General features: G+C 47.7%; 1 protein-coding gene and 1 non-coding gene across 2 annotated transcripts; one reads left to right on the top strand and one right to left on the bottom strand.

Moving 5' to 3' along the window:
* Positions 1-2043: 2043 nt before the first annotated feature.
* On the bottom strand, positions 2044-63648 carry LOC140400032 (histone H2B-like). The gene is made up of 5 exons (XM_072489518.1): positions 63620-63648; positions 62715-62799; positions 12234-15654; positions 4086-4171; positions 2044-2579 (listed from the first exon to the last, which is right to left on the bottom strand). Exon 3 carries the CDS (start codon positions 12901-12903, stop codon positions 12517-12519), a length of 387 nt encoding a protein of 128 aa, XP_072345619.1. The 5' UTR covers positions 12904-15654; positions 62715-62799; positions 63620-63648; the 3' UTR covers positions 2044-2579; positions 4086-4171; positions 12234-12516.
* Positions 4415-4486, top strand: trnam-cau (transfer RNA methionine (anticodon CAU)). The gene has a single exon. It is a non-coding gene; the product is annotated as a tRNA-Met (tRNA).
* Positions 63649-112284: the final 48636 nt, after the last annotated feature.

Raw genomic sequence — 112284 nt, 5'->3', positions numbered from 1 at the left:
CTCCAGAAATTGAGTTTTCCTCCGCGAGGCACCATCCAAACCTGGAACCCCTCCCTAACAGCGCTGTGTGTGGACATACACCATATGGACTTGCAGCGGTTCCAGAATCCCCTCACCGCCCATTCTCGCGGTCAATTAATGATAGATTGTAAATGTTTGGCCGAATCAGCGATAATCACAGCCAGAGGGACCTGCAAAAACCCTCAGAGCAGGAAAGGAAAGTCATTGTCCTTTGACCCAAAAGCAAAATACTGTGGATGCTGCAAATCTGAAACAAAGACAGAAAATGCTGGAAATATTCAGTTGATCCGGCAGCTTCTGTGGAGAGAGAAACAGATCGTTCCAATGAAAGGTCAGGTTGTGAAATGTTAACCATTTCTCTTTTCACAGATACTACAGATCCGTACAGTATTTCCAGTATTTCCTTGTGATTAGCTGAACATCCTCAGACTCTGTACCTTCGTCCGGTAAAGTGTCTGTTCCCTAAAGACAAATCTGGACTCAAATCCCAGCCCAGCCTTATTCCGTTTGACCACCTGTGCGATTGAGAACTTCCTCCACAACAGGGGGAAATGTGTTGGATTTCTAGTCGGAAAATATGCCTTTTGCAGGTTTAAATTCAGTAGAATATCTACAGAGATTGTAACGCAAGTACTGATTTCAGCTGCCATCATCCAGTTGTTAAATCTTTCCACTAAAAATCCACTGGACTTTCCCCTTTGACTTGAGTCCTGCTCCCAGAGGATCAGTTCAGTATTTTCAGTAATATTATATTTTGAATTCTATGTCCAGAGAATTGTGACGCTGAAATTGCTCACACTTCTCTCCATTGTTATCTACTCTGCAGGTGTTGACTGCACCGTCTAATGGAGACATGCTCACAGGGCTGTGAGAGAGGCTTTCTTTCAGGCGCGAGGCCTCTTTTGGTCCATCAACAGCAACCGGATGTCTGCAGAGAAACTCAGAATACCGAGCCCCTCTTCTCAAGATGGACTTAATCAGGGACAAGATGTTGTTTGAAGAGAGAATCAAAGGTCTGAAGAATTGGTCTGAGATTCCTGGCGTTTTGTGAAGAGAACAAGGTGGTGGAGCAATGTGACAATAGCAGGATACGAGTTTGGGATATTATCCAGTCTGTGCTGGGGAGCCTGCGGGAAGGACGTTGTCTTGTCTGCCCACCCAAGCTGAATGTTGGGATTGAGGTGGTGATCAGGTTCCGAGAGGAGGGTGAAATCCTTTCACTGAGTTTCAAGCTCACAGTGCGGTTGAGTGTCTTGAGTTACAGGAAGATACAGACGGGATGGTCAAATGGGCAGAAAAGTGGCTGATGAAATTTCACGCTGCAAAATTAGATGTGATCCATTTGGTAGGGATTTTCGCAGTAACTTCATTGCAGTGTTAATATAAGCCTATTTGTGACAACAAAGAATATAATATTATTATTATTGGATTAATGTGAATGGCCTGACACTGGGAAGTCCTGAGGAACAAACGGACCTTGGAGTGTTTGTCCATAGATCTCTGAAGGCAGAAGGGCAGGTTAATAGGGTGGTGGAAAATACATTTGAGATATTTGTCTTTATCAATCGGGGCATGGATTACAAAAGCAGAGAGGTCATGGTGGAGTTGTATAGAATGTTGGGGAGGTCACAGCTGGAGTACCGTGTGCAATTCTGGTCACCACATTCTAGGAAATATGTGACTGCACTGGGTGGGTTGCAGAGGTGATTCAGCAGGATGGTGCTTGGGATGGAACATTTAGGATATGAAGAGAGGTGGATAGGCTTGTTTTCTCTCTCACGCAGGAAAAGAGATGACTGAGGGGTGAACTCATCGAGGTGTACAAGATTATGATAGGTATAGACAGGGCGGATAGGGAGCACCTGTTCCCCTCAGTCACGAGGGGACACTATTATTCTGTGATTCTGTTACAGATCAGATCTTGGAGGTATCGCTGCTGTATTCCCAGGAGGTGGTGGTCTGATTCGGAGAGCAAAAGCTTCCATCGAGGACGGGGTTCTCAATAAGAACAAACTGGAGGTGTGGGATGTTAGAATCTGCTCAGCACTGATTCATTTTTATTCATTGTTGTGTCCTGGAATAAACACGTGGATTGTAGCTGTCCATTCAAAACAAAAATAGAATTCGGAAATGTCTGGCCAGTAACTTCACCATGTCCACGTTACATCACTCAGCATCCTCAGCTGCATCACATCTGGTCCACGTTTCCCTAGCAGAGCGCACAGTTTCACAGCAGAGAGTACATTTCCACTGGAGAGATCGTAGTTTCTCAGCAGAGCGCACAGTTCACGGCAGAGAACACAGTAACACAGCAGAGAGCACAGTTTCACAGCAGAGAACACAGTAACACAGCAGAGAACACAGTAACACAGCAGAGAGCACAGTTTCACAGCAGAGAACACAGTAACACAGCAGAGAGCACATTTCCACAGGAGAGGTCGCCGTTTCCCAGCAGAGGCACAGTTCACAGCAGAGATCATATTCCACAGCAGAGAGCAGTTACACAGTCGAGATCTCGGTTCCACAGTAGAAATCACAGTTCAGCGATAGAGAATATACTGAAATATCGGAAAGCAGTTTAATTAACATCAGGGAAGACCTGTCAATAACAGAGTGAAGATGCAGATAACACAGTCACACAAGAGGAAAGAGGGGAGATTTTACAACAAAGAACAAAGACAAAGAAAAGTGCAGCAGAGGAACAGGCCCTTCGGCCCTCCAAGCCTGAGCCGACCATGTTGCCCACCTGAACTAAAATCTTCTAGTCTTCCTGGGTCCGTCTCCCTATATTCCCATCCTATTCATGTATTTGTCAAGATGCCCTTGAATGTCACTATCGTCCCTGCTTCCACCACCTCATCTGGCAGCGAGTTCCAGGCACCCACTAGCCTCTGTGTAAAAAAACTTGCCTCATACATCTCCTGTAAACCTTGCCTCTCACACCTTAAACCTATGCCCCCCAGTAATTGACCCCTCTACCCTGGGAAAAAGCCTCTGACTATCCACTCTGTCTATGCCCCTCATAATTTTGTAGACCACTTTCAGGTCACCCCTCAACCTCCGTCGTTCCAGTGAGAACAAACCAAATTTATTGAACTGCTCCTCATAGCTAATGCCCTCCATAATGCCCTCCATACCAGGCAACATCCTGGCAAATTTCTTCTGTACCCTCTCTAAAGCCTCCACATCCTTCTGGTAGTGTGGCGACCAGAATTGAACACTATGCTCCATGTGTGGCCTAACTAAGGTCCTACACAGCTGCAACATGACTTGCCAATTCTTATACTCAATGCCCCGGCCAATGAAGGCAAGCATGCCATATGCCTTCTTGACTACCTTCTCCACCTGTGTTGCCCCTTTCAGTGACCTGTGGACCTGTACACCTCGATCTCTCTGACTGTCAATACACTTGAGGGTTCTACCATTCACTGTATATTCCCTACCTGCATTAGATCTTCTAAAATGCATTACCTCACATTTGTCCGGATTAAACTCCATCTGCCATCTCTCCATCCAAGTCTCCAAACGATCTAAATCCTGCTGTATCCTCTGACAGTCCTCATCGCTATCCATAATTCCACCAACCTTTTTTCGTCTGCAATCTTACTAATCAGACCCGTTACATTTTTCTCCAAATCATTTATATATACTACGAACAGCAAAGATCCCAGCACTGATCCCTGCGGGACACCACCAGACATAGCCCTCCAGTCAGAAACGCATCCTTCCATTGCTACTCTCTGCCTTCTATGACCTAGCCAGGTCTGTATCCATCTTGTTAGCTCACCCCTGATCCCCTGTGACTTCACCTTTTGTACCAGTCTGCCATGAGGGACCTTGTCAAATGCTTTACTGAAGTCCATATAGACAACATCCACTGCCCTCGCTGCATCAATCATCTTTGTGACCTCTTCCAAAAATTCTATCAAGTTAGTGCGACATGACCTCCCCTTCACAAAACCGTGCTGCCTCTCTCTAATGCATCCATTTGTTTCCAAATGGGAGTAGATCCTGTCTCGAAGAATTCTCTCCAGTAATTTCCCTACGACTGATGTAAGACTCACCGATCTGTAGGTCCCTGCATTATCCTTGCTCCCCTTCTTAAACAAAGGAACAACATTGGCTATTCTCCAGTCCTCCGGGACATCACCTGAAGACAGAGAACACTGGAACTTAATGGGAACACTTTCTATATATGACCAGTCAGTCGATGTGTGTTATCTTGTGTAAGGTGACAGTGTCCAGCTGCTGTGTGTGTGTGTGTGTGTTGCATTGTTGGTGAGTTGCACAGTGGAATTGTGCCGCCAGGGTGCGCTGTCGAGCACATGTGGTCCTGATGAACAACATTGCGGAAGTAAGGAATTGTGTCGCTTCAACGCAGTAACAAATATGGAGCAGAGTGGCGCAGCGGAAGCGTGCTGGGCCCATAACCCAGAGGTCGATGGATCGAAACCATTCTCTGCTAGTTGTTTTTTATACTTTCCGTTACAGTCAAAAGAAACATTTAGCTTCTCACCACAAGTATATCTGACATTTCTTTCCAGGAAACGGGTTTTTTACTCGGCTGGAAGGGGGTTCCAGCAAACACTTAATTTGTGCAACCAATGTCTGAAATGGCATTTACTCCCACAGGACACACGCTGTAAATGCTGCAAACACACACAGGCTTTCCATGATTGCAGAATGTTCAGCACTATTCACAACTCTTCTGTTAATGAAACAGTCCATGTCCAAATGCAGCAATCCTGGACAATATCCAGGCTTGGGCTGAAAAGTTCCAGGAAAGACCATCTCTAATAAGTGAGAATCTAACCATCGCCCCTTGACATTCACCGGAATTCCCATCACTGAAACCCCACTGCCAACATCTGACTGATTGCCATTGGGCAGAAACTGAACTGGTCATATAAATACTGTGGCTAGAAGGCAGGCCAAAGACTCGGACTCCTGTGGCGAGGCACTCACTCCCTGACTCCCCAAACCCTGTCGACACAGCATAAATCAGGAATGTATTGGAATAATTTCCATCTCCTTTAACAGTTGCAATTTCAACAACACTGAATAGGTTTGACACCATCTAGGACAAAGCATCCTGCTTGATCGGTACCCCATCCACAAACACTCACTCGCTCCACCACTGATGCAGAGTGGCAGCGTGTATACCAGCTACAGGATTCACTGCAGGAAGTCACCAAGGCTCCTTTGGCAACACCTTCCAAACCCACATCCACCACCATCTAGAGAGGGACAAGGGCGGCCGACACCGCGACCTGGAGGCTCTCCTCCAGCCACTCACCATCATGTATTAGAACTATATCTCTGTTACTTCACTGCAGCTGGATTAATTATTTCTCTGATGTAATGTATCTGTCTCTGTGTATATCTGTGTCTGTGAGTACATGCGTGTTTCTATATATGTGTGTGTGTCTGAAAATATGTGTGAATGTTTATGTGCCTGTGTGTGTATACATGTATGTGCGGGTGTGTACAACTGTGTGTGTATAATGTGTGTGACCCTGTATACTGTGTGTGTACACGTGTATATTATACCTGTGTGTATGTTTGTGTATCCGTGTGTGTGCAACTGTGTGTATAATATGTGTGGGCCTGTACACTGTGTGTGTACGTGTGTAGAGCTGTGTGTGAATACCTGTGCATGTGTATGCTTGTGCGTGCGCGCACAGTCTTCCAATTGTATGTCATTATTGTTTCCTCTCTGAGAGTCTTTTAACCATTTCTAAATCTCTCAGAGGTACAATTGTTGAGTCTGATTGCTTTATGTGATTGCTATTTATGAGTGAGTACAGTGTCTTTCAGCAGCTTACTCTGAACAACCGTTTGAGAGTAATCCTGAATCTGTCATGCTCCAGGACTCAGTGTGAGGATGGATCATAAGACCATAAGACATAGGAGCGGAAGTAAGGCCATTCGGCACATCGAGTCCACTCCACCATTCAATCATGGCTGATTTCAACTCCATTTACCAGCTCTCTCTCCATAGCCCTTAATTCCTCGAGAAATCAAGAATTTATCAACTTCTGTCTTAAAGAAACTCAACGTCCCGACCTCCACCGCCCTCTGTGGCAATGAATTCCACAGAACCACCACTCTCTGGCTGAAGAAATTTCTCCTCAGCTCTGTTCTAAAGTGACTCCCTTTTATTCTAAGGCTGTGCTCCCGGGTCCTTGTCTCCCCTGCTAATGGAAACAACTTCCCTACGTCCACCCGATCTAAGCCATTCATTATCTTGTAAGTTTCTATTAGATCTCCCCTCAACCTCCTAAATTCCAATGAATATAATCCCAGGATCCTCAGACATTTATGAATTTTGTCACCGTTTAGAAAATAGTCCATGCCGCTATTCCTTTTTCCAAAGTGCAAGACCTCGCACTTGCGCACGTTGAATTTCATCAGCCATTTCTTGGACCACTCTCCTAAACTGTCTAAATCGTTCTGCAGCCTCCCCACCTCCTCCATACTACCTGCCCCTCCACCTATCTTTGTCTCATCGGCAAACTTAGCCAGAATGCCCTCAGTCCCGTCTTCTAGATCGTTAATATATAAAGAGAACAGCGGCCCCAACACTGAACCCTGCGGGACACCACTCGTCACCAGTTGCCATTCTGAAAAAGAACCTTTTATCCCAACTCTCTGCCTTCTGCCTGACAGCCAATCGTCAATCCATGTTAGTACCTTGCCTCGAAGACCATGGGCCCTTATTTTACTCAGCAGTCTCCCGTGAGGCACCTTCTCAAAGGCCTTTTGGAAGTCAAGATAGATAACATCCATTGGCTCTCCTTGGTCTAACCTATTTGTTATCTCTTCAAAGAACTCTAACAGGTTTGTCAGGCACGACCGTCCCTTACTAAATCCATGCTGACTTGTCCTAATCTGACCCTGCACTTCCAAGAATTTAGAAATCTCATCCTCAACAATGGATTCTAGAATCTTGCCAACAACCGAGGTTAGGCTAATTGGCCTATAAGTTTCCATCTTTTTCCTTGTTCCCTTCTCGAACAGGGGGGTTACAACAGCGATTTTCCAATCCTCTGGGACTTTCCGTGACTTCAGTGACTTTTGAAAGATCATAACTAACGCCTCCACTATTTCTTCAGCTATCTCCTTTAGAACTCTAGGATGTAGCCCATCTGGGCCCGGATATTTATCAATTTTTAGACCTCTTAGTTTCTCTAGCACTTTCTCCTTTGTGATGGCTACCATATTCAACTCTGCCCCCTGACTCTCCGGAATTGTTGGGATATTACTCATTTCTTCTACTGTGGAGACTGATGCAAAGTACCTATTTAGTTTCTCACCTATTTCCTTGTCTCCCATCACTAGATTACCAGCGTCATTTTGGAGCGGCCCAATGTCTACTTTTGCCTCCCGTTTGTTTTTAATGTATTTAAAGAAACCTTTGCTGTCATTCCTAAAGTTACTGGCTAGCCTACCTTCATAATTGATCCTCTCTTTCCTTATTTCTCTCTTTGTTATCCTCTGTTTGTTTTTGTAGCCTTCCCAATCTTCTGACTTCCCACTACTCTTTCCACATTATAGGCTTTCTCTTTCGCTTTGATGCATTCCCTATCTTCCTTTGTCAGCCATGGCTGCCTAATCCCCCCTCTGATAACCTTTCTTTTCTTTGGGATGAACCTCTGTACTGTGTCCTCAATTACTCCCAGAAACTCCTGCCGTTGCTGTTCTACTGTCTTTCCCACTAGGCTCTGCTCCCAGTCGATTTTCGTCAGTTCCTCCCTCATGCCCATGTAGTTACCTTTATTTAACTGTAATACCTTTACATCTGATTCTACCTTCTTTCTTTCAAATTGAAGATTGAATTCTACCATATTATGATCACTGCCTCCTAAGTGTTCCCTTACTTTAAGATCTTTAATCAAGTCTGGCTCATTACATAACACTAAGTCCAGAATGGCCTGTTCCCTCGTGGGCTCCATCACAAGCTGTTCCAAAAAGCCCTCCTGTAAACATTCAATGCATTCCCTTTCCTTGGGTCCACTGGCAGCATTATTTACCCAGTCCACCTGCATATTGAAGTCCCCCATGATCACTGTGACCTTGCCTTTCTGACATGCCCTTTCTATTTCGTGGTGCATTTTGTGCCCCCGGTCCTGACCACTGTTAGGAGGCCTGTACATAACTCCCATTATGGTTTTTTTGCCATTGTGGTTCCTCAACTCTACCCACACAGACGCCACATCATCTGACCCTCTGTCGTTGAGTGCTATTGATTTAATTTCATTACTAATTAACAAGGCAACCCCGCCCCCTCTGCCCACTTCTCTGTCTTTTCCATAGGTTGTGAATCCCTGGATGTTTAAATGCCAGTCCTGAACCCCCTGCAACCACGTCTCTGTGATGCCTACCACATCATACCTGCCAGTCACAATCTGGGCCACAAGCTCATCTACCTTGTTCCGTACACTGCGCGCATTTAAATATAGCACATTTAATTCTCTATTGACCGTCCCTTTTTGTTTTCATAGTGTGGTGGACTTTGGTTTACTGAGCCTTTCCATACACTGTGTCATATTTTGTGGGATGGGGACTCTTGTAACCTCTCCTGAGTTTTGTCTTTTCGTGCTTTTTTGTATTCCTAAGCAGCTACGCTTCCCACTGATTACTTCATCTCTTGGTTCCCTGACTTTCCCTTCCCCCCCAATCTCTAGTTTAAAGTCCGATTGACTACCCTATTTACTCTTTTCGCCAGAACACTGGTCCCAGCTCGGTTCAGGTGGAGACCATCCCAACGGTATAGGTCCCCCCTGTCCCAAAACTATGCCAGTGTCCCATGAAAAGGAACCCCTCTTTCCCACACCACTCTTTCAGCCACGTGTTAACTTCCCTTATTCTTGCCTCCCTATGCCAATTTGCATGTGGCTCAGGCAGTAATCCGGAGATTATGACCCTTGAGGACCTGTTTTTTAATTTGAATCCTAGCTCTTTATAATCTCTAAACAGGTCCTCTTTCCTAGACTTGCCTATGTTGTTGGTACCGACATGGACCACAACAACTGGATCCTCCCCCTCCCTCTCCAGTATCCTTTCAAGCCGGTCAGAGATGTCCCGCACCCTAGCACCGGGCAGGCAACATACCATGCGGGACTCTTTATCCTGCTCACAAAGGATACTATCTATCCCCCTGATAATAGAATCCCCTACAACTACAACTTGCCTATTTACTCCCTCCCCTTGAATGGCCTGCTGAACCATGGTGCCTTGGTCAGCTGACTCATCCTTCCTGCAGCCCTGTTCGCCATCCACACAGGGAGCAAGTGCCTCATACCTGTTGGACAGGGTCAAGGGATGAGGCTCCTGAGTTCCTGACTGCTGGTTCCCTTTACCTGCCTGACTTGCAGTCACACCCTGCTGTCCGTGGCCACGGGCAGGATTTAAACTACTTACTCTGACAGGTGTAACTGCCTCCTGAAACACAGTGTCCAGGTAAGTCTCCCCCTCCCGGATGTGCCTCAGTGTTTGAAACTCAGACTCCAGGTCATCAACTCTGAGCCGGAGCTCTTCGAGCAGCCAACACTTACAGCAGATGTGATCGCTGCAGCTCGCAATGGGATCTGCCAGCTCCCACATCAAGCAGCTCAAGCACATCACCTGACCAGCCATCACTAATTAATTAATTAGTTTAATTTAAGTGTCCGAGTTTAGCTGTGTTTTTTTTTAAATTTGGGGCAGATTTGCTATCAACCAATCAGATCACAGCTTCCCTCTGCCGTCACTTTTGGGGGGAAAAAACTGGAAAACGAAGTTACCGTTAGGTTTTTATCCTCACAGAGACTGCTCCTCCTCCTCCGAACGGCTCCCGAAATTAGGCCCGAAAAAAGAGAGAGAACAAAACAGCCGGGAAAAAGCACCTTCTCCCACTCTTCACCGAATTACCTCACTGCACCAAATTCTCACTCTGTCTGTGTCTCACTCACTCAGGCTGTGTCTCCTTGACCTGCGCAATGCTTACTAAGTTCACTTTCTGTCTGTCTTTTATACAGACTTTAGGATGACTCACACTAAAACTTCAAAGAGAAGAATACAATGTGTACCTTTGTGCCCCTCAACAGGCCTCAGGTGACTGCCAGATAACTGCCTCTCAGCAATTAGGGTGGGGGCAGCTTCAGCCAATCAGACACTAATCTACACTGCACTTTTAACTGAAAAACAGCAAAATTAGATTAACCACTTACCTTTCCTGGTTACCTCACTGCACCAAATTACCAAATTCTCACTCTGTCTGTGTCTCACTCACTCAGGCTGTGTCGCCTTGACCTGCGCAATGCGTTCAGATCCTACTCTGAACATGTGTCTATGAAATATCCTGCATCTGTCACACTGCAGGACTCAGTGTGATGATGGATCTTAGTCTGAATATGTGTTTGAGGATTATCCTGTACCTGTCAGGCTCTGTGACTCAGTGGGAGGATGCGGTTCAGGATGTGACATTTCAATCTCTGGGACAGTTTATAAGTTTGCATTCAATCCACGTAAATTTCCAGCACTGAAAGAAACCATTGCTGTGGGAGGTTTGAAGCAAACAATGCGAGAGTTTTGGACCAGCATTTAATATCAGAACACAATTGTGAAAGATAATGTAACCTTCAACCTGATACTGGATTGCTCTGGAAGTTTAACTCAGGTTGTACACATTGATTTGATCTGTGCCACTCAATCTGATTCTGAGTCAGAATTTTGACATGAATGTAAAATGGACCACAGTCTGGAATTGATACAGTATCTTCCATCAGGGACAGATTCAGTGAGAATTTTCCAATAGTTTGCAAATTACATCTCAGTTCATAGTCAGCAAAATTATATTGTATCTTTTATTTTCATAAACTAGGTGGGTTTTAAACAAGAATCAGTTTGTATCTTTGTCACTTTCAGCATATCTCAATCTGAGAATGCACCTGATATTTGTGTTTGCAGCTAATGTATTTGTGAGGACGCACTCTGAGGATTAGTACAGCCACCCCTGATGTGAGTGATGTAACTGGTATTTAACTCGAATCTCAGAGTACATTATTACGGTTAATTGTGTAATTCTTAACCGGAAACCATGTGTCAGTTTTCTCTGATATTGATTATTTCACTAAGCTGCTCCATTGTGGAACTGATACAGTGATGATGAGAATGGGTGAGAATTTGCACTGGGATTTATGGGGCCTCCTGTCAGTGGTACTGAGTTAGCGTGACATGGACACAGCGTCTGTCTCTCCTGCTGTTTGATTGATGGGTTGAAAATGTGTCTCTGGAACAGTTTCTGCTGCCTGAGACTGTGGAACTGATGACCTGTCTGTGTCTCTTTGCTCTGTCAGTGACAATGTGTGTGGGAAGGAGGTGGAGACACTCTTCCCTGTAACTTGTGTGGAGGAAACATCACATTTATTCATCTTCAGAAGATTCTGGTATTTGTCTGTGGAAACAAATGATATTTAAAAACTAAAGGACAGTCAACCATTAACCAATCACAGGCCAGGGAGAAGAATGTGGAGTTTTGATTGGCTGACATTTTCAAATTCGAAACTCCCGCCAATTTCAGTTCAGGAAAATCCCAAATAACGGAACGGCTCAATGTTCAGGAAACTATTTGAATCTCACACTTGGTGATCTGTTTATTGATTTTTCCATCCCAGAATCCGGGCGCTATTTTAGTAACAGATTGAATTTGTCAATCTCTTCTCTGTAACCGGCGGTAATAAGACCCCGTTCAGCAATTTAAAACGGAGCAAATCTCAGCTCACTGCAAAAGCAGGAACATCGAGATTACCAACCAACTCCTTCACACAGGCTTCACAGGGACAGAGAGAAAGGGCTGATTTCTGAGCCTCTCTCCTGAAAGCGGCCGGGAATGTTACACTGGGAAGTGTGGAGAGAATCCCCGACTCTATCCAGCCGGTGGAACAGGCAGCTTTGTGTCCGGAGAATAGGGAGGGCCGGGGAGAGGCAGATCTTAAAGCGCTGCAATGGACTCAGGTCCTGTGTGTGCTCAAATCTCGCTGGTTCCGTCCCCTGGGAAAACTGCGGAACAAACAGATCAGCCCGAAAATAACCTCTTCATTCCCGCCTTTACTCTGTTCCGGGAGCGGGAAACACATCACCCGAGAGAAAAAAAATAATAATTTCCTGATGAATTTAACTCACTAGTTGTTAAACTCTGAATATAGTTATCATTAAATTGAAATAATTACCTCCTGAAATTGTGTTTCTCCTCATTGTCCGTCACAAATACCAGACTGGGTTTAAAATCCGCTCTCAATTCAGTTTGATTCTCTTCTGTGTGAAAATGTCTGTTACGGGCGGGTATGAAGCCACATTCACAACATTCTGGAACAGGACAAATCTCTCTCCTCCACAAAGAGATTTCTCATCAAGTCAATGCGGGAAAAGATGGTGCAGCTTTTTCACAGAGATTGTGGGTGGCTCTTAAAAGAGCCGTTGTGTTTGGGGTGGTTTTCAATCCATTGTGGAGTTTTACTTGGAGCTGGTGTACTTGGTCACCGCCTTTGTCCCTTCCGACACGGCGTGCTTGGCCAGTTCCCCGGGCAGCAGCAGGCGCACGGCGGTCTGGATCTCCCGGGAGCTGATGGTGCTGCGCTTGTTGTAATGGGCCAGGCGGGAAGCCTCACCCGCGATGCGCTCGAAAATATCGTTGACGAACGAGTTCATGATGCTCATGGCCTTGGAGGAGATGCCGGTGTCGGGGTGAACCTGCTTCATCACTTTGTAGATGTAGATGGAGTAACTCTCCTTTCTCGACTTTCGCCGCTTCTTGCCGCCCTTTACTGCCGGTTTCTTAATGACTTTCTTGGCTCCCTTCTTGGAAGCTGGTTTCGATGTTGGTTTCTTCTCGTCAGCCATCGTCAATATCACCCAGAAATAAAGCAAACCCCTTCCGAGCGCTGATTAAATAGACAGATCCTCACATCTATGCTAATGAGGAATGGGGAAAGGAATGATTGTGATTGGACATTGTGAACATGAGGACAGCCAGTTATGTTCTGTTTATTTGATTAAATATAAAAGCAGACCAGTCAAAATTAGGATTTTCCACCAATCAGAAACCATCTTATACAAACATGAACTACATTTCAGAAACAATGTCCCCAGTCCCAGTTTGTCAGTGTGTAAAGATCCACCGGGAAAAGTCACTTGTCTGTCGGTGAGAGGGACTCTTCACCACAGAGGGAATGTGCAGGACTGTGGGGTTCATTCAGGAACTGTGAGTGTCTTGTAATATGTGAGTGTGAGTGTGGGATTTACTCACTCTCTGATACAGTGTGCGAGTGTGGGATGTACTCACTCTCTGACACAGTGTGTCTGTGGGATTTACTCACTCTCTGATATAGTGTGTGTGTGTGGGATTTACTCACTCTCTGATACAGTGTGTGAGTGTGAGATTTACTCACTCTCTGATACAGTGTGTGAGTGTGGGATTTACTCACTCTCTGATACAGTGTGTGAGTGTGGGATTTACTCACTCTCTGATACAGTGTGTGAGTGGGATTTACTCACTCTCTGATACAGTGTGTGGGTGTGGGAATTACTCACTCTCTGATACAGTGTGTGAGTGTGGGATTTACTCTCTCTGATACAGTGTGAGTGTCGGATTTACTCACTCTCTGATACAGTGTGTGAGTGTGGGATTTACTCACTCTCTGATACAGTGTGAGAGTGTGGGATTTACTCACTCTGATACAGTGTGTGAGTGTGGGATTTACTCACTCTCTGATACAGTGTGTGAGTGTGGGATTTACTCACTCTCTGATACAGTGTGAGTGTGGGATTTACTCACTCTCTGATACAGTGTGTTTGTGTGGGATTTACTCACTCTCTGATACAGTGTGTGAGTGTGGGATTTACTCACTCTCTGATACAGTGTGTGAGTGTGGGATTTACTCACTCTGATAGTGTGTTTGTGGGATTTACTCACTCTCTAATACAGTGTGTGAGTGTGGGATTTACTCACTCTCTGATACAGTGTGTGAGTGTGGGATTTCCTCACTCTCTGATACAGTGTGTGTGTGGGGGATTTCCTCACTCTCTGATACAGTGTGTGAGTGTGGAATTTCCTCACTCTCTGATACAGTGTGAGAGTGTGGGATTTACTCACTCTCTGATACAGTGTGTGAGTGTGGAATTTACTCACTATCTGATACAGTGTGTGAGTGTGGGATTTACAAACTCTGATAGTGTGTCTGTGGGATTTACTCACTCTCTGATACAGTGTGTGTGTGGGATTTACTTGCTCTCTGATACAGTGTGTGAGTGTGGGGTTTACTCACTCTCTGATACAGTGTGTGATTTATTCACTCTCTGATACAGTGTGAGTGTGGGATTTCCTCACTCTCTGATACAGTGTGTGTGTGTGTGGGGTTTACTTACTCTCTGATACAGTGTGTGTGTGGGATTTACTTGCTCTCTGAACAGTCTGTGAGTGTGGGATTTACTCACTCTCTGATACAGTGTGTGTGTGGGATTTACTCACTCTCTGATACAGTGAGTGTGGGATATACTCACTCTCTGATGGTGTGTGTGGGATTTACTCACTCTCTGATACAGTATGTGAGAGTGGGATTTCCTCCCTCTCTGATACTGTGTGTGAGATTTACTCACTCTTTGATACAGCGTTTTATGTGGGGAATTTACTCACTCTCGGATACAGTGTGAGAGTGTGGGATTTACTCACTCTCTGATACAGTGTGAGAGTGTGGGATTTACTCACTCTCTGACACAGGATGTGAGTGTGGGATTTACTCACTCTCTGATACAGTGTGTGAGTGTGGGATTTACTCACTCTCTGATAGTGTGTGAGTGTGGGATTTACTCGCTCTCTGATACAGTGTGTGAGTGTGGGATTTACTCACTCTCTGATAGTGTGTGAGTGTGGGATTTACTCGCTCTCTGATACAGTGTGTGAGTGTGGGATTTACTCACTCTCTGATACAGTGTGTGAGTGTGGGATTTACTCACTCTCTGATAGTGTGTGAGTGTGGGATTTACTCGCTCTCTGATACAGTGTGAGAGTGTGGGATTTACTCACTTTCTGATACAGTGTGTGAGTGTGGGATTTACTCACTCTCTGATACAGTGTGTGAGTGTGAGTATTACTGTAGCTGAAGCCTTACCAACGTTTTACAGTTCCAGCAGAACCTGCGTGTTCCTAAACTCTATGCCTCGGCTAATATAGACTGTGGTACCATAGGCCTGGCATTTTCAAGCTCAGGGTTGTGACCTGTGGGTGGATCTCAGGAAGGTTCCAGGATGTTGGCGGTGATCAAGATTGCGGGAGGAATGGCCAATGGTCACGACCAGCTTTTAAAAGTGCCGGCCGTTATGGCTGTTTGAGATTAACGGCCATCCCGCGCATGCCTGCCTTATCAAGTAGTGCGCAAGGTGTACCGGCTCCTCCTGATGTCAGTGCACAGTCCCAGACCAGTTATTTTCAGCAAATTCTCGAGTCCTCCCAGTGGAAGCGCTGGCAGACTGCAGGTCACACGCCACTTACGCTGACATCACGTGTTCTGGGCCCGAGAGAGATTCCTCCATTTTGCAGCTGCCAGCAGTGCTGGAGTGAACTCCAGGGCCTCTGGGGAACAACCCATGAAGAAGCTGAAAACAGGAACAAAGCAGCACAATGATGATTATTTGAGGGGTGGGTTTATAAATTGTGCCACTGCAATCAGGAGTCAAATTTCATGGGTGTTACATACAGGGAATTACTGGCAAATGAATGTTTAAAACCTCAAATTGTCAAAGACGTTTGAAGAATAAACATGGTGAGTTCGAGGACAAACGTCTGTAATTTTTTCAACGGATGCAGTGAGATCTTCAATCATCAGCTGGAGTCATTATCAGAAATGTAACATTGAATAACAAAGCAAGTGAGATCGTGGGGACCAAGCAGGCTCACCTGTCACATTAAAGTCAAGTGAAAATGGTGGGTCGCGAAGATCAGCCGGAGATGGTCGCAAAGGCCGCCCAGCGTTGGTCCCGAAGGATGGCCGGTTGGTAAAAATGGGACCCCGGTTAAAAAGATGGATCCACACTGCCATAGGCTTCCTTAACCATTGTATCCAGCTGCTCTGCTACCTTAAGGTACTGGTGTACATGCACACCAAGATCCCTCCGGTCCTTCGTGCCTCCCAGCGTCCTGCCATTTATCATGTATTTTCTTGTCTTGTTTGTCCTGCCCAAGTGCATCTCTTCCAGATTGAATTCCGTTTGCCACTGATCAGTCCATCTGTGTCCTCCTGTATTCGGAGGCTATCCTCCTCAATATTTACCACCCCACCAAATTTCATATTAGCAGCAAACTTACTGATCAACCCTCCTATATTCATATCTAAAGCATTTGTATCAACCACAAACAGCCAGGGCCTCAACACTGATCCCTGTGGGAAACCACTGGACACGATCTTCCAATCAGAGGCTCTGGACTGGTTTAGCACAGTGGACTAAGCAGCTGGCATGTAATGCAGAACAATGCCAGCCACGAAGGTTCAATTCCCGTACCGGCCTCCCCGAACTGGTGCCGGAATGTGGCGACTTGGTGCTTTTCACAGTAACTTCATTGAAGCCTACTTGTGACAATAAGCAATTATTATTGTTAGAAAAACACTCCTCCACCAACAGCCTCTGCTTCCTGCCACTCAGCAATTTTGGATCCAATTTGCCAAATTTCCTTCGGTCCCTTGGGCATGTGTCTTCACATCAGTCACCCATGTGGGACCTGATGAAAAGCCTTGCTGAAGTCCAAGTAGATTACGTCAAATGCATTTCACTCATCTACACACCTGTTCACCTCTTCGAAACATTCAATCCATTTCGCTTCTGCTGTTTTGAGCCCTCGATATCTGCCACAAGCCTCCCCTTTTCTACTTATCCAACGCTGTATATCTCTCAATATACATGGTTGACTAGATATGTTGGTCCCACCCTTTTCTTGATTGGAACATGTTGGCCGTGTACTCTCCCTATTTCCTTGTTGAATGTGTCCCACTGTTCTGTCACAGATTTACCTAAAGGTGTCTGCTCCCGATCCACTCTGGCCAGATCTGATCTGATTCAAATCAGCCTTCCTCCAGTTGTGAACTTTGATCTCAGGTCCATCCTTGTCCTTTTCCATGACTATCTTGAATCTAATGACGTTATGATCACTGTCTGCAAAATGCTCCCCCAACGATACTTCAACCACTTGTCCAGCTTCGTTACTGAAAGTGAAGTCCAAGACCGCCCCTCTCTTGTCTGTCCTTCTACGTACTGGCTTAAAAAGTTCTCATGGATGCATTTAAAGAATTCCGCTCCCTCTAAACCTTTCGCACTATGACTACCCCAGTTCATATTGGGGAAGTTGAGATCCCCCACTGTTCCCACTATCACAACCCTATTACTTTTCCTCTTCTCTGAAATTTTCCTCCATATTTGTTCTAATGTTAGCTCTAATATTTGGGCCCCACAAGGCTGCCTACTTAGCCCCTTACTATACTCCCTGTACTCACACGACTGAGTGGAAAATTTGGTTCCAACTCCATCTACACGTTTGCAGACGATACGACCATAGTGGGCCGGATCACGAATAACGACGACTCAGAATGCAGGAGGGAGATTGAGAATCTAGTGGAGTGGTGCAGCGACAACAACCTCTCCCTCAATGCCAGCAAAACTAAAGAATCATAGAATTTACAGTGCAGAAAGAGGCCATTCGGCCCATCGAGACTGCACCCACTCTTTGAAAGAGCACCCTCCCCAAGCCCACACCTCCACCCTATCCCCATAACCCAGTAACCCCACCCAACACTAAGGGCAATTTTGGACACTAAGGGCAATTTATTATGGCCAATCCACCTAACCTGCACATCTTTGGACTGTGGGAGGAAACCGGAGCACCCGGAGGAAATCCACGCACACACGGGGAGAACGTGCAGACTCCGCACAGACAGTGACCCAAGCCGGGAATCGAAACTGGGACCCTGGAGCTGTGAAGCAATTGTGCTAACCACCATGCTACCGTGCTGCCCTTCATTGTCTTCAGAAGGCAAAGAATGGTACACACCCCTGTCAGTTTCTATGAGGCCGAGGTGGATATGGTTAGCAGTTTCAAATTCCTAGTACACCGCTCCAAAAATCTGTCCTGGTCCACCCACATCAACGCTATCACCAAGAAATCTCAACAGGGCCTTTACTTCCTCAGGAAACTAAGGAAATTCGGCATGTCCACATTAACTCTTACCAACTTTTACAGATGCACCATAGAAAGCATCCTAGCTGCTGCATCACGGCCTGGTATGGCAACTGCTCGGCCCAAACCCGCAAGACACTTCAGAGAGTCGTGAACACAGCCCAGTCCATCACACGAACCTGCCTCCCATCCATTTACTCCATCTACACCTCCCGCTGCCTGGGGAAAGCGGCAAGCACAATCAAAGACCCCTCCCACCCGGCTTACTCACTCTTCCAACTTCTTCCATCGGGCAGGAGACACAAAAGTCTGGTAACACGCACAAACAGACTCAAAAACAGCTTCTACCCCACTTTTACCAGACTCCTAAACGACCCTCTTATGGACTGACCTCATTAACACTACACCCTGTATGCTTCACCCGATGCCGGTGTCTATGTAGTTACATTGTGTACCTTGTGTTGCCCTATTATGTATTTTCTTTTATTTCCTTTTCATGTACTTAATGATCTGTTGAGCTGCTCGCAGAAAAATACCTTTCGCTGCGAGCAGCTCAACAGATCATTAAGTACATGAAAAGAAAAGGGAATAAAAGAAAATACATAATGGGGCAACACAACATGTACAATGTAACTACATAAGCACTGGCATCGGATGAAGCATACAGGGTGTAGTGTTAATGAAGTCAGTCCATAAGAGGGTCATTTCGGAGTCTGATAACAGTGGGGAAGAAGCTGTTTTTGAGTCTGTTCGTGCATGTTGTCAGACTTCTGTATCTCCTGCCCGATGGAAGAAGTTGGAAGAGTGAATAAGCCGGGTGGGAGGGATTATTGATTATGCTGCCCGCTTTCCCCAGGCAACGGGAGGTGTAGATGGAGTCAATGGATGGGAGGCAGGTTCGTGTGATGGACTGGGCGGTGTTCACTACTCTCTGAAGTTTCTTGCGGTCCTGGGCCGAGCAGTTGCCATACCAGGCTGTGATGCAGCCCGATAGGATGCTTTTATTGGTGCATCTGTAAAAGTTGGTAAGGGTTAATGTGGACATGCCGAATTTCCTTAGTTTCCTGAGGAAGTATAGGTGCTGTTGTGCTTTCTTGGTGGTAGCGTCGACGTGGGTGGACCAGGACAGATTTTTGGAGATGTGCACCCCCAGGAATTTGAAACTGCTAACCATCTCCACCTCGGCCCCGTTGATGCTGACAGGGGTGTGTACAGTACTTTGCTTCCTTAAGTCATTTACCAGCTCTTTAGTTTTGCTGGCATTGAGGGAGAAATTGTTGTCGCTACACCACTCCACTATGTTCTCTATCTCCCTCCTGTATTCGGACTCATCGTTATTCGAGATCCGGCCCACTATGGTCGTATCGTCAGCAAACTTGTAGATGGAGTTGGAACCAAGTTTTGCCACACAGTCGTGTGTATACAGGGAGTAGAGTAGGGGGCTGAGTACGCAGCCTTGCGGGGTGCCAGTATTGAGGACTATTGTGGAGGAGGTGTTGTTGTTCATTCTTACTGATTGTGCTCTGTTGGTCAGAAAATCGAAGATCCAGTTGCAGAGTGGGGAGCCACGTCCTAGGTTTTGGAGCTTTGATATGAGCTTGGCTGGGATTATGGTGTTGAATGCGGAGCTGTAGTCAATAAATAGATGCTCTAGGGATGAGTGTAGGGCCAGGGAAATGGTGTCTGGTGTGGACCGGTTGCAGCGGTATGCGAATTGCAGTGGATCAAGGCGTTCTGGGAGTACGGAGGTGATGTGCTTCATGATCAACCTCTCAAAGCACTTCATTACGACTGAAGTCAGGGCAACTGGTCAGTAGTCATTGAGGCACGTTGCCTGGTTCTTCTTTGGTACCGGTATGATGGTGGTCTTCTTGAAGCAGGTGGGGACCTTGGAGTGGAGTAGGGACAGGTTAAAGATGTCCGCGAATATCTCTGCCAGCTGCTCCGCGCAGGCTCTGAGTGCACGACCAGGGATCCCGTCTGGGCCCGTCGCCTTCCAAGGGTTCACTTTCAGGAAGGCCAATCTGACTTTGGAAGCTGTGATGGTGGGTATGGGTGAATTATGGGCTGCTGGGGCACTCGCCAGCAGATTGTTGGTTACCTGCTCGAACCGAGCATAGAATGCATTAAGTTCCTCGGGGAGGGGTGCGCTGCTGCCAGAGATACTGTTCGGCTTCGCTTTGTAGCCCGTTATGTTGTTTAGTCCTTGCCACAACCGTCGGCAGTCTGTCTGTGACTCTCGCTTGGTTTGATCTTCTCTCTTTGCATCTAACCGCATTATTGTGTGTGAAAGTGTGTATTACCCTCATTGACTCGCTCTGTGCGTGTGTGAGAGCGAGTGCCTGTGTGAGAGTGAGTGCGAGAGCGTGTGTACGTGAGTGCATGTGTATGGGAGAGAGTGCGTGTGTATGAGAGAGTGTGTGTGTATGAGAGAGTGCGTGTGTATGAGAGACTGTGTGTGTATGAGAGAGTGCGAGTGTATGAGAGAGTGCGTGTGTGAGCATGTGTGTTTGTGAGCATGTTTGCATTTTACCCTCATTATCTCTCTTTGATATATAAAACATATTTTACTGTTCCTGCCCAGATACTGGTGTGTGTGAGAGAGAGTGTGAGTGTATGGTTTACCATCATTTGTTCTCTATGATATATGATGCACATTGTACTGCTTATTAGTCAGTTACTGTTGTTACATTGAGTGTGAGTATCTGAAAGTGTGTGAATATGAAAGAGTGTGAGTGTGTGAGGGAGCATATGCAAGAAAGTGTGTCAGTCTGTGTGAGGGAGTGTGCGAGTGTGAGAAATAGTCTGCATGAGTGAGAGTGTGTGGGGAGAGAGTGTGTGTTTTACCTTCATTGTCTCTGTGATATATAACATATTTTACTGCTCAGTAACAGGTGTATGACTGTGTTTTATCCTCACTGCCTGTCTATCATATAGACCGCATTGCGGTCACTGCATCCAGAAAGTGTACCTGAGCAAGACACCCTAGGTGTTCAAGTCAAGGCAAGCATCCAGCACAGCCCAATAGAGCGGAGCTGCTGATTGGCTGTTGTGGGGACAATTTGCATCTGTACATTGCGATCACTGCATCCAAAAGGTGGTTTGTGGAAGAGCTGTTGTCAAGTGACAGTTAAACCCGAAACACTTCTTCAGTGTTTCCCTCCCTACCTCCTCCTCTAACCAAAAAAAAAAAGAAGACAATCTCTGTAAGGATCCCAGCCGAGTAAAGATCAAGAGGGATACTTGAGGGCAGGTAGAAGTAGAAAGACGTTGAACCGTGACGTCACAGCCTGCAGGTAAATGATTGGCTTGACTGGTAAGTAGTTTTTCTTTTCCCGGAGGTGTTATCGTGCGGGGCGCAGTGGTTGCTGAGTCTGTGCTTGCTGAGAAGGGGTGTACATTTTTTTTTTCAAATTTACTGTTGGGGGTGTAAAAATGGCAGGTGATCCCAGACCCGTGTTATGCTCCTCTTGCTCTACGTGGGAGTTCAGGGTCGCGGCAGATGCTCCTGACTCCTTCGTGTGCGGGAAGTGTGTCCAGCTGCAGCTCCTGTTAGACCGCATGATGGCTCTGGAGCTGCGGATGGACTCACTTTGGAGCATCTGCGATGCTGAGGAGGTCGTGGATAGCACGTTCAGTGAGTTGGTCACACCGCAGATTAGGATTGGTAAGGGCGACAGCGAATGGGTGACCAAAAGGCAGAGAAAGGGCAGGAAGGCAGTGCAGGTGTCCCCAGCAGCCATCTCCCTCCAAAACAGGTATACCGTTTTGGATACTGTTAGGGGAGATGACTCTCCAGGGGAAGGCAGTAGTAGCCAGGCTCATGGCACCATGGCTGGCTCTGCTGCACAGAAGGGAGGGAAAAAGACTGGCAGGGCTATAGTCATAGGGGATTCAATCGTAAGGGGAATAGACAGGCATTTCTGTGGTCGAAAACGAGACTCCCGAATGGTTATGTTGCCTCCCGGGTGCACGGGTCAGGGTTATCTCAGATCGGCTGCAGGAAATACTGAAGGGGGAGGGTGAACAGCCAGTTGTCGTAGTGCATATAGGCACCAAAGATATAGGTAAAAAACGGGATGAGGTCCTACAATCAGAATTTAGGGAGTTAGGAGACAAGTTAAAAAGTAGGACCTCAAAGGTAGTAATCTCAGGATTGCTACCAGTGCCACGAGACAGTCAGATTAGAAATTCTAGAATAGTCAGAGTTAATACGTGGCTTGAGAGATGGTGCAGGAGGGAGGGTTTCCGATTTTTGGGACATTGGAACCGGTTCAGGGGGCAGTGGGACCATAACAAATTGGATGGTCGACACCTGGGCAGGACTGGAACCAATGTCCTAGAGTGCGCTTTTGCTAACACTGTTGTGGAGGTTTTAAACTAATGTGGCAGGGGGATGGGAACCAGATTAGGAAGTTAGAGGTCGTAAAGAGGCAGCAACTAAAGCCAGTAAGGTACTAGATAATAAACTCAATGTGACTAAGGGGAAGGGTAGACAGGGAAGAGATGATGAACGCAAAGGGACAGAGGTTTCAATGCGAGAAGTGTAGCAGGTAAGGCAGATGAACTTAGGGCTTGGTTAGTACCTGGGAATATGATGTTATTGGTATTACTGAGACTTGGTTGAGGGAAGGGCAAGACTGGCAACTAAATATCCCAGGGTATAGATGCTTCAGGAGGGATAGAGAGGGAGGGAAAAGGAGTGGAGGAGTTGCATTACTGGTCAGAGATGATATCACAGCTGTGATTAAGGAGGGCACGATGGAGGATTCGAGCACCGAGGCAATATGAGTAGGGCTAAGAAATAGGAAGGGTGCAGTAATATTGTTGGGACTTTACTACAGGCCTCCCAAAAGCGAGCGTGAAGTAGAGGTACAAATATGTAGACAAATTATAGAAAAATGTAGGAGCAATAGGGTGGTTGTGATGGGAGATTTTAGCTTCCCCAATATTGAATGGGACTCATGTAGTGTTGGAGGCGTAGATGGAGCAGAATTTGTAAGGAGCATCCAGGAGAGTTTTTTAGAGCAGTGTGTAAATAGTCCAACTCGGGAAGGGGCCATACTGGGCCTGGTATTGGAGAATGATCCCGGCCATGTGGTTGAAGTTTCAGTCGGTGATTACTTTGGGAATACCGATCACAATTCCGTAAGTTTTAGAATACTCATGGACAAAGACGAAAGTGGTCCTAAAGGAAGAGTACTAAATTGGGGAAAGGCCAAGTTTAACAAAATTCGACAGGAGCTAGGGAATGTGGATTGGGAGCAGCTGTTTAAGGGTAAATCCACATTTGAAATGTGGGAGTCTTTTAAGGAAAGGTCGATTAGAGTGCAGGACAGACATGTCCCTGTGAAAATGAGGGATAGATATGGCAAGATTAGGGAACCATGGATGACGGGTGGAATTGTGAGACTAGCTAAGATGAAAAAGGAAGCATGCATAAGATCCATGTGACTTAAAACTAATGAAGCTTTGGAGGAATATCGGGAAAGTGGGACAAATCTCAAATGCGCAACAAAGAGGGCTAAAAGGGGTCATGAAATATCTTTGGCAAACAGGGTTAAGGAAAATCCCAAAGCCTTTTATTCGTATATAAGGAGCAAGAGGGTAACTAGAGAAAGGATTGGCCCACTCAAAGACAAAACAGGGGATTTATGCGTGGAGTCAGAGGAAATGGGTGAGATTCTTCATGAGTACTTTGCATCGGTATTCACCAAGGAGAGGGATATGACGGATGTTGAGGCTAGGGATGGATGATTAAATACTCTAGGTCAAGTCGGCATAAGGAAGGGGGAAGTTTTGCGTATTTTAAAAGGCATTAAAGGGGCTGTTTAGCACACTGGGCTAAATCGCTGGCTTTGAAAGCAGACCAAGGCAGGCCAGCAGCACGGTTCAATTCCCGTAACAGCCTCCCCGAACAGGCGCCGGAATGTGGTGACTAGGGGCTTTTCACAGGAACTTAATTGAAGCCTACTTGTGACAATAAGCGATTTTCATTTCATTTTCATTTCATTTATTCATTCATTCATTCATTCATTTCATTTCATTTTCATTAAGGTGGACAAGTCCCCAGGTCCGAATGGGATCTATCCCAGGTTTCTGAGGGAAGTGAGGGACAAAATAGCTGGGGCCTTAACAGATATCTTTGCAGCATCCTTGAGCACGGGTGACGTTGCGGCGGACTGGAGAATTGCTAATGTTGTCCCTTTGTTTAAGAAGGGTAGCAGGGATAATACAGGCAATTATAGACCTGTGTGCTTGACGTCAGTGGTAGGCAAACTGTTGGAGAAGATACTGAGGGACAGGACCCATTCACATTTGGAAGAAAATAGATTTATCAGTGATAGGCAGCATGGTTTTGTGCAGGGAACGTCATGTCTTACAAACCTCATAGAATTGTTTGAGGAAGTGACAATGTTAATTGATGAGGGAAGGGCTGTAGTTGTCATATACATGGACTTCAGTAAAGCGTTGGATAAAGTTTCCCATGGCAGGTTGATGGAAAAAGTGAAATCGTATGGGGTTCAGGGTGTACTAGCTAGTTGGATAAAGAACTGGCTGGGCAACAGGAGACATAAAGGCAAGTGATAGATTTGTTAGTGGGGGAGCATTTTGGAGATAGTGACCACAATTCTGTGACTTTCACTTTAGTAATGGAGAGGGATAGGTACGTGCAACAGGGCAAGGTTTACAATTGGGGGAAGGGTAAATACGATGTTGTCAGACAAGAATTGAAGTGCATAAGTTGGGAACATAGGCTGGCAGGGAAGGACACAAGTGAAATGTGGAACTTGTTCAAGGAACAGGTGCTACGTGTCCTTGATATGTATGTCCCTGTCAGGCAGGGAAGAGATGGTCGAGTGAGGGAACCATGGTTGACAAGAGAGGTTGAATGTCTTGTTAAGAGGAAAAAGGAGACTTATGTAAGGCTGAGGAAACAAGGTTCAGACAGGGCATTGGAGGGATACAAGATAGCCAGGAGGGAACTGAAGAAAGGGATTAGGAGAGCTAAGAGAGGGCATGAACAATCTTTGGCGGGTAGGATCAAGGAAAACCCCAAGGCCTTTTACACATATGTGAGAAATATGAGAATGACTAGAGCGAGGGTAGGTCCGATCAAGGACAGTAGCGGGAGATTGTGTATTGAGTCTGAAGAGATAGGAGAGGTCTTGAATGAGTACTTTTCTTCTGTATTTACAAATGAGAGGGGCGATATTGTTGGAGAGGACAGTGTGAAACAGATTGGTAAGCTCGAGGAAATACTTGTTAGGAAGGAAGATGTGTTGGGCATTTTGAAAAACTTGAGGATAGACAAGAGCCCCGGGCCTGACGGGATATATCCAAGGATTCTATGGGAAGCAAGAGATGAAATTGCAGAGCCGTTGGCAATTATCTTTTCGTCCTCACTGTCAACAGGGGTGGTACCAGGGGATTGGAGAGTGGCGAATGTCGTGCCCCTGTTCAAAAAAGGAACTAGGGATAACCCTGGGAATTACAGGCCAGTTAGTCTTACTTCGGTGGTAGGCAAAGTAATGGAAAGGGTACTGAAGGATAGGATTTCTGAGCATCTGGAAAGACACTGCTTGATTAGGGATAGTCAGCACGGATTTGTGAGGGGTAGGTCTTGCCTTACAAATCTTATTGAATTCTTTGAGGAGGTGACCAAGCATGTGGATGAAGGTAAAGCAGTGGATGTAGTGTACATGGATTTTAGTAAGGCATTTGATAAAGTTCCCCATGGTAGGCTTCTGCACAAAGTAAGGAGGCATGGGATAGTGGGAAATTTGGCCAGTTGGATAACGAACTGGCTAACCGATAGAAGTCAGAGAGTGGTGGTGGATGGCAAATATTCAGCCTGGATCCCAGTTACCAGTGGTGTACCGCAGGGATCAGTTCTGGGTCCTCTGCTGTTTGTGATTTTCATTAATGACTTGGATGAGGGAGTTGAAGGGTGGGTCAGTAAATTTGCAGACGATACGAAGATTGGTGGAGTTGTGGATAGTAAGGAGGGCTGTTGTCGGCTGCAAAGAGACATAGATAGGATGCAGAGCTGGGCTGAGAAGTGGCAGATGGAGTTTAACCCTGAAAAGTGTGAGGTTGTCCATTTTGGAAGGACAAATATGAATGCGGAATACAGGGTTAACGGTAGAGTTCTTGGCATTGTGAAGGAGCAGAGAGACCTTGGGGTCTATGTTCATACATCTTTGAAAGTTGCCACTCAAGTGGATAGAGCTGTGAAGAAGGCCTATGGTGTGCTCGCGTTCATTAACAGAGGGATTGAATTTAAGAGCCGTGAGGTGATGATGCAGCTGTACAAAACTTTGGTAAGGCCACATTTGGAGTACTGTGTACAGTTCTGGTCGCCTCATTTTAGGAAGGATGTGGAAGCTCTGGAAAAGGTGCAAAGAAGATTTACCAGGATGTTGCCTGGAATGGAGAGTAGGTCTTACGAGGAAAGGTTGAGGGTGCTAGGCCTTTTCTCATTAGAGCGGAGAAGGATGAGGGGCGACTTGATAGAGGTTTATAAGATGATCAGGGGAATAGATAGAGTAGACAGTCAGAGACTTTTTCCCCAGGTGGAACACACCATTACAAGGGGACATAAATTTAAGGTGAAAGGTGGAAGATATAGGAGGGATATCAGAGGTAGGTTCTTTACCCAGAGAGTAGTGGGGGCATGGAATGCACTGCCTGTGGAAGTAGTTGAGTCGGAAACATTAGGGACCTTCAAGCAGCTGTTGGATAGGTACATGGATTACGGGAAAATGATATAGTGTAGATTTATTTGTTCTTAAGGGCAGCACGGTAGCATTGTGGATAGCACAATTGCTTCACAGATCCATGGTCCCAGGTTCGATTCCGGCTTGGGTCATTGTCTGTGCGGAGTCTGCACGTCCTCCCCGTGTCTGCGTGGGTTTCCTCCGGGTGCTCCGGTTTCCTCCCACAGTCCAAAGATGTGCGGGTTAGGTGAATTGGCCAATGATAAATTGCCCTTAATGTCCAAATTGCCCTTGGTGTTGGGTGGAGGTGTTGAGTTTGGGTAGGGTGCTCTTTCCAAGAGCTGGTGCAGACTCGGGGGGCCGAATGGCCTCCTTCTGCACTGTAAATTCAATGATAATCTATGATTAATCTAGGACAAAGGTTCGGCACAACATCGTGGGCCGAAGGGCCTGTTCTGTGCTGTATTTTCTATGTTCTATGTATAAAGTAGTGACGGAAGGGCATGTCTCAAAATGGAGAAAGGTGACTAGTGGTGTTCCACAGGGATCCGTGCTCGGACCACTGTTGTTTGTGATATACATAAATGATCTGGACGAAGGTATACGTGGTCTGATTAGCACGTTTGCAGGTGATACTAAGATTGGTGGAGTTGCAGATAGCGAGGACGACTGTCAGAGAATACAGGCAAATATATATAGATTGGAGAGTTGGGCAGAGAAATGGCAGGTGGAGTTCAATCCAGGCAAATGCGAGGTGATGCATTTTGGAAGATATAATTCAAGAGCGGACTATACGGTAAATGGAAGAGTCGTGGGGAAAATCGATGTACAGAGAGATCTGAGATTTCAGGTCCATTGTACCCTGAAGGTGGCAACGCAGATCGATAGACTGGTCAAGAAGGCATACAGCATGCTTGCCTTCATCGGACGAGGTATTGAGTACAAGAGTCGGCAGGTCAAGTTACAGTTGTATAGGACAACATTTAGGCTACATTTGGAATACTGCGTGCAGTTCTGGTTGCCACATTACCAAAAGGATGTGGATGTTTTAGAGAGGGTGCAGAGGAGGTTCACCAGGATGTTGCCTGGTATGGAGGGTGCTAGCTATGAAGAAAGGTTGAGTAGATTAGGATTGTTTTCGTTGGAAAGACGGAGGTTGAAGGGGGACCTGATTGAGGTCTACAAAATTATGAGAGGTATATACAGGGTGGATAGCAACAAGCTTTTTCCAAGAGTGGGGGTGTCAATCACAAGGGGTCATGATTTCAAGGTGAGAGGGGGAAGGTTTAAGGGAGATGTGCGTGGAAAGTTTTTTACACGAGGGTGGTGGGCGCCTGAAACGCCTTGCCAGCAGAGGTGGTAGAGGCGGGCACGCTAGCATCATTTAAGATGCATCTAGACAAATATATGAACGGTCGGGGAACAGAGGGAAGTAGAAGACAGGTTTAGATAAAGGATCTGGATCGGCGCAGGCTGGGAGGGCTGAAGGGCCTGTTCCAGTGCTGTAATTTCATTTGTTCTTTGTTCTATAACATATTTTACTGCTTACTGCTCAGAAACCGGTGTGTGTGAGAGAGAGTGTATGGGGAGAGCGTGTGTGAGCGTGTTTTGTACCCTCACTGTCCCTCTGTGACATCAGTAAGAAGTCTTGCAACACCAGGTTAAAGTTCAACAGGTGGGTAATTGAAACAAACCTTTTGGACTTTAACCTGGTGTAAGACTTCTTACTGTGCTCACCCTAGTCCAACGGTGGCATCTCCACATCATCTCTGTGATATATAACATATTTTACTGCTCAGTAACAGGTGTTGGAGAGTGTGAGAGTGTGTGTTTTATCCTCACTGTCTGTCTATCATATACAACATATTTTGCTGCTCACTGCTCAGTTACTGGAGTGTGTGAGTATGAGAGAGTGGCGAGAGTGTGTTTTATCCTCACTGTCCCCCTGAGACATGAAACACGTATTTAACTGCTTACTGCTCAGTGACTGGTGTGTGTGAGAGAGAGTGTTTGTATGAGAGTGTGAAGGTGTGATTTGCCCTCATTGTTTCTCCGTGATATATAATGCTTACGGGTGTGTGTGAGAGAGTGTGTGTGTGTGTGTGTGTGAGTGTGTCTGTATTTTATCCTCACTGTCACTCTATGATATATGACATATATTTTACTGCTTACTGCTCAATTGATGGTGTATGAGTGTGTGTGTGTGTGAGTGAGAGAGTGTGTGAGATCTCTCAGTGATATCTAACACATATTTTACAGCTTACTGTTCAGTCCCTGGTGTGTGTCTGTGTGTGAGAAAGAGAGAGAGTGTGAGTAGAAGTGTGTGTGTGGATGTCAGTTTTCTCCTCACTGTCTCTGTGATATATAATGCATATATTAGTGTCTGCTGTTCAGTTACTGATATGTTTGAGAGTGGGTGTGCAAGAGTGGGTGTGCATGAGTGAGAGTGGGTGTGTGCGTGTGAGAGAGTGGGCGCCCGTGAGAGAGAGTGTGGGCGTGCGAGAGAGAGTGTGGGCGTGCGAGAGAGAGAGTGGGCGTGCGAGAGAGAGAGTGGGCGTGCGAGAGAGAGAGTGGGCGTGCGAGAGAGAGAGTGGGCGTGCGAGAGAGAGAGTGGGCGTGCGAGAGAGAGAGTGGGCGTGCGAGAGAGAGAGTGGGCGTGCGAGAGAGAGAGTGGGCGTGCGAGAGAGAGAGTGGGCGTGCGAGAGAGAGAGTGGGCGTGCGAGAGAGAGAGTGGGCGTGCGAGAGAGAGAGTGGGCGTGCTAGAGAGAGAGTGGGCGTGCGAGAGAGAGAGTGGGCGTGCGAGAGAGAGAGTGGGCGTGCGAGAGAGAGAGTGGGCGTGCGAGAGAGAGAGTGGGCGTGCGAGAGAGAGAGTGGGCGTGCGAGAGAGAGAGTGGGCGTGCGAGAGAGAGAGTGGGCGTGCGAGAGAGAGAGTGGGCGTGCGAGAGAGAGAGTGGGCGTGCGTGAGAGAGAGTGGGCGTGCGTGAGAGAGAGTGGGCGTGCGTGAGAGAGAGTGGGCGTGCGTGAGAGAGAGTGGGCGTGCGTGAGAGAGAGTGGGCGTGCGTGAGAGAGAGTGGGCGTGCGTGAGAGAGAGTGGGCGTGCGTGAGAGAGAGTGGGCGTGCGTGAGAGAGAGTGGGCGTGCGTGAGAGAGAGTGGGCGTGCGTGAGAGAGAGTGGGCGTGCGTGAGAGAGAGTGGGCGTGCGTGAGAGAGAGTGGGCGTGCGCGAGAGAGAGTGGGCGTGCGTGAGAGAGTGGGCGTGCGAGAGAGAGAGTGGGCGTGAGAGAGAGAGTGGGCGTGCGAGAGAGAGAGTGGGCGTGCGAGAGAGAGAGTGGGCGTGCGAGAGAGAGAGTGGGCGTGCGAGAGAGAGAGTGGGCGTGCGAGAGAGTGGGCGTGCGTGAGAGAGAGTGGGCGTGCGTGAGAGAGAGTGGGCGTGCGTGAGAGAGAGTGGGCGCGCGTGAGATAGAGGGGGCGCGCGTGAGAGAGAGTGGGCGCGCGTGAGAGAGAGTGGGCGCGCGTGAGAGAGAGTGGGCGCGCGTGAGAGAGTGGGCGCGCGTGAGAGAGAGTGGGCGCGCGTGAGAGAGAGTGGGCGCGCGTGAGAGAGAGTGGGCGTGCGTGAGAGAGAGTGGGCGCACGTGAGAGAGAGTGGGCGCGCGTGAGAGAGAGTGGGCGCGCGTGAGAGAGAGTGGGCGCGCGTGGGAGAGAGTGGGCGCGCGTGGGAGAGAGTGGGCACGCGTGGGAGAGAGAGGGCGCGCGTGGGAGAGAGAGGGCGCGCGTGGGAGAGAGAGGGCGCGCGTGGGAGAGAGAGGGCGCGCGTGGGAGAGAGAGGGCGCGCGTGGGAGAGAGGGCGCACGTGAGATAGAGAGGGCGCGCCTGAGATAGAGAGGGCGCGCCTGAGATAGAGAGGGCGCGCGTGAGATTGAGAGGGCGCGCGTGAGATAGAGAGGGCGCGCGTGAGATAGAGAGGGCGCGCGTGAGATTGAGAGGGCGCGCGTGAGATAGAGAGGGCGCGCGTGAGATAGAGAGGGCGCGCGTGAGATAGAGAGGGCGCGCGTGAGATAGAGAGGGCGCGCGTGAGATAGAGAGGGCGCGCGTGAGATAGAGAGGGCGCGCGTGAGATAGAGAGGGCGCACGTGAGATAGAGAGTGAGTGCGCGTGAGAGAGAGTGAGTGCGCGTGAGAGAGTGGGTGTGTGTGTGAGAGTGGGTGTACGGGAGAGAGAGTGAGTGCGCGTGAAAGAGTGGGTGTACGTGAGAGAGAGTGGGTGTGCGTGAGAGAGAGTGGGTGTGCGTGAGAGAGAGTGGGTGTGCGTGAGAGAGAGTGGGTATGCATGAGAGAGAGTGGATATATGAGCGAGTAAGTCTATGTGTATTCAACCCTTATTGTCTCTCTTTGATATACAACAGATATTTTGCTGTTGCTGTTCAGTTACTGGGGTGTGTGGTGAGTGTGAGAGAGAGAGAGTTCTTCCTCCACTGTCTCTGTGATATATGATGCATATTTTACTGCTTCCTGCTCAGTTACTGTTGTGAGAGTGTGTGATCATCAGAGTATGAGAGTGTGAGTGTGTGTGAGGGAGTGTGTGTGAGAGAATGTGTCACTGTGTGCGGGGGAGTGTATGAGTGTGAGAAATAGTCTAGGTGAGTGTGTCTTTTTCCTTCATTGTCTCTGTGATACATAACACATATTTTACTGCTCAGTTACTGGTGTGCGAGTGTGTGTTTTACCCCTACTGTCCCTCTGCGATAGAAAACGCATATTTAACTGCTTCCTGCTCAGTGAATGGTGACCCTCACTGCCTCTCTGTGATATATAATGCATATTTTTCTGCTCAGTTACTGGTGTGAGTGTGTGAATGAGATAGTGTACGAGTGTGAGAGAGAGAATGTGTGAGAGAGAATGAAATAGGAGTTATATAGCATAGAGAGACAGTGAGGGTAAAGACACACTCTCACACTCAACACTCACTATCTCTCACACACACACACACACACACACACACACACACACACCAGTAACTGAGCAGTAAGCACAAGAATATTCATTATATATCACAGAGAGACAGTGAGTTCACTACACACACTCATGGATAGATAGTCCCAAAAGACGTGCTGTTAGGTAATTTGGACATTCTGAATTCTCCCTCCATGTACCCAAACAGGCGCCAGAATGTGGCGACTAGGGGATTTTCACAGGAACTTCATTGCAGTGTTAACAGAAGCCTACTTGTGACAATAAAGATTATTATAAGATGGAGTCATATTAACCTCCTGTCTCTGCGATATATAATGAATATTTTACTGCTTACTGTTCAGTTACTGGTGTGTGGGTGTGTGAGCGAGAGTGTGTGAGTATACTAGTGAGTGTGTGTGTGTTTATACTTCCTGTTCAGTTACCGGCATGTGAGAGAATGTGTGCACATTTTAACCTTAATGCATGATATATATCACATATTTTACTGCTTACTGCAGTTACTGGTGTGTGAGAGTGAATGTGTGTGAGAGAGAGAGAGCGAGAGAGAGGAGAGAGAGTTGATATTTAATGATTATTGTACCACTGTTACTGGTGAGTGAGAGTCTGTGAGTGAAAGTGTGAGTTGTGTGCTCAGTGTTTCTGTGATATAAAACATATTTTACTGCTCATTTATTCTTGTGTGAATGTGTTAGACATATTTAACTGCTTACTGCTCACTGACTGGTATGTGTGTGTGTGTATGAGAGAGGGACATCTGTGTGCGAGAGGGAACGTGTGTGTGACAGTGTGCGAATGTGTGTTTTTCTGTGATACATATCAAATATTTTACAGCTTACTGCTCAGTTAATGGTGTGTATGTGTGGGAGAGCATGAGTGAGATGTGTGTGTGAGAGGGAGGGAGTGTGGGTGAGATTTTTATCCTCACTGTCTCTCTATGATATAGACACATATTTTACAGCGTACTGCTCAGTTAATGGTGTGTGTGAGTATCAGTGTGTGTGGGAGAGAGATTGAGTGTAAGTTTTATCCTCACTGTCTCTCTGTGATGTATTACACATATTGTACTGCTTATGGCTCAATTCCTGGTGTGTGAGAGTGTGTGAGAGAGGGTGAGTCTGTGAGTATGTGTGAGGGATGGTGAATGTGTGTGAGAGCAACAGGGTGAAAAGTGGATGTGCTGCTGATGGGCAGAAGGGTGGCACAATGGTTAGCACTGCTGCCTCACAGTGCCAGAGACCGGATTTGATTCCGACCTCAGGCGCCTGTTTGGGTATTGCAGAGTTTTGGTTTCCTCCGGGTGCTCCAGTTTCCTCCCACAGTCCAAAGATGTGCAGGTTAGGTGGATTCAATATGCTAAACTGTCCCTTGGTAGGGTTACAAGGAGAGGGGGGGGGGTGGAGATTGGTCTTAGGTTAGCATGCTCATTCAGAAGGTCAATGCAGACTCGATGGGTTGAATGGCTCCATTCTATGGGCAGCACGGTAGCATTGTGGATAGCACAATTGCTTCACAGCTCCAGGGTCCCAGGTTCGATTCCAGCTTGGGTCACTGTCTGTGCGGAGTCTGCACATCCTCCCCGTGTCTGCGTGGGTTTCCTCCGGGTGCCCCGGTTTCCTCCCACAGTCCGAAGATGTGCAGTTTAGGTGGATTGGCCATGATAAATTGCCATTAGTGTCCAAAATTGCCCTTAGTGTTGGGTGGGGTTACTGGGTTATGGGGATAGGGTGGAGGTGTTGACCTTGGGTAAGGTGCTCTTTCCAAGAGCCGGTGCAGACTCGATGGGCCGAATGGCCTCCTTCTGCACTGTAAATTCTATGAAATCTTCTGCACTGTAGGGTTTCTATGAGAGAAAGAGAGAGAGAGTGTGTTTTACCCTCACTTTCTCTCTGATATATAACACATTTTTACTGCTTACTGCTCAGTCAGCAGTAAAATGTGAGACAGTGTGTGAGAGACAGCGTGAGTGTGTGTTTTACCCTCCCTGTCTCTCTATGATGTATAACACATATTTTACAGCTTACTGCTCAGTTACTGCTGTGTGACTGTCTGAGTGAGAGAGTTTCAGTGAGAGAGTGAGTCATTTTTTACCCTCACTGTATCTCTGTGGTATATATTGCAAATTGGATTAATTACTGCTCAGTGACTGGTGTGTGTGTGAGAGAGGGAGAGTGTGTGTGTGAGTGTGAGTGAGTGAGTGTGTATTAACCTCACAGTCTCTCTGTGATATATAATTCATATTTTATTGATTACTGTTCAGTTATTGATTTGTGAGCGTGTGGAGAAAGTGCATGGTGTGAGTGTATGAGAGACAGAGTGTGAGTAAGTGTGTGTGTGTATAAACCTCACTGTTTCTCTGTGCTATATATGACATATTTTACTGCTTAATGCTCAGTTATTGGTGTGAGAGTGTGTGTTTCACCCTCAGACCCCCTGTGATATTCACTGCATATTTAATGCTTACTGCTAAGTTACTTGTGAGTGAGCATGTGCATGAGAAAACGCGAGTGTGTGTTTTACCCTCACTGTCTATTTATGATATATGGCATATTTTACTGCTTCTTGCTCAGTTGTTGGTGTCTGAATGTGTGAGAGTGTGTTCTCCACGGTAGCTGTCTGTCTCTGTTATGGGTCAAGTGTTAGGGGGAAACTTAATTTGACTCACTAACACTCTGTCTCTGTGCTTGCATTTGTAGCTGTATGTCTCTGTTATGGGATTCTTGGTTTAATCTCGGTCTGTAATATTATTTACAGATACACGAGAGGACAGGTAATCTCAGTCTGTCCACCTCTCTGATGTGCAAGATATTATTGTGTTTTCTGTACTTGTCAATACCTGTTTTGTGAGTTAAGGGTGAACATTCTGTTCAGTATTGATCCTCCATTATTACTTTTAGTGATAACATTGATATGTTAAATGATGTATTTCCCTGTCTGTTTCATGAGAATGACACTGTACCATTATATCTGACATTGTGTGAGATATTTGGATTGGAATTTAATATTTTGTTTTGGGAGGTGTCGCGGTCGAAGTTTATGATTAATTCGGCACTTTTCAATCAGCTGTACTATCCGACCTTCCACTTGTACCAAAGGTTCACAAATTGTGAGATGAAAGGATGGCCTGACAATTTTATAAGTGTCCTTTTGGAGAACTATTGAAATGTATCATTATTTGTTAATGCCTTATTCAAGTGCTTTGCTTCTGAAATATTTTAAACTAAGAAAGTTACAAAAGAGTGCAAATGGATACTTGCACATTGATTGCTGAATCTATAGCCTAATTAATACTATACTGATTACTTTACAGATGAAACGCTGTTATCAAAAGTTGATGCAACATTCCATGAGAGAGTAGGGGTGAATTGTGGAAAATTATCCCACCTGTCCTCTCGTGTATCTGTAAATAATATTTACATTTTCTCCAGAAGTCCAGATTTATTTGAATTTCTTCAATTTGATAATGAGGACTGTTGGATTGGACATGTTTACCTGGGACTTGAGGTCTATGCGAGTCTGACTGCTTCTGCTCTGTGACGGTGGAGTTGATGTTGTGTCTGTGTCTCTGCAATGTTGGATTAATATTGTACTTACTGTCAGTTAGAAGGAGACGGCTGTACATTCACGTTGCTGAGGAATCATCATAATCATCTTGGAACTCATCTCTTTATCTGTTGAACTAGGGGGAAGAAAACAAATCTCTTGTAAATCAGGGCCAGATGAGGCCAATGATAGATCAATCTATTCTTTCAATTGATAATCAGTAAAATAAAGAAAATACTCTCCAAATCCTAACCCAGAATCAGACAAATAAGCCAGGCCCAGAAAGAGCTCTCCTTTCCCCCCGCTCACTCCAAGTCCCGGAACAAGATCGTGCTCCGCTGCGCCTCTTGCAAACAGCCCCCGATTCTCCCTGAACTCCCCCCGAGTCAGTAATGATCTCTGAGCCTCTTTGCTCACACTCCCAGATGGAGGTGCTGCTGCAATGAGAACGCTGTTTCCTCGCTGTCCTGGGCCCTGACATTGACATTTCCCTCAGCTTCAACAAAGCGATTCAACTCAGTGCCAAATGGAGAGTGTGTGGGGGAGGGGCTGCGCATGCGCTCCCAATCTCAGAATGACGAGAGGCAAGCGGTTACCCCGGGCATGCGCAGATCCCCGCAGCAATTCCGCATTGAGAATCAATAGGAGTATTCCCCATTTCACTGTCATTACTTGTGGAGCAAAACCTCCTCTAGAGCCCGTGTTGGGGGGACTGTGTGTGTGGCTGCAAATGGCCCTGCGCACTCGGGCTCAACCAATCACCTTTGTAGCTGTGTGTTTGTGCCAATGAGAGATTCAATTTGCAGTCATTGCCTGCAGCTTGTTTGTTATTACACTGTCACTCAGCCCCTCAAACTCACACTTTCTGCAAACTACCATTTCACTGACTGACTTCATTTTTCATAGAAGCACACAATTTATTTTCAAAAATATACTTCATTTATAAAATCCCTTGAAATAAACATGGTCAAACATTTCAAATTGTCATCACAATAACATGGTTTCGTACAATAATATTTACATTTTCTCCAGAGCTCCAGATTTACTTGAATTTATTCAGTTGGATAATGAGGACATTAAACACATTTCAATATTTACATTACAATTCTTCTCAAAATATTTACATCGGTCATGTTACACCCTGTAAAGCTTCAATAATATTAAACAAACCCAGTTACCAGCCCCTCTTTAGTGTTAATCACACAGACCATAGGGCACAGGAGCAGAATTAGGCCACTCGGTCCATCGAGTCTGTTCCACCATCCAATCATGGCTGATAATTTTCCCATTCCTATTCTCCTGCCTTCTTCCCATAACCCCTGATCCCCTTATTAATCAGATACCTATCTGCCTCGGTCTCAAAAACACTCAGTGATTTGGTCTCCTCTGGTTGAAGAGATTCCTCCCCCACTCTGTTTTAAATGATTGCCCTTTTAGTCTGAGATGGTGTCCTCTGGTTCTAGTTTTTCCTACAAGTGGAAACATCCTCTCCACATCCACTCTATCCAGGCCTCGCAGTATCCTGCAAGTTTCAATAAGATCCCCCCTCATCCTTCTAAACTCCAACGGGTTTGAGGTTCACAAGGAGGAGGTGTCAGCAATTCTGGTAAGTGTGAAAATAGATAAGTCCCCTGGCCGGATGGGATTTATCTTTGGATTCTCTGGGAAGCTAGGGAGGAGATTGCTGAGCCTTTGATCTTTAAGTCATCTTTGTCTGCAGGAATAGTGCCAGAAGACTGGAGGATCGCAAATGTTGTCCCCTTGTTCAAGAAGGGAAGCAGAGACAACCACGGTAACTATAGACCAGTGAGCCCTACTTCTCTTGTGGGCAAAGTCTTAGAAACTTTCAGAAGAGATAGGATGCATAATCATCTGGAAAGGAATAATTTGATTAGGGATAGTCAACACGGTTTTGTGAAGGGTAAGTCGTGCCTGGTGGATGAGGGTAAAGCAGTTGATGTGCTGTATGTGGATTTCAGTAAAGCGTTCGATAAGGTTCCCCACGGTAGGCTATTGCAGAAAATACGGATGCATGGGATTCAGGGTGATTTAGCAGTTTGGATCAGAAATTGGCTAGCTGGAAGAAGACAAAGGGTGGTGGTTGATGGGAAATGTACAGCCTGGAGACCCATTACTAGTGGTGTACCACAAGGATCTGTTTTGGGGCACTGCTGTTTGTCATTTTTATAAATGACCTGGAGGAGGGCGTAGAAGGATGGGTGAGTAACTTTGCAGATGACACTAAAGTCGGTGGAGTTGTGGACAGTGTGGAAGGATGTTACAAGTTACAGAGGGACATAGATAAGCTGCAGAGCTGGGCTGAGAGTTGCCAAATGGAGTTTAATGCAGAGAAGTGTGAGGTGATTCATTTAGGAAGGAATAACAGGAAGACAGAGTACTGGGCTAATGGTAAGATTCTTTGTAGTGTGGATGAGCAGAGAGATCTCGGTGTCCATGTACATAGATCCCTGAAAGTTGCACCCCAGATTGAGAGGGTTGTTAAGAAGGCGTACGGTGTATTAGCTTTTATTGGTAGAGGGATTGAGTTTCGGAGCCATGAGGTCATGTTGCAGCTGTACAAAACTTTGGAGCGGCCGCATTTGGAGTATTGAGTGCAATTCTGGATGCCGCATTATAGGATGGATGTGGAAGCATTGGAAAGGGTGCAGAGGAGATTTACTAGAATGTTGCCTGGTATGGAGGGAAGCTCTTATGAGGGAAAGCTGAGGGACTTGAGGCTGTTTTCGTTAGAGAGAAGAAGGTTAAGAGGTGGCTTAATTGAGGCATACAAGATGATCAGAGGATTAGATAGGGTGGACAGTGATAACCTTTTTCCATGGATGGTGATTTCCAGCACGAGGGGACATAGCTTTAAATTGAGGGGAGATAGATATTGGACTGATGTCAGAGGTTCCTTACTCAGAGAGTAGTAAGGGTGTGGAATGCCCTGCCTGCAACAGTAGTGGACCCGCCAACACAAAGAGCATTCAAATGGTCATTGGATAGACATATGGACGATAAGGGAATAGTGTAGATGGGCTTTAGAGTGGTTTCACAGGTCGGCGCAACATCGAGGGCCAAAGGGCCTGTACTGTGCTGTAATATTCTATGTTATGTCATCATTGTCTACAGGAATAGTGCCTGAAGACTGGAGGATAGCAAATGTTGTCCCCTTGTTCAAGATGGGGAGTAGAGACAACTTCGGTAACAAATAGACCAGTGAGCCTTACTTCTGTTGTGGGCAAAATCTTGGGAAGGTTTATAAGAGATAGGATGTATAATCATCTGGAAAGGAATAATTTGATTAGAGTTAGTCAACACGGTTTTGTGAAGGGTAGACCATGCCTCACAAACCTTATTGAGTTCTTTGAGAAGGGGACCAAACAGGTGGACGAGGGTAAAGCAGTTGATGTGGTGTATATGGATTTCAGTAAAGCATTTGATAAGATTCCCCAGGTAGGCTATTGCAGAAAATATGGAGGCATGGGATTGAAGGTGATTTAGCGATTTGAATCAGAGATTGGCTAGCTGTAAGAAGACAGAGGGTGGTGGTTGATGGGAAATGTTCAGCCTGGAGTTCAGTTACTAGTGGTGTACCACAGGGATCTGTTTTGAGGCCACTGCTTTTTGTTATTTTTAAAAATGACCTGGAGGAGGGTGTAGAAGGATGGGTAAGTAAATTTGCGGATGACACTGAAGTCGGTGGAGTTGTGGACAGTGTGGAAGGATGTTACAAGTTACAGAGGGACATAGATAAGCTGCAGCGCTGGGCTGAGAGGTGGCAAATGGAGTTTAATGCAGAAAAGTGTGAGGTGATTCATTTTGGAAGGAATAACAAGAAGACAGAACTGGGCTAATGGTAAGATTACTGGCAGTGAGGATGAACAGAGAGATCTCGGTGTCCATGTACCTAGGTCCCTGAAAGTTGCCACCCAGGTTGAGAGGGTTCTTAAGAAGGCGTACGGTGTGTTAGCTTTTATTGGTAGCGGGATTGGGTTTCGGAGCCATTAGGTCATGTTGCAGCTGTACAAAATTCTGGTGGTCCGCATTTGGAGTATTGCGTGCAATTCTGGTCGCCGCATTATAGGAAGGATGTGGAAGCATTGGAAAGGGTGCAGAGGAGATTCACCAGAATGTTGCCTGGTATGGAGGGAAGATCTTATGAGGAAAGGCTGAGGGTCTTGAGGGTCATTAGAGAGAAGAAGGTTAAGGGGTGACTTAATTGATGGATATAAGATGATCAGCGGATTGGATAGTGTGGACAGTGAGAGCCTTTTTCCTCGGATGGTGATGTCTAGCACGAGGGGACATAGCTTTAAATTGAGGGGAGATAGATATAAGACAGATATCAGAGGTAGGTTCTTTACTCAGAGAGTAGTAAGGGCGTGGAATGCTCTGCCTGCAACAGTAGTGGACTCGCCAACACTAAGGGCATTCAAATGGTCATTGGATAGACATATGGACGATAAGGGAATCGTGTAGATGGGCTTTAGAGTGGTTTCACAGGTCGGCGCAGCATCGAGGGCTGAAGGGCCTGTACTACGCTGTGATGTTCTATGCTCTGAGCAGACTGTCAGAGGCATTTGGCAGATCATCTCATCACCAGAACTTCCAAACAAGACCCAGCTTGGCTGGTGGTGAGAAAGGCTCTCCCCGTAAGATGCTTCATGCACACCCAAAGTCTCAACACCGTCACATGCTGCCATCCAAGTGGGGTGGGGTGGGGTGGGGGTGGGGGGGGGGGGCGGCTGAAGCGGTCACTCACCTCCATGTGGAATGTGCCTTTCCAAAGAAGGTCTGGAGTGTGAAGGTTCATTGATGACACCAAGTATAGTGGCGTGACAGATAGTGTTGAGAATTGTCAGCGGATACAGCAGGACATACATAGGTTGGAGGCTTGTGCAGAGAAATGGCAAATGGAGTTTAATGTGGACAAACTGGAGGTAATGCATTTTGGTAGGCTTCACCTAGAGGGGAAATATACCGGTAAATGGTAAAACTCTAAGGAATATAGAAAGTCAGAGAGATCTGGGCACGCAGGTCCACAGATCTTTGAAGGTGGCAACATAATTGGACAAGGTCATCAACAAAGCAGACGGAATGCCAGCTTTCATTGGACGGGGCATTAAGTATAAAACTGGCAAGTCATGCTGCAGCTGTATAGAACCTTGGTACGGCCGCACTTGGAATATTGTGCACAATTCTGGCCACACTACCAGAAGGATGTGCAGGCTTTGGAGAGGGTGCAGAGGAGGTTTATCAGGCTGTTGCCTGGTCTGGAGAGTGAGCTTTATGGAGAGGCTGAATAGACTCGGACTGTTTTCATTAGAAAGACGGAGGTGTGATCTGATAAAGGCCGACAAAATTATGAGGGGCATGGATAGGCATGGATAGAGTGAATGGGCAGGCAATCTTTCCCAGGGTGGAGGGGCCAGTCACCAGGGGGCATAGATTTAAGGTGTACAGGGTAAAGTTTACAGAGCATGTGCGAGGCAGGTTTTTTTTTTTACACAGACAGTGGGAGGGCATGGACCGCGTTGCCAGGGGAGGTTGTAGAAGCAGATACATTACGGCGGCAAAAGAAGAAAAAACTTGCATAGCAAGACATAAACATGGCAAATCAATATGATACAGAACTTTGTACATTGGATTCCTCCCGTACATATCAGTTTTCTCGATCGTTTATGTTTTTCTTGCTCAGATGCCCCCCCGAAGAACCCCCCTTCCCTATTCCTCCCTCTTCCACTCCCACCCAGAAAGAGATATCCCCCCTCCACCTCTCCCCCGTCCCGCACCGCTCGCCCCCCCCGCACCTCTCGCCCCCCCCCCGCACCTCTCTCTCCCCCCCCCACGCACCCTCTCTCCCCCCCTGCACCTCTCCCCCCCCGCACCTCTCTCCCCCCCGACCTCTCGCCCCCCTCCCCCTCTCTCCCCCCTCCCCCCTCTCACCTCTCTCCCCCCGACCTCTCGCCCCCCCTCCCCCTCTCCCCCCTCCCCCCCCCCCTCCCCCCTCCCCCCTCCCCCTCTCACCCTCCCCCCCTCCCCCCTCTCTCCCCCCCGTCCCCCCTCTCCCCCCTCTCACATCTCTCCCCCCCGTCCCCCCTCTCCCCCCTCTCCCCCCCGTCCCCCCCCTCCTCTCCCCCCATCCCCCTCTCCCCCCATCCCCCTCTCCCCCCTCTCTCCCCCCTCTCTCCCCTCTCCCCCCTCTCTCCCCCTCTCCCCTCTCTCCCCCTCTCCCCCCCGCCCTCCTTCTCCCCCCGCCCTCCTCTCCCCTCTCTCTCCCCCCCGTCCCCCCTCTCTCCCCCCCGTCCCCCCCTCTCTCCCCCCCATCCCCCTCTCCCCCCCCATCCCCCTCTCCCCCCCCATCCCCCTCTCCCCCCCATCCCCCTCTCCCCCCCATCCCCCTCTCCCCCCCATCCCCCTCTCCCCCCCATCCCCCCCCTCTCCCCCCTCTCTCCCCCTCTCCCCTCTCCCCCCTCTCCCCCCTCTCCCCCCCTCTCTCCCCTCTCCCCCTCTCCCCTCTCCCCCTCTCCCCCTCTCCCCCTCTCCCCCTCCCCCCCGCCCTCCTCTCCCCTCTCTCTCCCCCCCGTCCCCCCCCTCTCTCCCCCCATCCCCCTCTCCCCCCCATCCCCCTCTCCCCCCCATCCCCCTCCTCTCCCCCCTCTCCCCCCTCTCCCCCCTCTCCCCCCTCTCCCCCCTCTCTCCCCTCTCTCCCCTCTCTCCCCTCTCCCCCCTCTCCCCCCTCTCCCCCTCCCCCTCTCCCCCCTCTCCCCCCCTCCTCTCCCCTCTCTCCCCTCTCTCCCCTCTCTCCCCCTCTCCCCCTCTCCCCCTCTCCCCCTCTCCCCCTCTCCCCCTCTCCCCCTCTCCCCCTCTCCCCTCTCCCCCTCTCCCCCTCTCCCCCTCCCCCTCTCCCCCTCTCCCCCCGCCCCCCCTCCTCCCCCCGCCCCCCTCTCCCCCCGCCCTCCTCTCCCCTCTCTCTCCCCCCGCCCCTCTCTCTCTCCCCCCGCCCCTCCCTCTCTCCCCCCCGCCCCTCCCTCTCTCCCCCCCGCCCCTCCCTCTCTCCCCCCCGCCCCTCCCTCTCTCCCCCCCCGCCCCTCCCTCTCTCCCCCCCCGCCCCCTCCCTCTCCCCCCGCCCCTCCCTCTCTCCCCCCCGCCCCCCCTCCCTCTCTCCCCCCCGCCCCTCCCTCTCTCCCCCCCCGCCCCTCCCTCTCTCCCCCCCGCCCCTCCCTCTCTCCCCCCGCCCCTCCCTCTCTCCCCCCCCCTCTCTCCCCCCGCCCCTCTCCCCCCCCCCGCCCCTCTCTCCCCCCGCCCCTCTCCCCCCCCCCGCCCCTCTCTCCCCCCCCCGCCCCTCTCTCCCCCCCTCTCTCCCCCCCCCGCCCCTCTCTCCCCCCCCGCCCCTCTCTCCCCCCCTCTCCCCCCCGCCCTCTCTCCCCCCCCCGCCCCTCTCTCCCCCCCTCTCTCCCCCCCCGCCCCTCTCTCCCCCCCCGCCCCTCTCTCCCCCCCTCTCTCCCCCCCCGCCCCTCTCTCCCCCCCTCTCTCCCCCCCCCGCCCCTCTCTCCCCCCCTCTCTCCCCCCCCCGCCCCTCTCTCCCCCCTCTCTCCCCCCGCCCCTCTCTCCCCCCGCCCCTCTCTCCCCCCCCCTCTCTCCCCGCGCCCCTCTCTCCCCCCCGCCCCCTCTCTCCCCCCCCGCCCCTCTCTCCCCCCCGCCCCTCTCTCCCCCCCCGCCCCTCTCTCCCCCCCCCCAGCCCCTCTCTCCCCCCCCCCAGCCCCTCTCTCCCCCCCCCAGCCCCTCTCTCCCCCCCCCAGCCCCTCTCTCCCCCCCCAGCCCCTCTCTCCCCCCCCAGCCCCTCTCTCCCCCCCAGCCCCTCTCTCCCCCCCCCAGCCCCTCTCTCCCCCCCGCCCCTCTCTCCCCCCCGCCCCCTCTCTCCCCCCCGCCCCTCTCTCTCCCCCCCGCCCCTCTCTCTCCCCCCCGCCCCTCTCTCTCCCCCCCGCCCCTCTCTCTCCCCCCCGCCCCTCTCTCTCCCCCCCGCCCCTCTCTCTCCCCCCCGCCCCTCTCTCCCCCCCGCCCCTCTCTCCCCCCGCCCCTCTCTCCCCCCGCCCCTCTCTCTCCCCCCCCGCCCCTCTCTCTCCCCCCCCGCCCCTCTCTCCCCCCCCCGCCTCTCTCTCTCCCCCCCCCTGCCTCTCTCTCTCTCCCTCCCCCCGCCTCTCTCTCCCTCCCCCCCCCGCCTCTCTCTCTCCCTCCCCCCCCCGCCTCTCTCTCTCTCCCTCCCCCCCCCCCGGCCTCTCTCTCTCTCCCTCCCCCCCCCCCGGCCTCTCTCTCTCTCCCTCCCCCCCCCCCCGGCCTCTCTCTCTCTCCCTCCCCCCCCCCCGGCCTCTCTCTCTCCCTCCCCCCCCCCCCCCCGGCCTCTCTCTCTCTCCCTACCCCCCCCCCGCCTCTCCCTCGCCCCCCCCCCCCGGCCTCTCCCCCCCCCCCGGGTTGCTGCTGCTGTCGACCAAACTCCATCTAACGCTCCGCAAGATATACTAGGAACGGTTGCCACAGCCTGGAGAACCCCTGGCAAACTTTATTCTTTCCAACCTGAGAAACCCTGCCATATCACTTACCCAGACTTCCACACTGGGGGGCTTCATATCTTTCCACACTAACAAGATCCTTCGCCGGGCTACCAGGGAGGCAAAGGCCAGAATGCCGGCCTCTTTCACCTCCTGAATTAGCGGCTCGTCCGCTACTCCAAATAGTGCTAGTCCCCAGCTTGGCTTGTCCCGGACTTTCACCACCTTAGATACTGTTCTCGCAACTCCCCTCCAGAACCCATCCGGTGCTGGGCATGACCAAAACATATGGACATGGTTCGCCAGGCTTCCTGAGCACCTCCCACATCTGTCCTCCACCCCAAAGAACCTACTCAGTCTCGCCCCCGTCACATGCTCTCTGTGAACCACCTTAAATTGTATCAGGCTAAGCCTGGCACACGAGGAAGAGGAATTAACCCTACTTAGGGCATCAGCCCATAGACCCTCCTCAATCTCCTCCCCCAGCTCCTCTTCTCATTTACCCTTCAGCTCCTCTATCAAAGCCTCCCCCTCTTCTTTCATCTCCTGGTAGATCGCTGACACCTTGCCCTCTCCGACCCATACGCCCAAAATCACCCTGTCTTGAATCCCCTGTGCTGGGAGCAGCGGGAATTCCCTCACCTGCCGCCTCACAAACGCCCTCACTTGCATGTACCTGAAGGCATTTCCCGGAGGTAGTCCAAATTTCTCCTCCAGCACCCCTAAGCTCGCAAACGTCCCATTGGTGATCAGGTCCCCCATTCTCCTAACCCCTGCCCGATGCCAGCTCTGAAACCGCCCGTCCATCCTTCCTGGGACAAACCGATGGTTATCTCTGATCGGGGACGACACCGAGGCTCCCATCGCCCCCCTATGCCGTCTCCACTGCACCCAGATCTTTAGCGTAGCCACCACCACCGGGCTCGTGGTGCACCTCGTCAGCGAGAGCGGCAGCGGTGCCATCACCAGCGCCCCCAGGCTCGTTCCTTTACAGGACGCCATCTCCAACCTCTTCCACGCTGCCCCCTCTCCCTCCATCACCCACTTACGGATCATCGCCACATTGGCTGCCCAGTAGTAGCCACCCAGATTCGGCAACGCCAACCCTCCTCTCTCTACTATGCTCCAGGAACCCCCTCCTTACCCTTGGGGTCTTGCTAGCCCACACAAATCCCATAATGCTCCTGCTTACCCTCTTTAAAAAGGCCTTGGTAATCACAATTGGGAGGCATTGGAATACAAAAAGAAAGCTCGGGAGGACCACCATTTTAATCGACTGTACCCTGCCGCTAGTGAGAGTGGCAACATGTCCCACCTTTTAAAGTCCTCCTCGATCTGTTCCACCAGCCGCGTCAAATTAAGTTTGTGCAGTGCCCCCAGCTCCTAGCTAACTGGATCCCCAAGCATTGAAAGCTCCTTTCCGCCCTCCTCAACGGTAGGTCATCTGTCCCTCTTCCCTGATCCCCCAGATGCACCACAAAGAGCTCACTCTTTCCCACATTGAGCTTATAGCCCGAGAAGTCCCCAAACTCCCTTAGGATCTGCATGACCTCAACCATCCCCTCCACGGGATCCGCCACATACAGCAACAGGTCGTCTGTGTACAGCGACACTCGATGTTCCTCTCCCCCTCGGACCACCCCCTCCATTTCCCCGACTCCCTTAATGCCATGGCCAAAGGTTCAATTGCTAATGCAAACAGCAGAGGGGACGGGGGCACCCCTGCCTCGTCCCTCGATACAGCCGGAAATACTCCGACCTCCGCCGGTTTGTGACCACACTCGCCACCGGGGCTCTATACAGGAGCTTAACCCAACTAATAAACCCTCCCAGGAACCCAAACCTCCTCAACATTTCCCAGAGATACTCCCACTCTACTCGGTCAAAGGCCTTCTCCGCATCCATAGCTGCCACTATCTCCGCCTCTCCCTCCACCGATGGCATCATAATCACATTCAGTAGCCTCCGCACATTGGTGTTTAGCTGCCTGCCCTTTACAGACCCCGTCTGGTCCTTGTGAATCACCCCCGGGACACAGTCCTCAATCCTCGTACCTAACACTTTTGCCAGCAACTTAGAATCCACGTTGAGGAGCAAGATCGGCCTATACGACCCGCATTGCAGTGGGTCCTCATCTCGCTTCAGGATGAAAGAGATCGTCACCTCCGACATTGTCGGGGGCAGGGCCGCCCCCTCCCTTGCCTCATTGAAAGTTCTTACCAGCAACGGGGCTAACAGGTCTACTAACTTTCTATAGAACTCCACCGGGAACCCATCCGGTCTCGGGGCCTTCCCTGCCTGCATGTTCCCCAGTCTTTTAACCAGCTCCTCCACCCCAATTGGTGCCCCCAAACCAGCCACCTCCTGCTCCTCCACACTCGGGAACCTCAGTTGGTCCAAGAATCGTCGCATCCCCTCTTTTTCCCCTGGGGGCTGGGACCTACACAGCTCCTCGTAGAAGGCCTTGAATGCCTCATTCACTTTCACCGCACTCCGCACCGTAGATCCCCTTCCATCCTGACTCCACCTATTTTCCTCTCTGCCATCCTCTTACGGAGCTGATGTGCCAGCATCCGGCTCGCCTTCTCCCCATATTCATACATCGCCCCCTGTGCCTTCCTCCACTGTGCCTCTACCTTCCCTGTGGTCAACAGGTCGAACACAGTCTGGAGACTTCGCATCTCCCTGTGTAGTCGCTCATCTGGGCCCGCTGCATATATCCTGTCCATTCTTAAAATCTCCCCCACTAACCTCTCCCTTTCCCTGCCCTCTCTCATCTCCCTATGAGCTCTGATGGAGATTAACTCTCCCCTAACCACCGCCTTCAGCGCCTCCCATACTATGCCCACCTGCACCCCCCCATTGTCGTTGGCCTCCAGATGCCTGTCGATGCACCCCCGCACCCTCCCACACGCTTCCTCGTCTGCCAGCAGTCCCACATCCAACCGCCACAGTGGGCGTTGGTCCCTCTCCTCCCCCAGCTCTAATTCCACCCAGTGCGGGGCGTGGTCCGAAATGGCTATGGCCGAATACTCCGTCCCCTCCACTTTTGAGATCAATGCCCTGCCCAGAACAAAAATATCTATCCGGGAGTAGGCCTTGTGTACATGGGGGGAAAAAAGAGAATTCTCTGGCCAAAGGCCTGACAAATCTCCACGGATCTACTCCCCCCATCTGGTCCATAAACCCCATGAGCACCTTGGCCGCAGCTGGCATCTTTCCGGTCCTGGATCTGGAGCGATCCAGTGCTGGGTCCAACACCGTGTTGAAGTCCCCACTCATTATCAAACTTCCTACCTCCAAGTCCGGTATACGCACCAACATACGTTTCATGAATCCAGCGTCGTCCCAATTCGGGGCGTATACATTTACCAATACCACCCCCGTCCCCTGCAACCTACCACTCACCATCACGTATCAGCTCCATTGTCCACCACTATGTTCTTGACCTCAAATGACACCCGCTTCCCCACCAGTATTGCCACCCCTCTATTCTTCGCATCCAGCCCCGAATGGAACACCTCTCCCACCCATCCCTTTCTTAACCTGACCTGATCTGCCACCTTCAGATGTGTCTCCTGAAGCATGACCACGTCTGCCTTCAGTACCTTTAAGTGTACGAACACTCGGGGCCCTCTTAACCGGCCCATTTAGGCCTCTCACATTCCACGTAATCAGCCGGATTGGGTGGGCTACCCACACCCAGCCGGATTGGGGGGCTACACCGCCTCCTCCCCCCCCCCCCCCCCCCGCCGACTAGCCATCTCCTATTTTAGGCCAGTCCCATGCCCGCGCCTCCCGCACCCTCCAGTCCCCCAGACGGGGAACCCCCGCCCCGACCACCTCTTCCATTTTCAGTTCCCCCTCGGCCATTGCAGCAGCAACCCTATTGTCCCCCTCCCCAACCCCCTAGATCCAAATCTAACTCTTTTGCTCCCCCTATAATACTTCCGTAAGTCAGCTGACTCCTGCTGACCCCGGCTTCCCGTTGAACCCCTGTGTGGAAATCCCTCCTCCTCCTTGCGCTCCTCCATCCCCCCCCCCCCCCCCCCGCCTCCAGAGTGTGGGAAAAAGCCTGCGCTTTCCTAAGCCAGCCCCGCCCCCTGTGGCCTTATCCTAATTCCCCCATCCCCGAATCTCACCTCCCTCCAGCACTGGCGCCCACATTCCTCACTGTCCCCCCTTCAAACACTCTTCCCCCATCCCCATCCATCGTCCCACCCGTAAAACATTCTTTCCCCATATTTACAACCCTATATAGTCAACATCTCCCCCACTACCACAGCCCCTTAGTTCGAGTCCAATTTTTCCGTTTGGATAAAGGTCCAAGCCTCTACTGGCGTTTCAAAATAGTGGTGTTGGTCCTGGTACGTGACCCACAGTCGCGCTGGCTGCAGCATTCCGAATCTCACCCTTTTTTTAATACAGCACCGCCTTGGCCCGGTTGAAGCCAGCTCTCCTCTTTGCCATCTCCGTGCTCCAGTCCTGGTAGACACGGATCACCGCATTCTCCCATCTACTGCTCCGCTCCTTCTTGGCCCATCTCAAGACACTCTCTCTGTCTGCGAAACAATGGAACCTCGCCACTATCGCCCTTGGCGGCTCACCAGCCTTGGGTCTCCTCGCCAGGACCCGGTGAGCCCCTTCTAGCTCCAGGGGGCTCGGAGAGGCCTCCGCACCCATCACCGAATGGAGCATCGTGCTCACATGCGCCCCAGAATCAGCCCCCTCCACTCGTTCGAGGAGACCCAGAATCCGGAGATTCTTCCTCCACGACCTGTTCTCCAGGACTTCGAATCTCTCGGCCCACCGCTTGTGTAACGCCTCGTGTGCCTCCATTTTCACCGCCAGGCCCAAGATCTCATGCTCGTTCTCATTAGTTTTTTCCTTCACCTCTCGGAGCTCTATCGCCTGGGCCTTCTGAGCCTCCTTCAGCCCCTCGATCGCCAACAGCATCGGCGCCAGCACCTCCTTTTTAAGCTCCTCCACATAGCGCCTGAGAAACTCCTGCTGGTCCGGCTCCCATGCTTCTCGATCTCCACCCTCCACCATCTTGTCTTCTCCCCCTCATTTCTGCCGCTGCTGCAAAGGCTCTTTTTTTGTCCCTCCACTTCCAGTCCCCTCCATACATGACGGAAGGGGGACCTTACTTCACCTTCCCACACGGGATTAGATCAAAAAAGTGCCGTTGGGGCTCCTCCGGAGAGCCCAAAAGTCTGTTCTAGCGGGAGCTGCCGAAATGTGCGGCTTAGCTCCGCATCGCCGCAACTGGACGTCTGTAATACTGTCCTTGACTAACAATGCCACCCCTCCCCCTCAGTTACCACCTTCCCAGAGCTTACTGAAATATCTAAACCCCGGCACCTGCAACAACCATTCCTGTCCCTGCTCTATCCATGTCTCCGAAATGGCCACAACATCGTAGCCCCAGGTACCAACCCATGCCGCAAGTTCATCCACCTTATTCCGGATGCTCCTGGCATTGAAGAAGACACACTTTAAACCACCTTCCTGCCTGCCGGTACACTCCTGCAACTTTGAAACCTTACTCATGAGTCTGAATCACAAAAGCTTTCTCCGAAGTCAGACCTGTAACCGCACATAGTAAACACTGACATTGTAATGGGAGCGGGAATGAATTCTGAAACCCCGCAGACCCATTGCACATAAACGGTCAGTTTAGGAAAGCCTGCCGGCTAAAAACTGCCATCCCCCGGTAAATACCAACAATCCAGGGGAAGCTCAATTCCAGCCGGAAGCCTCTGGGAAATTCTCACAAACACGGCACGAAGCGGATCGAGAACAGGTCACCCTTTTTCAGATCAAGTGAGTGGCTCTGAAAAGAGCCTTTGTGTTATTAGATTAAAGAATGGTCGCTTCACTTCTTGCCGGCGGCAGCGCTGCTTTTCTTGGGCAGCAGCACGGCCTGGATATTAGGCAGCACCCCCACATTCACTTCGCTTCAGGAGGAATGGCGGTGCACACATTGCTGATTGGTTATCTGAACAACATTGTGCAGCCTGGCACAAACTGACCAATCAGATGTCTGTTTGAAGCACCAATCAGGAGACTCCACGGTGCTGAGGGCGGAAAGTTTGGGCGCCAAATGTTCAGATTCCAACCGAATATTTATTTCAAAGCTTAAAAGAGCGCGAAAAGATAAAAGAGATAAAATTGAACAGGGACCGTAAAACATGTGAATAAATCATTGTGTTTTGAGTATAAGATTGTTGGATTCTCTCTCTTTCCCGAGTCCAGTTTCCCTTTATCTGTCAGTTTCTGATTTCGGGTTTTCTCTCTAACAGAACAAACCCAAAATAAATTAAAGCAAAATAATGCGGATGCTGCAAATGTGAATTAATGAGAAAATGCTGGAAAAACTCAGCATATCTGGGAGAATCTGTGGAGAGAAACGTTTAGGATCTGTAGAAGGGACATTGAGATCCGAAACGTTAACTGTCTCCACAGGTTTAATCCGGCTGCTGTTTAAAACGCTTTCAGCCGTCGGCTGTGTCTAATTTATAGCCATCTGCAAACTATAACATTTGTTCCCATTGCAGACTGCTCCCGCTTCCTTAGTGTTAAAATTGGAGTGAGCAGTTTGGAGCTAGTGTCAGTATTGAAATGGAGTTTTCCCACCACCGGGGTGCTCCAAATAAACTGATCGATTATTGAGAGTAACCCTGAACATAAATGCAAAGGGAGGTTTTGGATTTCTATTCTCTCCAAATCCAGCAACAGCGCCGAGTATGAACGAGTCAGAGGCCAAAGCGTCACCGAGCAGTCACTAAATGATTGGACTTTGTAAACAACGTAAAAATATCGACAGGACGGTAACTTGGCATTACACAGTTGTTGATGTAGTGAAACGCTATTAAAACAGATCTGGCTATTCATAATAGAAATAAACCAGTAAATTAAAATATGATAGTTTGGCTGCTTTCCAGAAATTGTGGGTGGCTCTTAAAAGAGCCGTCGGGTTTTGATGAGTTTGAGAACAGTTTTACTTGGAGCTGGTGTACTTGGTCACCGCCTTTGTCCCTTCCGACACGGCGTGCTTGGCCAGTTCCCCGGGCAGCAGCAGGCGCACGGCGGTCTGGATCTCCCGGGAGCTGATGGTGCTGCGCTTGTTGTAATGGGCCAGGCGGGAAGCCTCACCCGCGATGCGCTCGAAAATATCGTTGACGAACGAGTTCATGATGCTCATGGCCTTGGAGGAGATGCCGGTGTCGGGGTGAACCTGCTTCATCACTTTGTAGATGTAGATGGAGTAACTCTCCTTCCTCGACCTTCGCCGCTTCTTGCCGCCCTTTACTGCCGGTTTCTTAATGACTTTCTTGGCTCCCTTCTTGGAAGCTGGTTTCGATGTTGGTTTCTTCTCGTCAGCCATCGTCAATATCACCCAGAAATAAAGCAAACCCCTTCCGAGCGCTGATTAAATAGACAGAGCCTCACATCTATGCTAATGAGGAATGGGGAAAGGAATGATTGTGATTGGACACTGTGAGAATGAGGACAGCCAGTTATGTTCTGCTTATTCGATTGGAGATGTAAACAGACCAATCACATTTAGGAATTTCCACCAATCAGAAACCTTCTTACTACAAACAGGAAATACATGTCAGAAAGAATGTCTCCAGTCCCATTTTGTCAGTGTGTAAAGATTCACCGGGAAATGTCACCTAGTTGTCGGTGAGAGGTACCCTTCACCACAGAGAGAATGTGCGGGATTTACTCACTCTGTGATACAGTGTGTGTGTGAGTATTACTCTAGCTGAGGCCTACCCAATGTTTTATACAGTTCCTGCATAACCTGCCTTTTCTTAAACTCTGTGCCTCGGCGAATAGAGACAAGGATAGCATAGGCCCGGAGGTTTCAAGCTCAGGGTCGTGACCTGTGGGTCGATCTCATGAAGGTTTCAGGAGGGTGGTAGTGATCCAGATCGCGGAAGGAATGGCCAATGGTCACGACTAGTGTTTACAAATGCCAACCATGATGGACGTTTGAGATTGTCGGCCAATCCGCGCATGCGTCTCTTATCAAGTAGTGCGCAGGTCCGGAGCTCAGCAAGGGGGACTGGCTCCTCCTGATGTCAGTGCGTTGTCCCGGGCCTGTTTTGTTCAGCAAATTCTGGAGTCCTCCCACCGGAGGCGGCGCCAGAGAGCAGGTCACACGCCCCGTACGCTGACATCACGTGGTCTGGGCCCGAGAGAGATTCCTCCATTTTGCAGCTGCCAGCAGTGCTGGAGTGAACTCCAGGGCCTCTGGTGAACAACCCATGAAGAAGCTGAAAACAGGAACAAAGCAGCACAATGATGATTATTTGAGGGGTGGGTTTATAAATTGTGCCACTGCAATCAGGAGTCAAATTTCATGGGTGTTACATGCAGGGAATTACTGGCAAATGAAAGTTTAAAACCTCAAATTGTCAAAGACGTTTGAAGAATAAACATGGCGAGTTCCAGGACAAACCTCTGTAATTTTTGTCAACGGATGCAGTGAGATCTTCAATCATCAGGTGGAGTCATTATCAGAAATGTAACATTGAATAACAAAGCAAGTGAGATCGTGGGGACCAAGCAGGCCCACCTGTCACATTAAAGGCAAGTGAAAATGGTGGGTGTGTGTGAGAGAGAGTGGGTGTGTGTGAGAGAGAGTGGGTGTGAGAGAGAGTGGGTGTGTGTGAGAGAGAGTGGGTGTGTGTGAGAGAGTGGGTGGGTGGGTGTGAGAGAGAGGGTGGGTGGGTGTGAGAGAGAGTGGGTGTGTGTGAGAGAAAGTGGGTGTGTGTGAGAGAGAGTGGGTGTGTGTGAGAGAGAGTGGGTGTGTGAGAGAGAGAGTGGGTGTGTGAGAGAGAGAGTGGGTGTGTGTGAGAGAGAGTGGGTGTGTGAGAGAGAGAGTGGGTGTGTGAGAGAGAGAGTGGGTGTGTGTGAGAGAGAGTGGGTGTGTGTGAGAGAGAGTGGGTGTGTGTGAGAGAGAGTGGGTGTGTGTGAGAGAGAGTGGGTGTGTGTGAGAGAGAGTGGGTGTGAGTGAGAGAGAGTGGGTGTGAGTGAGAGAGAGTGGGTGTGAGTGAGAGAGAGTGGGTGTGAGTGAGAGAGAGTGGGTGTGAGTGAGAGAGAGTGGGTGTGAGTGAGAGAGAGTGGGTGTGAGTGAGAGTGGGTGTGTGAGAGAGAGTGGGTGTGAGAGAGAGTGGGTGTGAGAGAGAGTGGGTGTGTGAGAGAGAGAGTGGGTGTGAGTGAGAGAGAGTGGGTGTGTGAGAGAGTGGATGTGTGTGTGAGAGAGTGGATGTGTGTGTGAGTGAGTGGGTGGATGTGTGTGTGTGTGTGAGTGGGTGGATGTGTGTGAGAGAGTGGATGCTAGTGAGAGAGTGTGTGTGTGTGTGGGTGAGAGTGGGTGTGAGAGAATGTGTGTGTGTGGGTGAGAGAGAGTGGGTGAGAGAGAGTGGGTGAGAGAGAGTGGGTGAGAGAGAGAGAGGGTGTGTGAGAGAGAGGGTGTGTGAGAGAGAAGGTATGAGAGAGAGGGTGTGTGTGAGAGAGTGTGTGTGTGTGTGTGTAAGAGAGTGGGTGTGTGAGATAGAGTGGGTGTGTGAGAGAGTGGGTGGATGTGTGTGAGACAGTGAATATGTGTGCGTGTGAGTGGGTGGATGTGCGTGTGAGTGGGTGGATGTGCGTGTGAGTGGGTGGATGTGCGTGTGAGTGGGTGGATGTGCGTGTGAGTGGGTGGATGTGCGTGTGAGTGGGTGGATGTGCGTGTGAGTGGGTGGATGTGCGTGTGAGTGGGTGGATGTGCGTGTGAGTGGGTGGATGTGCGTGAGAGTGGGTGGATGTGCGTGAGAGTGGGTGGATGTGCGTGAGAGTGGGTGGATGTGCGTGAGAGTGGGTGGATGTGCGTGAGAGTGGGTGGATGTGCGTGAGAGTGGGTGGATGTGCGTGAGAGTGGGTGGATGTGCGTGAGAGTGGGTGGATGTGCGTGAGAGTGGGTGGATGTGCGTGAGAGTGGGTGGATGTGCGTGAGAGTGGGTGGATGTGCGTGAGAGTGGGTGGATGTGCGTGAGAGTGGGTGGATGTGCGTGAGAGTGGGTGGATGTGCGTGAGAGTGGGTGGATGTGCGTGAGAGTGGGTGGATGTGGTGAGAGTGGGTGGATGTGCGTGAGAGTGGGTGGATGTGTGTGAGAGTGGGTGGATGTGTGTGAGAGTGGGTGGATGTGTGTGAGAGTGGGTGGATGTGTGTGAGAGTGGGTGGATGTGTGTGAGAGTGGGTGGATGTGTGTGAGAGTGGGTGGATGTGTGTGAGAGTGGGTGGATGTGTGTGAGAGTGGGTGGATGTGTGTGAGAGTGGGTGGATGTGTGTGAGAGTGAGTGGATGTGTGTGAGAGTGAGTGGATGTGTGTGAGAGTGGGTGGATGTGTGTGAGAGTGGGTGGATGTGTGTGAGAGTGGGAGGATGTGTGTGAGAGTGGGTGGATGTGTGTGAGAGAGTGGATGTGTGTGAGTGGGTGGATGTGTGTGAGAGTGGGTGGATGTGTGTGAGAGTGGGTGTGTGAGAGAGTGGGTGTGTGAGTGGGTGGATGTGTGTGAGTGGGTGGATGTGTGCGAGTGGGTGGATGTGTGTGAGAGTGGGTGGATGTGTGTGAGAGTGGGTGTGTGAGAGAGTGGGTGTGTGAGTGGGTGGATGTGTGTGAGTGGGTGGATGTGTGCGAGTGGGTGGATGTGTGTGTGAGTGGGTGTGTGAGAGAGAGAGTGGATGTGTGTGAGAGAGTGGGTGGATGTGTGTGAGAGAGTGAGTGGATGTGTGTGAGAGAGTGGATGTGTGTGAGAGAGTGGATGTGTGTGAGAGAGTGGATGTGTGTGAGAGAGTGGATGTGTGTGAGAGAGTGGATGTGTGTGAGTGGGTGGATGTGTGTGAGAGTGGGTGGATGTGTGTGAGAGTGGGTGTGTGAGAGAGTGTGTGTGTGTGTGAGTGGGTGGATGTGTGTGAGTGGGTGGATGTGTGCGAGTGGGTGGATGTGTGAGAGTGGGTGGATGTGTGTGAGAGTGGGTGGATGTGTGTGAGAGTGAGTGGATGTGAGTGAGAGTGGGTGGATGTGTGTGTGAGAGAGTGTGTGGGTGTGTGAGTGGGTGGATGTGTGTGTGAGTGGGTGTGTGAGAGAGTGCGTGTGTGAGCGAGTGAGCCTCTGTATTTTACATTGTCACTCTTTGATATGTAACACATATTTTACTCTTGCTGCTGTTACTGGGGTGTGTGTGTCTGTGAGAGAGAGAGAGTGTGTTTTACCCTCACTGTCCCTCTGCGATATATAACACATATTGAACTGCTTACTGCTCAGTGACTGGTGTGTCCATGTGTGAGGCAGTCTGAGAGAGAGGGACTAGGAGTGTGAGAGAGTGAGTGTGCAAGTGTGTGTGAGAGTTAGTGTTTGCCAGAGAAATAGTGAGTGTGTGTCACACTGTCTCTCATTATCCCTCTGTGATATATAAAGCATATTTTACCACTCAGTTACTGGTGTGTGTGTGTGTGTGTGTGTGTGAGAAGAGAGAGTGTATGAGTGTCTGTGAGAGAGAATTTGTGAGAGAGAGTGAAATACGAGTTATATAGCACAGAGACAGTGAGGGTTAACACACACTCACACTCTCTCTCTCACACCAGTAACTGAGCAATAAGCAGTAGAATATTCAATATATATCACAGAGACAGTGGTTACTATCACAGAGGTTACTACACACACTCATTGGTCGATTGTCCCGAAAGACGTGCTGTTAGGTAATTTGGACATTCTGAATTCTCCCTCACTGTAACTAAACAGGCGCCAGAATGTGGCGACTGGGGGCTTTTCCAGGAACTTCATTGCAGTGTTAATGTAAGTCTACTTGTGACAATAAAGATTATTATAAGATAGAGTCATAGTCTATCTCCGACTCTATCTATGTGTGTGTATGTGTTAACCTCACTGTCTCTCTGTGATAGAAAATGAATATTTTACTGCTTACTGCTCAGGTACTGGTGAGTGAGAGTGTGTAAGTGAGAGAGTGTGAGTTTTACCCTCATTGTTTCTATGATGTATAACATATTTTACTGCTTCCTGCTCAGTTATTGTTGGGAGAGCACAGTACGAAGTCTTACAACACCAGGTTAAAGTCCAACAGGTTTGTTTCGATGTCACCAGCTTTCGGAGCGCTGCTCCTTCCTCAGGTGAATGAAGAGGTATGTTCCAGAAACACATATATAGACAAATTCAAAGATGCCAAACAATGCTAGGAATGCGACCATTAGCAGGTGATTAAATCTTTACAGATCCAGAGATGGGGTAACCCCAGGTTAAAGAGGTGTGAATTGTGTCAAGCCAGGACAGTTGGTAGGATTTCACAGGCCAGATGGTGGGGGATGAATGTAATGCGACATGAATCCCAGGTCCCAGTTGAGGCCGCACTCATGTGTGCGGAACTTGGCTATAAGTTTCTGCTCGGCGATTCTGCATTGTCGCGGGTCCTGAAGGCCGCCTTGGAGAACGCTTACCCGGAGATCAGAGGCTGAATCCCCTTGACTGCTGAAGTGTTCCCCGACTGGAAGGGAACATTCCTGCCTGGTGATTGTTGCGCGATGTCCGTTCATTCGTTGTCGCAGCGTCTGCATGGTCTCGCCATTGTACCACGCTTCGGGACATCCTTTCCTGCAGCGTATGAGGTAGACAACGTTGGCCGAGTCGCACGAGTATGTACCGCGTACCTGGTGGGTGGTGTTCTCACGTGTAATGGTGGTATCCATGTCGATGATCTGGCACGTCTTGCAGAGATTGCCATGACAGGGTTCTGTGGTGTCGTGGTCACTGTTCTGAAGACTGGGTAGTTTGCTGCAAACAATGGTTTGTTTGAGGTTCATCCCCCACCATCTGGCCTGCGAAATCCTACCAACTGTCCTGGCTTGACACAATTCACACCTCTTTAACCTGGGGTTACCCCATCTCTGGATCTGTAAAGATTTAATCACCTGCTAATGGTCGCATTCCTAGCATTGTTTGGCATCTTTGAATTTGTTGATATATGTGTTTCTGGAACATACCTCTTCATTCACCTGAGGAAGGAGCAGCGCTCCAAAAGCTAGTGACATCGAAACAAACCTGTTGGACTTTAACCTGGTGTTGTCAGACTTCGTACTGTGCTCACCCCAGTCCAACGCCGGCATCTCCACATCATTGTTGGGAGAGTGAGTGGTGTGTGTGTGTGTGAGAGAGAGTGAGTTTGGCTGTCAGTTTTACCCTCACTGTCTTTGATATACAACACATATTTTACTCAGGTGTGTGTGTGTGTTTTACCCTCACTATGTATCTGTAATATATAACACATTTTACTCTTACAGGTGTGTGTGTGTTTTACCCTCACTATGTATCTGTGATATATAACACATATTTTACTCTTACAGGTGTGTGTGTGTGTTTTACCCTCGCTATGTATCTGTGATATATAACACATATTTTACTCTTACAGGTGTGTGTGTGTTTTACCCTCACTATGTATCTGTGATATATAACACATATTTTACTCTTACAGGTGTGTGTGTGTTTTACCCTCACTATGTATCTGTGATATAGAACACATTTTTAACTGCTTACTGCTCAGTGACTGGTATGTGTGTGAGTGAGAGTGACTGAGTGTGTGTGAGAGAGAGTGTGTGTGAGAGGCAGTGACTGTGAGTGTGTGAGTGAGATAGTGAGTGTTAGTGTGTGTGTGAAAGCGAGGGAGTGTGAGTGAGAGTGTGTGAGTGAGGGAATGTGAGTGAGTGAAAGTATGTGAGTGAGATGGGGAGTGTTTGTGTGAGGGAGTGAGTGTGAGTGAGAGTGTGTGAGGGAGTGAGTGTGTGTGAGTGAGTGAGAGTCTGTGTGAGGGAGTGAGTGTCTGTATGTGTGCGGGATAGTGAGTGTTTGTGTATGTGTGTGAGAGAGCAACAGGGTGAAAAGTGGATGTGCTGCTGATGGGCAGCAGGGTGGCACAGTGGTTAGCACTGCTGCCTGACAGCTTCAGAGACCTGGGTTCGATTCCGACTTCGGGCGACTGTGTGGAGTTTGTACATTCTTCCGTGTCTGTTTGGGTTTCCTCCGGTTTCCTCCCAGTCCAAAGATATGCAGGTTACGGGGTTTGGATATGCTAAACTGACCCTCGGTGGGGTTACAAGGAGAGGGTGGGAGATTGGTCTGAGCGTGGCGTGCTCATTCAGAGGGTCAATGCAGACACGATGGGTTGAATGGTCTCCTTCTGCACTGTAGGGTTTCTATGAGAGAGAGAGTGTTTGTGAGTGTGTGTGACTGTGTCTGAGAGAGTGTGCAAGAGACAGAGTGTGTGTGTGCCTGTTACCCTCACTGTTTCTCTCTGATATGTAACAAATATTTTACTGCTCAATATGCAGTAAAATGTGAGACAGTGTGTGAGAGACAGCGTGAGCGTGTGATTTACCCTCACTGTCTCTCTATGGTGTATAACACATTTTACAGCTTACTGCTCAGTTACTGCTGTCTGACTGAGTGAGAGTGTGAGTGAGAGAGTGCATGTTTTACCCTCACTGTATCTCTGTGGTATATATTGCATACTTTATTGCTTCCTGCTCAGTGACTGGTGTGTGTGTGTGTGTGAGAGAGAGAGAGTGTGTGAGTGAGTGAGTGAGTATTAACCTCACTGTCTCTCTGTGATATATAAATAATATTTTATTGATTATTACTATGTTCTGGATTTCTGAGTGTCTGTGGGAGACACAGTGCATGGGTGTGTGTGTGAGAGAGAGAGCGTGTATGAGAGAAAGAGTGTGAGTGAGTGTGTATAAACCTCACTGTTACTCTGTGCTCTATATAACATATTTTGCTGCTTAATGCTCAGTGATTGGTGTGTGTGTGTTTCACCCTCAGATTCTGCGCTATATAATGCTTATGTAGTGCTTACTGCTAAGTTACTTGTGAGTGAACATGTGCATAAGAAAATATGAGTGTGTGTTTTACCCTCACTGTCTCTCTGTGATAGAATGCACTGCCTGTGGAAGTAGTTGAGTCGGAAACATTAGGGACCTTCAAGCAGCTATTGGATAGGTACATGGATTACGGTAAAATGATATAGTGTAGATTTATTTGTTCTTCAGGGCAGCACTGTAGCATTGTGGATAGCACAATTACTTCACAGCTCCAGGGTCCCATGTTCGATTCTGGCTTGGGTCACTGTCTGTGTGGAGTCTGCACATCCTCCCCGTGTATGCGTGGGTTTCCTCCGGGTGCTCCGGTTTCCTCCCACAGTCCAAAGAACATAGAAGATAGAAAATACAGCACAGAACAGGCCCTTCGGCCCACAATGTTGTGCCGAACCTTTGTCCTAGATTAATCATAGATTATCATTGAATTTACAGTGCAGAAGGAGGCCATTCGGCCCTTTGAGTCTGCACCGGCTCTTGGAAAGAGCACCATACCCAAACTCAACACCTCCACCCAACACCAAGGGCAATTTGGACATTAAGGGCAATTTATCATTGGCCAATTCACCTAACCCGCACATCTTTGGACTGTGGGAGGAAACCGGAGCACCCGGAAGAAACCCACGCAGACACGGGGAGGACGTGCAGACTCCGCACAGACAATGACCCAAGCCGGAATCGAACCTGGGACCATGGAGCTGTGAAGCAATTGTGCTATCCACAATGCTACCGTGCTGCCCTTAAGAACAAATAAATCTACACTATATCATTTTACCGTCATCCATGTACCTATCCAATAGCTGCTTGAAGGTCCCTAATGTTTCCGACTCAACTACTTCCACAGGCAGTGCATTCCATGCCCCCACTACTCTCTGGGTAAAGAACCTACCTCTGATATCCCTCATATATCTTCCACCTTTCACCTTAAATTTATGTCCCCTTGTAATGGTTTGTTCCACCCGGGGAAAAAGTCTCTGACTGTCTACTCTATCTATTCCCCTGATCATCTTATAAACCTCTATCAAGTCGCCCCTCATCCTTCTCCGCTCTAATGAGAAAAGGCCTAGCACCCTCAACCTTTCCTCGTAAGACCTACTCTCCATTCCAGGCAACATCCTGGTAAATCTTCTTTGCACCTTTTCCAGAGCTTCCACATCCTTCCTAAAATGAGGCGACCAGAACTGTACACAGTACTCCAAATGTGGCCTTACCAAAGTTTTGTACAGCTGCATCATCACCTCACGGCTCTTAAATTCAATCCCTCTGTTAATGAACGCGAGCACACCATAGGCCTTCTTCACAGCTCTATCCACTTGAGTGGCAACTTTCAAAGATGTATGAACATAGACCCCAAGATCTCTCTGCTCCTCCACATTGCCAAGAACTCTACCGTTAACCCTATATTCCGCATTCATATTTGTCCTTCCAAAATGGACAACCTCACACTTTTCAGGGTTAAACTCCATCTGCCACTTCTCAGCCCAGCTCTGCATCCTATCTATGTCTCTTTGCAGCCGACAACAGCCCTCCTTACTATCCACAACTCCACCAATCTTCGTATCATCTGCAAATTTAATGACCCACCCTTCAACTCCCTCATCCAAGTCATTAATGAAAATCACAAACAGCAGAGGACCCAGAACTGATCCCTGCGGTACGCCACTGGTAACTGGGATCCAGGCTGAATATTTGCCATCCACCACCACTCTCTGACTTCTATCGGTTAGCCAGTTCGTTATCCAACTGGCCAAATTTCCCACTATCCCATGCCTCCTTACTTTCTGCATAAGCCTACCATGGGGAACCTTATCAAATGCCTCACTAAAATCCATGTACACTACATCCACTGCTTTACCTTCATCCACATGCTTGGTCACCTCCTCAAAGAATTCAATCAGATTTGTAAGGCAAGACCTACCCCTCACAAATCCGTGCTGACTATCCCTAATCAAGCAGTGTCTTTCCAGATGCTCAGAAATCCTATCCTTCAGTACCCTTTCCATTACTTTGCCTACCACCGAAGTAAGACTAACTGGCCTGTAATTCCCAGGGTTATCCCTAGTTCCTTTTTTGAACAGGGGCACGACATTCGCCACTCTCCAATCCCCTGGTACCACCCCTGTTGACAGTGAGGACGAAAAGATCATTGCCAACGGCTCTCCAATTTCATCTCTTGCTTCCCATAGAATCCTTGGATATATCCCGTCAGGCCCGGGGGACTTGTCTATCCTCAAGTTTTTCAAAATGCCCAACACATCTTCCTTCCTGACAAGTATTTCCTCGAGCTTACCAATCTGTTTCACACTCCAACAATATCGCCCCTCTCATTTGTAAATACAGAAGAAAAATACTCATTCAAGACCTCTCCTATCTCTTCAGACTCAATACACAATCTCCCGCTACTGTCCTTGATCGGACCTACCCTCGCTCTAGTCATTCTCATATTTCTCACATTTCTCACATATGTGTAAAAGGCCTTGGGGTTTTCCTTGATCCTACCCGCCAAAGATTGTTCATGCCCTCTCTTAGCTCTCCTAATCCCTTTCTTCAGTTCCCTCCTGGCTATCTTGTATCCCTCCAATGCCCTGTCTGAACCTTGTTTCCTCACATTGGCCACCAAAGATGTGCAGGTTAGGTGGATTGGCCATTATAAATTGCCCTTAGTGTCAAAAATTGCCCTTAGTGTTGGGTGGGGTTACTGGGTTATGGGGATAGGGTGAAGGTGTTGACCTTGGGGAGGGTGCTCTTTCCAAGAGCCAGTGCAGACTCGATGGGCCGAATGGCCTCCTTCTGCACTGTAAATTCTATGATAAAGCATATTTTACTGCTTACTGTGAGAGGATGTGTGAGTGTGTTTTACCCTAACTGTCTGTGTATGATCTATGGCATATTTTACTGTTTTCTGCTCAGTTGTTGGTGTCTGAATGTGTGTGAGAGTGTGTGTTTTCCACTGTAGCTGTCTGTCTCTGTTTTGGGTCAAGTGTTAGCGAAAAATCAATTTGATTCTATAACTCTCTGCCTCAGTTCTGTGTGCTTGCATTTGTAGCTGTCTATCTCTGTTAGAGGATTCTGGGTTTAATCTCTATCTGTCCACCTCTCTGATGTGCGTGATTTTATTGTGTTTTCTGTTCTTGTCAATATCTGTTCTGTGAGTTAATGGGGAACTTTCTGTTCAATATTGATCTTCCATTATTACTTTTAGTGATAATATTGATATAACAAATGATCTGTATCCACGTCTCATGAAAATGACACTGTACCGTTATATCGGAGATCGTTCGAGATAAACCAGGGACTGGTTTAGCACAGTGGGCTAAACAACTGGCTTTTAATGCATAAGAAGGCCAGCAGCGCGGGTTCAATCCCGTAACTGCCACCCTGAACAGGTGCCAGAATGTGGCGACTAGGGGCTTTTCACAGTAACTTTATTGAAGCTTACTTGTGACAAGAAGCGATTATTATTATGTATTTTGCACTAAGAAAGTTGCAAGAAAAGTGCAAATCGATTACATCCACATTGATTGCTGAATCTATACCTAATTATTACTTTACAGATGAAAAGCTGTTATCACAAGTTGATCCAACGTTCCATGATATGGAGGGAGGACGAATTGTGGAAAATTATCCCACCTGCCCTCTCGTGTATCACTGTTGGATTGGACATGTTTATCTGGGACTTGAGGTCAATGTGAGTCTGACTGCTTCTGTTCTCTGTGACGGTGGAGCTGATGTGTCTGTGTCTCTGCAATGTTGGATTAATATTGTACTTACTGTCAGTTAGAAGGAGACGGCGGCACATACATTTTGCTGAGGAATCATCATCTTGTTCTTGGAACTCATTTCTTCATCTGTTGAACTAGGGGGAAGAAAGCATATCTCTTGTAAATCAGGGTCAGATGAGGCCAATGATAGATCAGTCTATTCTTTCAACTGATAATCACAGAATTTATAGGGCAAAAGGAGGCCATTCGGTCCATCGAGCCCATCTTTGTAAATCATCCACCCGTACCCAGTAACCCCACCTAACCATGTGAAATGGAATGAAAATCGCTTATTGTCACAAGTCGGCTTCAAATGAAGTTACTGTGAAAAGCCCCTAGTCGCCACATTCCAGCACCTGTTCGGGGAGGCTGGTACGGGAAGTGAACCGTGCTGCTGGCCTGCACTTGGTCTGCTTTAAAAGCCAGCGATTTAGCCCAGTGTGCTAAACCAGCCCATGTGCGCTGTTGGACAGTGTTGGACACTAAGTGCAATTTATCATGGCCATTCCACCTAACCCGCACATCTGACTGTGGGAGGAAACTGGAGCTCCCGGAGGAAACCCACGCAGATACGGGGAGAACGTGCAGACTCCGCACAGACAGTGACCAAGCCGGGATTCGAACCTGGGACCCTAGAGCTGTTAAGCAACCGTGCTGCCCCCAATAAGTAAAAGAAAGAAAATACTCTCCAAATCCTAACCCAGAATCAGACAATAAGCCAGGCCCAGAAAGAGCTCTCCCTCCACGCCCCCACCCACTCCAAGTCCCGGAACAAGATCGTGCTCCGCTGCGCCTTTTGCAAACTGCCCCCGATTCTCCCTGAACTCCCCCGAGTCAGTAATGATCTCTGAGCCTCTTTGCTCACACTCCCAGATGGAGGTGCTGCTGCAATGAGAACGCTGTTTCCTCACTGACCTGGGCGCTGACATTGACATTTCCCTCAGTTTCAACAAACCGTTTCCACTCAGTGACCAAATGGAGAGTGTGTGGAGGAGGGGCTGAGCATGCGCTCCCAATCTCAGAATGACGACCAGCAGGGGCGAGGTTACACCGGGCATGCGCACATCCCTGCCGCAATTCAGCATTGAGAATCAAGGGGAACATTCCCCATTTCATAGTCATCACATGTGGAGCAAAACCTCCTATAGAGCCCGTGTTGGGGGACTGTGTGTGTGTGGCTGCAAGTGGCCCTGTGCCCTAGGGCTCAACCAATCACCTTTGTAGCTGTGTGTTTGTCCCAATGAGAGATTCAATTTGCAGTCATTGCCTGCAGCTTGTTTGTTATTACACTGTCACTCTCAATATTTTATTGTGGTCACAGTTACAACAAAGACAATTTACAAGGCTCCAGGCCTCATTACACTTCAAATTGACGATCAAACAGTCACTGAACACAAACAGCTGCAAGGCACAGGCCCTAAGCATAGTTCGAAGTAACAATCGAACAGCCACATAACACAAACAGTCGCGAGGCACAAGGCCTCGATACCATACGACCATTCCAAAAAGAAAAGGAACAAAAAAACCACAAGACACAAGTACATTTTGAGGTAACAACCTCGAAACACATAAGACAAGCAGTCGCGAGGCACAAGGCCCCGATACAATACGGCCGCTTCCGAACAAATATGACCCACAAAGCTTCAGTACATCTTAACAGTGACATATCAACACCAATCACCAGGCACCAGTCCTTAATTCACCTTTAAAAGATTAACAGGGTAAAATCAATCACCGAACCCAATCTGACACATTTCAACCATGATATAACAAGAAAAGAACCGTTACGAGATATGAAAAACACTGCCAGAAATCCACCCACTCACAAAGACAAAACAAACACAACCGACAGAAAAGAAACATTTACTGATTGCGAAGGGCCGCCCATGGGCACACTCAACCACCCCCTGTTCGTCACCCCCTAAGGAAGGGGTCCCCAGTTCAACGCAAACGACGGCCCCAAGCCGCCCGCCAGAAAGGTCCAGCAAGTGGCTGCTTCATTCTACCCCCCACCCCGGCAGTCTACACATCGGATGAAAGGCTCCCTCCGCAAGGAGCACAGACCGCCGGAAAGAGTCACATCCAGGCATGGTAGAGGAGAGAGGCACACTCAATCATGGGACCGTGGAAACCCACTCAACCGGCAAGGGGCCGTTGTTAGGCTGGGCGGTCCAACTACACAATCAGAGCAAACGAGAATAACCCAACCGAATCTTACAACACTAAAACAATTCGACAACAGTGCAGTCATACAACAATAACCAATATCATGTCGAAAACACCCACTAAACACAGGAAACCACCCGGACGGAAAGGTGTGTAATCACCCCGTTACCCAAGGGGTTCGTAGTCAAAACTTGTAACAACCGTGCTAAGCCACTTGCCAGAAAGCCAGCAAGCAGCTAGTCCATTCCCCACTCACACACCCCCCTCCACCCCGCCCGGCAGGCGACACACCGGAGGAAAGGCCCCTCCTCGCTAAAAGAGCACAGACCACCGGAGAGAGCCAGACCCGGGTACGGCAGAGGAGAGAGAGTCCCCCTTCCTGGACCCCGCCCAGAGGCACGGGACCATTCGGAGGCAGAGCAGTTTCACATTAGTTTAACATTCTAAACAACAGAATTAAATAACATTTCAAAGAAAACCAAAAAGAGTTGTCTGTCCTAGACTCAAAAATAAAACAACTCCATTAGTACACCAAAAAGTCCATCAATTTACACGTTCCATGTCGTGACCCCGGCCCAGGAGCTTTAGCCGAAATTCACAAGAAGCAACATGTCCTCAAAGTCCTGCAATGGCAACGGCCAGAGTCGCTCCCATGTAGGCAACAACCAGCAATGGGAAAGAAAGTCCCAGAGTCAGTCCCAACCGTCCAAGGGGCGTCCAAGGGGGCCGAACCCTCAGAAACACCAGGAACGGCAGCAACCCACCGCGGGCGCCCGCCGGGCCTCCAATCCTGGCTCCAACCCGCCGCTTCCAGCAGCATATCCAGCTGCCCTCCTTCCTCCATTCCTTCGTCCTCTATTCCGCAAACTCAAACCGCCGACAGCAAACTTTGCAGTCCGAAGCAGCGTCTCCGCACCTCAAAGCACCGTCTCCGCAGCTCGGCCGCTGCCTTGAAACGCGACTGGTCGCAGTACTCCGAAACCAGTCATCTCCACTGCCCTCGGGGACTGGGAGCGATGGGCACCGTGTTGCTGTTCCACCCCATCCAGGAAGCTCCCAGACGCGGCCTGCCTTTCGAATCGGCCCGGGGGCGGACAGCAAGCTCACCCACAACGTCTTCGCAAAGAGAGCAAAACCTCCTGTAGAGCCCGTGTTGGGGGGACTGTGTGTGTGGCTGCAAGTGGCCCTGTGCCCTCGGGCTCAACCAATCGCCTTTGTAGCTGTGTGTTTGTCCCAATGAGAGATTCAATTTGCAGTCATTGCCTGAAGCTTGTTTGTTATTACACTGTCACTCAGCCCCTCAAACTCACACTTTCTGCAAACTACCATTTCACTGAACCACAGAATTACTACAGTGTGAAGGAGGCAATTCGGCTCATCGAGTCTGCAGCGACCCTCTGAAAGAGCGCCCCAGCTCCGCCCACTCGCCGCCTTATCCCCATAAATCCGTAACCCCACTGAACCGACACACCCTTGGACACAGCGGGAATTCAGCATTGCCGATCCACCAAACCTGCACATCTATGGCCTGTGGGAAGAAAGAGGAGCACCCGGAGGGAACCCACCCACACACACGGGGCGAACATGCAAACGACATACAGGCAGTCACCCAATGCTGGAATTGAACCCAGGTCCCTGGCACAGTGAGGCAGCAGTGCGAACCATTGTTCCACCTCTGGGTTCACTCCCCTGGTTCACTCACTCCCCTGGTTCACTCACTCCCCTGGTTCACTCACTCCCCTGGTTCACTCACTCCCCTGGTTCACTCACTCCCCTGGTTCACTCACTCCCCTGGTTCACTCACTCCCCACGTTTACTCACTCTCCTGGTTCGCTCAACACCCCCGGGTCACTCACTCCCCCGGTTCACTCACTCCCCCGGTTCACTCACTCCCCCGGTTCACTCACTCCCCCGGTTCACTCACTCCCCCGGTTCACTCACTCCCCCGGTTCACTCACTCCCCCGGTTCACTCACTCCCCCGGTTCACTCAACCCCCCCCCCCCCGGTTCACTCAACCCCCCCCCGGTTCACTCAACTCCCCCGGTTCACTCAACTCCCCCGGTTCACTCAACTCCCCCGGTTCACTCAACTCCCCCGGTTCACTCAACTCCCCCGGTTCACTCAACTCCCCCGGTTCACTCAACTCCCCCGGTTCACTCACTCCCCCGGTTCACTCACTCCCCCGGTTCACTCACTCCCCCGGTTCACTCACTCCCCCGGTTCACTCACTCTCCCGGTTCACTCACTCCCCCGGTTCACTCACTCCCCCGGTTCACTCACTCCCCCGGTTCACTCACTCCCCCGGTTCACTCATTCCCCTGCTTCAATCAATCTCCTGGTTCGCTCCATCTCCTGGTTTACTCACTCTCCTGCTTTACTCACTCTCCTCGTTTACTCTCTATCCGAATGGACATATTAGTGAGAGGCAGCATGGTTTTGTGAAGGGGAGTTCGTGTCTCATTAACTTGATAGAGTTTTCCGAAGAGGTCACAAAGATGAGTGCTGCAGGTAGAGCAGTGGATGTTGTCTATATAGACTGCAGTAAGGCCTTGTCAAAGGTCCCTCATGGTAGACTGGTACAAAAGGTGAAGTCACACGGGATCAGGGGTGAGCTGGCAAGGTGGATACAGAACTGGCTAGGTCATAGAAGGCAGAGAGTAGCAATGGAAGGATGCTTTTCTAATTGGTGCGCTGTGACTAGTGGTGTTCCACAGGGATCAGTGCTGGGACCTTTGCTGTTTGTAGTATATATAAATGATTTCGAGGAAAATGTGACTGTTCTGATTAGTAAGTTTGCAGATGACACAAAGGTTGGTGGAATTGCGGATAGTTATGAGGACTGTCAGAGGATACAGCAGGATTTAGGTTGTTTGGAGACTTGGGCGGAGAGATGGCAGATGGAGCTTAATCCAGACAAATGTGAGATAATGCATTTTGTAAGGTCTAATGCAGGTAGGGAACAGACATTGAATATTAGAACCCTCAAGAGTATTGAAAGTCAGAGAGATCTTGGTGTACAGGTCCACAGGTCACTGAAAGGGGCAACACAGGTGGAGAAGGTAGTTAAAAAGGCACACGGCATGCTTGCCTTCATTGGCCGGGGCATTGTGTATAAGAATTGGCAAGTCATGTTGCAGCTGTACAGAACCTTAGTTAGGCCACACTTGGAGTATAGTGTTCAATTCTGGTCGCCACACTACCAGAAGGATGTGGAGGCTTTAGAGAGGGTGCAGAAGAGATTAACCAGGATGTTGCCTGGTATGGAGGGCATTAGCTATGAGGAGCGGTTGAATAAACTTGGTTTGTTCTCACTGGAACGACGGAGGTTGAGGGGCGACCTGACAAGATCGACAAAATTATGAGGGGCACAGACAGAGTCGATAGTCAGAGGCTTATCCCCAGGGTAGAGGGGTCAATTACTGGGGGACATCAGTTTAAGGTGCGAGGGGCAAAGTTTAGAGTAGATGTACGAGGCAAGTTTTTTTACACAGAGGGTAATGGGTGCCTGGAACTAGCTGCCAGAGGACGTGGTGGAAGCAGGGCCGATAGTGACATTTAAGGGCCATCTTGACAAATACATGAATAGGATGGGAATAGAGGGATACGGACCCAGGAAGTGTAGAAGGTTGTAGTTTAGTCAGGCAGCATGGTCGGCACAGGCTTGGAGGGCCGAAGGGCCTGATCCTGTGCTGTCCTTTTCTTTGTTCTCCTTTAGATTTACACACTTCTCTGGTATCACCATTCTCATGATTCACACAATCTTCTGGTGAATACACTCCCTGCTTTATAAATTCCCCTGTTAAACACACTACCCTGGTTTACACACTACCCTGGTTTACACGCTCTCTGGTTTACACACTTTTTATTGTGCACATTCTCATGGTTTTGCACACTCTCCTGGTTTGCACTCACTATTTTAAACACTCTCCTGGATGGAAACTCCCCTGGTTGTGAACATTCCTCTGATTTCCAGGTGCCCGGATTGTGGAAGTGTCTCCCCTCCACACAGAAAGTCCAGCTCTATGAGTTCATCCTTATCCTTGTTTCTATGTCACTCTCTATATTTCTCTGTCTCAAATGTTCAATATTTCATCAGGAGTGTTGTGGACACAGTGACAACTGGTGTAACACTGGCCCTCACTGTGAACACTGGACACAGTGATAACACGTGTAACATTGGCTCTCACTGTGCACACTGGACACAGTGATAACACGAGAAACACTGGCCCTCACTGTGAACACAGCTGCCGTGTTGTGGGTGAGACAGTCACTGTCCCTCCTCTACACAGAACGTCCGGCTCTGCAAGTCCATCTCTATTTATTAAATTTCCTACTGGGATCAGAATGGTCAGAATCTGTGTCACTGTGAAAATCTCCACTCTCAGAGGGGGTGGGATTATTCTTTAACTGGGTGTCCTTGCTTGTTGAGTTTGGGGTTCAGTGTTACCGGGCAGTGCAGGAGGATCACATCAAGCTAGAAAATCTCCACTGAGAGAGAGATCAATTGTATTTTCACCTTCAAAGAAGGTGTGTCATCAATGAATTTAGATTTTAAAATATGACTGGCTGCTGCCGGGTATTTAGGTAAACAGAAAACTCAGAGAATTGATCAGTAAGTGAGATGAAAATCTATAATTAAGACAGGGATTGGGAAACAAGTGTTGAGAAGAGGGAGAATTCTGCCCTGGGAAATGTCATTTCCAGACCTTGTGTGTGGATGTGAATATTGTGGAAGAGAGAGTGTGTGAAAGGGGCGGACCAAACAGGAGAAACCAACTGTGTTTGTGTGTCCGCTCTGACCAGGAGATCTCCCAATCCCTCTGGGACTAAATGGAAATATTTTTCATTCAAACAATCCCCCTGTTCCCCTCCTACTTTTCCAAGTTGGATTTCAGGGCAGTTTCGATGCTGCTTTCCAGATTTCTGTGGAAAGGTTGGGAAAATGAGAGCGATCGGGTGAGAGAGCGCGAACAGTGCATCAGTAAAACGGGGTTAAATGCAAAATGGAGCCTTCAAATCGCGTGAAACCTTTTCTACAGCAAACATGAGAGTGTGAGAGACAGGAAGGAATTATCCTGGGACACTGTGGAGCTGGAATTTGAGTGGAATTGGAGAGTTTGGGACGAGAGAAAAACACAGAGAGGCAGCAGCAGCCTGGAGCTGAGAGCAGGTTGTCTCCGCCCCGTCCGCTCGCTGCCTTTAAGTTGCTCAGTGCCGCCACCAGAGGCTTCATTTCTCACCCACATTGACGGAGAGATTTTGTGCAGAGTTCCGGACATGAGCGATAGTGCAGCCGCCGAAACGGCTCCTCCAGCCGCCGCCCCAGTCAAGGCTGTCAAGAAGCAGAAGGCGGTTCCCCGGAAGAAACAAGAAGGTCCCGGGCTGGGCGAGCTGATCCTCCAGATTGTGGCGGAAAGCGGCGATCGCAAGGGGATTTCCTTACAGGCCATAAAGAAGGCGCTGCGGAGCAAAGGGGTCGATGTGGATAAACGGGGGGCCCAGATAAAGCAAAGTGTCAGGAGGAGTGTGGACAACGGCAGCTTGGCTCAGGTCAAGGGCACGGGCGCCTCCGGCTCCTTCAAGATCGTTAAGAAGACAACCGGGGGGAAAGTGAGAAAGACCGGAGCAGGCAAGAAACCTTCAGTGAAGAAACCAGCAGCCAAGAAATCTCCCAAAAAAACAGCAGCCAAGAAATCTCCCAAGAAACCAGCAGCCAAGAAATCTCCCAAGAAACCAGCAGCCAAGAAATCCCCCAAGAAACCAGCGGCCAAGAAATCTCCCAAGAAACCAGCAGCCAAGAAATCTCCCAAGAAACCAGCAGCCAAGAAGGCGGCAACTCCCCAAAAGAGCGCGAAGAAAGCAGCCCCGAAGAAAAGGTCTCCCGTGAAAAAGACCAAGGGTGTAAAAAATCCGACCCAAGCGAGGGCCAAGCCCAAAGTGAAATCAGTAACGGCTAAGAAACCAGCAAAGAAGTGAAAGAAGGCGAGCAAATAGTAAACCTGAACCCAAAGGCTCTTCTCAGAGCCACCCACATCTCTCAGGAAAGAGCTGATCCCCCGACCAATGAATCGCTGTCCCGGTGCTGGGAGCAGATTTCAGACAAATGTCAATCCAGTATTGCCGCTCACTCGCTGACATGCTCTGCACCGGGCCTCGCCCCCCGCTCTGCACTAAGACACTGCCTGCTCCAACACACATTTTATATTCCAAACAGAAGTGAAAAGAGGGCGCTGAACAACACGTACAAACTGCAACATCAGACAGCAGCTAGTTAGAAACGCAGATCTATTAAATCCAGACTTGTCAGTAATATTCCCGCCTCAGTTCACTCCTTACTAGAACCTCTTCCTAACCGGGGATGTGTCCGGGGGAACAGTCACAGTTTGTGTTAGTTTCATTATTCACAGATTCAGGGGAGAGTCTGTAAAAGAGTTAACATGTCGGAGAAATCCCGCCTCACAACTTAAACACTTTATATCAGCTGGAAGGGATGTTACTAAAATTCCCAACCCGTCTGGGAGAGGAGTTGTGTGGGGATGGAATCGGAGCTGGGGTTGAAATGGGAGCAGATAGTTGGGCTGGTTCTAGAAAGGAGTGAACTGAGGCGGGAATATTACTGACAAGTCTGGATTTAATAGATCCGCGTTTCTAACTAGCTGCTGTATGATGTTACAGTTTGTACGTGTTGTTCAGCGCCCTCTTTTCACTTCTGTTTGGAAAATAAAATGTGGGTTGGAGCAGGCAGGAGGAGGAGCTGGAAGATCAAAGACATTTCACTGCTCTGTCTGTCACTCAGTCTGCTCCCCGCCTCTCTCTCTCAGTCAGGTCGGGGCGGGCTGTATAAAAATGGAAAGTGCAGCAGCTCGTCTCTCATTCAGCAGCGATTTGACTGAACAAGCATCATGTCTGGCAGAGGGAAAGGAGGCAAAGGACTGGGTAAAGGCGGAGCAAAGCGGCACCGCAAAGTGCTTCGTGATAACATCCAGGGCATCACCAAACCAGCAATCCGCCGCCTGGCTCGCCGTGGCGGGGTTAAGCGCATCTCGGGTTTGATCTATGAGGAGACTCGCGGGGTGCTGAAGGTTTTCCTGGAGAATGTGATCAGGGACGCCGTCACCTACACTGAACACGCCAAGCGCAAGACCGTCACCGCCATGGATGTGGTTTACGCTCTCAAACGCCAGGGCCGCACTCTCTATGGATTCGGCGGCTGAGGAAATCCATTTGACAATTTAACAAAACCCAAAGGCTCTTTTAAGAGCCGCCCAAATCCTCACATTGAGAGCACTGACCTTAGAATGGCAGCAGAATAACTCATCGAGCTGGTTTAGCGAGTCAGCTTGGAAACCGCGGTTTTCTGTTAAGACGGGTAGCTTTAGAGCAGGAAATCCTTTCCGAGCATTGATTTGTTTTCTCATTGCAAGGCGACATAGATGCGTTGTACAGTCTGAAACAACCATTCCCCAAAGTCAAACCTGTAACCGCACATAGTGAACACTGACATTGTAATGCGAGCGGGAATTATGTACCTGCTCGATTTTATTCATCTTCTCTCGGTTGCGTCCAATCCGAGACAAAAATTGGAGAAGGAATCATTGAGAAGTTTTTGATATTTACAACTTGAGATTGATTTTTTCAGTTTTCTCAAATATCCGTTCCTGGTCCCTGTGAAATTGGCGGGCTTTTTGAAATTGATGGGGTGTCAGTTGCAGGTCCACCAATCAGGGCCCTGATATCCTTGCCGCTCATCGCTCTTTTCAAACTTGTCCACGGGTTCGGGCTGCATCCAATGAGGAGAAGTTGGCGGTCACTATAATGTCTGAAATAGGCAGCGAGAGAGCGGCGCCAGCATTCTCAGCGTGTGCGTTTCACCCAGTTTCACATCATGGCCAGGACCAAGCAGACAGCGCGCAAATCGACCGGAGGCAAAGCTCCTCGCAAACAGCTGGCTACCAAAGCGGCCCGCAAGAGCGCTCCAGCCACGGGCGGAGTGAAGAAGCCCCATCGCTACAGACCCGGCACTGTGGCTCTGAGGGAGATCCGCCGCTACCAGAAATCCACCGAGCTGCTGATCCGCAAACTGCCCTTCCAGCGCCTGGTGCGAGAGATCGCTCAGGACTTCAAGACAGACCTGCGCTTCCAGGGCTCCGCCGTCATGGCCCTGCAGGAGGCCAGCGAGGCTTACCTGGTGGGGCTCTTTGAGGACACCAACCTGTGCGCCATCCACGCCAAGCGAGTCACCATCATGCCCAAAGACATCCAGCTGGCCCGCCGCATCCGCGGGGAACGCGCCTAAAGCCCGGATTCAGCACCAACAACAACAAAGGCTCTTTTAAGAGCCACCAAGTCTGTCAGGTGCTTCGATTCAGGAATTTATTTTATTGCCTTTATTTTTTTCTCCCTGCTATCTGTTTCCTCATTCCCCTGGATCCGTTCTCAGTTGTGGGCCAGCCTGTATTTAATTTCAGCCCAATTCACTAGACTTGCGGTGATTGCTAATACAAACATCAACAATATCTCATGTAATCATCGGGACTGCACCGACCCTTCGAAAGAGTAACTTAGATTAATGGGTAGAAAGACGGACCGACAGATATGGAGGGATAAATACGAAAGAGATAATGCTGGAAAATCTCAGCACGTTTGGCAGCATGTGTAGGGAGAGAAGAGCTGACGTTTCGAGTCCAATGATAGATATGTAGATAGTGAGGTAGAAACTTGCATAGATAAATGGATGGTTCGATAGAAAGGCAGAAAGACCGTAAAGGCCAACTCACTCAGAAAAGTTGCCATCACAGCAGGAGGAGGCTTGAGGGGAATTCTCACAATTTAATCTGCATCATAATGACGTTTCTCGTCTCCATATCTCAAAGAAAATTCATAGTTTATAAACGATGGTGTCAGTTTGGCCGCACAGTATGTAATATCAAAACATTTTTATTGGATCTACAATTTCAGTTACCCAGGATTTCTTACCCCAATAAACTGCTTCCATAAAAACTTTCCTGCAAATTGAGCCAGGGGTTGAGGTTAATCTGAGGCTCCGAGTATGAAGCGAGTCACACAGTAACCCACTTACAGATATAGTCATCGCAGTAACATCTACACAGTAAATAGAGCGGAATCAATTGCGGATAGATTACAAGTTACAGACTTCTTTCTTTGAGGAATATTATTGAAACTAAGATCAATTCAGTTCACAGACTTTTATCCTCAATAAACACCGTCAATTCACATGTATCATAAATACTGAATATGTAAATAATCTGCACAGAATGCGCTGCGGATTGATGTCATAAAGCGTGAAACGTTTGCACATTAAGTAGCAGAGCAGAATCTGAGGGACTGCAGAATCTGTTGGCCCTTTTTCAGATAAAGTGAGTGGCTCTGAAAAGAGCCTTTGTGTTATTAGATTAAAGAATGGTCGCTTCACTTCTTGCCGGCGCCAGCGCTGGTTTTCTTGGGCAGCAGCACGGCCTGGATATTAGGCAGCACCCCGCCCTGAGCGATGGTCACCCCTCCCATCAACTTGTTGAGCTCTTCGTCGTTGCGGACGGCCAGCTGCAGGTGCCTGGGAATGATGCGGGTCTTCTTGTTGTCCCGGGCCGCGTTGCCGGCCAGCTCGAGGATTTCAGCGGTCAGATACTCGAGCACAGCAGCCAGATAAACCGGGGCTCCGGCCCCCACACGCTGGGCATAGTTCCCCTTTCTCAGGAGCCTGTGAACACGGCCCACCGGGAACTGCAGTCCAGCCCGGGAGGAGCGAGACTTGGCCTTGGCCCGAGCTTTACCGCCGGTCTTTCCTCTTCCAGACATTGTCCCAATCTCACAAACACTTTCACACAATGAACAATTTCTCCAGCATTTACTCTTTTATAAACTGACAGCTCCTCTGATTGGTCGCTGCTCAGTTCACCTCATTTGCCTATATTCTGCACCAATCAGCTCACTGGAATCAGAAGAGGGCGGGATTTACCCACAACAACCGGCAGAAGCTGAGAATTTGTCCATTTCAAAAAGCCGCCAATTTCATTGTGGCAAAGGAGCGAATTCAAATAAATGTCGTCCTTCGTCAGAGATTTCAAATCCCTTCTATTTATTTGGTTTAATTCAGCGCTTCCCGTCACCAATCACAGGCGCGGGTTTAACATTTAGTTTAAATGTGATTCATTATCCTCTCGCTTTCTAACTGTCCCGGGCGGGAATCAATCCCTGTTCACAGCATTCCCGGAAGGAAAACGCTCCGTTTAGTCTTCAGTCAGGACCGAGTGTCCTTCACTGAAAACAGGGAGTGGGATTGAGTCCTCAGACTCTCCTTATTCCGCTCTGGAATCATCCCACTCCGGACTGTTACCCTGCGGATAATTACTGGGAATAAAATGATGGATCAATGAACATTTCAGGAATTGGGAGAAGGCCTTTTATCCATCATTTTATTCCCAGCAATTCCCGCTAAAAACAGCTGCTAATGAGGTGATTTGGGGGCTGTGAAAATAACAGAATAATAACAGCTTTCAGCACAAAGCCAAGACGGCGGAGTGAATTCTGCCTGAACCAATCGGAGAGCTGGAGAGAAGGAGCGACAGGTTTTGATTGGCTGACATTTTCAAATTCCAAAATCCCGCCAATTTCAGTGCAGGAAAATCCCAAATAACGGACCGGCTCAATGTTCAGGAAACTATTTGCATCTCACACTTTGTTATCTGTTTATTGATTTTTTTCCATCCCAGAATCCGGGCGCTATTTTAGTAACAGTTTGAATTTGTCAATCTCTTCTCTGTAACCGGCGGTAATAAGACCCCGTTCAGCAATTTAAAACGGAGCAAATCTCAGCTCACTGCAAAAGCAGAAACAGAGATTACCAACCAACTCCTTCACACAGGCTTCACAGGGACAGAGAGAAAGGGCTGATTTCGGAGCCTCTCTCCTGAAAGCGGCCGGGAATGTTACACTGGGAAGTGTGGAGAGAATCCCCGACTCTATCCAGCCGGTGGAACAGGCAGCTTTGTGTCCGGAGAATAGGGAGGGCCGGGGAGAGGCAGATCTTAAAGCGCGGCAATGGACTCAGGTCCTGTGTGTGCTCAAATCTCGCTGGTTCCGTCTCCTGGGAAAACTGCGGAATAAACAGATCAGCCCGAAAATAACCTCTTCATTCCCGCCTTTACTCTGTTCCGGGAGCGGGAAACACATCACCCGAGAGAAAAAAATAATAATTTCCTTATGAATTTAACTCACCAGTTGTTAAACTCTGAATATAGTGACCATTAAATTGAAATAATTCCCTCCTGAAATTGTGTTTCTCCTCATTGTCCGTCACAAATGCCAGACTGCGTTTAAAATCCGCTCTCAATTCAGTCTGATTCTCTTCTGTGTGAAAGTGTCTGTGACGGGCGGGTATGAAGCCACATTCACAACATTCTGGAACGGGACAAATCTCGATCCTCCACAAAGAGATTTCTCATCAAGTCAATGCGGGAAAAGATGGTGCAGCTTTTTCACAGAGATTGTGGGTGGCTCTTAAAAGAGCCGTTGTGTTTGGGGTGGTTTTCAGTCCATTGTGGAGTTTTACTTGGAGCTGGTGTACTTGGTCACCGCCTTTGTCCCTTCCGACACGGCGTGCTTGGCCAGTTCCCCGGGCAGCAGCAGGCGCACGGCGGTCTGGATCTCCCGGGAGCTGATGGTGCTGCGCTTGTTGTAATGGGCCAGGCGGGAAGCCTCACCCGCGATGCGCTCGAAAATATCGTTGACGAACGAGTTCATGATGCTCATGGCCTTGGAGGAGATGCCGGTGTCGGGGTGAACCTGCTTCATCACTTTGTAGATGTAGATGGAGTAACTCTCCTTCCTCGACCTTCGCCGCTTCTTGCCGCCCTTTACTGCCGGTTTCTTAATGACTTTCTTGGCTCCCTTCTTGGAAGCTGGTTTCGATGTTGGTTTCTTCTCGTCAGCCATCGTCAATTTCACCCAGAAATAAAGCAAACCCCTTCCGAGAGCTGATTAAATAGACAGAGCCTCACATCTATGCTAATGAGGAATGGGGAAAGGAATGATTGTGATTGGACATTGTGAAAATGAGGACAGCCAGTTATGTTCTGTTTATTTGACTGGAGATGTAAACAGACCAATCACATTTAGGATTTTCCACCAATCACAAACCTCATATTGCAATATTACAAACCGGAAACACATTACAGAAAGAATGTCTCCAGTCCCAGTTTGTCAGTGTGTAAAAATCCACCGGGAAATGACACCTGGCTGTCGGTGAGCGGGGCCCTTCACCACAGAGGGACTTTGCGGGAGGGTGGGATTCATTCAGGAACTGTGAGTGTCTTGTAATATGTGAGTGTGGGATTTACTCACTGATAGTGTGAGAATGTGGGATTTACTCACTCTCTGATACAGTGTGAGTGTGGGATTTACTCACTCTCTGATACAGTGTGTGAGTGTGGGATTTCCTCACACTCTGATACAGTGTGGGATTTACTCACTGTCTGATACAGTGTGAGACTGTGGGATTTACTCACTCTGATACAGTGTGACTGTGGGATTTCTTCAATCTCTGATGTAGTGTGGGTGTGGAACACACTTACTCTCCGATACAGTGTGAGTGTGGGATTTACTCACTCTCTGACACAGTTTCTGAGTGTGGGATTTACTCACTCTGTGATACAGTGTGCGTGTGGGATTTACTCAACTCTCTGATACAGTGTGAGTGTGGGATTTACTCACTCTGTGATACAGTGTGTGAGTGTGGGATTTACTCACTCACTGATACAGTGTGAGTGTGGGATTTACTCACTCTCTGATACAGTTGTGAGTGTGGGATTTACTCACTCTGATACAGTGTGTGAGTGTGGGATTTACTCACTCTCTGATAGTGTGTGAGTGTGGGATTTACTCACTGTCTGATAGTGTGTGTGCGTGGGATTAACTCAATCTCTGATACAGTGTGTGTGTGGGATTTACCCAACTCTCTGATACAGTGTGAGTGTGGGATTTACTCACTCTCTGATACAGTGTGTGACTGTGGGATTTACTCACTCTGTGATACAGTGTGTGAGTGTGGGATTTACTCACTCACTGATACAGTGTGTGAGTGTGGGATTTACTCACTCTCTGATAAAGTTGTGAGTGTGGGATTTACTCACTCTGATACAGTATGTGAGTGTGGGATTTGCTCACTCTCTGATACAGTGTGTGAGTGTGGGATTTACTCACTCTCTGATAGTGTGTGTGCGTGGGATTAACTCACTCTCTGATACAGTGTGTGAGTGTGGGATTTACTCACACTCTGATACAGTGTGTGAGTGTGGGATTTACTCACTCTCTGATACAGTGTGGGAGTGTGGGATTTACTCACTGTCTGATACAGTGTGAGACTGTGGGATTTACTCACTCTGATACAGTGTGAGTGTGGGATTTCTTCAATCTCTGATGTAGTGTGTGAGTGTGGAATACACTTACTCTCCGATACAGTGTGAGTGTGGGATTTACTCACTCTCTGACACAGTTTCTGAGTGTGGGATTTACTCACTCTGTGATACAGTGTGCATGTGGGATTTACTCAACTCTCTGATACAGTGTGAGTGTGGGATTTACTCACTCTCTGATACAGTGTGTGACTGTGGGGTTTACGCACTCTGTGATACAGTGTGTGAGTGTGGGATTTACTCACTGATACAGTGTGTGTGTGGGATTTACTCACTCTCTGATACAGTGTGTGAGTGTGGGATTTACTCACTCTGATACAGTGTGTGAGTGTGGGATTTACTCACGCTCAGATACTGTGTGTGAGTGTGGGATTTACTCACTCTCTGATAGTGTGTATGCGTGGGATTAACTCACTCTCTGATACAGTGTGTGTGTGGGATTTACCCAAGTCTCTGATACAGTGTGAGTGTGGGATTTACTCACTCTCTGATACAGTGTGTGACTGTGGGATTTACTCACTCTGTGATACAGTGTGTGAGTGTGGGATTTACTCACTCACTGATACAGTGTGTGAGTGTGGGATTTACTCACTCTCTGATAAAGTTGTGAGTGTGGGATTTACTCACTCTGATACAGTGTGTGAGTGTGGGATTTGCTCACTCTCTGATACAGTGTGTGAGTGTGGGATTTACTCACTCTCTGATAGTGTGTGTGCGTGGGATTAACTCACTCTCTGATACAGTGTGAGAGTGTGGGATTTACTCACACTCTGATACAGTGTGTGAGTGTGGGATTTACTCTCTCTGATACAGTGTGGGAGTGTGGGATTTACTCACTCTCTGATCCAGTGTGGGAGTGTGGGATTTACTCACTGTCTGATACAGTGTGAGACTGTGGGATTTACTCACTCTGATACAGTGTGAGTGTGGGATTTCTTCAATCTCTGATGTCGTGTGTGAGTGTGGAATACACTTACTCTCCGATACAGTGTGAGTGTGGGATTTGCTCACTCTCTGACACAGTTTCTGAGTGTGGGATTTACTCACTCTGTGATACAGTGTGCATGTGGGATTTACTCAACTCTCTGATACAGTGTGAGTGTGGGATTTACTCACTCTCTGATACAGTGTGTGTGGGGGATTTACTCACTCTCTGATACAGTGTGTGTGTGGGATTTATTCACTCTCTGATACAGTGTGTGTGTGGGATTTACTCACTCTCTGATACAGTGTGTGAGTGTGGGATTTACTCACACTCTGATACACTGTGTGAGATTAACTCTCTCTCTGATACAGTGTGGGATTTATTCACTCTCTGATACAGTTTGAGAGTGTGGGATTTACTCTCTCTCTGATACAGTGTGTGTGTGTGGGATTTACTCACTCACAGGTAAAGTGTGTGAATGTGGGATTTACTCACTCTGATACAGTATGTGAGTGTGTGATTTCTTCACGCTCTGATAGTCTGAGTGTGAGATTTACTCACTCTGTGACAGTGTGCAAATGTGGGATTTACTCTCTCTGATACAGTGTGTGAGTGTGGGATTTATTTTACTCTCTGATACAGTGTGTGAGTGTGGGATTCACTCACTCCCTGATACAGTGTGTGTGTGGGATTTACTCACTCTCTGATACAGTGTGTGTGTGTGGGATTTACTCACTCTCTGATACAGTGTGTGAGATTTACTCACTCCCTGATACTGTGTGTGTGTGTGAGATTTACTCACTCTCTGATACAGTGAGAGAGTGTGTGATTTACTCATTCTCTGATACAGTGAGTGAGTGTGGGATTTACTCACTCTCTGATACAGTGAGTGAGTGTGGGATTTACTCACTCTCTGATACAGTGTGTGAGAGTGGGATTTACATACTCTCTGATACAGTGTGTGAGTGTGGGATTTACTCACTCTCTGATACAGTATGTGAGTGTGGTACTTACTCACTCTCTGATACAGTGTGTGAGTGTGGGATGTACTCACTCTCTGATACAGTGTGAGAGTGTGGGATTTACTCACTCTCTGATACAGTGTGAGAGTGTGGGATTTACTCACTCTCTGATACAGTGTGTGTGTGTGGGATTTACTCACTCTCTGATACAGTGTGTGTGTGTGGGATTTACTCACTCCCTGATACAGTGTGTGAGTGTGGGATTTACTCACTCTCTGATACAGTGTGAGAGTGTGTGATTTACTCACTCTGATACAGTGTGTGAGTGTGGGATTTACTCACTCTGATACAGTGTGTGAGTGTGGGATTTACTCACTCTGATACAGTGTGTGAGTGTGCGATTTACTCTCTCTCTGATGCAGTGTGTGAGTGTGGGATTTACTCACTCTCTGATACAGTGTGTGAGTGTGGGATTTACTCACTCTCTGATACAGTGTGTGTGTGTGGGATTTACTCACTCTCCGATACAGTGTGTGAGTGTGGGATTTACTCACTCTCTGATACAGTGTGTGAGTGTGGGATTTACTCACTCTCTGATACAGTGTGTGTGGGATTTACTCACTCTCTGATACAGTTTGTGAATGTGGGATTTACTTACTCTCTGATACAGTGTGTGAGTGTGTGATTTACTCACTCTCTGATACAGTGTGTGAGTGTGGGATTTACTCACTCTCTGATACAGTGAGTGAGTGTGGGATTTACTCACTCTCTGATACAGTGTGTGAGAGTGGGATTTACATACTCTCTGATACAGTGAGTGAGTGTGGGATTTACTCACTCTCTGATACAGTGTGTGAGAGTGGGATTTACATACTCTCTGATACAGTGTGTGAGTGTGGGATTTACTCACTCTCTGATACAGTATGTGAGTGTGGTACTTACTCACTCTCTGATACAGTGTGTGAGAGTGGGATTTACTCACTCTCTGATACAGTGTGTGAGTGTGGGATTTACTCACTCTCTGATACAGTGAGTGAGTGTGGGATTTACTCACTCTCTGATACAGTGTGTGAGAGTGGGATTTACATACTCTCTGATACAGTGTGTGAGTGTGGGATTTACTCACTCTCTGATACAGTGTGTGAGTGTGGGATTTACTCACTCTCTGATACAGTGTGTGAGTGTGGGATGTACTCACTCTCTGATACAGTGTGAGAGTGTGGGATTTACTCACTCTCTGATACAGTGTGAGAGTGTGGGATTTACTCACTCTCTGATACAGTGTGTGTGTGTGGGATTTACTCACTCTCTGATACAGTGTGTGTGTGTGGGATTTACTCACTCCCTGATACAGTGTGTGAGTGTGGGATTTACTCACTCTCTGATACAGTGTGAGAGTGTGTGATTTACTCACTCTGATACAGTGTGTGAGTGTGGGATTTACTCACTCTGATACAGTGTGTGAGTGTGGGATTTACTCACTCTGATACAGTGTGTGAGTGTGCGATTTACTCTCTCTCTGATGCAGTGTGTGAGTGTGGGATTTACTCACTCTCTGATACAGTGTGAGAGTGTGTGATTTACTCACTCTGATACAGTGTGTGAGTGTGGGATTTACTCACTCTGATACAGTGTGTGAGTGTGGGATTTACTCACTCTGATACAGTGTGTGAGTGTGCGATTTACTCTCTCTCTGATACAGTGTGTGGGTGTGGGATTTACTCACTCTCTGATACAGTGTGTGAGTGTGGGATTTACTCACTCTCTGATACAGTGTGTGAGTGTGGGATTTACTCACTCTGATACAGTGTGTGAGTGTGGGATTTACTCACTCTTTGATACAGTGTGTGAGTGTGGGATTTACTCACTCTCTGATACAGTGTGTGAGTGTGGGATTTACTCACTCTCTGATACCGTGTGTGAGTGTGGGATTTACTCACTCTCTGATACAGTGTGAGAGTGTGGGATTTACTCACTCTGATACAGTGTGTGAGTGTGGGATTTACTCACTCTCTGATACAGTGTGTGAGTGTGGGATTTACTCACTCTCTGATACAGTGTGTTAAAAAAAAAAAAAAAAAAACCTTACCTGGTCCCGTGTCTGTTCTTCTTTTCTGTTTTATTTGTTTTTATATAAGGCGGGAACCGGAAGTTCGACCCGCGGACCTCTGGGAAGTCCCCCCCCCCCCAACTAATAAATCCTGGTGGAGAGGAAACCCGAGACACTACACGTGTAGTGTCTCCCACCTGCCCTCCTCCTCTAACCTAATAATAAGACCCATTGGTGTAAGGTAAGTGCCATATTATATTATTATATTATTAGCATTGTGCAGGTCAAGGATCGGAGGTGGAGGAGCAGTCTCTGTCAGCAAGAGAACCTGAGAACATCTCAGACACTAAGAAGGTAAGTAAGTGATTTTTACTTTTATACCTTTTTTCAAATTGTGTGTGTGTCGGGGGGAAACTAAAGTGACATCACAGAAAAGCTGTGGCTGGTTGGGATTCTAACCTAAATTTTAAAAAAAATTGAGTATTTGGGAACTAATTAAACATAATAACTTAATTATAATTTAGAGGATATCTAAGCCAGAGATCGGAGAGTATTATAGTTAGCTATCGCATTTCTATTAGAAATCTAGTGCTAGGAAACAGATAGTTGACAGTAACTTTGAAATTTAAAAAAAAGTATTTAAAAAGAAAAAAAGACAAATTTTAATTAATTGACACAATGTCAGTTAGAGGGGTGCAGTGCTCTGACTGTGAGATGTGGCAGGTCCGGGAGGCTTCCAGCGTCCCGGATGGCTTCATCTGCAGAAAGTGCACCCAACTGGAGCTCCTCACAGACCGCATGGTTCGGTTGGAGCAGCAATTGGATGCACTTAGGAGCATGCAGGTGGCGGAAAGCGTCATAGATCGCAGTTATGTAAATGTGGTCAGACCCAAGGTGCAGGCAGAGAAATGGGTGACCACCAGAAAGGGCAGGCAGTCAGTGCAGGAATCCCCTGTGGTTGTCCCCCTCTCGAACAGATATACCCCTTTGGATACTGTCGGGGGGGATAGCCTATCAGGGGAAAACAGCAGCAGCCAGAGCAGTGGCACCACGGCTGGCTCTGATGTTCAGAAGGGAGGGTCAAAGCGCAGAAGAGTAATAGTAATAGGGGACTCTATAGTCAGGGGCACAGATAGGTGCTTCTGTAGACGTGAAAGAGACTCCAGGATGGTATGTTGCCTCCCTGGTGCCAGGGTCCAGGATGTCTCCGAACGGGTAGAGGGAATCCTCAAGGGGGAGGGCAAACAGGCAGAGGTCGTTGTACATATTGGTACTAACGACATAGGCAGGAAGGGGCATGAAGTCCTGCAGCAGGAGTTCAGGGAGCTAGGCAGAAAGTTAAAAGACAGGACCTCGAGGGTTGTAATCTCGGGATTACTCCCTGTGCCACGTGCCAGTGAGGCTAGAAATAGGAAGATAGAGCAGATAAACACGTGGCTAAACAGCTGGTGTAGGAGGGAGGGTTTCCATTATCTGGACCACTGGGAGCTCTTCTGGGGCAGGTGTGACCTGTATAAGAAGGACGGGTTGCATCTAAACCGGAGAGGCATAAATATCCTGGCCGCGAGGTTTGCTAGTGTCACACGGGAGGGTTTAAACTAGTATGGCAGGGGGGTGGGCACGGGAGCAATAGGTCAGAAGGTGAGAGCATTGAGGGAGAACTAGGGAATAGGGACAGTGTGGCTCTGAGGCAGAGCAGACGGGGAGAAGTAGCTGAAAACAGCGGGTCTGGTGGCCTGAAGTGCATATGTTTTAATGCAAGGAGCATTACAGGTAAGGCAGATGAACTTAGAGCTTGGATTACTACTTGGAACTATGATGTTGTTGCCATTACAGAGACCTGGTTGAGGGAAGGGCAGAATTGGCAGCTAAACGTTCCAGGATTCAGATGTTTCAGGCGGGATAGAGGGGTAACAATTCAGTAAGTTTTAAAGTACTGGTGGACAAGGATAAGAGTGGTCCGAGGATGAATGTGCTAAATTGGGGGAAGGCTAATTATAACAATATTAGGCGGGAACTGAAGAACATAGATTGGGGGCGGATGTTTGAGGGCAAATCAACATCTGACATGTGGGAGGCTTTCAAGTGTCAGTTGATAGGAATACAGGACAGGCATGTTCCTGTGAGGAAGAAAGATAAATACGGCAATTTTCGGGAACCTTGGATGACGAATGATATTGTAGGCCTCGTCAAAAAGAAAAAGGAGGCATTTGTCAGGGCTAAAAGGCTGGGAACAGACGAAGCCTGTGTGGCATATAAGGAAAGTAGGAAGGAACTTAAGCAGGGAGTCAGGAGGGCTAGAAGGGGTCATGAAAAGTCATTGGCAAATAGGGTTAAGGAAAATCCCAAGGCTTTTTACACTTACATAAAAAGCAAGAGGGTAGCCAGGGAAAGGGTTGGCCCACTGAAGGATAGGCAAGGGAATCTATGTGTGGAGCCAGATGAAATGGGCGAGGTACTAAATGAATACTTTGCATCAGTATTCACCAAAGAGAAGGAATTGGTAGATGTTGAGTCTGGAGAAGGGGGTGTAGATAGCCTGGGTCACATTGTGATCCAAAAAGACGAGGTGTTGGGTGTCTTAAAAAATATTAAGGTAGATAAGTCCCCAGGGCCGGATGGGATCTACCCCAGAATACTGAAGGAGGCTGGAGAGGAAATTGCTGAGGCCTTGACAGAAATCTTTGGATCCTCGCTGTCTTCAGGGGATGTCCCAGAGGACTGGAGAATAGCCAATGTTGTTCCTCTGTTTAAGAAGGGTGGCAGGGATAATCCCGGGAACTACAGGCCGGTGAGCCTTACTTCAGTGGTAGGGAAATTACTGGAGAGAATTCTTCGAGACAGGATCTACTCCCATTTGGAAGCAAATGGACGTATTAGTGAGAGGCAGCACGGTTTTGTGAAGGGGAGGTCGTGTCTCACTAACTTGATAGAGTTTTTCGAGGAGGTCACTAAGATGATTGATGCAGGTAGGGCAGTAGATGTTGTCTATATGGACTTCAGTAAGGCCTTTGACAAGGTCCCTCATGGTAAACTAGTACAAAAGGTGAAGTCACACGGGATCAGGGGTGAACTGGCAAGGTGGATACAGAACTGGCTAGGCCATAGAAGGCAGAGGGTAGCAATGGAGGGATGCTTTTCTAATTGGAGGGCTGTGACCAGTGGTGTTCCACAGGGATCAGTGCTGGGACCTTTGCTCTTTGTAGTATATATAAATGATTTGGAGGAAAATGTAACTGGTCTGATTAGTAAGTTTGCAGACGACACAAAGGTTGGTGGAAGTGCGGATAGCGATGAGGACTGTCTGAGGATACAGCAGGATTTAGATTGTCTGGAGACTTGGGCGGAGAGATGGCAGATGGAGTTTAACCTGGACAAATGTGAGGTAATGCATTTTGGAAGGGCTAATGCAGGTAGGGAATATACAGTGAATGGTAGAACCCTCAAGAGTATTGAAAGTCAAAGAGATCTAGGAGTACAGGTCCACAGATCACTGAAAGGGGCTACACAGGTGGAGAAGGTAGTCAAGAAGGCATACGGCATGCTTGCCTTCATTGGCCGGGGCATTGAGTATAAGAATTGGCAAGTCATGTTGCAGCTGTATAGAACCTTAGTTAGGCCACACTTGGAGTATAGTGTTCAATTCTGGTCGCCACACTACCAGAAGGATGTGGAGGCTTTAGAGAGGGTGCAGAAGAGATTTACCAGAATGTTGCCTGGTATGGAGGGCATAAGCTATGAGGAGCGATTGAATAAACTTGGTTTGTTCTCACTGGAACGAAGGAGGTTGAGGGGCGACCTGATAGAGGTATACAAAATTATGAGGGGCATAGACAGAGTGGATAGTCAGAGGCTTTTCCCCAGGGTAGAGGGGTCAATTACTAGGGGGCATAGGTTTAAGGTGAGAGGGGCAAAGTTTAGAGTAGATGTACGAGGCAAGTTTTTTACGCAGAGGGTAGTGGGTGCCTGGAACTCACTACCGGAGGAGGTAGTGGAGGCAGGGACGATAGGGACATTTAAGGGGCATCTTGACAAATATATGAATAGGATGGGAATAGAAGGATACGGACCCAGGAAGTGTAGAAGATTGTAGTTTAGTCGGGCAGTATGGTCGGCACGGGCTTGGAGGGCCGAAGGGCCTGTTCCTGTGCTGTACATTTCTTTGTTCTTTGTTTGTTTTGGGAGGTGGAGTTGCGCTACTTGTTCGGGAGAATATCACAGCTATACTGCGAGAGGACACCTCAGAGGGCAGTGAGGCTATATGGGTAGAGATCAGGAATAAGAAGGGTGCAGTCACAATGTTGGGGGTATACTACAGGCCTCTCAACAGCCAGCGGGAGATAGAGGAGCAGATAGGTAGACAGATTTTGGAAAAGAGTAAAAACAACAGGGTTGTGGTGATGGGAGACTTCAACTTCCCCAATATTGACTGGGACTCACTTAGTGCCAGGGGCTTAGACGGGGCGGAGTTTGTAAGGAGCATCCAGGAGGGCTTCTTAAAACAATATGTAAACAGTCCAACTAGGGAAGGGGCGGTACTGGACCTGGTATTGGGGAATGAGCCCGGCCAGGTGGTAGATGTTTCAGTAGGGGAGCATTTCGGTAACAGTGACCACAATTCAGTAAGTTTTAAGGTACTGGTGGACAAGGATAAGAGTGGTCCGAGGATGAATGTGCTAAATTGGGGGAAGGCTAATTATAACAATATTAGGCGGGAACTGAAGAACATAGATTGGGGGCGGATGTTTGAGGGCAAATCAACATCTGACATGTGGGAGGCTTTCAAGTGTCAGTTGAAAGGAATACAGGACCGGCATGTTCCTGTGAGGAAGAAAGATAAATACGGCAATTTTCGGGAACCTTGGATGACGAGTGATATTGTAGGCCTCGTCAAAAAGAAAAAGGAGGCATTTGTCAGGGCTAAAAGGCTGGGAACAGACGAAGCCTGTGTGGCATATAAGGAAAGTAGGAAGGAACTTAAGCAAGGAGTCAGGAGGGCTAGAAGGGGTCATGAAAAGTCATTGGCAAATAGGGTTAAGGAAAATCCCAAGGCTTTTTACACTTACATAAAAAGCAAGAGGGTAGCCAGGGAAAGGGTTGGCCCACTGAAGGATAGGCAAGGGAATCTATGTGTGGAGCCAGATGAAATGGGCGAGGTACTAAATGAATACTTTGCATCAGTATTCACCAAAGAGAAGGAATTGGTAGATGTTGAGTCTGGAGAAGGGGGTGTAGATAGCCTGGGTCACATTGTGATCCAAAAAGACGAGGTGTTGGGTGTCTTAAAAAATATTAAGGTAGATAAGTCCCCAGGGCCGGATGGGATCTACCCCAGAATACTGAAGGAGGCTGGAGAGGAAATTGCTGAGGCCTTGACAGAAATCTTTGGATCCTCGCTGTCTTCAGGGGATGTCCCAGAGGACTGGAGAATAGCCAATGTTGTTCCTCTGTTTAAGAAGGGTGGCAGGGATAATCCCGGGAACTACAGGCCGGTGAGCCTTACTTCAGTGGTAGGGAAATTACTGGAGAGAATTCTTCGAGACAGGATCTACTCCCATTTGGAAGCAAATGGACGTATTAGTGAGAGGCAGCACGGTTTTGTGAAGGGGAGGTCGTGTCTCACTAACTTGATAGAGTTTTTCGAGGAGGTCACTAAGATGATTGATGCAGGTAGGGCAGTAGATGTTGTCTATATGGACTTCAGTAAGGCCTTTGACAAGGTCCCTCATGGTAAACTAGTACAAAAGGTGAAGTCACACGGGATCAGGGGTGAACTGGCAAGGTGGATACAGAACTGGCTAGGCCATAGAAGGCAGAGGGTAGCAATGGAGGGATGCTTTTCTAATTGGAGGGCTGTGACCAGTGGTGTTCCACAGGGATCAGTGCTGGGACCTTTGCTCTTTGTAGTATATATAAATGATTTGGAGGAAAATGTAACTGGTCTGATTAGTAAGTTTGCAGACGACACAAAGGTTGGTGGAAGTGCGGATAGCGATGAGGACTGTCTGAGGATACAGCAGGATTTAGATTGTCTGGAGACTTGGGCGGAGAGATGGCAGATGGAGTTTAACCTGGACAAATGTGAGGTAATGCATTTTGGAAGGGCTAATGCAGGTAGGGAATATACAGTGAATGGTAGAACCCTCAAGAGTATTGAAAGTCAAAGAGATCTAGGAGTACAGGTCCACAGATCACTGAAAGGGGCTACACAGGTGGAGAAGGTAGTCAAGAAGGCATACGGCATGCTTGCCTTCATTGGCCGGGGCATTGAGTATAAGAATTGGCAAGTCATGTTGCAGCTGTATAGAACCTTAGTTAGGCCACACTTGGAGTATAGTGTTCAATTCTGGTCGCCACACTACCAGAAGGATGTGGAGGCTTTAGAGAGGGTGCAGAAGAGATTTACCAGAATGTTGCCTGGTATGGAGGGCATAAGCTATGAGGAGCGATTGAATAAACTTGGTTTGTTCTCACTGGAACGAAGGAGGTTGAGGGGCGACCTGATAGAGGTATACAAAATTATGAGGGGCATAGACAGAGTGGATAGTCAGAGGCTTTTCCCCAGGGTAGAGGGGTCAATTACTAGGGGGCATAGGTTTAAGGTGAGAGGGGCAAAGTTTAGAGTAGATGTACGAGGCAAGTTTTTTACGCAGAGGGTAGTGGGTGCCTGGAACTCACTACCGGAGGAGGTAGTGGAGGCAGGGACGATAGGGACATTTAAGGGGCATCTTGACAAATATATGAATAGGATGGGAATAGAAGGATACGGACCCAGGAAGTGTAGAAGATTGTAGTTTAGTCGGGCAGTATGGTCGGCACGGGCTTGGAGGGCCGAAGGGCCTGTTCCTGTGCTGTACATTTCTTTGTTCTTTGTTTGTTTTGGGAGGTGGAGTTGCGCTACTTGTTCGGGAGAATATCACAGCTATACTGCGAGAGGACACCTCAGAGGGCAGTGAGGCTATATGGGTAGAGATCAGGAATAAGAAGGGTGCAGTCACAATGTTGGGGGTATACTACAGGCCTCCCAACAGCCAGCGGGAGATAGAGGAGCAGATAGGTAGACAGATTTTGGAAAAGAGTAAAAACAACAGGGTTGTGGTGATGGGAGACTTCAACTTCCCCAATATTGACTGGGACTCACTTAGTGCCAGGGGCTTAGACGGGGCGGAGTTTGTAAGGAGCATCCAGGAGGGCTTCTTAAAACAATATGTAAACAGTCCAACTAGGGAAGGGGCGGTACTGGACCTGGTATTGGGGAATGAGCCCGGCCAGGTGGTAGATGTTTCAGTAGGGGAGCATTTCGGTAACAGTGACCACAATTCAGTAAGTTTTAAGGTACTGGTGGACAAGGATAAGAGTGGTCCGAGGATGAATGTGCTAAATTGGGGGAAGGCTAATTATAACAATATTAGGCGGGAACTGAAGAACATAGATTGGGGGCGGATGTTTGAGGGCAAATCAACATCTGACATGTGGGAGGCTTTCAAGTGTCAGTTGAAAGGAATACAGGACCGGCATGTTCCTGTGAGGAAGAAAGATAAATACGGCAATTTTCGGGAACCTTGGATGACGAGTGATATTGTAGGCCTCGTCAAAAAGAAAAAGGAGGCATTTGTCAGGGCTAAAAGGCTGGGAACAGACGAAGCCTGTGTGGCATATAAGGAAAGTAGGAAGGAACTTAAGCAAGGGGTCAGGAGGGCTAGAAGGGGTCACAAAAAGTCATTAGCAAATAGGGTTAAGGAAAATCCCAAGGCTTTTTACACGTACATAAAAAGCAAGAGGGTAGCCAGGGAAAGGGTTGGCCCACTGAAGGATAGGCAAGGGAATCTATGTGTGGAGCCAGAGGAAATGGGCGAGGTACTAAATGAATACTTTGCATCAGTATTCACCAAAGAGAAGGATTGGTAGATGTTGAGTCTGGAGAAGGGGGTGTAGACAGCCTGAGACACATTGTGATCCAAAAAGACGAGGTGTTGGGTGTCTTAAAAAATATTAAGGTAGATATGTCCCCAGGGCCTGATGGGATCTACCCCAGAATACTGAAGGAGGCTGGAGAGGAAATTGCTGAGGCCTTGACAGAAATCTTTGGATCCTCGCTGTCTTCGGGGGATGTCCCGGAGGACTGGAGAATAGCCAATGTTGTTCCTCTGTTTAAGAAGGGTAGCAAGGATAATCCCGGGAACTACAGGCCGGTGAGCCTTACGTCAGTGGTAGGGAAATTACTGGAGAGAATTCTTAGAGACAGGATCTACTCCCATTTGGAAGCAAATGGACGTATTAGTGAGAGGCAGCACGGTTTTGTGAAGGGGAGGTCGTGTCTCACTAACTTGATAGAGTTTTTCGAGGAGGTCACTAAGATGATTGATGCAGGTAGGGCAGTAGATGTTGTCTATATGGACTTCAGTAAGGCCTTTGACAAGGTCCCTCATGGTAGACTAGTACAAAAGGTGAAGTCACACGGGATCAGGGGTGAACTGGCAAGGTGGATACAGAACTGGCTAGGTCATCGAAGGCAGAGAGTAGCAATGGAAGGGTGCTTTTCTGATTGGAGGGCTGTGACTAGTGGTGTTCCGCAGGGATCAGTGCTGGGACCTTTGTTGTTTGTAGTATATATAAATGATTTGGAGGAAAATGTAACTGGTCTGATTAGTAAGTTTGCAGACGACACAAAGGTTGGTGGAATTGCGGATAGCGATGAGGACTGTCTGAGGATACAGCAGGATTTAGATTGTCTGGAGACTTGGGTGGAGAGATGGCAGATGGAGTTTAATCCGGACAAATGTGAGGTAATGCATTTTGGATGGTCTAATGCAGGTAGGGAATATACAGTGAATGGTAGAACCCTCAAGAGTATTGAAAGTCAAAGTGATCTAGGAGTACAGGTCCACAGGTCATTGAAAGGGGCAACACAGGTGGAGAAGGTAGTCAAGAAGGCATACGGCATGCTGGCCTTCATTGGCCGGGGCATTGAGTATAAGAATTGGCAAGTCATGTTGCAGCTGTATAGAACCTGAGTTAGGCCACACTTGGAGTATAGTGTTCAATTCTGGTCGCCACACTACCAGAAGGATGTGGAGGCTTTAGAGAGGGTGCAGAAGAGATTTACCAGAATGTTGCCTGGTATGGAGGGCATAAGCTATGAGGAGCGGTTGAATAAACTCGGTTTGTTCTCACTGAAACGAAGGAGGTTGAGGGGCGACTTGATAGAGGTATACAAAATTATGAGGGGCATAGACAGAGTGGATAGTCAGAGGCTTTTCCCCAGGGTAGAGGGGTCAATTACTAGGGGGCATAGGTTTAAGGTGAGAGGGGCAAGGTTTAGAGTAGATGTACGAGGCAAGTTTTTCACGCAGAGGGTAGTGGGTACCTGGAACTCGCTACCGGAGGAGGTAGTGGAAGCAGGGACGATAGGGACATTTAAGGGGCATCTTGACAAATATATGAATAGGATGGGAATAGAAGGATACGGACCCAGGAAGTGTAGAAGATTGTAGTTTAGTCGGGCAGTATGGTCGGCACGAGCTTGGAGGGCCGAAGGGCCTGTTCCTGTGCTGTACATTTCTTTGTTCTTTGTTCTTTTGTGAGTGTGGGATTTACTCACTCACTGTTACAGTGTGTGAGTGTGGGAATTACTCACTCTCTGATACAATGTGTGAGTATGGGATTTACTCACTCTCTGATACAGTGTGAGTGTATGATTTACTCACTCTGATACAGTGTGTGAGTGTGGGATTTACTCACTCTCTGATACAGTGTGTGAGTGTGGGATTTACTCACTCTGATACAGTGTGTGAGTGTTTGATTTACTCTCTCTCTGATACAGTGTGTGAGTGTTGGATTTACTCACTCTCTGATACAGTGTGTGAATGTGGGATTTACTCACTCTCTGATACAGTGTGGGAGTGTGGGATTTACTCACTCTCTGATACAGTGTGTGAGTGTGGGATTTACTCACTCTCTGATACAGTGTGTGTATGTAGGATTTACTCACTCTCTGATACAGTGTGTGTGGGTGTTACTCACTCTCTGATACAGTGTGAGAGTGTGGGATTTACTCACTCTCATACAGTGTGAGAGTGTGGGATTTACTCACTCTCTGATACAGTGTGTGAGTGTGGGATTTACTCACTCTCTGACACAGTGTGTGAGTGTGGGATTTACTCACTCTCTGATACAGTGTGTGAGTGTGGGATTTACTCAATCTCTGCTGCAGTGTGAGTGTGTGGGATTTACTCACTCACAGGTACAGTGTGAGTGTTGGATTTACTCACTCTCTGATAGAGTGTGTGTGTGGGATTTACTCACTCTCTGATACAGTGTGTGTGTGGGATTTACTCACTCTGATACAGTATGCGAGTGTGTGATTTCTTCACGCTCTGATAGTGTGAGTGTGAGATTTACTCATTCTGTGACAGTGTGCAAATGTGGGATTTACTCACTCTCTGATACAGTGGGTGAGTGTGGGATTTACTCTCTCTGATACAGTGTGTGAGTGTAGGATTTACTCACTCTCTGATACAGTGTGTGAGTGTGGGATTTTCTCACTCTCTGATACAGTGTGTGTGTGGGATTTACTCACTCTCTGATACAGTGTGTGAGTGTGGGATTTACTCACTCTCTGATACAGTGTGTGAGTGTGGGATTTACTCACTCTCTGATACAGTGTGTGAGTGTGGGATTTTCTCACTCTCTGATACAGTGTGTGAGTGTGTGATTTACTCTCTCTCTGATGCAGTGTGTGTGTGGGGGATTTACTCACTCTCTGATAGTGTGTGAGTGTGGGATTTACTCACTCTCTGATACAGTGTGTGAGTGTGTGATTTACTCACTCTCTGATACAGTGTGTGAGTGGGGGATTTACTCACTCTCTGATACAGTGTGTGAGTGTGGGATTTACTCACTCTCTGATACAGTGCGTGAGTGTGGTATTTACTCATTCTCTGATACACTGTTTGAGTGTGGTATTTACTTATTCTCTGATACAGTGTGTGAGTGTTGGATTTACTCACTCTCTGATACAGTGCGTGAGTGTGGTATTTACTCACTCTCTGATACAGTGTGTGAGTGTGGGATTTACTCACTCTCTGATACAGTGTGTGAGTGTGGGATTTACTCACTCTCTGATACAGTGTGTTACTGAGATTTACTCACTCACTGATACAGTGTGTGAGTGTTGGATTTACTCACTTTCTGATACAGTGTGTGAGTGTGGGATTTACTCACTTTCTGATACAGTGTGTGAGTGTGGGATTTACTCATTCTCTGATACAGTGTGTGAGAGTGTGGGATTTACTCACTCTCTGATACAGTGTGTGAGTGAGATTTACTCACTCTCTGATACAGTGTGTGTGTGGGATTTACTCACTCTCTGATACAGTGTGTGAGTGTGGCATTTACTCACTCTCTGATACAGTGTGAGTGTGGGATTTACTCACTCTCTGATACAGTGTGTGAGTGTGGGATTTACTCACTCTGATACAGTGTGTGAGTATGGGATTTACTCACTCTGATAGTGTGTGAGTGGGATTTAGTCACTCTCTGATACAGTGTGTGAGTGTGGGATTTACTCACTCTCTGATACAGTGTGTGTGTGGGGGATTTACACACTCTCTGACACAGTGTGTGAGTGTGGGATTTACTCACTCTCTGATACAGTGTGTGAGTGTGGGATTTACTCACTCTCCGATACAGTGTGTGAGTGTGGGATTTACTCACTCTCTGATACAGTGTGTGAGTGTGAGATTTACTCACTCTCTGACACAGTGTGTGAATTACTCACTCTCTGATACAGTGTGTGTGTGTGAGATTTACTCACTCTCTGACACAGTGTGTGAGTGTGGGATTTACTCACTCTCTGATACAGTGTGTGAGTGTGAGATTTACTCACTCTCTGACACAGTGTGTGAGTGTGGGATTTACTCACTCTCTGATACAGTGTGTGAGTGTGGGATTTACTCACTCTCCGATACAGTGTGTGAGTGTGGGATTTACTCACTCTCTGATACAGTGTGTGAGTGTGGGATTTACTCACTCTCTGATACAGTGTGTGAGTGTGGGATTTACTCACTCTCTGATACAGTGTGTGTGTGTGGGATTTACTCACTCACAGGTACAGTGTGTAAATGTGGGATTTACTCACTCTGATACAGTATGTGAGTGTGGGATTTACTCTCTCTGATACCGTGTGTGAGTGTGGGATTTACTCACTCTCTGATACAGTGTGTGAGTGTGGGATTTTCTCACTCTCTGATACAGTATGTGTGTGGGATTTACTCACTCTCTGATACAGTGTGTGAGTGTGGGATTTACTCACTCTCTGATACAGTGTGTGAGTGTGGGATTTACTCACTCTCTGATACAGTGTGTGAGTGTGGGATTTACTCACTCTCTGATACAGTGTGTGAGTGTGGGATTTACTCACGCTCTGATACAGTGGGTGAGTGTGTGATTTACTCACTCTCTGATACAGTGTGTGTGTGGGGGATTTACTCACTCTCTGATAGTGTGTGAGTGTGGGATTTACTCACTCTCTGATACAGTGTGTGAGTGTGTGATTTACTCACTCTCTGATACAGTGTGTGAGTGGGGGATTTACTCACTCTCTGATACAGTGTGTGAGTGTGGGATTTACTCACTCTCTGATACACTGTGTGTGGGGGATTTACTCACTCTCTGATACAGTGCGTGAGTGTGGTATTTACTCATTCTCTGATACACTGTGTGAGTGTGGTATTTACTTATTCTCTGATACAGTGTGTGAGTGTTGGATTTACTCACTCTGATACAGTGCGTGAGTGTGGTATTTACTCACTCTCTGATACAGTGTGTGAGTGTGGGATTTACTCACTCTCTGATGCAGTGTGTGAGTGTGGGATTTACTCACTCTCCGATACAGTGTGTGAGTGTGGGATTTACTCAATCTGATACAGTGTGTGAGTGTGGGATTTACTCACTCTCTGATACAGTGTGTGAGTGTGGGATTTACTCACTCTCTGATACAGTGTGTGTGTGTGGGATTTACTCACTCTCCGATACAGTGTGTGAGTGTGGGATTTACTCACTCTCTGATACAGTGTGTGACTGTGGGATTTACTCACTCTGATACAGTGTGTGAGTGTGGGATTTACTCACTCTCTGATACAGTGTGTGACTGAGATTTACTCACTCTCTGATACAGTGTGTGAGTGTTGGATTTACTCACTTTCTGATACAGTGTGTGAGTGTGGAATTTACTCACTTTCTGATAGTGTGTGAGTGTGGGATTTACTCACTCTCTGATACAGTGTGTGAGTGTGGTATTTACTCACTCTCTGATACAGTGTGTGTGTGTGGGATTTACTCACTCACAGGTACAGTGTGTGAATGTGGGATTTACTCACTCTGATACAGTATGTGAGTGTGTGATTTCTTCACGCTCTGATAGTGTGAGTGTGAGATTTACTCACTCTGTGACAGTGTGCAAATGTGGGATTTACTTTCTCTGATACAGTGTGTGAGTTAGGGATTTATTCACTCTCTGATACAGTGTGAGAGTGTGGGATTTACTCACTCTCTGATACAGTGTGTGTGTGGGGGATTTACTCACTCTCTGATACAGTGTGTGAGTGTGGGATTTACTCACTCTCTGATACAGTGTGTGAGTGTGTGAATTACTCACTCTCTGATACAGTGTGTGAGTGTGTGATTTACTCACTCTCTGATACAGTGAGAGTGTGGGATTTACTCACTCTCTGATAAAGTGTGTGTGTGGGGGATTTTCTCACTCTCTGATACAGTGTGTGAGTGTGTGATTTACTCACTCTGATACAGTATGCGAGTGTGTGATTTCTTCACGCTCTGATAGTGTGAGTGTGAGATTTACTCATTCTGTGACAGTGTGCAAATGTGGGATTTACTCACTCTCTGATACAGTGTGTGAGTGTGGGATTTACTCTCTCTGATACAGTGTGTGAGTGTGGGATTTACTCACTCTCTGATACAGTGTGTGAGTGTGGGATTTACTCTCTCTGATACAGTGTGTGTGTGGGATTTACTCACTCTCTGATACAGTGTGTGTGTGTGGGATTTACTCACTCTCTGATACAGTGTGTGAGTGTGGGATTTACTCACTCTCTGATACAGTGTGTGAGTGTGGGATTTACTCACTCTCTGATACAGTGTGTGAGTGTGGGATTTACTCACTCTCTGATACAGTGTGTGTGTGTGGGATTTACTCACTCACAGGTACAGTGTGTGAATGTGGGATTTACTCACTCTGATACAGTATGTGAGTGTGTGATTTCTTCACACTCTGATAGTGTGAGTGTGAGATTTACTCACTCTCTGATACAGTGTGTGAGTGTGGGGTTTACTCACTTTCTGATACAGTGTGTGAGTGTGGGATTTACTCACTCTCTGATACAGTGTGTGAGAGTGTGGGATTTACTCACTCTCTGATACAGTGTGAGTGTGGGATTCACTCACTCTGACACAGTGTGTGAGTGAGATTTACTCACTCTGATACAGTGTGTGAGTGTGGGATATACTCACTCTCTGATACAGTGTGTGAGTGGGATTTACTCACTCTGATACAGTGGGAGTGTGGGATTTACTCACTCTCTGATACAGTGTGTGAGTGTGGGATTTACACACTCTGATACAGTGTTTGAGTATGGGATTTACTCACTCTGACACAGTGTGTGAGTGGGATTTACTCACTCTCCGATACAGTGTGTGAGTGTGGGATTTACTCACTCTCCGATACAGTGTGTGAGTGTGGGATTTACTCACTCTCTGATACAGTGTGTGAGTGTGGGATTTACTCACTCAGATACAGTGTGTGAGTGTGGGATTTACTCACTCTGATACAGTGTGAGAGTGTGGGATTTACTCACTCTCTGATACAGTGTGTGAGTGTGGGATTTACTCACTCTCTGATACAGTGTGTGAGTGTGGGATTTACTCACTCTCTGATACAGTGTGTGAGTGTGGGATTTCCTCACTCTCTGATACAGTGTGTGTGTGGGATTTACTCACTCTCTGATACAGTGTGTGAGTGTGGGATTTACTCACTCTCTGATACAGTGTGTGAGTGTGGGATTTACTCACTCTCTGATACAGTGTGTGAGTGTGGGATTTACTCACGCTCTGATACAGTGTGTGAGTGTGTGATTTACTCACTCTCTGATACAGTGTGTGTGTGGGGGATTTACTCACTCTCTGATAGTATGTGAGTGTGGGATTTACTCACTCTCTGATACAGTGTGTGAGTGTTGGATTTACTCACTCTCTGATACAGTGCGTGAGTGTGGTATTTACTCACTCTCTGATACAGTGTGTGAGTGTGGGATTTACTCACTCTCTGATACAGTGTGTGAGTGTGGGATTTACTCACAATCTGATACAGTGTGTGACTGAGATTTACTCACTCTCTGATACAGTGTGTGAGTGTTGGATTTACTCACTTTCTGATACAGTGTGTGAGTGTGGGATTTACTCACTCTCTGATACAGTGTGTGAGTGTGGAATTTACTCACTTTCTGATACAGTGTGTGAGTGTGGGATTTACTCACTCTCTGATACAGTGTGTGAGTGTGGTATTTACTCACTCTCTGATACAGTGTGTGTGTGTGGGATTTACTCACTCACAGGTACAGTGTGTGAATGTGGGATTTACTCACTCTGATACAGTATGTGAGTGTGTGATTTCTTCACGCTCTGATAGTGTGAGTGTGAGATTTACTCACTCTGTGACAGTGTGCAAATGTGGGATTTACTTTCTCTGATACAGTGTGTGAGTTAGGGATTTATTCACTCTCTGATACAGTGTGAGAGTGTGGGATTTACTCACTCTCTGATACAGTCTGTGAGTGTGGGATTTACTCACTCTCTGATACAGTGTGTGAGTGTGGGATTTCCTCACTCTCTGATACAGTGTGTGTGTGGGATTTACTCACTCTCAGATACAGTGTGTGAGTGTGGGATTTACTCACTCTCTGATACAGTGTGTGAGTGTGGGATTTACTCACTCTCTGATACAGTGTGTGAGTGTGGGATTTACTCACGCTCTGATACAGTGTGTGAGTGTGTGATTTACTCACTCTCTGATACAGTGTGTGTGTGGGGAATTTACTCACTCTCTGATAGTGTGTGAGTGTGGGATTTACTCACTCTCTGATACAGTGTGTGAGTGTGGAATTTACTCACTTTCTGATACAGTGTGTGAGTGTGGGATTTACTCACTCTCTGATACAGTGTGTGAGTGTGGGATTTAATCTCTCTCTGATACAGTGTGTGTGTGGGGGATTTACTCACTCTCTGATACAGTGTGTGAGTGTGGGATTTACTCACTCTCTGATACAGTGTGTGAGTGTGTGAATTACTCACTCTCTGATACAGTGTGTGAGTGTGTGATTTACTCACTCTCTGATACAGTGAGAGTGTGGGATTTACTCACTCTCTGATAAAGTGTGTGTGTGGGGGATTTTCTCACTCTCTGATACAGTGTGTGAGTGTGTGATTTACTCACTCTGATACAGTATGCGAGTGTGTGATTTCTTCACGCTCTGATAGTGTGAGTGTGAGATTTACTCATTCTGTGACAGTGTGCAAATGTGGGATTTACTCACTCTCTGATACAGTGTGTGAGTGTGGGATTTACTCTCTCTGATACAGTGTGTGAGTGTGGGATTTACTCACTCTCTGATACAGTGTGTGAGTGTGGGATTTACTCACTCTCTGATACAGTGTGTGTGTGGGATTTACTCACTCTCTGATACAGTGTGTGAGTGTGGGATTTACTCACTCTCTGATACAGTGTGTGAGTGTGGGATTTACTCAATCTCTGCTGCAGTGTGAGTGTGTGGGATTTACTCACTCACAGGTACAGTGTGAGTGTTGGATTTACTCACTCTCTGATCGAGTGTGTGTGTGGGATTTACTCACTCTCTGATACAGTGTGTGTGTGGGATTTACTCACTCTGATACAGTATGCGAGTGTGTGATTTCTTCACGCTCTGATAGTGTGAGTGTGAGATTTACTCATTCTGTGACAGTGTGCAATTGTGGGATTTACTCACTCTCTGATACAGTGTGTGAGTGTGGGATTTACTCTCTCTGATACAGTGTGTGTGTGGGATTTACTCACTCTCTGATACAGTGTGTGAGTGTGGGATTTACTCACTCTCTGATACAGTGTGTGAGTGTGGGATTTACTCACTCTCTGATACAGTGTGTGAGTGTGGGATTTACTCACTCTCTGATACAGTGTGTGAGTGTGGGATTTACTCACTCTCTGATACAGTGTGTGTGTGTGGGATTTACTCACTCACAGGTACAGTGTGTGAATGTGGGATTTACTCACTCTGATACAGTATGTGAGTGTGTGATTTCTTCACACTCTGATAGTGTGAGTGTGAGATTTACTCACTCTGTGACAGTGTGCAAATGTGGGATTTACTTTCTCTGATACAGTGTGTGAGTTAGGGATTTATTCACTCTCTGATACAGTGTGAGAGTGTGGGATTTACTCACTCTCTGATACAGTGTGTGAGTGTGGGATTTACTCAATCTCTGATACAGTGTGTGTGTGGGGGATTTACTCACTCTCTGATACAGTGTGTGAGTGTGGGATTTACTCACTCTCTGAAAAAGTGTGTGAGTGTGTGAATTACTCACTCTCTGATACAGTGTGTGAGTGTGTGATTTACTCACTCTCTGATACAGTGTGAGTGTGGGATTTACTCACTCTCTGATACAGTGTGTGAGTGTCTGATTTACTCACTCTCTGATACAGTGTGTGTGTGGGGGATTTACACACTCTCTGATACAGTGTGTGAGTGTTGGATTTACTCACTTTCTGATACAGTGTGTGAGTGTGGGATTTACTCACTCTCTGATACAGTGTGTGAGTGTGCGGTTTACTCACTTTCTGATACAGTGTGTGAGTGTGGGATTTACTCACTCTCTGATACAGTGTGTGAGAGTGTGGGATTTACTCACTCTCTGATACAGTGTGAGTGTGGGATTCACTCACTCTGACACAGTGTGTGAGTGAGATTTACTCACTCTGATACAGTGTGTGAGTGTGGGATATACTCACTCTCTGATACAGTGTGTGAGTGTGGGATTTACTCACTCTCTGATACAGTGGGAGTGTGGGATTTACTCACTCTCTGATACAGTGTGTGAGTGTGGGATTTACACACTCTGATACAGTGTTTGAGTATGGGATTTACTCACTCTGACACAGTGTGTGAGTGGGATTTACTCACTCTCCGATACAGTGTGTGAGTGTGGGATTTACTCACTCTCCGATACAGTGTGTGAGTGTGGGATTTACTCACTCTCTGATACAGTGTGTGAGTGTGGGATTTACTCACTCAGATACAGTGTGTGAGTGTGGGATTTACTCACTCTGATACAGTGTGAGAGTGTGGGATTTACTCACTCTCTGATACAGTGTGTGAGTGTCGGATTTACTCACTCTCTGATACAGTCTGTGAGTGTGGGATTTACTCACTCTCTGATACAGTGTGTGAGTGTGGGATTTCCTCACTCTCTGATACAGTGTGTGAGTGTGGGATTTACTCACTCTCTGATACAGTGTGTGAGTGTGGGATTTACTCACGCTCTGATACAGTGTGTGAGTGTGTGATTTACTCACTCTCTGATACAGTGTGTGTGTGGGGGATTTACTCACTCTCTGATAGTGTGTGAGTGAGGGATTTACTCACTCTCTGATACAGTGTGTGAGTGTGTGATTTACTCACTCTCTGATACAGTGTGTGAGTGGGGGATTTACTCACTCTCTGATACAGTGTGTGAGTGGGGGATTTACTCACTCTCTGATACAGTGTGTGTGGGGGATTTACTCACTCTCTGATACAGTGCGTGAGTGTGGTATTTAGTCATTCTCTGATACACTGTGTGAGTGTGGTATTTACTTATTCTCTGATACAGTGTGTGAGTGTTGGATTTACTCACTCTCTGATACAGTGCGTGAGTGTGGTATTTACTCACTCTCTGATACAGTGTGTGAGTGTGGGATTTACTCACTCTCTGATACAGTGTGAGTGTGGGATTTACTCACACTCTGATACAGTGTGTGACTGAGATTTACTCACTCTCTGATACAGTGTGTGAGTGTTGGATTTACTCACTTTCTGATACAGTGTGTGAGTGTGGGATTTACTCACTCTCTGATACAGTGTGTGAGTGTGGAATTTACTCACTTTCTGATACAGTGTGTGAGTGTGGGATTTACTCACTCTCTGATACAGTGTGTGAGTGTGGGATTTACTCTCTCTGATACAGTGTGTGTGTGTGGGATTTACTCACTCACAGGTACAGTGTGTGAGTGTGGGATTTACTCACTCTCTGATACAGTGTGTGTGTGGGATTTACTCACTCTCTGATACAGTGTGTGAGTGTGGGATTTACTCACTCTCTGATACAGTGTGTGAGTGTGGGATTTACTCAATCTCTGCTGCAGTGTGAGTGTGTGGGATTTACTCACTCACAGGTACAGTGTGAGTGTTGGATTTACTCACTCTCTGATCGAGTGTGTGTGTGGGATTTACTCACTCTCTGATACAGTGTGTGTGTGGGATTTACTCACTCTGATACAGTATGCGAGTGTGTGATTTCTTCACGCTCTGATAGTGTGAGTGTGAGATTTACTCATTCTGTGACAGTGTGCAAATGTGGGATTTACTCACTCTCTGATACAGTGTGTGAGTGTGGGATTTACTCTCTCTGATACAGTGTGGGTGTGGGATTTACTCACTCTCTGATACAGTGTGTGAGTGTGGGATTTACTCACTCTCTGATACAGTGTGTGAGTGTGGGATTTACTCACTCTCTGATACAGTGTGTGAGTGTGGGATTTACTCACTCTCTGATACAGTGTGTGAGTGTGGGATTTCCTCACTCTCTGATACAGTGTGTGTGTGGGATTTACTCACTCTCTGATACAGTGTGTGAGTGTGGGATTTACTCACTCTCTGATACAGTGTGTGAGTGTGGGATTTACTCACTCTCTGATACAGTGTGTGAGTGTGGGATTTACTCACGCTCTGATACAGTGTGTGAGTGTGTGATTTACTCACTCTCTGATACAGTGTGTGTGTGGGGGATTTACTCACTCTCTGATAGTGTGTGAGTGTGGGATTTACTCACTCTCTGATACAGTGTGTGAGTGTGTGATTTACTCACTCTCTGATACAGTGTGTGAGTGGGGGATTTACTCACTCTCTGATACAGTGTGTGTGGGGGATTTACTCACTCTCTGATACAGTGTGTGAGTGTTGGATTTACTCACTCTCTGATACAGTGCGTGAGTGTGGTATTTACTCACTCTCTGATACAGTGTGTGAGTGTGGGATTTACTCACTCTCTGATACAGTGTGTGAGTGTGGGATTTACTCACAATCTGATACAGTGTGTGACTGAGATTTACTCACTCTCTGATACAGTGTGTGAGTGTTGGATTTACTCACTTTCTGATACAGTGTGTGAGTGTGGGATTTACTCACTCTCTGATACAGTGTGTGAGTGTGGAATTTACTCACTTTCTGATACAGTGTGTGAGTGTGGGATTTACTCACTCTCTGATACAGTGTGTGAGTGTGGTATTTACTCACTCTCTGATACAGTGTGTGTGTGTGGGATTTACTCACTCACAGGTACAGTGTGTGAATGTGGGATTTACTCACTCTGATACAGTATGTGAGTGTGCGATTTCTTCACGCTCTGATAGTGTGAGTGTGAGATTTACTCACTCTGTGACAGTGTGCAAATGTGGGATTTACTTTCTCTGATACAGTGTGTGAGTTAGGGATTTATTCACTCTCTGATACAGTGTGAGAGTGTGGGATTTACTCACTCTCTGATACAGTCTGTGAGTGTGGGATTTACTCACTCTCTGATACAGTGTGTGAGTGTGGGATTTCCTCACTCTCTGATACAGTGTGTGTGTGGGATTTACTCACTCTCTGATACAGTGTGTGAGTGTGGGATTTACTCACTCTCTGATACAGTGTGTGAGTGTGGGATTTACTCACTCTCTGATACAGTGTGTGAGTGTGGGATTTACTCACGCTCTGATACAGTGTGTGAGTGTGTGATTTACTCACTCTCTGATACAGTGTGTGTGTGGGGGATTTACTCACTCTCTGATAGTGTGTGAGTGTGGGATTTACTCACTCTCTGATACAGTGTGTGAGTGTGGAATTTACTCACTTTCTGATACAGTGTGTGAGTGTGGGATTTACTCACTCTCTGATACAGTGTGTGAGTGTGGGATTTAATCTCTCTCTGATACAGTGTGTGTGGGGGGGATTTACTCACTCTCTGATACAGTGTGTGAGTGTGGGATTTACTCACTCTCTGATACAGTGTGTGAGTGTGTGAATTACTCACTCTCTGATACAGTGTGTGAGTGTGTGATTTACTCACTCTCTGATACAGTGAGAGTGTGGGATTTACTCACTCTCTGATAAAGTGTGTGTGTGGGGGATTTTCTCACTCTCTGATACAGTGTGTGAGTGTGTGATTTACTCACTCTGATACAGTATGCGAGTGTGTGATTTCTTCACGCTCTGATAGTGTGAGTGTGAGATTTACTCATTCTGTGACAGTGTGCAAATGTGGGATTTACTCACTCTCTGATACAGTGTGTGAGTGTGGGATTTACTCTCTCTGATACAGTGTGTGAGTGTGGGATTTACTCACTCTCTGATACAGTGTGTGAGTGTGGGATTTACTCACTCTCTGATACAGTGTGTGTGTGGGATTTACTCACTCTCTGATACAGTGTGTGAGTGTGGGATTTACTCACTCTCTGATACAGTGTGTGAGTGTGGGATTTACTCAATCTCTGCTGCAGTGTGAGTGTGTGGGATTTACTCACTCACAGGTACAGTGTGAGTGTTGGATTTACTCACTCTCTGATCGAGTGTGTGTGTGGGATTTACTCACTCTCTGATACAGTGTGTGTGTGGGATTTACTCACTCTGATACAGTATGCGAGTGTGTGATTTCTTCACGCTCTGATAGTGTGAGTGTGAGATTTACTCATTCTGTGACAGTGTGCAAATGTGGGATTTACTCACTCTCTGATACAGTGTGTGAGTGTGGGATTTACTCTCTCTGATACAGTGTGTGTGTGGGATTTACTCACTCTCTGATACAGTGTGTGAGTGTGGGATTTACTCACTCTCTGATACAGTGTGTGAGTGTGGGATTTACTCACTCTCTGATACAGTGTGTGAGTGTGGGATTTACTCACTCTCTGATACAGTGTGTGAGTGTGGGATTTACTCACTCTCTGATACAGTGTGTGTGTGTGGGATTTACTCACTCACAGGTACAGTGTGTGAATGTGGGATTTACTCACTCTGATACAGTATGTGAGTGTGTGATTTCTTCACACTCTGATAGTGTGAGTGTGAGATTTACTCACTCTGTGACAGTGTGCAAATGTGGGATTTACTTTCTCTGATACAGTGTGTGAGTTAGGGATTTATTCACTCTCTGATACAGTGTGAGAGTGTGGGATTTACTCAATCTCTGATACAGTGTGTGAGTGTGGGATTTACTCAATCTCTGATACAGTGTGTGTGTGGGGGATTTACTCACTCTCTGATACAGTGTGTGAGTGTGGGATTTACTCACTCTCTGAAACAGTGTGTGAGTGTGTGAATTACTCACTCTCTGATACAGTGTGTGAGTGTGTGATTTACTCACTCTCTGATACAGTGTGAGTGTGGGATTTACTCACTCTCTGATACAGTGTGTGAGTGTCTGATTTACTCACTCTCTGATACAGTGTGTGTGTGGGGGATTTACACACTCTCTGATACAGTGTGTGAGTGTTGGATTTACTCACTTTCTGATACAGTGTGTGAGTGTGGGATTTACTCACTCTCTGATACAGTGTGTGAGTGTGCGGTTTACTCACTTTCTGATACAGTGTGTGAGTGTGGGATTTACTCACTCTCTGATACAGTGTGTGAGAGTGTGGGATTTACTCACTCTCTGATACAGTGTGAGTGTGGGATTCACTCACTCTGACACAGTGTGTGAGTGAGATTTACTCACTCTGATACAGTGTGTGAGTGTGGGATATACTCACTCTCTGATACAGTGTGTGAGTGTGGGATTTACTCACTCTCTGATACAGTGGGAGTGTGGGATTTACTCACTCTCTGATACAGTGTGTGAGTGTGGGATTTACACACTCTGATACAGTGTTTGAGTATGGGATTTACTCACTCTGACACAGTGTGTGAGTGGGATTTACTCACTCTCTGATACAGTGTGTGAGTGTGGGATTTACTCACTCTCCGATACAGTGTGTGAGTGTGGGATTTACTCACTCTCTGATACAGTGTGTGAGTGTGGGATTTACTCACTCAGATACAGTGTGTGAGTGTGGGATTTACTCACTCTGATACAGTGTGAGAGTGTGGGATTTACTCACTCTCTGATACAGTGTGTGAGTGTCGGATTTACTCACTCTCTGATACAGTCTGTGAGTGTGGGATTTACTCAATCTCTGATACAGTGTGTGAGTGTGGGATTTCCTCACTCTCTGATACAGTGTGTGAGTGTGGGATTTACTCACTCTCTGATACAGTGTGTGAGTGTGGGATTTACTCACGCTCTGATACAGTGTGTGAGTGTGTGATTTACTCACTCTCTGATACAGTGTGTGTGTGGGGGATTTACTCACTCTCTGATAGTGTGTGAGTGAGGGATTTACTCACTCTCTGATACAGTGTGTGAGTGTGTGATTTACTCACTCTCTGATACAGTGTGTGAGTGGGGGATTTACTCACTCTCTGATACAGTGTGTGAGTGTGGGATTTACTCACTCTCTGATACAGTGTGTGTGGGGGATTTACTCACTCTCTGATACAGTGCGTGAGTGTGGTATTTAGTCATTCTCTGATACACTGTGTGAGTGTGGTATTTACTTATTCTCTGATACAGTGTGTGAGTGTTGGATTTACTCACTCTCTGATACAGTGCGTGAGTGTGGTATTTACTCACTCTCTGATACAGTGTGTGAGTGTGGGATTTACTCACTCTCTGATACAGTGTGAGTGTGGGATTTACTCACACTCTGATACAGTGTGTGACTGAGATTTACTCACTCTCTGATACAGTGTGTGAGTGTTGGATTTACTCACTTTCTGATACAGTGTGTGAGTGTGGGATTTACTCACTCTCTGATACAGTGTGTGAGTGTGGAATTTACTCACTTTCTGATACAGTGTGTGAGTGTGGGATTTACTCACTCTCTGATACAGTGTGTGAGTGTGGGATTTACTCTCTCTGATACAGTGTGTGTGTGTGGGATTTACTCACTCACAGGTACAGTGTGTGAGTGTGGGATTTACTCACTCTCTGATACAGTGTGTGTGTGGGATTTACTCACTCTCTGATACAGTGTGTGAGTGTGGGATTTACTCACTCTCTGATACAGTGTGTGAGTGTGGGATTTACTCAATCTCTGCTGCAGTGTGAGTGTGTGGGATTTACTCACTCACAGGTACAGTGTGAGTGTTGGATTTACTCACTCTCTGATCGAGTGTGTGTGTGGGATTTACTCACTCTCTGATACAGTGTGTGTGTGGGATTTACTCACTCTGATACAGTATGCGAGTGTGTGATTTCTTCACGCTCTGATAGTGTGAGTGTGAGATTTACTCATTCTGTGACAGTGTGCAAATGTGGGATTTACTCACTCTCTGATACAGTGTGTGAGTGTGGGATTTACTCTCTCTGATACAGTGTGGGTGTGGGATTTACTCACTCTCTGATACAGTGTGTGAGTGTGGGATTTACTCACTCTCTGATACAGTGTGTGAGTGTGGGATTTACTCACTCTCTGATACAGTGTGTGAGTGTGGGATTTACTCACTCTCTGATACAGTGTGTGAGTGTGGGATTTACTCACTCTCTGATACAGTGTGTGTGTGTGGGATTTACTCACTCACAGGTACAGTGTGTGAATGTGGGATTTACTCACTCTGATACAGTATGTGAGTGTGTGATTTCTTCACACTCTGATAGTGTGAGTGTGAGATTTACTCACTCTGTGACAGTGTGCAAATGTGGGATTTACTTTCTCTGATACAGTGTGTGAGTTAGGGATTTATTCACTCTCTGATACAGTGTGAGAGTGTGGGATTTACTCACTCTCTGATACAGTGTGTGAGTGTGGGATTTACTCAATCTCTGATACAGTGTGTGTGTGGGGGATTTACTCACTCTCTGATACAGTGTGTGAGTGTGGGATTTACTCACTCTCTGAAACAGTGTGTGAGTGTGTGAATTACTCACTCTCTGATACAGTGTGTGAGTGTGTGATTTACTCACTCTCTGATACAGTGTGAGTGTGGGATTTACTCACTCTCTGATACAGTGTGTGAGTGTCTGATTTACTCACTCTCTGATACAGTGTGTGTGTGGGGGATTTACACACTCTCTGATACAGTGTGTGGGTGTTGGATTTACTCACTCTCTGACACAGTGCGTGAGTGTGGGATTTACTCACTGTCTGATACAGTGTGTGAGTGTGGGATTTACTCACTCTCTGATACAGTGTGTGAGTGTGGGATTTACTCACTCTCTGATACAGTGTGTGAGAGTGTGGGATTTACTCACTCTCTGATACAGTGTGTGAGTGTGGGATTTACTCACTCTCTGATACAGTGTGTGAGTGTGGGATTTACTCACGCTCTGATACAGTGTGTGAGTGTGTGATTTACTCACTCTCTGATACAGTGTGTGTGTGGGGGATTTACTCACTCTCTGATAGTGTGTGAGTGTGGGATTTACTCACTCTCTGATACAGTGTGTGAGTGTGGAATTTACTCACTTTCTGATACAGTGTGTGAGTGTGGGATTTACTCACTCTCTGATACAGTGTGTGAGTGTGGGATTTAATCTCTCTCTGATACAGTGTGTGTGTGGGGGATTTACTCACTCTCTGATACAGTGTGTGAGTGTGGGATTTACTCACTCTCTGATACAGTGTGTGAGTGTGTGAATTACTCACTCTCTGATACAGTGTGTGAGTGTGTGATTTACTCACTCTCTGATACAGTGAGAGTGTGGGATTTACTCACTCTCTGATAAAGTGTGTGTGTGGGGGATTTTCTCACTCTCTGATACAGTGTGTGAGTGTGTGATTTACTCACTCTGATACAGTATGCGAGTGTGTGATTTCTTCACGCTCTGATAGTGTGAGTGTGAGATTTACTCATTCTGTGACAGTGTGCAAATGTGGGATTTACTCACTCTCTGATACAGTGTGTGAGTGTGGGATTTACTCTCTCTGATACAGTGTGTGAGTGTGGGATTTACTCACTCTCTGATACAGTGTGTGAGTGTGGGATTTACTCACTCTCTGATACAGTGTGTGTGTGGGATTTACTCACTCTCTGATACAGTGTGTGAGTGTGGGATTTACTCACTCTCTGATACAGTGTGTGAGTGTGGGATTTACTCAATCTCTGCTGCAGTGTGAGTGTGTGGGATTTACTCACTCACAGGTACAGTGTGAGTGTTGGATTTACTCACTCTCTGATCGAGTGTGTGTGTGGGATTTACTCACTCTCTGATACAGTGTGTGTGTGGGATTTACTCACTCTGATACAGTATGCGAGTGTGTGATTTCTTCACGCTCTGATAGTGTGAGTGTGAGATTTACTCATTCTGTGACAGTGTGCAAATGTGGGATTTACTCACTCTCTGATACAGTGTGTGAGTGTGGGATTTACTCTCTCTGATACAGTGTGTGTGTGGGATTTACTCACTCTCTGATACAGTGTGTGAGTGTGGGATTTACTCACTCTCTGATACAGTGTGTGAGTGTGGGATTTACTCACTCTCTGATACAGTGTGTGAGTGTGGGATTTACTCACTCTCTGATACAGTGTGTGAGTGTGGGATTTACTCACTCTCTGATACAGTGTGTGTGTGTCTGATTTACTCACTCTCTGATACAGTGTGTGTGTGGGGGATTTACACACTCTCTGATACAGTGTGTGAGTGTTGGATTTACTCACTCTCTGATACAGTGCGTGAGTGTGGGATTTACTCACTGTCTGATACAGTGTGTGAGTGTGGGATTTACTCACTCTCTGATACAGTGTGTGAGTGTGGGATTTACTCACTCTCTGATACAGTGTGTGAGAGTGTGGGATTTACTCACTCTCTGATACAGTGTGTGAGTGTGGGATTTACTCACTCTCTGATACAGTGTGTGAGTGTGGGATTTACTCACGCTCTGATACAGTGTGTGAGTGTGTGATTTACTCACTCTCTGATACAGTGTGTGTGTGGGGGATTTACTCACTCTCTGATAGTGTGTGAGTGTGGGATTTACTCACTCTCTGATACAGTGTGTGAGTGTGGAATTTACTCACTTTCTGATACAGTGTGTGAGTGTGGGATTTACTCACTCTCTGATACAGTGTGTGAGTGTGGGATTTAATCTCTCTCTGATACAGTGTGTGTGTGGGGGATTTACTCACTCTCTGATACAGTGTGTGAGTGTGGGATTTACTCACTCTCTGATACAGTGTGTGAGTGTGTGAATTACTCACTCTCTGATACAGTGTGTGAGTGTGTGATTTACTCACTCTCTGATACAGTGAGAGTGTGGGATTTTCTCACTCTCTGATACAGTGTGTGAGTGTGTGATTTACTCACTCTGATACAGTATGCGAGTGTGTGATTTCTTCACGCTCTGATAGTGTGAGTGTGAGATTTACTCATTCTGTGACAGTGTGCAAATGTGGGATTTACTCACTCTCTGATACAGTGTGTGAGTGTGGGATTTACTCTCTCTGATACAGTGTGTGAGTGTGGGATTTACTCACTCTCTGATACAGTGTGTGAGTGTGGGATTTACTCACTCTCTGATACAGTGTGTGTGTGGGATTTACTCACTCTCTGATACAGTGTGTGAGTGTGGGATTTACTCACTCTCTGATACAGTGTGTGAGTGTGGGATTTACTCAATCTCTGCTGCAGTGTGAGTGTGTGGGATTTACTCACTCACAGGTACAGTGTGAGTGTTGGATTTACTCACTCTCTGATCGAGTGTGTGTGTGGGATTTACTCACTCTCTGATACAGTGTGTGTGTGGGATTTACTCACTCTGATACAGTATGCGAGTGTGTGATTTCTTCACGCTCTGATAGTGTGAGTGTGACATTTACTCATTCTGTGACAGTGTGCAAATGTGGGATTTACTCACTCTCTGATACAGTGTGTGAGTGTGGGATTTACTCTCTCTGATACAGTGTGTGTGTGGGATTTACTCACTCTCTGATACAGTGTGTGAGTGTGGGATTTACTCACTCTCTGATACAGTGTGTGAGTGTGGGATTTACTCACTCTCTGATACAGTGTGTGAGTGTGGGATTTACTCACTCTCTGATACAGTGTGTGAGTGTGGGATTTACTCACTCTCTGATACAGTGTGTGTGTGTGGGATTTACTCACTCACAGGTACAGTGTGTGAATGTGGGATTTACTCACTCTGATACAGTATGTGAGTGTGTGATTTCTTCACACTCTGATAGTGTGAGTGTGAGATTTACTCACTCTGTGACAGTGTGCAAATGTGGGATTTACTTTCTCTGATACAGTGTGTGAGTTAGGGATTTATTCACTCTCTGATACAGTGTGAGAGTGTGGGATTTACTCACTCTCTGATACAGTGTGTGAGTGTGGGATTTACTCAATCTCTGATACAGTGTGTGTGTGGGGGATTTACTCACTCTCTGAAACAGTGTGTGAGTGTGTGAATTACTCACTCTCTGATACAGTGTGTGATTTACTCACTCTCTGATACAGTGTGAGTGTGGGATTTACTCACTCTCTGATACAGTGTGTGAGTGTCTGATTTGCTCACTCTCTGATACAGTGTGTGTGTGGGGGATTTACACACTCTCTGATACAGTGTGTGAGTGTTGGATTTACTCACTTTCTGATACAGTGTGTGAGTGTGGGATTTACTCAGTCTCTGATACAGTGTGTGAGTGTGCGGTTTACTCACTTTCTGATACAGTGTGTGAGTGTGGGATTTACTCACTCTCTGATACAGTGTGTGAGAGTGTGGGATTTACTCACTCTCTGATACAGTGTGAGTGTGGGATTCACTCACTCTGACACAGTGTGTGAGTGAGATTTACTCACTCTGATACAGTGTGTGAGTGTGGGATATACTCACTCTCTGATACAGTGTGTGAGTGTGGGATTTACTCACTCTCTGATACAGTGGGAGTGTGGGATTTACTCACTCTCTGATACAGTGTGTGAGTGTGGGATTTACACACTCTGATACAGTGTTTGAGTATGGGATTTACTCACTCTGACACAGTGTGTGAGTGGGATTTACTCACTCTCCGATACAGTGTGTGAGTGTGGGATTTACTCACTCTCCGATACAGTGTGTGAGTGTGGGATTTACTCACTCTCTGATACAGTGTGTGAGTGTGGGATTTACTCACTCAGATACAGTGTGTGAGTGTGGGATTTACTCACTCTGATACAGTGTGAGAGTGTGGGATTTACTCACTCTCTGATACAGTGTGTGAGTGTCGGATTTACTCACTCTCTGATACAGTCTGTGAGTGTGGGATTTACTCACTCTCTGATACAGTGTGTGAGTGTGGGATTTCCTCACTCTCTGATACAGTGTGTGAGTGTGGGATTTACTCACTCTCTGATACAGTGTGTGAGTGTGGGATTTACTCACGCTCTGATACAGTGTGTGAGTGTGTGATTTACTCACTCTCTGATACAGTGTGTGTGTGGGGGATTTACTCACTCTCTGATAGTGTGTGAGTGAGGGATTTACTCACTCTCTGATACAGTGTGTGAGTGTGTGATTTACTCACTCTCTGATACAGTGTGTGAGTGGGGGATTTACTCACTCTCTGATACAGTGTGTGAGTGTGGGATTTACTCACTCTCTGATACAGTGTGTGTGGGGGATTTACTCACTCTCTGATACAGTGCGTGAGTGTGGTATTTAGTCATT

This window comes from Scyliorhinus torazame, chromosome 24, assembly GCF_047496885.1.
Source record: "Scyliorhinus torazame isolate Kashiwa2021f chromosome 24, sScyTor2.1, whole genome shotgun sequence".
Lineage (NCBI taxonomy): Eukaryota > Metazoa > Chordata > Chondrichthyes > Carcharhiniformes > Scyliorhinidae > Scyliorhinus > Scyliorhinus torazame.
The sequence above is the reverse complement of the archived record's forward strand: the minus strand, read 5'-3'. Positions and strand labels throughout refer to the sequence as shown.

What these genes read in the sequence shown, in the direction of transcription:
- LOC140400032 (XM_072489518.1), bottom strand. Translation starts at nt 12,903, where the DNA reads ATGGCTGACGAGAAGAAACCAACATCGAAACCAGCTTCCAAGAAGGGA.